General features: G+C 37.8%; 4 protein-coding genes across 5 annotated transcripts; 1 reads left to right on the top strand and 3 right to left on the bottom strand.

Annotated features, from left to right (window-relative positions):
• Nucleotides 1–6,720: 6,720 nt before the first annotated feature.
• On the top strand, nt 6,721–11,165 carry LOC306884798 (voltage-dependent calcium channel gamma-6 subunit-like; the record flags this gene model as incomplete). The annotated part of the gene is made up of 4 exons (XM_079440994.1): nt 6,721–7,099; nt 7,191–7,265; nt 9,991–10,128; nt 10,945–11,165. 4 exons carry the CDS (start codon nt 6,721–6,723, stop codon nt 11,163–11,165), a joined length of 813 nt encoding a protein of 270 aa, XP_079297120.1.
• A 6,170-nt stretch (nt 11,166–17,335) lies between these two features.
• Nucleotides 17,336–26,069, bottom strand: LOC306884799 (voltage-dependent calcium channel gamma-4 subunit-like; the record flags this gene model as incomplete). Its single annotated transcript, XM_079440995.1, has 5 exons — nt 25,976–26,069; nt 22,084–22,311; nt 19,212–19,295; nt 18,957–19,097; nt 17,336–18,123 (listed from the first exon to the last, which is right to left on the bottom strand). The coding sequence occupies exons 1-5, from the start codon at nt 26,004–26,006 to the stop codon at nt 17,336–17,338; spliced, it is 1,272 nt and encodes a 423-aa protein (XP_079297121.1). The 5' UTR covers nt 26,007–26,069.
• Nucleotides 26,070–36,464: 10,395 nt separating this feature from the next.
• Nucleotides 36,465–53,552, bottom strand: LOC306884796 (voltage-dependent calcium channel gamma-7 subunit-like; the record flags this gene model as incomplete). 2 transcript variants are annotated; one of them, XM_079440992.1, is made up of 6 exons in its annotated part: nt 36,465–36,517; nt 36,689–36,920; nt 38,336–38,481; nt 46,305–46,445; nt 46,970–47,056; nt 53,357–53,552. In XM_079440992.1, 6 exons carry the CDS (start codon nt 53,550–53,552, stop codon nt 36,465–36,467), a joined length of 855 nt encoding a protein of 284 aa, XP_079297118.1. The 2 variants fall into 2 exon arrangements, with proteins under 2 accessions (XP_079297118.1, XP_079297117.1); XM_079440991.1 differs by having other exon boundaries at nt 36,465–36,920.
• Nucleotides 53,553–78,057: 24,505 nt separating this feature from the next.
• Nucleotides 78,058–142,648, bottom strand: grin2da (glutamate receptor, ionotropic, N-methyl D-aspartate 2D, a; the record flags this gene model as incomplete). Its single annotated transcript, XM_079442595.1, has 14 exons — nt 142,452–142,648; nt 122,526–123,126; nt 110,471–110,737; nt 106,877–107,205; nt 96,827–96,941; nt 95,465–95,670; nt 92,977–93,145; nt 92,514–92,667; nt 91,563–91,688; nt 91,098–91,327; nt 89,866–90,026; nt 84,059–84,246; nt 82,516–82,748; nt 78,058–81,075 (listed from the first exon to the last, which is right to left on the bottom strand). Exons 2-14 carry the CDS (start codon nt 123,078–123,080, stop codon nt 78,058–78,060), a joined length of 5,751 nt encoding a protein of 1,916 aa, XP_079298721.1. The 5' UTR covers nt 123,081–123,126; nt 142,452–142,648.
• Nucleotides 142,649–143,643: the final 995 nt, after the last annotated feature.

Below are 143,643 nucleotides of genomic sequence, written 5' to 3'. Positions count from 1 at the left end.
AGCACTGGCTCTGAACTAGCACCTGGTTCCAGCTGGTGGAAAGGGGGTATCTGAGGGCTCCTGGACTGGAGCAGACTCTGGAGGAAATTCAAGGGCTGAAACAGATTCCAGAGCAAACTCATGGGCAGGAGTAGAAACCTCCATGACATTGATGGAGACAAACACAGCTTATATAGGCAGGACCCAAATGATACAAATGGAAGCAGCTGTGATCAATCATCTCAAATGGGACAGAGCAATGTAGTCTGGGAAAAGGAGTTCATAACAGAATGAACATGAATGGAAAAGAGTGCCCTCTAGTGGCTAAAGAGGGCACACCAGCTGGACACCATGACATTACCCCCCTTCTACGGAGCGGATACCAGACGCTCCACCAGAATTCAGAAAATTTCAGAAGGGAGGTGGAACGGAGGCTGATCAGGGGGAGGGATGGTGGGCCAGGCCCATGTAGCGGAAGAGGACCCGGAGACAGAGGCAGAGCAAGAGGCCAGGCAGGGGGCGGCAGAGCGAGGAGCTTAGTTGAGGCCAGCAGGGCGAGGAACTTGGTTAAGACCAACAGGGTTAGGGGCATAGGTGGTGTCAAGATGGCCTCCGGGCTAACAGCAGGCTCTAAAGTGGACTCTGAGAACTCTAGGACTTGAGCGGGTCCTGGAGTGGACTCTGAGGGCTCCTGGACTGGAGCATACTCTGGAGTGGACTGGAGGCAGTTCCAGTGCTGTTTCAGAGCCTAGTTTCAAAACCTGCATGACATTGATAGAGACAAACACAGATTATATAGGCAGGACCCAGATGATACAAATGGAAGCAGCTGTGACCAATCATCTCAAATGGGACAGAGCAATGTAGTCTGGGAAATGGAGTTCATAACAGAATGAACGTGAATGGAAAAGAGTGCCCTCTAGTGGCTAAAGAGGGCACACCAGCTGGACACCATGACAGTTTTATCAGGTGTTCAGGTCCTGTTTTATAAACCCATTTACATGTAACAATTAATTCCTCAATAGATAAAAAACTGGTCTAAATAGTTAAATAATAATAATAATTTATTATTATTATTATTTATATAATTTATCTTGAATCATCAGAAATAACAACAACAATAAATATAGCTGCAAGCAGCAATTACTGGGGTTCAAGCACTTAAGGTGGTCTTGGCCAACCTGGATGTATGGCTGACAGTTAAACACATCCAAAATGGAGAATAGGCTTACAGACACACAAACACGCGCACACACACACACACACACACACACACACACACACACACACACACACACACATTAAATGATTTAACTAGTATATTAATACTCTATTAGCATATTTACACACACACACACACACACACACATACACAGACATACATGCACACACACACACACACATTAAATGATTTAACTAGTATATTAATACTCTATTAGCATATTTACACACACACACATACACAGACATACATGCACACACATTTTGTTGAAATATTAGCAGGAAGCAGGAAATATGAACACATATCTGATTATGTGCTCATTCTAACTGTATTTTAATAGACTGAATCGTGCCGTGAAAATCGTATATGCACTAGTTTAACCTGTTAACTGATTCATTCTCTGCCAGCAGGTGTGCGTTCGGCAGAAATATAAGGGTTTTCCCGGTAAAGACAGTAAATTACACAAAGCAGCACAGCACCAGACTTTTTAATGAAATCATAGCCTTTTGAAGTTTAATCGTCATATTCAGCCATATCGCAATTCTGGACTTTCAGTCTCCAAATTTAAGACCTCTTGAAATCATAATTAAGACTTTCTTGTACAATTTAAGATTTGATACAACTAAATTTAAGACTTTTTAAGACCCCGCGGAAACCGTGTGATATGTCTGTATGAACAAAATGGTAAACTTTGACTAAATATGATTTCAAATGTTATAACAGTGATTTTATAATATCTAAGCAGGAATCCATCAAACCTATGAACAGTACTGTTTAAGTTAGTTCAGTGGTTCTCAAACCTCTCCATGAAGTACCCCCAGCACTGCACATTTTGTATGTCTCCCTATATCTGATAAACCCACTTCAGGTCTTGCAGTCTCCACTAATGAGCTGATGAGTTGAATCAGGTGTGATAGACGAGGGAGACATACAAAATGTGCAGGGCTGGGGGTACTCCAGGACAGGTTTGAGAACCACTGAGTTAGTTGAATGAGCCCATTAGTGGTCTTCCGCTGCCGTCTAGTGGTTATAAATGGCAATTTCTCATACAACACATTGTTTTTAACCTTTATAATTATTATAGTGTTATTTTTTGCCCAATCTCTCTTCAAATTTTGCATGCTTGTTTAGAATGAAGTTATGCATCATTTTACACCGTTTTCGAGAATTTGTTGGCTTTCTTTTAGGATTCATAGACCTTTGGGTACACTATGTAAAGAACATATTATAAAATGACCGATTTATAGTTGTGCAAATGTTCAACTTTTATGATAATTATTGACCTAGAGAGTCTAGGGAATAGTTCTGCATTGATTTGATTGATTTTGAGTTGAAAACTGAGGCTAGTTCACAGAAGTATGTTTTTTAAATAATCTCAAATACTTAAAGAACAGTTTGATTGACAGCAGTTGATCAGAATGAGAAGATCTATCGTATGATATGATGATATAGTGTATAAGTGAATATTATGAACATTTTATTGTAATTTGATGTCATTTACTATATAAATACTGTGTTTTAGAGGCCTTTTTCACTGTTTCAGAATATTTCAATCAATCATAATGCTTGATTGACAGCATTAGTCCCAGAGGCAAAGTTGCTCAGAATGAGGAGATCTATCATATGATATGAAGATCTAGAGTTTGTGTGAATATATGAACATGTTCTACATGTTGAGGTCATTTTCTGTAGAAATATTGGTTTTTGTGAGGCCTTTTTCACTATTATAGCGCCACCTATGGTTCAGTCTCCATGAAACTTTGCATGCTTGTTCAGAGTAATCTGATACATGTTTTCACCAAGTTATGTAAAGTTTTGAGTTTTTGTTTAGGTTTTATAGGATTTTGGGTATATTTGACCACGCCACTTTTCCAAATGACCCCCTTAAAGGTATTCAAAGAACAAAATTCAACATTTTTTGATAATTATTGATCTAGAGAGTCCAGAGAATATTACTGCAGTGGTTTGATCGAGATTGAGCAAAAAACCTAGGACTAGTTCACAAAAGTAGGTTTTTCACATATTTGCGAACATTTAATGAACGATTTGATTGACAGCAATGGTTCTTCAGGCAAAGTTGCTCATTATGTGGAAACCTATCAAATGATATGCATATTGTGTGGATGGGTGAAACACCACGTGATTACAGAGCCAAAAAATCTTGTTAGCGCCAACTAGTGGCCGATTTCTTTCCAAATTCTTACAGACCTTTAGGGCCATGGGTCAAACATGCCCACTGAGTTTCGTTCCGATCAGCCACTGTTAACCTTGTCTAATAGGTGCTCAAATTTCATTGGCCGATGGCGACCATGTTTTTTGAGATACGCCAATGTCCTCATAGACAATTATGGCACATTGGACAAAGACAATGCATACCAATTTTCAGCTCAACTGGACTAACGCTTGCATAGTTATAGCCATTGTTATATTTTTTCCATCTTATAGCAAGTAGCAGAGCTGCACAATTTTTTTTTATTTGACCAAAGATTGAGGTGAAGATATCTCATTTTGTTCATGAGTTATAGCCTTTTTCGTAAAATTGGCCTTCCGCTTTCGACGTTTTGGCGCCCCATTGTGACAGTGAGTCGAAATTTCAACTTTTTTTTGATAATTATTGATATTCACTGTCCAGATAATTTTTCTGCACTAGTTTGGTTCAGATTGGGACCTAGGAACTTAGGACTAGTTCACAAAAGTAGGTTTTGGACATAGCTCAATTTTGCGGAAAAACCGTACCTCGCAGCGCAAATCTAATTTTTTAGGCTTTTGTCCGCCTTGACCCAAGGATTCCAAAAAAAATGTTTTGAGTCTACGACAAGCGGTTTAGGAGCTATGAGCGATTTCGCATTTTTGTTCGCTGTAGCACCCCCCATAGGCCGATTGGGGCAAGCCTTTGCGCCTGAGTAGTGAGTAAAAATTTTGTTATAGTATGTACCGTGGAAGATATACTCCTTTGTGCTGTGCAGGCAGTCTAAATCAACAAGTAAATTGCTACGCTAGAAATACTGACATTGACACTGCTTCAGGATTCCAGGCCTCATTTTCCCAGAATGAGCCTCATGAAGACCCATGCACATGCATCCTGTAACCTCAGCTCTCGAGTGGGTTTAGTGCCACGATTTTTAATGTCATTAACAGGTGGCTTTCTAAAATAGAATCAAGAAATGCTCATGCGCATACTCACACACATAGCGACGCAAGAAGATACAAATATCATGCTGGCATGGAGACACACATTGAAATCTCAGCAGAGCAGCCATGAAGTAACAACTGACAGACAGAAACAGACCCGGTGCCAACGTCCCTAAAAAAATCATTGATATCATTATGCCCGGACATGGGCGTGATCTTTTTCAGAAGCACACAACCCCCCCCCCCCCCCCACCACCACCACCACCACCACCCCTAAATACTAGCGCTGTGCCATATCGACGTCCTCCCTCTATAAACCCCTCTCTTACGTACTTTCTGTTCATCTCACAGAAACCCCCTACACGTATTCGACACTCGACAGGTCAGCTGCTTGTTTGTGCTCTTGTGATTCACTGTAAAAGTACCTGCTTTGTCAGCACTGTTAAGGTACAATTAAAAGTCATAATATTTGTTTTTGTTGCAAAAAACTTTAATTTGTGTCAGTCTGGAGCTTATGTGCTTTTTTATTACTAATATACTAGGTACAACATGGTATGCCTGAACAACAAGTCATGTTTGATGTTTTTTTCTCTATATACTATATACTCTGTGCTGTTGGCAGTATTAGCATATCCTGTTATTCCTTAAACATCCTGTGGTTTATAACTTGGCTGGTATTTTCTGCAAGGTAATTCAATGAAGCTAATGAGTCAATCAAGAGTTGCATGAAATATTTTTAGAAATATGCTGCATGTTCTATATACTGTAGAGTCTCTGCTTCTGCCATACCAGCAAACTAGCTTTTTCGCAGCATAAAATGGTATAAAAGGCACTAAAACTAATTTCAAGTTTTACTTGGTTACATTGTTACTATTAAAAGGAAAACAAATCATTGTTTTCTGATTAATCTGTGCCAAACAGCTTTTGAAACTATTGGATATTATCAGAAAAGGGACTAATGGCTTAATTTTTTGTGGGTGGTTTGTTGTGACATGTGACTCACAGCACAGAAAGAAAGAAGTCTCTTATGCCCACCAGGGCTACATTTACTTGATCAAAAATAAACCATACTACTGTTGTGAAATATTATTACTTTATATTTTTAATTTAATTTAATTTTGTTTTATGTGTTTTTTTTTATATATATTTTAAAATGTAATGTATTCCTGTGATGGAAAAGCTGAATTTTCCACATCATTACTCCAGTCTTCATTCTCACACGATCCTTCAGAAATCATTCTAATATATTGATTTGCTGCTCAAAATTTCTTCTTATTATCAATGCTGGAAATTTTTTGTGCTGCTTAATATTTTTGTGGAAGCTGTGATACTTGTTTTAGTTACGCACTTATTTATTTATTTATTCATTCATTTTCAGGATTAATATGAATAATATAGACTATATGTAAAGTAGAATATAAATAATACAGATTAAATATACATAATATAGATCTATATAGAATATAGATACAAAGAAATAGCAATTATTTGAAATCCAATATTTTTGTAACAATGTAAAAGTCTTTATTGACACTGTTAATTAATTTATCAATTAATTTCAGGCTATAATTGCAAACACACTACAATTCTGTAGTTCTAGTTATAGCCAATTTCATGAAACACAAAATAAGATATTTTGAGCAACCAGTTTTGATGACCATTGACTTCAATTGTATGAGAGGAAAAAGCTCAAAATATGCTCTGTATATATATATATATATATATATCCATGTAACACCCTAAAGACACCATTATACAATGTGAAAAACAACATCAACAAAAACATTAAAATATTTTATATGCAAATGATTGATTTCAAAAATTACTGGCCCAATTGATCCAATTATGATGCTGCAATAAACTGAATTATGACACACGTCTTGAGACATACATGGTAGCATATATGGTGATACCCAATTCTACTCATGTTAAATATTTTCCTCTATAAATCTGTGCTTAAGTTTGATTTACGGTTTCATCATGTTCTTGATTTTTTTTAGAGTAACCAACCTGACCAACCCCTGACTTCATCATCCCATCATTCACATCTTCAAGCTGTATTAGCATTTAATGTCAGCACTCTTTGTATGAATGGACAATGCCTTGCCCTGTCCTACAGCTCCCAGCATCCTTCAGCTGGCCTTAACGCCTCCATTATTAACATCCTCAACCGCATCTTCTTCTGACGAAGCCTACATTACAAACACATTAGACTGGCCCAGATTGATCACGCTGGATCAATCTAACTCAGACTTATCCAACACTAACTGTTTTTGTTTATCCTCCCATCTGATTATTTTGACCTCAAACGTCAAAGAAGACTTAAATGCCCTTTCAAAATAAGCCTCTCTTTTATTTGTCTGGATCTCTGAAGCTGCAAATCAATCATGTGGTCCACGTTCATCGTGCAGGATGAAGAGGTAAGGACGGTTAATACATCCGGTGGGCTGGAAGGGTTTACGGGATCACGAGGCGGTGGACGTAAACGCCGACACAGAGCGCACTCCAGTTCTGGAGATGGAATTAGCGAAAACCAAGAGGGCAAAATCAAGCTGACATTGTTCATGGCTGTAACCGCCATCATGCTTACTGTGCTCGGGGTGGGAACAGAGTTTTGGGTGGAGCTTAAACCATCCAAGAGCTTCTACAACAATCAGACTTGTCTGGTAGCACATTATGGCTTATGGAAATGCTGTACCAAGACATTCTGGGTGTCAGATATGGACCCAAAGCAGGAGATCTGTGGGCCTTTGCACTTACAGGGAGGTAAGAGCTTTTGTGAAAAATGTCTCAACTGGAGTAGGAGAATTTTGAATAATCCGTCAGAATAACATCACCTTTTTGGATCCCATTATAGAATCCAATTGCACCTTCTTTAAGTTCTACACCACTGGAGAGAACATTGTCCTATTTCAGAAAACGCCAGAAAAGGGTGAGTCATCCCACATCCTCCTCTCTATCTTTAGATCCGTAGCACTAATGTGTCTTTCTTTGTGTTGTCACTGAGTGCTGACCCCATATATGCATTTTTCACCAAAACATGAAAGGTATAGATGGTGTATGAGCAGCACCAAATAGCATGAATAATAATACGAAGGAAATAAAATAAAATGAAGAAATGATTGGTTGATTGCAAATTTAATGCCATGGTTTCCTTTCCTTTCCTTGGTTTCATGGCAAGTAACAAGTTGAAATACTTTAAAAGAGCCAAACCACTGTAAGGTTTTTAAAGTTTGCTTTAGATAAAACTATAAAGTGGATTCAGTGGTTGACTCTATATGTCTTCAAAAGTGTTTGTGGCGCAATATAATTCCCTAATAGAACTTATACCAGCACAATTCAATAAATTATTATGAGTTATCCATAATGTATATTATATATATATATATATATATATATATATATATATATATATATATAGTATATCTCACAGAAGTGAGTACACCCCTCACATTTTTGTAAATATTTTATATCTTTTCATGTGACAACACTGACGAAATGACACTTTGCTACAATGTAAAGTAGTGAGTGTACAGCTTGTAGTGTAAATTTGCTGTCCCCTAAAAATAATTCAACACACAGCCATTAATGTCTAAACCGCTGGCCACAAAAGTGAGTACACCCCTAAGTGAAAATGTCCAAATTGGCCCCAAATTGTTAATATTTTGTGTGGCCACCATTATTTTCCAGCACTGCCTTAACCCTCTTGGGCATAGAGTCCACCAGAGCTTCACAGGTTGCCACTGGAGTCCTCTTCCACACCTCCATGACAACATCATGGAGCTGGTGGATGTTAGAGACCTTGCGCTCTTTGTACTCCTCACCTGGTTGCCGCCACACACGCTTGACACCATTTGAACCAAATAAGTTTATCTTGCGAAGGATCGAACGCAACTGTTTTGAATGAGCGCACCTTTTTTAACAACCAAAAATGGCTGTTTCGTTGTCTGTCTCGTTGATAGCTGAGGAGTGGATCCAGCGAGAGCATGATAGAGCGACGCGGAATTAAAACGTTTTTCAGGAGTCACGGCAGTAGAGGCGGTGCAACTATAACGACACGTGAATAATCCTGCCCACTCTAAAGCGGTACTAAACTGCAGTGGAAACGCAAACCGAGCAAAACTGAGCCGTTCCGTTCTGAACCGAGCCGAGTCTTTGTGGCCAGCGGTTTAGACATTAATGGCTTATATATATATATACAAGGTATATATATATATATACATACATATATGCAGTTTTTGCAAAAGTTTGGGAACCCCTTGCTCTGTGAAAATATGAATAATTTTAACAAAATAAGAGAGATCATACAAAATGCATGTCATTTCTTATTTAGTACTGTCCTGGACTACATAATAGTCCACAAGAAAAAAAATAGCTTGAAATTATTCAAATAACCCCCTTCAAAAGTTTGGGAAGCCTTGCTTCTTAATACTGTGTGTGGTTACCTGGATGATCTACAACTGTTTTTTGTTTTGTGATGGTTGTTCATGAGGACCTTATTGTTTGTTCTGAACAGTTAAACTGAGCTCTGTTATTCAGAAAAATCCTCCAGGTCCTGCAGATTCTTCAGTTTTCCAGCATCTTTTGCATATTTGAACCCAGTGATTGTATGATTTTGAGATCCATCTTTTCACACTGAGGACAATTGAGGGACTCAAACACAACAATTAAAAAGGTTCAAACGCTCACTGACTCTCCAGAAGGAAACACAATGCATTAAGAGCTGGGGGGGGGGGCTTGTTGAAAACTTTTGAACAGGAAGAAAATGTCAAAATTTTTCTTATTTTGTTGAAATATGTTTTTTTTTTCCTCCATTTAGTACTACCCTTTGGAAGCAACAGAAGATACTTGCATGTTTCCCGGAAGACAAATTAAGTAAAATTTTCCTTGATCTTCAAATTCAAATAGTTTTCACCCCCCGGCACATTTACACAGATTCTACAAAGGGGTTCCCAAATTTTTGCATAAAACAGTATGTGTGTATATATATATATATCCATAACATAAGACACTAGTTTTACAATATGATTGCGGTGTGGAATATTTTTCAATACATGAAGAAATGAAACATTACATTTCCTACAAAGAACGATTCTTGAGGTGTTTTGCACCAGTTTTGTACCACTTTTTGGTAACATTTTACTGTAAGGTTCTATTTGTTAACATTAATTAACATCAACTAACAATGAAAACTATGTGTAAAGCATTTAATTTCTGAAGTGATAATTCCAATATTTACTAATACATTATCAAAAGTTGTATCTGTTAATATCATTTAATGAACCTGATCTAACATGGACTAACAATGAACAGTTGTATTTTTATTAACTATTAATTTAATATGAATAAATACTGTAACAAATGTATTGCTCTACATTCTTAACTAATGGAACATTATTGTAAAGTGTAAGAACATTACTTGTATAAACATATCTAAAGGTTATGTTTGTTAAAAAAAAAAAGTATGAAGTCACATAAATGAATAAATATATATGCATCCATGTCATTATAAAGTCTAAGAACACTGGAACAAAGAAGTAAATGTAAACCAAGCCTTACAGAGTGCTCCTAAACATGTTCTAAATGTTAATTCAGCTCAGTATGTGTTTATGCCATCATATTACTGCTATTTGTTAAGACTCCTCTTCTCCCATCAGATCTGACAGTAGCGTCGGCCATGTTTGCTATCATTAGTCTTTTCCTGATGGTGATGGGAGCTATCTGCATTATCATGGCAGTAAGCAAAGGTGCTCAGTTCTTCTTGAAGCCAGCCGCAGTTTGCTTCATACTGTCAGGTAACATTATTATGCTATTGGCTAACACCTCTAAACTAAATATTACAAATGCATTTTACATGATGCGTTTATCCAAAGTGACTAAGTTCAATCTTTGGAATCTTCATGCAAAACTGTTCAAAAGTCTGGGGCCGGAAAGATTTTTTAATGTTATTGAAAGAAGTCTCTTATGCTAACCAGGACTGCATTTATTTGATCAGAAATAACAGAATAATTGATCAGTGTCACATGATGCTTCAGAAATCATTCTAATATGATGATTTGTTGCTCAAGAGACGTTTCTTATTATCAATGTTAAAAACAGTTGTGCTTTATATGTTTGGTGGAAACCATCATGCATTTCATTTCTAAAGATCAGCATTTGTTTAGCATTTGATTTTTTTTTAGCATTCTAAACATCTTTAGTTTGTCACTTTTGATGTATTTAATGCATCATTGCTGAAAAAGGTTAATAATACTGAAAAATCCTCATACTGACCATGAACATTAGTGTATACATTTTAATATTATTATGGGTTGTCTGAGTTGTTTCACTCCTATCACAGTCATTTATGCTAAATGACATGCACCGTACACATGCACATGTAAAAAAATCAGTCAGAAATTGCTAGGATATTTCACAAAGTTACAAAAAATATAAATTTTGAGTTTTTTTTTCAAAAGCAGAACTAGCCAAACAATGTATTCTAACACAAATGCTGCAGGGTCATTCAGAAAAGACAATTCCCTTAATTTCATATTGCTAATAAAAGCCAAGCACCATAAGTTTGTATACAACTTATGGTATTCTTTTTTTCCCTCTCTGTCTTTCCATAGGTGTCTTAATCTTCCTCTGCCTTATAGTTTTCCACCAATCAGTGCTGTCTTTCTTAGCAAGTGACCAATCCATACTTCTTCATCATGAAATGTCATGGTCAGTGACGTGTGTGGGCTGTGCCGGGGGTCTGGTCATTGCCGCCGGGGTCTTGTTTTTGGTCCTTGCTCTTCCATACAGTCCTTGGGAAAAGTGCTTTCCTAAGAAAAACAGTGACAGCTAGTGATGTGGGGCTGAAGTGCACTTCTCATTCAGTTTTGCATTGGATCTCTTGATAAAGTGGAACAGAAAATAACAGTAGTACATCCTGGTGAGTCTGGGGTATTTAAAAAAGCTATGGCTGGCAATGTGATTATACTGTGCATAAGTTGGCATGAGACAGGATGCTGTTGGAATGTAACTGGAAGTGGGCCAGACATTTTGTCAGAGTATATGTACCATTAGGATACAATTCCTAAAATAATAATACATCTAAGCTCATAACTTTAACATAATAGCACATTTTTGGGGGGAAACTTGTGCAATATTTAATTATTGGTTGAACTGTACCTTTTGTTATTTGAATGTTTTTAAACGATATAATACATACGTCCTAGTTAAACTTGATGCTGTATATTTTGGTTGACTTTATACACAGCTTGGGACATTTAAAGGTTGAGGTTCTGGATACTGTTATATGTAACCTTTTATGAAGATTGAGGTATAATTTAGGTAAACTTATCATATTTAATATCTTGGACTATAATTTTGGAAACAGAAGACTAAATACTGAGGCCATACTGTAGTTATGTTGTGGTATAAATGTTATTATTGGCATGACTGGGTTTCCAAACACTGACTGTTATTGAAGATGTAGGTAACAGAAATGAAGCTTATTTATGCTTTTATATTTATGTTTATGCAGACATTTTCTTTGATTTGGTCTTGGTACTAAAGTACATCCAAAAAACATATGAATCTTTTCTCTTTCGTGATGTGTCGTCGGGCGGGGAAATAAGAGAACCACTTGAAATCCATAACAAAGCTGCTTGAGATTCATGAGTGAATTTATTCTGTTCCTGGCCGACACTGACTGTTTATTAACGGTGGCGCCTTAGACGTGAAGCAACCACATGGAATTGCATATTTGAAAAGCCACATGATCACTCAATTTATTTTAGGAGAAAACTGCAGCATTGTAAATAAATAACGAATAAAGTGATGATTTTGCACAGGAACACAAATTTAAATGTGCTGGGTGATTTGCAAAAGTATACATACCCTACTGAGAAATTGATATTTCTGAAAAAGATACGTGTTGGTTTTAACGATGGAAATATGCCATCAAATTCTCAGAAAGAGGGCAGTTTAGTCTTTCCAAAGGAGCTTCAGTTACATGATGGTGCTTCCAGTTCTAATGAAAATCTGCTTTTGGGTTTGAAAGCCCAGTTGATTCATCTCCGGTTCTGACCAGCCCTCTTCATCTGGAGGTGGTCGCCTGATGACAGCAAGAGACGAACTGAAATCAAAAGCATTAATTAAAAGCCCCAACGTCTGCTGCTGCTGCTCCTGCTGCTTCCCATTGTGAGCGCTGACACTGATGCTGATCTAGAATCAGTTATTGAAAGTGTTAGAGGAAAGCAGATCATAATAATGAGAAACTTTCATTGTTGGCTGCCTCTGGTGCATGACAGAAATAGCTTTCCTACTGAGTTGGGCTAGATTATGCAACAATCCGAAGTCGGAAGGTGCTGGTTTAAAAGTCAAACTTTGAGTGCTTTATTTATTTATTTTTAGCCTGTGACATTTTTATTAAACAAAAGAATGTTTGATGAAAGTACTTTTGCAGGTCTGCAGTGACATCCAGCACCACTGGGATTTTTCAACAGACAATTAGCCTTTTAGTGTTTCTTCCCTAGGCAAAACTAGACTAATTCTTCGCATTTAAGCAATGTTTTCTGTCTTTCTGGTAGTTCTGTTATTAATATTATCAGTTCTGGTTTTGATTCGGACTAATTTCATGATTTTTACTACTGGCTGAATGGAAATTGTACATTTTTATATTCAAATATTTGAGTGAATTTTAAATCAATATTTTAAGTTTGTGCATTATATTATATTATGTATCCACTCAGGTGTAGTTTTTTAGTTTTATAAATTTTGACTTCAAAGTTCTTACTGAACACATGCATTTTAACAGATGCATTAAAACAAAGTTTGATAGTGCATATTCATAAATAAAGATTGGTAAAGATCTGTGTATGCATTTAATCTTATTCTAAATTCTTTATTGTCTGACTGAATAAAAATGGCACTTTTTGTATTCAAATATTTTCTGAGTGAATTTTAAGTAAATATTTTGATATTTTGTGCATATTATTATTATATTATATTATATTATCAGGTGAAGTTTTTTAGTTGTATAATTTTCGACTTGAGAAGTTTTACTGTACACATGAATTTCTAAAATCAAAGTGTGATATCAATGCCTTGTTCATAAAAAAAGAGTGATATGTGTATGCGTTGATTCTTATGCTAAATCTTGTTTTGTCTGCTGTCGATCTCTCCTGTATTAGAGCACTTGTACATGTGCAGTCTACACATGCACTTCAGTATTTGTCAGATATGTGAAATGACATCCATGCCGAAGATTCTATTGCCTATTTCCATCCATCCGTTTCGGATGTTTGGCATGCTCTCTTGATATGCATTACTGTGTGTGCCAGTCATCGAGTGAATGCAGTTCCTCTCCTGTCTTGGATTAATACAAATTTATCATAAAGAATAAAACATTGACCACCTTGCCTTCATACCTTGTTTCTTTCTGTCACAGAAACACGTCATTTTCTTTTTTGACCTCCTTCCAGATTTCCTTCTCCCTGTTCATCCCACTCATCTCATTTCCTCCCTTCTGTTTCCTCTAAATTTAGAGCGTGGCTAATCGCGACACATAAGCATAAGCAACACAAACATAGATTAGAAGTGCGGTTCCCCTCTTTTACAGAGTCACCCAAGCCTCTCGTAAAACAGTGACCATCGGTATAACTAATTTAATTTACACCTACACCTTGACTGACACCAGTATGGCGTAGATGTTCTACTTCGGTTCAGCTTTGGTTACATATCAGGTGTCTTTACCTTCAGTGTGACCAAGTTAAATCTGCAGGCCACATGGCAACTGAATCTTCTGATGAGTTACAGCTTGTTTATGTTCGGCCTATCTTTAAACTCTGCCCTTGTTGGTTTGACCTCTGAAATCTCTGCGCTTACAGTTCACACACCTTCAGGTTGCTAATGATCGCTACCGGTATTCCAAAGCATGAGATACCTGATCGTAAAGACCCCAAGAAAATGCTTGACGAGTGTTGTTTTCTTGCAATAATGTGTTTCTTTAAATAGCTAGTAGCCTCTAGTTTACGTCACAGTTATGAATCATTATTTGCTACTTGCTAATGGTAGTAAGAAGCAGGTCGTATTAGTAGGAAGGACATCTTATTCTAAAGAATGTATTATTGGATATAAATTGGTAAACATTTATGATTCAGGATGTGTCATCAATATTTTTTTCTGGTTTTCTAAAATAGAAAGACGGTAAAAAGCTAAAAAGACGGTTACAAGCTAACAGACATGTCCTGTGTCTGAAAATGCCTACTTCCCTATATAAAAGGTGACATTAGTAATGCATCTGAATTTTTTGTATTAATAAGCCTCAAATGACCAACTACTTCAGCCCAGATTTTGAAGTATGCATACTATGGACAATTTACTATCCCATGTAAATAGACATATTTTTGTAAACCAAACCCAGAAATGAGTTAGCATTTTAGCACTTCTGGTCCCACGTCCCTAAGTCAAAAGGTTTTTTAAACAAGTTTTTGGTTTAATGCGTAAAATAAGGTCTGTGGTGAACACAAGCCAAGATATGTTCATGACATAAAATACATCAGTGATGTGTCTTAAGAAAGGAGATTGCTAGCAAGTGGCTGGTTGAGGGAATCATGGTGATGCTAATTCCAGGTTGGACAAAGAATGTCATCAGTGCAGCACTATGAACAAATATTTTTAATGTTCCCAAAGCTAAAGTTCATTCCTCATCAAATGTACAGACAGCATGGAATTTTGGAAACACCTATTAACTAAAAGCTACAAAACAACAACAACAAAAGAGCTGCATCCAAAATGGCATGCTCTCTGAGTAGGTAGTACTTTGTACTACGTTACTATGTTCTATATAATATAAATGTGTGTAGTATGAACGTACTACATTTGTATTGTCATTGTCTTGTGACCTGAAGTCCCTTCACTGCCATTCACAAATCCTCTCCTATGGCCTTGTGGGAGTCCACTGGAAGCACACTTCAGATTCTCGCCATGAATAGTAGGTCATCTGGGAACTTTTTGCCTACTATTTTATGAATACTGTAAATTCGGACATGCTATTCTGTTCACATGTTCTGTGGATCTTTATACTGACACCCATTGGTGTGGATGCATGAAATTTATTAACTTTGTGGCCAAAGCTTTTTGTGTTGTCAGTGTTTTTCCATGAAAAATACTAGTTTTACTAGTACATGATATTAAAAAAACAAAGTACAACTATTTTTACAATTATTCTTATTATTGTGTTAGTGTGATGTGTGGTAGTGCTTGATCCTGAACTACTTCTTTCACTGTAGATGTGTATTGCTGCTGTTTGTGTTTTGTGTCCAAGTAGTTTGGACAGGAGCACTGTTGGTGCGGATTCAAACTGTAACTCAGATTGATGACAGCTCTGTTCAACAGACGCGGAGGTGAAATTTAATTGCCTGACACTTCTCTGAAAGGTATGTACAGTAAGGATGCCTAGGACTAAATAATTGTGTAGGAGTGGATGGACACACACGCACAAATGAGGCCCCTCGGGCAGCATTTTTTTATATATATAAAAGTGAACGTGACACTGGAGAATTGTCTCTTTCAGCCATGTCCTTCCCTTGAGCTAGACACAGGCACGTTGCTTTAGTCAAAAGGTCATTAAATAAGGTTAAAAATAAATTAATCTAATTTGCATATTTGTGTATGTTTTATGCTTATATGCTGAGTATTGCTTCATTAGCGAAATGCTAATGTCAAGGAATGTGTGCATCACATTTGAAGTTTAATGAGTTGTTTAGATCTATTAAAACATAAAAATGTAAAAGTATGTGTGTATAAAGTGTGGTGTATCAGATCCCTTTCTAGTCTTCTGGGTCTTGATGATGACCTTCCTTTTGACCCTCGTCTGTCATCCCAAATCCATCCGCATGAGCACATAAACGCGATGCACACAAAACCAAAAAGCAGAGCATTATGAATATATCATATATTAGATATGAATCATGCATACAAAGTTACAAATAAACATGAAAATAATATGCTGCAGTCAAAACTGCTAACAGTATGCACATAGATCTCAGTTTTACACATTCATAGAATATATTTTATTTTACCAAAAAAGTTTTTTCCACACACACGCACGCACAATTTTATATATGTATTTATATTCATAATATACTATATATTTAATTGATTTTTTTGTCTTTTCTGATGAGGTTTTTTAGGTATACGTATTGCTCCCCTGGAATGAATGCCTTTCACTTCTCTATTCTATCTCTTTCTTTTTCTCTTTTTGACTTTCAGTCTCAAAAGTAGTTCATTATAATTATTATCCCATCGTAACAATATTAAGACCGTTAATATGGTAAATAAATCAATATTTATATGAAGACTTAACTACTTGTACACTTACGGTTACAATGAAAAATTCCACAGGTCTAAATATTAACAATCTTTGTAAAAACTAAAAAATGTCATAATAATAATAATAGTCGTCACACTCTCGCAGAATTAACACATGCTTGACACTGAATGACATCGTGAAATATAGTGTCAGCATGTGCAAGAAAAAAATCACAGTTTAAGTTCATTAATCGAAAGGAAATAAATTAAAATGGATAATTGTGCAAAAACAAAATACCTTGATAAAAATGTATAATGTATAAGTTAACCCAGCAATAACAATTAGCATAATAATAATAAAAAAAAAACATCAACTATATTGGAATGCTAAATAAGTTACAGGCATAACCTGATGATAAAGCACTGGAATTGAAAGAGCTCGAAGAACTGAAAGATCACCATCACACACATCGAGTATTTCAACATGAATCAATAAGAAGTGCGGATGGAATTCTGTTACTCAAGCCACCATATTCAAAAATGAGAAAAAAGAGGATGTATTGCCTTCTTATTCAATTCTTTGTCGTCTTGCAAGCAGAGCTTGTTTTGTTTCTCAGCCCTTTCTTGCTCTTTTTTGCCCTCCCCATTCCTTCTTTCCTTCCAATTCTTTCCTTTTTTTCCCCTGTCACTCTCTTCCCTCCCCCCTCCAGCCTTTCGTTACACAGGTGTTGTTCTCCTGTTGAGAGTGTTAGTGTTTGAACTGTCTCCTTTACCAAGCCGATCCAAGGTTCCCAGCCCTCGATCCCTCTCCATGGTGGCGGAGGAGCCGGCGGACAGCGGTGCCTGCTGGGGGCCGGAGGAAGACGAGGTGTTGAGGGTGGCGTTGGCTGACGCAGCCAGGTTCGACTTGGAGAGAGATGGCAGTGTTCCCGTCATGAGCGCTCCTCCGCCACCCTCCTTCGTCGGAAAGTAATTGTGCAGCTGGTAGAGTGTGGCACGGTCGACTGTGCCGTACATGGGCGGCTTACCTTCCCTGCCGAGGGTGTACATGGATATATCCCCCATGCCTCCTCCGGAGTGCGTGTGCGGATTGGGAAGCGTGGCTACCGAAAAGGGTGGCGGCCCGGCGGCCAGGGGTGGGCCGAAGTTCTTGGGAGCGATGGCGGAGGTGGGGGACTGCTCGCGGGAGCGGGTCGGCTCCGCTGTGGAGCGCGAGCTTGAGCGGGAGGAGCGCCGGCGGAAGCGGTATCCCGGCAGGCGTAACACGGCAGAGGTCGTGCTGCGGAAGAGGTCAGTGCGTGAGCGGCAGCGCAGTTCTTTGTTGCGCTCGATGTAGATGTTGACGGCCAGAACACCCACCACTTCTGCCAGGATGAACGACAGGCCGCCGAAGTAGAAGGACCAGCCATAGGAATAGTGCCACTTCTTGTCCTCGTCCTTTTTGGGAGAGATGTCGCTGAGCGCCGCCGAGATGTATACGATGACGCCTATGATGTTGCTCAGGCCTGGATCAATTCAAGACAAAATGTATTTTTTTGTTTGTTTGTGTAGGTCAGCAGTTTTATTTTTAATCCAAAGCAAGGATTCAAACACTTTGGGGTGAATTCACTGAAATTCAACAGAATTGTACCTGTGCAATTGTTGATGCCATAGTTTGTTGAAACTGAATTTTGTTTATAAAATCTCTAATCATGGCAGCCAAATATAAATTACACCAAGCTAATAGTGCTAACTTGAATAATGTGCTATAATAAACAAATGAGGTGTGATTTTCTGAAAAGATTGACAATGGATTAAATGTTGACATTTAATAATTTTGAATATTTAATACATTGATTTAAATAATTACATTTGATTTTTTTAATATAAAATCAAGACATTTAAATCATATACTTATGGTATTTATTAATATTTTGAATTAAATAATTTTTATATTTTAAGTTTCATTTTAGTTTTAGTAAAAAAAAAAAAATTTTGTTGTTGTCATTTTATTGAGCTTTTTTTTTTTTTCATTTAGTTTTAGTAATTTTAGTACTTCAACTTTTTTATTTCAGTTACTTGCCAATATGACATTTTTTAAGTTTTTAATCTAATGTTTATTATTTATTTATTTTTTCAGTTTTATTTTGATTAACAAAAATATTTTTTAATACCTTTAGTTTTACAGAAGTTCTAGTTAACAATAACAACACTGATATAATTTGCTGGATTGTAGGTTAGTGATTAAGATATATGGAAATATGGCATAAGAAAGCGTCAAAAAAAAGTTGAGTGAATTCATCCCATCACAAATTACTGTAAACTGGGATCTTAGAACTATCATAATGAGACATATTACCTGCTACTACAAACAAAATGCCTGCTCCCAAAATGATGTGTCTTTTGGTCTTGTAGAACCGACTAGAAGCCACACACACTCCACCTAGCAGCAATAATATGGCACTGAGGATCGGAAATATACTGGAGGCCCTGACTACACCTGAGAAGAAAAAAATAAAACAGAGACAACAAATGCATTGGTTTTTCCCATACTCCTGTATTTATAATGTGTTATAGTCCATAAAACATGCACAAATCAACACTCCTGACTCACGTAAAAGGTACTCTGCAGCATCCTGGTCATAATCAGCATCATCTGGGAAATGATTAATCTGGGAACATACTCCTCTCTTCAGTCCTAAAGAGAATCAAAGAGAAACTTGCTTGGGTGAATTTGTTTGAGTTCAACCTGCAACATTTTTCAGTCCAGTCTCCCCTAATCATTTCCCATCTTATTTCTCAATGTCCCTATAAATAAAACTGACAAAAGGCTAAAAGAAAAAAAAAGGTGTTTGAATGGAGTTCAGTCAAACAGTCTGTGAGGTGTTTTGTTGGAAATGGATTCAGAGTAGATGTCAATGGCTGTGAGTCACCCCAGGTCAAAGGCGTCATGCAGTGCTCTCCTGTGTGATATAAACCATTCACTTTAGACAACATGTTGGTGCAATATGCCCAGTGACTCCCAGTGCTTGCTGTTTCCATTTCATGCTACAATATGGCCAACGAGAATGTTTAATGCCTTTGTGTGCCAAGAATCTTGGAGAATTCTGTGTGGATAAAAAAACGTTTTTTAAGACCAAGGATGACCAAGATGACCAAGAAGGCATTAATATTTATATGAAACTGTTTTACCTTTGGGTTTTCATTGGGAATCTACATTATTTAAATAATTTTGTATGCATGCATATAGTGCGACCAATGTAGTTCGATTCATGAGAAAATTACTCTTTTGAACCACTTCTTTTTATCAAAGAATCACAAACTCATGAGTAACTGGTTTGAATCTTTGACAGAATGATTTAGTTCTGTTATTGAATCACACACTTAGATGACAATGTGTAGAGGCTTTTGCAACAGAATTCTTATTGCAAAAAGTATTAATATTTTATACGTAATATGTGACCCTGGACCACCAAACCAGTCGTAAGTAGCACGGGTATATTTGTAGCAATAACCAGTAATACATTGTATGGGTCAAAATTATCGTTTTTTCTTTTATGCCAAAAATTATTAAGATATTAAGTAAAGATCATGTTCAATTAAGATATTTTGTACATTCCCTACCGTAAATATATCAACACTTCATTTTGGGCAGTAATACGCATTGCTAAGTACTTAATTTAGACAACTTTAAAGGTGATTTTCTCAATATTAAAATTTTATTTTTTGCACCCTCAGATTCCAGAATTTCAAATATTTGTATCTCAGGCAAATATTGTCCTATCCTAACAAACCATACATCAATGGAAAGCTATTTATTCAGCTTTTTTCAGATGATGTATAATTCTCAATTTCAAAAAAATTGAAACGTATGATTGGTTTTATATATATAGTGGACAGTGCCATTTTGTAAGAAACACTGTTAGTAAAGTAAAGAATTTCCCTTAAAAATCAGATCAGTTTGCGCTATATAAAGCAGAGAACCAAAGTGAGCAATATAATAAGTCAAAATGACTTTGTTTTTGTCTGGTTTGATTATGCTGCAAATGCAATGAGAGAGCAGCATGGCACCTTTGACCTGCGATGACTCACCACATAATCATAGACATTGACATGTACTCTTCTAGGTTTCTAATGCAAATGGAAACAATACAGCCCATTTTTGTTTCATACCTGTCTCTTGAGACCTGGCTAGAGCAACTACTGTTAAAACAACTAGCTTAACATGGATACCCTGCATTGCAGAGCGCAATGGTTAAAAGGATCTGGAGGCAGCGCTTCCCACAATGCTTTTGATAACTTTAAAGTAACCCTAAAGCTAGACAGTGAAATCAGTTTGTGTTAGGGTTGTGACTCAGTGCCCTGGTGTTGTTTCCTCTGTAACAAGCAGCTTCCTATATCTAAAAAAATTACTTCATGTCCTAACATAAGTTTTTTTAAGAGTGAATAAATATGACTGCAGTCAGGAAGAAACAACTGAACTCTTAAAAAGAGTTGAAGCTGATTGTGATCATGTGATAAAATTTCAAAGAGTATTTGTATCCTTAATATTTTTTTGTAGTCGTTTTGGAAGAAGCAGTAAGGCATTTGAGGCCATGTTATTTTGTGAATATAGTCACCTCACTGCTTATTTCTGCAATGCTTTGATTCTGATTCCTTTTAAATTGCAATTTAAATGTCGTAAAAGACTGAAAAAATAAATAATGTTAAAATTATGGACTTGGGAGCAGTACTTTTGATTTAGGACATTAATACTTTTATTCAGCAAGGATACAGTAAATTGATGAAAAGTAAAAGATATTTACAGTGTTACAATGTTTCTATTTCAAATAAATGAAAATTCTTTCTAGTTATTAAAGAATCCTGGAGAAAAATCATGGTTTCTACAAAACATATAAAGCAGCTCAACTGTTTTTATTATTAATAATAATAATACATGTTTCTTAAGCATCAAATCAGCTTTTTAGAATGATTTTTGAAGGATCATGTTACACTGAAAACTAGAATTATGGCTCCTGAAAATTCAGCTTTGCCATCACAGGAATAAATTACATTTTAAAATATATATGACTAAAAAAAAAAACCTGTTATTTTAAAATGTAAAAATATTTTCACAATATTACTGATTTACTGTATTTTTTATCAAATAAATGCAGACTTGATGAGCACAAGAGACTTATTTCAAAAACATAAAAAAATCTTACTGACCCCAACTATCTTTCCCGACAGGTTCATTCAATGGTTATACATAAAATGTACTTGAAAAAGCTCTTGAACACTTAAACAGCTCCTCTAAAAATTCTATTAAATGGCATTGATCAAAATAGAGCTGCAAAAATGAACTTGAATGTTAGGTCGGTCGTCCAGACTGTGTAACACAATCTCAAACTGCACAGGTGGGCACCTCCTTCATGCATCATTTCCTCCTTACATACATACATGGCCCACTCCTTCGCCCCCACACACAAACACAGCCGTTCACTTACCTTCCAGGCAGCAAATCCTCCAGAGGCCGGAGTGGGTGAGGGCTCCGGGATCCTTCTTGTCCTTGTTGTGGGGGTCATCCTGAGAGGAGTTGGCAGTGCTGTTGCAGATAAAGGCCCGAGCGTACAGCCAGTAGTCCGTGCCAATGGCCACGGTCATCAAGGCGAAGGCTGCGAATGCTCCCACAGTGGTGAGAAGCACCTGAATTCCCCGCTCGCACCACACCATGGCTGGAGTCGTGAACAGAAACACGGTTAAATGAGCAGCTAACAGAGTGTGAACTGAAAGCTGGGTGAGGTGGACAGTGTTAAAAGATGGGTATGAATCAAAAACATGAAGAAAGATTGTAATCGGAGCCCAAGGTTACAGGAAGAAGTAGATGAGATGAATGTGTGATCCTGCAGAACATATCAAGTGTTGGGAGATCAGTTGCATTTTGTGAGGACATGTGGAGCCAAGATGCACAAATGACATCAGCGTGTCCAAATATAAGATCATGAGCAAATGCCAATGCAACATCTGAATATACATTAAAGAAACAGAGAGGTCAAAAAAGTCATAGCTTTTAGATCATAACCAAACTGCTCACAGTCCCATTGGGCACGTAGTTGCCAGGCAGTAATTGTGAACAGTCACGAGACAGTTGTAACTGAGCATTTCTTTGCATGGATAGATCTTTTATAAGGAGCAGTTCAAGCATGTTGATGTGGATAACGATATTTAGGGATATGGTCCAATGCTTCCTTGCAGTAGAGTAGCTTGTTTCTGATTAATAAAGCTAAATATGTCCAGTGAATGTTTACTGCAAAAAATAAATAGCTGAAACAAAATCTCTGATCAGTGAATCTAAAATAGATATCAGACAGTGCTATATTACAGAGCATATGAGTGCAATCATGTGACTGACATTTTATGTTTAATGAAACACGGATACAAATGAGATTGAATATACATGGCCACCATTTCCTAACTATGGACAATTAAATCTTCTTTTTATAACCAAATTATTAATTGACAGAAAACAAAAATAGCTTAAAAAAATTACATACATACATTTATACTGTTCAAATCTACCTGGCCCTACGTGAAAAATGAATTGCCCCATCCTGTTAAATCATGAAAGAACTGTGACTAAACACATTATTTTAGGAAGCTGAGTTAAATTTCACTACCACACCCAGGCCTGATTACTGCCAGACCTGTTGAATCAAGAAATCACTTAAATAGAACCTGTCTGACAGATGAGAAATAAAGTAGTTAAAATTTATTGGTCTGGAAAGGGTTATGAAGCCATTTCTAAGGCTTTGGGACTCCAGCGAACCATGGTCAGAGCCATTATCCACAAATGGAGAAAACTTGGAACAGTGGTGAACCTTCCCAGGAGTGGCCGGCCTTTTAAAATTACTCTAAGAGTACAACAACGACTCATCCAGGAGGTCATAAAAGAACCCAGAACAACATCTAAAGAACTGCAGGCCTCACTTGCCTCAATTAAGGTCATTGTTCATGATTAAACAATAAGAAAGAGACTGGGCAAAAACGGCATACATGGGAGAGTTCCAAGCTAAAATCCATTGCTGACCAAAAAGAACACAAAGGCTCGTCTCACATTTGCCAAAAAATATATTGATTATCCTCAAGACTTTTGGGCAAATATTCTGTGGACCGATGAGACAAAAGTTGAACTTTTTGGAAGGTGTGTGTAGTGTTGTTTTTGGCGGCCTGTTTTAATTTTAGTTTTAGTCTAGTCTTTGTGTGAAGCTGTCATTTTAGTTTTTATTAGTTTTAGTCACGTTCATACTCTTTTTAGTCTAGTCACGTTTCAGTCAACTAAAAGTCTGAGCATTTAAGTCTTATTTTAGTCAGAATTATCCATGACTATTTTCGTCTAGTTTTAGTCGACGAAAACTGATGGCATTTTAGTCTAGTTTTAGTTGACGAAAACTGATGAGATTTAGTCTGAAAATTGTATTTTAGTCTCTTTTTAGTAATACAATTCTATTTAACCCAGTCAATATAGTATAAGTACCTAGTAGTATAGACGAAACCAAAATTTTATTTTAGCCAAACCCATTTCAAACAAGGTTATCTTATTATATTATTGTTACCTTATAGACTCAAGAATACATCCATTCCAGACACGGAAGACGCTCTGATTTGAATTTACAACATTTATTTTACCAACCAAACATGTTAGAAGTACACACACACATCTCCCAAAGAGAACCCCAGCTGGCCGACCATCGGTCCCTTTCTCTGTGTCAGACTTAACTTTGTTGTCGTCTTCTAAATAATGCCGCGAGTGGGGCTTGAGGAAGTGACGTCGCCTGCATCTGCGCAGTGCGACCTGATGCAGCCCCTGAAGTGAGACACAGGAAACAGAAATACTGCAAAATAATAAAAATAACGCGACTACACGAGACGAAATAACGTTATAACATTTTGTTTTGTCTCATTTTGGTCAACGAAAATGAAGAGACATTTTAGCATAGTTTTTATTTTGTAAACAACATTTAGTCTCGTTTTTATTCGTCAACAATTTTGCATTATACATTTAATTATAGTCATGGTCACATGACCAGCATTTATGTTGCGTCTCGTCTCGTTTTCGTCACGTGATAAAGGTTCGTTGACGACGATATTTAGTCATATTTTTCGGTGACGAAAGCAACACTAGGTGTGTGTCCAGTTACATCTGGCATAAAACCAACAGAGCATTTCATAAAAAGAACATCATGCCAGCAGTCAAACATGGTGGTGGTAGTGTGATGGTCTGGGGCTGCTTTGCAGCTTCAGGACCTGGACGACTTGCCATAATTGATGGAACCATGGATTCTGCACTCTATCAGAAAATCCTGAAGGAGAATGTCCGGCCGTCATTTTGTGACCTCAAGCTCAAGCGCACTTGAGTTATGCAGCAGAACAATGATCCGAAACTCACCAGCAAGTCCACCTCTGAATGGCTCAATAAAAACAAAATTAAGGTTTTGGACTTAAATCTGATTGAGATGCTGTGGCATGACCTTAAACAGTCCATTCATGCTGGAAAACCCTAAAATGTAGATGAATTAAAACAATTCTGCAAAGAAGAGTGGGCCAAAATTCCTCCAAAGCGATGTGAAAGACTCATTGCCAGTTATCGCAAACGTTTGATTGCAGTTGTTGCTGCAAAGGGTGGCCAGTTATTAGGTTTAAGGGGCAATTACTTTTTCACATAGGACCAGGCAGGTTTAGACAGCTTTTTCCCCTTAATAAATAAAATCATTATTTAAAAACTGCATTTTATATTTACTCATGTTATCTTTGTGTAATATTAAAATTTGTTTGATGATCTGAATCATTTAAGTGTGACAAACATGCAAAAAAAAAAAAGGAAGGGGCAAAAACAGTTTCACAGCACTGAATATATAGAATCTCAACAGATTTATTATTATTGTTATTATTCTGCAATTCAAGGTTCTTTTTCTATCGATTAGTTAGCTCAAATGTTTCATTACAATATATCTTACAATAATGTCTTGATCTGAGTGACATGAAAGTAGCACCGGCATGTTACCATGGACAACAGTCAAATATTAAACAAAAACATTTTACAGCTTAGTTTCCACAATTGACCGATCAAGTTTTCCAAAAAGAGAGTTGAGTAACAAACAAACACAATGAACTCAATCATGAGAAACCAAGCAGAACGCATAAACTAAGACTGACAATGAACACTTTTGGAACGTCTGCAAGAAAGTTCCCCGATAAGACAACAGCAAGCTGAAAATGATGCCGTCATCCAGCAAAACCCGTTCAGACTCTCACTCAAGAGAATTTCACTAAACATGATAACAAGCATAAGACACGGTGGTCTCTGCAGAGCACCGGCGGCCATTAATGAGATCCGATTACCTGGAGGAATGTGTCTTCCCTTCCCATCCATCCCTGCAGCTCTCCGGTCCTTGTCACTGAAGATTGTACCGACCAGAGCGTCCAAGCAGCATCCATCGACTGTTATCCCTCGCTCTTTCTCCCCCCCCCCCTCTTTCACGCTCCCCTCCGCTCACTCACTCTCTCTCTCTCTTTCTTTCTTTCTTTCTCTCTCCCCCTGTCTCCTGCCCGTGGGTGGGTGTAGATTTTCTAGGTTTCGCTGCTTTTCTCCTCTTAGAGAGATTTCATGGCAGGAATCCTACTGCGTCTCCTCCTGAAGAGAAACAAACAATGACAACAGAGCTGAAAGAGACAGAACATGTTTAAGGTGCACGCTGGAGAAAAAAAAAACAGCTTGAGGTTGCATTCTTGCCATTAAATGATTATTATCATGACGGCAGTATATGTATTTGATCCAAGCGAGCAGTGAATCTAGATGGTTATATCGCCCATACATCCATGGGAAGAGCGAGGGATATATAACGAAAAAGAGAATAGAGAGAAAGCAAGACAGAGCGTGCGCCATTCTGTCACCATGGCAACAGCGCATTCTGAAGTCGAGAACAGAACAGGATGGTGTGTGTGATGTTGGTGAGTGAGGTGATGCTAGTGTGTGTGTGTGTGTGTGTGTGTGTGTGTGTGTGGTGGTGGTGGTGGTGGTGGGTGTATTCATCATAACATACCTAGTGATTTGCCAAACCCTCGACTGTCATGGATGTTCAGAACGCACCTGGCGGGTGGCTTCGATCAGCGCTCTTTTCTGGCCGTATGGTGAGGCGGTAATGACATGCACAGTGAGGACAGCTGATCTGTCCCCCCATGACAAGCTCAGACTCTAATAGGCAGTTACTTAGAGTTCTGTTCTGTATGTTCAGAGTCTTGTCACTCATGCTCATTCTCAGAAACCGGAAACCAAATGGTAACAAACACCATAGCTGAACACACACAAAGGATGATAAATACCATGAGATAAACACATGAAAAGTCCTCCAGAAATATACAAATGAAAAGTTCTCACTTAAATTTATTTGTGTGTGTGTGTTGATAGACAGACAGACAGACAGACAGACAGACAGATAGACAGATAGATAGATAGATAGATAGATAGATAGATAGATAGATAGATAGATAGATAGATAGATAGATAGATAGATAGATAGATAGATAGATAGATAGAAAAGACAATGAAAAAAAAATAGATACTGAATAATTAAAATATTATTGTTATATGGCAAAATTAATGTTTTATTTTATATTGTACAAATATTGTAATAATATAATAAATTAATGCAACCTTAAGGCTCTTTCATTAAGAAACTTCTTACACATATAATATGCATATACTGAATTTAACAAGAATAAGATGTAGAAGAAGAAGAATGTCATATCTGTCATTATATAAACACAAACCTTTTAAAATAATATTTTAATTTATTCTGTAATATAATTAAAGTGCATGCAGTTTTTGCTCACAAAACATTTAGTCTCTGTAAAGATCCCACTCTGGTGTCAGAAAACAATAAAATAAGATTTTATATAGAATCATACATAAGAACAATACAATAATAATTACATTTGTAATTCATAAATAACATAACTTTATTTTTATTATGCCAAAATCAATATTTTAATTTAGAATATAAAAATAGTTTTAATATATTATATGCATTTTGACTCTCTTTTATTGAAAGTTTCTTGCATGTAATGAATATAATAATAATAAGAAGAATGATGATTATTATTATTTATTATACCTGTAACTATAAATATCTGTAAAACAAATTATATATATATATATATATATATATATATATACGTATATATGATTATTTAATTATTTATTTATTTTTTACTTGATCTATTACAGTTCATGCAGTTTTTGCTCACCAATTTTGGACTCAAAGAAAAATTAATTTAATATGTATTACTATGCATTATACATATCATTAGGCTACTATTACAATTATAACTTTAAAGATTTTTTTATTTCTAATATAAAATAATGAAATACTATAAAAAATACTTTGGGGCACTAAACAGCAGGCCATCCTCTGGCCACATATTCGCCAAATCTGTGGAGAAAAGGCAAGCTAGTGTTTTAATGATACATATGAATGAGATTCTGTAGGGCACTAATGGCCTCCCAGCAGTGAAACATTCACATAACCTGGCAACCATGTGTCATGTCTGATTGAAATAACAGAGGATTCAAACGCCTTGCAGGAACGGTTCAACCTTTCTCAACCATCTCATTCAACAAGAGGAATAAACCTCTATAAACCAGTGATTTAAACCGCACATGCAATTTCCATTGCTTTCATTATTGCTGTTGTCACATATAAAAGCATTTAGAGCCATTTAAAGTGACCGCATTTTCATTAAAACGCATTATAGGTTAATGAGCACCAAGAGACATTTGCGTCTTTGGTGTGTGTGTGTGTGTGTGTGAGTGAGTGAGTGAATGAATAAACGAATGCATGAATGAAAAAAGGAATCAAGAAACATCCAACCATTTTAAGGTACTTACCCATTTACAATGATATAGCATAATATACGGATGTAATGTAATTTATCATCTAAATGGTCAAGTATAAAGTGTCATTTAACATATTTTGTTTGTGTAGGTCAGTGCCACTAGAGCAACACGTAGTGATATTGCAGTGCCAGCGAACCTTCAGTCGATCAATGATTTGTTGTGTTCGCCTTAAAGGGGATGATACAACAAAAAACCAATGATTGATCCCCCTCAGATATGAAAATGACTGACAGATGTTTCTCCTGAGAGCGTTCAGTCCGCGAGACGTCAGTCAAACCATTTAGCAATTTCACAATGTTCACAAACAACTGTGTATAGAAATCGCATAAAACACGTTCTTCATAACAATACATAAACAATACAAAAACTGATTCGAATGAATCGCTTAACAATCGACTGAAGCTTTCGCGCGACAAGTAGCTAGAGACCACAGAGCGTCTGTCATTTCGGAATATCTCTAAATATACAGGCTATGTGTTGTACCAATTGTGCCAAATTGCATAAAATGTAACTGCTTGATGTTTTTTCGCCTTACCTTAGCAGTTTAGACATGTATCCCTGTTGCTTTTTGGTCGTAATTCTTTGAGGCGGCTCTGGAGAGGCGGTGAATGAGGGGGCGTTAAGAGACAGTTGTGTTCATATGAATAAACGATGGTGAAGCCGACAGGACTTGCTTAATATTGATCAAGAGACAAATCACAGTTCTCTAGGAACAGGTCTGCAGGATGACAGACCCGAACTAATCGAACAAAGCATATAGATTCTGTCAGAGAGTGAAGAATGGACTGATTGTAGGCTGTTTGACCATCTCAAACTTAGCCTAAGGTTTTAAAATGGCACATAACATTTCCTTGCAATTTTTTGGATTGTTTCATTATGTGACACACTTTCAAGCTATTAAAAACCTTAAAGGGAAAGAGAGTTTAATATGGCTAATGAGGGCATGACATGTTTTGGTCAGAATGCACCTTATTTAGAGTAGGGTGAGTTCAGGTTGATTGGGACATTTTGTCCCAGTCATCTCAATGGCAAAAAGTGTCCTAATTTAGCCAAATTTACCCCTATGTCATATTTATTTGCATTTTCCCTCAGCTTTCTTTTAATTTGTGAAAAAATATGACACCTACCCTGAATAAGATCCATGTGTGCAGCCTATTTGTAGTGAACTCTAAGATCAGATATTAAAGCATGTAGAAAATGGCTAAGATTCCAACATATTTTCACAATATTTAAAGTAAATCCAATTAACATATTTGTAAAGAGAGCATTTGCATAATGACATAACTTGGAAGATTGTTAATGGAGAAATGGATCAAGAAATATATAGGCTAGCTATATATATATTAATTAGCAGCACTTTGATCCGCTGTAAAATTGTAAGGACTCCAGCAGTTTGGTGTGACTATTCTAGTACACCGTGTGATGTATTTATTTTTATGCTTTGGCAAACGCCGAAGATATGCAGCTTCATGTGTTCATTTGCTCACATGTTCCTCAGTGTTTTTTTCCTCTGAGAGAGAAAAAAGGGAGAGAAAGAGACACACCAGCCACTGTTCGCCCACACATCTTCAGGTAGAGAAGAAGCGCTGATTATCAGCACTCAGTTATGTAGTGCTGCAAACATCCCTATGGTCTGAACTCATTGAGAGATGCATGCATTAGAGACTGTGGTTCCTTATTCACGTGGGTGTTTATTCCGTCACTATAGGGTGTTTTTGCCATGAAAGCACTTCCTCAGATTCAATGGATGCTGTTGCAGCAATAATGCGATCGCACCTTTAACCAACAGGGAGACTTTCCTTACAAACATCGTGCATTGAGGGTAAATAACGCCTCAAGATTCTTTCCCAAGGTCTTTCAAGGCCATTCTATCAAAGTTAGACATGAGAAAGAAGGAATCAATGGAATTTATCGATACCGGATCTAAAGCACATGGCCTGAACATTAGCAAGTGCTCATTGCTGATGCACTGACCCATCAACTCACTCTCCTCCACCATTTACTCATTTCTGTACAAGCGTGCCACCCAGTCACTCATTCGCCCCGCAATTCCTGCCCCACAGACATGCTTACATTGTCATCTGATGATTAAACAGATATATCAACTATGGATTTATTCAAAAGGTTAAAAGAGATACTTTCATTACCCACAGGCAAAATTTCATTAATAAAGCCAGCTGGCACTGGCCTCTTTCTAGAGTGTTTTTAAACCACTGAGAATATTAAGAAATGTCTCTCTGATATGCAGCAAAAGTGCATTGACCTGCATAGGGAATATATAGCAAGATGAGAATGATTTGATTAAGAACATGTACTTGTCAGTATAACGGCATGTAAGGAAATCCAAAATATGAAAACAACCATGTTGACGTTCACCGTGTGATCATTAAATAAACTACAATGATTAACAACACAAACTCTTCAACACAGACAAATTTAGGCTCTTGCCTATTTTTCAATTGTTTTTTGATGAAATTGAAAAGTTAAAACCTCAAAAAACAAGCAGACTGAATCTTGGTCATATTTCACCCTCAAATCAAAAGAAAGAAATGTGAAATGTGCTTGCTTTAAGAAAAATAAGCTTATTTTTTATTTATTTTATTAAGTTTTCACAAAAACAAAAAGTTTTATGAAATTATAAACTTTACATTTCAGTCTTTAAACCATTTTTAAGAAAATATATAAGTCAAAAGTATTAATATTGATTTTAACAATTATTATATAAATAACATGAATTAGGGGTGTGCGAAATTGGGAAAAAATAATAACTTGATATTTTCTGGGATTTTATCGATAACGATAATTAGATGATATTTTGCAACGTATGTTATTGTGCTGGTATCTTAAAGATTGCCATGGACAGCTGACTCCTGAATTTGAAGAATATCTATATATACAGCTGTTTAGAAAAATATGCATATATATTTACGAAGTACTAGGGAGAGAGTCAATAATTAGAGATGGGGAATAAATTACAGGCATGAATTACTGAACACAGGTAATAATTCCTGTGTTAGTAGTTTAGATGGCATGGGGGAAAAAACAGTTTTTATGCCTAAATGTTCTAGTGCACAGAGATCTGTAGCGTCTACCTGAGGGGAGAAGCGCAAACAGGTCGTGTCCAGGGTGAGAAGGGTCTGTGATGATGTTACCTGCCCGTTTCTTCACTCTGGAGTAGTACAAGTCCTGAAGGCTGGGCAGGTGGACACCAATTATCCTTTCTGCTGACCTAACAGTCCGCTGCAGTCTTCTTATATCTGATTTGTTGGCTGACCCAAACCATACAGTTATATAAGAGCACAGGACCGACTCAATAACAGCAGAGTAAAACTGTGTCATGTGCGCCTGTGGCAGGTTGAACTTTTTGAGTTGACGAAGAAAGTACAATCTCTGCTGAGCCTTTTTCACGATGGAGTCGATGTGAGTATCCCACTTCAGGTCCTGGGAGATGGTGGCGCCCAGGAACCTGAATGACTCCACTGCAGTCACAGTGCTGTTCACGACGGTGAGTGGGGGGAGAGCAGGGGGGTTTCTCCTGAAGTCCACTATCATCTCTACAGTTTTGAGCGTGTTGAGCTCCAGGTTATGACTGCACCAGACAGCTAGCTGATCAACCTCCTGTCTGTAAGCAGACTCGTCACCGTCCTGGATGAGGCCGATGACTGTAGTGTCATCTGCAAACTTCAGAAGTTTGACAGACGGGTCAACAAGTTTTATGGGCATTTTTACCTTTAAGCCATTTTTTCTAAAAGTGTGCATCAACTTTTGAGTGAAATTCTTGCATTTGGGCTGCTACCAAGCAAATGAAATAGGTATCAACAAAATGTATCTTTGCAATGCATCTGAAGTGGCATTTAGATGTATACACACAGTTTAATGCAGCTCAGAGGGACATAGAATACTAACCTGCAATTACAAATGCATAAATAATGTTTTGATATTTGAAACATAAAACGTTTTATTATACATTAAATTATGCATAATGACATTCAACTAATCCTAAACCCTCACCATATAGTAAAGTACAAATTAAAATACAGTATGCAGTAAATGTATTAGAAATGCACTGGACATAAAACACGAGTAATTCGATTTGCAATCTGTTTTAGTTTCTTAATTTTTTATTAAGCAAATTCCAGATTACAAAGAAGAAATGCCACAGTTTTAATAATAATAATAATAATAATAATAATAACTGTCATCATCATCTTAAGTCAGGCACAATTGCTTTGGCATTATGGAATGAAAGGCATGCAAAACTGATAACTGAAAACAGAAAAGTAAAAACAGGAAGGCTGAGAGCGAGAAGAGAGAGAAATGAAGGGTAAAAGAGGAGAAGACAACTCAAATGAGTGAGGCAGCTTCAGCTTAATGGGACTTTGAGAGAGACAAATCAAGACAAAAGACAGCCCACCGGGAAAAAGCAAAAAAACAAAAATCTTGAGAGGAAAAGGGTATGAAGATGAAAAAAAAAAGGCATGCAAAATGATACATACACCCCCTGACAAGTCTTGTCGCCTATCCAAGTTGTAGGAAAAACAAATAATAACTTGACTTCTAGTTGATCATTTGGAATCAGAAGTGGCTTATATGAAGGGCAAAGGCCTCTACGCTTATTTTACCAAAATAAAATCTTATCATGCCTTGATGTTTAATTATTTAATTAGGACAGAAAGGTCAGACTTTGCTTAGACAAAAGTTTTGTCACTTAACAGAAATAATGTACAGTACAGAACATAAAGTCATGGTCAAGTGGAAAAAGAATTAATATTGTGTATGACTCCCATGAGCTTGGAGGACTGCATCCATACGTCTCAGCAATGACTCAAATAACTTATTAATAAAGTCATCTGGAATGGCAAAGAAAGCATTCTTGCAGGACTCCCAGAGTTCATCAAGATTCTTTGGTTTCATCTTCAATGCCTCCTTCATCTTACCCTAGACATGCTCAATAATGTTCATGTCTGGTGACTGGGTTGGCCAATCCTGGAGAACCTTGACCTTCTTTGCTTTCAGGAACTTTGACGTGGAGGCTGAAGTATGAGAAGGAGCGCCACCCTGCTGAAGAATTCGCCCTCTCCTGTGGTTTGGAATGTAATGGGCAGCAAGAATGTCTTGATATCTCAGGCTGTTGATGTTGCCATCCACTCTGCAGATCTCTCGCACGCCCCCATACTGAATGTAACCCCAAACCATGATTTTTCCTCCACCGAACTTGACTGTTTTCTGTGTGAATCTTGGGTCCATGCGGGTTCCAATAGGTCTTCTGCAGTATTTGCGACGATTGGGATGCAGTTCAACAGATGATTCATCAGAAAAATCAACCTTCCGCCACTTTCCACAGTCCATCCTTCCTGCAAGCTGTGGGCCTTGACAAATGCAACACGATTTTTTAGTTGTCTTCTGTTTAATGCTGGTTTCTGAGCACTAATTCGGTCATTGAGACCACTGCGTGAGAGAATTCGACAAACTGTTCTTGTAGATACAGGGGTTTCTGGTGACCAGTTGTTATGTAGCTCTGCTGCAGTTGAAAAAGGGCTGGCCCTGGACTGTCGAACCAACAAACGGTCCTCTCGAACAGTTGTCTTACGGGGTCTGCCTGACCTGGGCCTGTCATGAACTTCACCAGTTTCTTCAAATCTTTTTCTTATCCTCTCCACTTGACGTTTAGATACATTAAAGATGTCTGCCACCTCAGCAGGCTATTGATGATCAGCACTTTGGTCTGTGGTAGAATCTTTGGCATGCTGTCAGAGGTCAGGATGCATTTCAAATGAAGGTTGGGTGTGCTGGGGTTCTTCTACACACCTGGGAATGTGTTAATTACAGTATTTGTCACAGGTGACGCTCTAATCTGTGATTGGTTGAATCCTTTAAAGATGTGACAAGACTTTTGTCTAAGCAAAGCCTGACCTTTCTGTCCTAATTAAATCATTAAACATCAAGGCATGATAAGATTTTATTTTGGTAAAATAAGCGTAGAGGCCTTTGCCATTCATATAAGCCACTTCTGATTCCAAATGATCAACTAGAAGTCAAGTTATTATTTGTTGTTCCTACAACTTGGATAGGCGACAAGACTTTTGTCAGGGGTTGTAAATATTTATAAGCCAGACCCTCAGCGTAGAGCGCAACAACAACAAATGTCAACTGGAACTGAGAGAGCAGAAAGCTCATAACGCAATTATTAGTAAAAGACAAGAAACATAAACAGATATTCACATTTCAGACTTAAAAGCAGACTAAATTTGTACCACCAGCAATGCTTGAATAAATATTAGGATTCAAAAATCATTCCTCTTACTCTTTTCATTTTCCATAAATCATACCTTCAATTCTGCATATTTCACTTGTAATATGGCTATAATATAAATTGTTATGCTATGCATTTCTTTACTATCCAGCAGGAGCCAGTCCTGTTCTTCATAACTATTAGTATTTTATAACTATTTATGATAATATTATTTACACACAATAATGAACTCTATTAGTTATAACACTCTGGAAAATATCTCAAGCTTCTGTGCATTAAAATTTTAGTCTTAAGGGCATAACAGGTCATTATAATAATATCTATTAGCTAATATTTATTAAAGGATATTTTTCTACAAAGGTCGACGTTTATGCATTAGGAAAAGGGACTGATTTATTGGTATAATAATCATACTGTACACATTGCTCAATCGATGCAGCATCTGCAGGCACCAGGTATGGAAGTGCTGACTCATCTGCCTTATTTTAGGCAATGAATTGAATACAGATTTCATACAACTTGTGGTTCAGACAAGGCCCTTCAGTGTTTTAATGCACTAATACTGCATGACCAGTAGATGGTGTAATATACCAGAAGCTCTCAAGCTCTTTGTTTTGCGTGGTTAAATTCTCCCTCATGTTGATTTGTTATTTTTCATTAACCACATTACTCTAAAACATATCTGAAACACTGCAGGACTGATGTACAATAGCATCCATTATAACACATATGTAGGTTTACAATCGGTCTTGTATAATAAACACTTTGTAGTAATAATATCAATAATAAATGAGAAGTAACGGCTGCATTTTTAAGATGATGACTGAACAGTGAATTCATATAGGAGTCAGCCTCCATTCTAGGTTATGGTAAATATGTTTAAAATGTTCAAACGTTTCCTTTTTGTATCGTGCTATACCACTGCTAAATGTTTTTAAAACATTATTTTTTTTAAATATGAGAGCACAAGAAAACACAAGGCATATTGAGGGCCGTGGGGCCAAGCGTACAACATCCCAGTAAAGAAACATCAGCCAGCTTTGTAGAACATCTACCCTGATGTACAAATCTAATAACATTACAAATTGATAGTAAAGGACAAATCGAACCCCCTGCACCAACTTTTCTTTGCCCACATGATAAAACGTAGGTAAATATGTTGGACTACACTAAAGGACTACTGTTCTTGAAACATTATGTACAGAAATTGTCTGCTGAAATAAATCTGCGACACCAATTATAGAAATCCGCCACCTTTAGGGCACATTCGTGTCTTTTTGCTTTAGTATAAACAAGAAATGGTATAAATAGCCTCATCGTGCTCATGACATATGAGGTATGAGGGGATGAAAAATGTTATGGTGTGCAATAAGATTTAAACATTTTACATAGAAATTTAAATATGTATACAATTGTTTTCAACTATTTTCAGCAAGTCAGTAGTTTGTACCTTTCTTCTCCATACATTGTTTCTATATGTATAAATGCTATTCCTTCACTTATTAATCTCGCTCTGAGAATCTGTTAAACTTCATTCAGGCACAGAGTTGTAAGTGAAGCGCTTCCTCGTCTACCTCTTTTCAACTTAGCACCCTTTTGATCCCATAGTCTCTGGAGATTTATCCTCTTATCTAATGTTATGCTCATATTTCTGTTGTTTAAGTATCTTAAACGGAGGAAATCTAACACGGGGAGGCGCTCATACGCATATGTGCATGGTAGCGAGGGGGCGGGACTGCGGATGGGGGCATGGCCATTGGGAGGGACTGAGGGGCGTGGCCGCCGGAATGGGTGGAGTGGATGGTGTGAGGATAGGAAGAGGAAGAGGAGGAGGAAGCAGGTGGGAGGTGATAGCTGGCCCCGGACGAGGGGCCCGAGGAAGAGGGTGGATTGGAGGGCCCTCCACTTTTCGGCGGAGGTGGCAGCGGGGTCTGGTTGAGCTGAATGGAGATGTCGCTGGACACCTCGGAGCCGCTGCGTCCGCGCTGAGGAGGAGGCCAGGAGTCGGGGTGCAGGTACTGGCCGCTGTAGTCGCTGCATTCAGACAGGCGAGGGCGATATAGTGCAGGGTGGGGCCGGTACATCTCTTCTTCGGCGTAGCGTTTCATGAAGAGATAGACGGACATGACTCCAGCACCCTGGTACAACAAAACTAGTCAAATCACCAGAATTATTCAGTTTACAGGGTTAATTCACCCAAAAATTAAAATTCTGTCGTTAATTACTCATCCTCATGTCGTTCCAAACCTGTAAGACCTTTGTTCATCTTTGAAACACAAATTAAGATATTATTGATGAAATCCAAGAGTTTTCTGACCCTGCATAGACAGCAACACAACTACCATGTTTAAGGCCCAGAAAGATCGTAAAGACATTGTTAAAATAGTCCATGTGACATCATTGGTTCAACTGTAATGGTATGAAGCTACCAGAATACTTTTTGTATGCAAAAACCAACAATTATTCAACAATTCTTCTCTTCTGTGTCAGACTTTGACGTATCCATGCAGGGTCATGGATTTTATCAAGAATATCTTAATTTGTGTTCTGAAGATGAACCTTTAAATGTCTTAAAGGTTTGGAATGACATGAGGGTGAGTAATTAATGACAGAATTTTCATTTTTGAGTGAACTCTCTCTTTAAATTCAAATTCGAGTGTCTTTTTTTAAATATTACAGATAAAATGTTCCTACAGTCTAACATAACCTAACAGGAACCCTAATGTTTCTACAACCTAACAGATATCTCTGCAAACAGATTTTCTGAGAAATCACACCTTTCTGTCATATTCCTATGTAAAAAATCCCAAAAAAAGTGTCAGGGGTTGAGCTTGTGTTTTTTTTGTTTTTTTATAGCTGAAAACTAGCCAATTAGAAATGCTCTCTGCCCAAGGGGTCAAGTTTAGCTGGTTAGCATGACCCAGTTAGCAGTAACTACACCATATGGGGGCAAAAAGCATATTTTTTGCATTGAAAGCCATTCAAATGTAATGTATTTGTGTAGTTTGATGGAATAAACTAAATGAACTGTTATGAAAGGCTTTTTTTTTCATATAAACTTTTTGCACTTAAAGAATCCTAAACATTTAAACAAAGAACATTTAACATTTAGCCCCAAACTTTTGAATGACAGTGCACAAAATTGGCAGAAGTTCGAAAGACTACTAATTTAATCCTAAAACTTAGTCTATGTCCAGGCTTAAATTAGATTTTGAGTTTTTTTATGTATGATCTCACTTTTGGACTCTATTGTATATGCATATAGATCATAAGAATATAAGTTGAGGTTACTGCAGACAGTAGATGCTGACATTAACAAATTGCTGCACTGAACTTAATTAGCATATATGCAGCATAACGAAAATGTGTAGCCTTCACCCCAGCAAAAGCTAGGCTAAAATTAATGCATACTGATGAGGGCAGACCTATTGGTTTAGCAGCTAACAGCAGTGAAAGCCGTTAACACAGCTGCATATTAATGAACTGAGCTCTGTGATAAGAGTACACACGCAGTCAGCTCAAGTGTTAACAGTCGCTGGGCTCTGTGACTGACCTCTTTGAGCAGGAAGGAGCTGGCAGCAAAGGCAAACGACCAGCCGTAGTGGTAGTGAAAGAACTGCTCCGGCTCCCGAGGCCTGTTCATCACTTCATCATTGATACTGGAGATATACAGCACCAGACCAACAACTAAACTCAAACCTGAGAGAGAATAAAAGAGGGTAAAACAGTAAATCATGACAGAAAAGTGGTAAATCATAAAACCAAACTGGTTTAACCCTCATGCTAATTAACCAGATTGTACTGGACAAAAACCTACCTACACAGCAATAACAAAAAAAAACTTGTTACACTTGTAGTGTTCCCTGTCAAAAATTGCTTATACGTGTTATTCTATATTATTACTCAATATTGGACTCAATCTTTTTATCAACTTGTTTTCTATCAATTAGCACACATTTTGTTGTTCTTTTTTTCAAACTGGCTGATTGCTTATACATCTCAGTTTTTTAATTCATATTGCCAAAATTATCAACAAATAAGGCTTTTTTCACTCAAAAACTGAGATGCATAAGCTCAGATCAGTGATGCCTGTGATCAGTCAGTACCAAAAAGAAATACAAAACCTCTGCTAACTAAAAGAAAACATTTTGACAAAAAGATTGAATCCACGGTAATAATATAGCATTATAAGAGATTTACAAGAAAGGCCAGTCATTTTTGACTAGAAACACCAAATTAAATAAAGAATTTTCAGCATAGCATAGGTTTAAGGTGGTTTCACAGCCCGACCAGTTTTGCTGAACTCCTAGCCTGACCAGGCTCTAGTCTTAGATGGTTTAAACTGGTCTAAGCTCATTCAAGATGGTTTCCCAGTCTGACCAAGCTTGTGTTTAGCTGGACCTCCAGTCTGACCTGTTGAACATTGCTGTAAACCCCTATAAAACCTGGTTTATGCTGGTTGAGTTAAATTTTTATTGATTGATTGATTGCAAGAAACATTATCTAAAGAAATTGAGCGTTCCCATTCAAAGTTTGTGGCTACTAAGGTGTTAAAAATAGTAGTTTGTGTATTGCTCTGTGGTTGCATGGGTGGTATGGGTGATAACTATGTGGTTGCTAGGTGATACTCACTGGTTTACTAGGAGAAAAGTCAGCCAGGACATCGCTACTGTATGCGGTTTCTAATGTGTATGGGGTTTTTTTAGTCATACTTCACACATTAATAGCACACTTTTTCTCAACAAGTTACATAATTTGTGGTATCACTTTTACATTACAAAAGGGGGAAACTATTATATGCACACAAAGGAGCCTAAAAGCATTCAATGAAAATGACAAACGAAAGAAACAAATATGCCTTGTAAATATCTAGATGAAACATTAACATTTATAGCATGCTCAAATGTTGCTGTGTTGTGATGGAGAAAGCTCTGCTGCTGTAATTGTGGAGTGCAGGAGAAAAAAAGAGAGAGGGGGAGACAGCGGTAAGGAAAGCCTCTGGCATAATCAAACACATTAATCGCAGTCTGTCACTGCCAGCTGTCTATGCTGCGAATACCGACAAGGAATGTGCTTACATATTTCCTTTTCGCATTACAAATGCAAGACATTGGATATTAAACTGCTGTGTCACACTAGGGCATATATTCCCAAACAACCAAGCACAAGTAGGATAAATAAAGATTGGCTCTACCTGCTTCTATACCATAGTAAACTACTGTATACTACAGTTTGGAACATCACAGACTGCGTTATTGTTTTTTTTTTGCAGTGTTGTGCATGTCTGTGTTCAGCATTTTGCAACAGCGCTGTTGTGGCGTCTTGTGCTTTATTAATAATTCTGTAGTACAAAATGCTGAGCTAAATGTAACATTAGCACCTGATGCAGCGCTACACGGCACAGCGCTGGACTGTGCTGCCACAGGAATCTGCAGTCGTACTACAGAATCCATTATTATTAAACCGCATCGACTGCAATGCATGGGACATGTTGACCTGGCTTTTGTGCAAACGATTGAGGGGCTTTGCTGATTCTCCACTCCCCCACTGCTGCTGACTCCTTGCTTTTGCCTCTTTGTTCATTTTCTGGCATCTAATGAAGACGGTGAGGCAAATTAGATTTTAACAGCCACTCAATGATTTACTGTATTCTAATTAGCAAATGTTGATTGTTTTGATCGGAGTGTAAATGGTCTCACGTAGAAGTGCAAATCAAGTGCTGCAATTAAGCAATAAGTTATGCGAGACTATGCTGTATAGTGAATATAGCAATTTAAACTCAAAGTTATTGAGTTGAAATTATCGCATCATGCGAGAAGAAAAAAGCGATGAGTGAGACGAGATCAATTAAATTAAAAAAGACGTACGAAATCAATTACCTGGGACAATGATCAATTATATAATTCACATTACTGTAGCATTTATTTAATCACAAATGCAGAAATATTGTTTAATATTGCAGTAATACAGTGTAAAATTGTTAATATTATTACAATTTAAAAGAGATACTTTCTCTTTTAATATATTTTAAAATGTTGTTTATTCCTGTAATGGCAAACTGACATATTTCTTTTTTCATACTTCCTCAACAGACAATGAAATGTTTAAAAAAGGTGTGCTCATTCAAAACAGTTGCGTTCGATCCTTCGCTGGCTGTGCTGATTTAAATCTAGCGGGTCTGTTGTGTCTCGTGCTGAAGGTTCAATGACGCAGGCAGTGACGATTTTCTCTGGTCAATCAGTGATCAGCAGAGTTTAAACGTCATGTTTTGGTAACAGTACGGCTCGCTTGGAACCTCAGCTGAGGTGGTACTAAAAAATGTACCAGGTACTGTTCCCAGTGGAAAACCCGGCAAAAGTGAGCTGTACTGAACCGTGCCGTGTCGTACTATGTAGTGGAAAAGCGCCATTACTTTCACTCTCTGTTGTTTAAAGTGATAATATATAACTTAATTCCCACCATATTTCTGGTATTATCTATCAAACTAATCTAACTAATTTGATCGTTCGCTTTTAAAACCGTGAGTGCAGCGCGCTAGCATTCGTTAGCCGGTTAGCTTGTTACTCGTGGTTCCATTCGCGTTTCTATTTGCGCCTATTGTTGTTGTTTTTCCTCGCTCCGTTTTTCACGAGTTCATCAAACAACAGTGGTAAGTTAAGTTGGTATCATTCATCAATCACGGTGAGTAATGGCTTCTTCTCCTGCTATTGTTGTTTGCACTGCTTGCCACATGTACAGTTTATCTATCTCTGTCGGCGATGAGGAATTCACATGTGATAAATGCAGGGATATAGTTAGGCTGACAGAGAAGATTTTAGAACTAGAGACACGCATCCAAACTTTAGTTGACAATAGTAAGAATGTGAGGGCTGTAGATATGGCCTTGGATGCGACTAGCTCAGGGAGTCCTGTACATTGTTCGGTTCTGGCATTAGAGCCCATGCAGCAGGGCAACTGGGTGACTGTAAGGCGGCCTAGTCGCGGGTCAAAACACCACTCTTCCGTTCCAATCAGAACATCAAACAGGTTCTCCCCACTCAGTGATGCACCCACTGAGAAACCTGATTTAAGTGCTCTTGTTATTGGCGATTCTGTTGTACGAAATATGAAAATAGAGACACCAGTCACCATAGTCCAATGTTTATCGGGAGCCAGAGCACCTGACATCTTGTCAAATTTAAAAGTGCTGGGTAATGCTAAACGTAAATTCAGTAAGATTTGTTATCCACGTCGGCACTAATGATGTTAGACTTCGCCAGTCGGAGATCACTAAAAATAATGTTAAAGAGGTATGATCAAGTTTGATAAAACTTGGCTTACTGAATATCAGGTCCCTTTCTACAAAAGCACTTTTTGTAAATGATTTGATCAATGATCATAACCTAGATTTGCTCTGTTTGACAGAAACATGGCTAAAACCAGATGAATACATTACCTTAAATGAGTCTACCCCCCAAGATTACTGCTATAAAAATGAGCCACGTCCAAAAGGTAAAGGGGGAGGTGTTGCTACAATTTATAGCAATATTCTCAGTATTTCTCAGAAGGCAGGCTTTAAGTATGACTCCTTTGAAATTATGGCACTGCGTATAACATTATCTAGAGAAACACCTGTTAGTGATAAATCCCTCGTGATGTTTGTACTGGCTACTGTTTACAGGCCACCAGGGCACCACACAGACTTTATTAAAGAATTTGCTGATTTTCTATCTGAGTTAGTACTGGCTGCATATAAAGTCTTAATTGTTGGCGATTTTAATATCCATGTCGATAATGAAAAAGATGCATTAGGATCAGCATTCATAGACATGCTGAACTCTATTGGGGTTAGACGACACGTTTCAGGACCTACTCATTGTCAAAATCATACTCTAGATTTAATACTGTCACATGGAATTGATGTTAGTGGTGTTGAAATTCTGCAGCAAAGCGATGATATCTCGGATCATTATCTAGTCTTGTGTAAACTCCATATAGCTAAAACTGTAAATTCTACTCCTTGTTACAAGTATGGTAGAACCATCACTACTACCACAAAAGACTGCTTTGTAAGTAATCTTCCTGATTTATCTCAATTCCTCAGTATATCCAACAGGGCAGAAAAATTTGTTGATGTAACAGAAACTATGGACTCGCTCTTTTCTAGCACTTTAGATACAGTTGCTCCTTTACGCTTAAGAAAGATCAAAGAAAACAGTCTGACTCCGTGGTATAATGAGCACACTCGCACCCGAAAGAGAGCAGCCCGGAAAATGGAGCGCAGCTGGAGGAAAACAAAACTAGAGGTATTATTATAGCTTGGCGGGAAAGTACCCTATACTACAGAAAAGCATTTAAAACTGCTAGATCTGATTACTTTTCGTCTCTTCTAGAAGAAAACAAACATAACCCCCGGTATTTATTCAATACAGTCACTAAATTAACGAAAAATAAAGCAACAGGTGTTGGCATTTCACAAGAGAACAGCAGTAATGACTTTATGAACTACTTTACTTCCAAGATCGATACTATCAGAGATGAAATTGTAACCATGCAGCCGTCAGCTACAGTATCGCATCAGATAGTGCACTATAGATCCCCTGAGGAACAATTTCACTCATTCTCTACTATAGGAGAGGAAGAATTGTATAAACTTGTTAAATCATCTAAACCAACAACATGTATGTTAGGCCCTATTCCATCTAAACTACTAAAATGGCTGCTTCCAGAAGTCATAGATCCTCTTTTGGCTATTATTAATTCATAATTGTCATTAGGATATGTCCCCAAAACCTTCAAATTAAGCCTCTCATTAAAAAAAACACAACTTGACCACAACGATCTAGTTAATTACAGACCGATCTCAAATCTCCCCTTTCTGTCAAAGATACTAAAAAAGGTAGTATCCTCACAATTATATTCCTTCTTAAAGAAAAATGGTATCTGTAAGGAATTCCAGTCAGGATTTAGACCGTTTCATAGTACAGAGACTGCTCTCATTAGAGTTACAAATTACCTGCTTCTATCATCTGATCGTGGTTGTATCTCTTTATTAGTTCTACTGGATCTTAGCTCTGCGTTCGACAATATCGACCACAACATTCTTTTAAATAGACTAGAACACTTTGTTGGCATTAGTGGAAGTGCCTTAGCATGGTTCAAATCATACTTATCTGACCGCCATCAGTTTGTAGCAGTGAATGAAGAGGTATCATATCGATCACAAGTGCCATATGGAGTACCTCAAGGCTCAGTACTAGGGCCGTAACTTTTCATGCTTTACATGTTACCCTTAGGAGATATTATCAGGAGACATGGTGTTAGCTTTCACTGTTATGCTGATGATACTCAGCTCTATATTTCTTCACAGCCCAGTGAAACACACCAAATTGAGAAACTAACGGAATGCATAGTCGAAATAAAAAAAAAAATGGATGACAAGTAACTTCTTACAGTTAAATTCTGAAAAAACAGAGGTGTTAATTATCGGACCTAAAAACCCCACATGTAATAACCTAAAACACTATCTAACACTTGACAGCTGCTCGGTCAATTCTTCTTCATCAGTTAGGAACCTAGGTGTGCTGTTTGATAGCAATCTTTCATTTGAAAGCCATGTTTCTAGCATCTGTAAAACTGCATTTTTCCATCTCAAAAACATCTCTAAATTGCGACCTATGCTCTCAACAGCAAATGCAGAAATGCTAATTCATGCGTTTATGACCTCAAGGTTAGACTATTGTAATGCTTTACTGGTTGGTTGTTCTGCACGCTTGATCAACAAACTACAGTTAGTCTAAAATGTAGCAGCTAGAGTTCGTACTATGACCATATTAGCCTGGTTCTGTCAACACTGTACTGGCTCCCTATCAAACATCGTATAGATTTTAAAATCTTGTTAATTACGTACAAAGCCCTGAATGGCTTAGCTCCTCAGTACTTGAGCGAGCTCTTATCACATTATAGTCCTCCATGTCTGCTGCGGTCTCTAAACTCAAACTCGCCGTTGGATAATCAACTGCGGGCGGCAGATCCTTTTCCTATTTAGCGCCCAAACTCTGGAACAATCTACCTAACACTGTGCGGGAGGCAGACACACTCTGTCAGTTTAAATCTAGATTAAAGACACATTTCTTTAACCTGTTTTACACATGACACACTAATACACTTCTATTATTCAAATCCGTTAAAGGATTGTTACCGGAACCGGGAACACTCCTCATAACACACAATGTACTCGTTACATCGTAAGAAGAATGGCATCTACGCTAATATTTGTCTCTTGATATTTGATTGTTTCTTTCATATTCAGTTTCTCAGTCCGTGTCCGGATCAGATGGTGGATCGGCGCCGGGAGATTATGTCTGCGGCCCTGATCGTCGGCGGAGGCCGGACACCTGGATGAGCCCCGGGGACATATCCCCAGTGAAGACCTCGACTTAAAATACAATAAAACTAAAAATAAACGAAAATAACTAAAAATATAATAAAATACCTAACTACATAATACTATTATTGTTAGAAATTGCAACAATATAAAAATAGAAATATAATACAATTATACATTTAAAATTTTAATTAAAACAATAAGTAAACAATAAATAAACAATAATATCCTGGCCAGAGGAGAACTGGCCCCCCGACTGAGCCTGGTTTCTCCCAAGGTTTTTTTCTCCATTCTGTCCCAGAGGGAGTTTTGGTTCCTTGCCACTGTCGCCTCTGGCTTGCTCAGTTGGGGACACTTAATTTCTAGCGATTATCGTCAATTTGATTTAACAGATACTATTTAAACTAAACTGAGCTAGACAATGACATCTCTGAATTCAATAATGAAATGCCTTTAACTGAAATATACTATTATACATTACTGACACTCTATCCTCCAATTTGATACTGTTAAGTGCTTTGACACAATTTGTATTGTTAAAAGTGCTATATAAATACAGGTGACTTGACTTGACTACTGGTACACCTTGAGAAAATTAGCAATTAAATGGCATTATTATTTTGGTATCAATCCAGCCCTATATATCTGTTATGTACAGTATTTAGCCTTATGCTTCAAGATTTCTTTCAGAACATTCATGCACACCAGATTTGTTTTAAGACATACTTTGCATGCAAATTAGTCAAATCTAAACACACTTTGACATTCTTGACAATCTGTTTCTATTAGCCGAATGCAAATGACAGCTGTTAGGCACAGCTCTGTTGACTTGATCAAAGAGACCGCTGTTATTAATTACTGTTTGTGAGAAAAAAGGAGCATTTTAATGGATAATGTGTCCCACACATTACCATAGATGGGTATCGGGAACACCATTCATTAAATATGCAAGCCTCTCAGTGGGATTCTCAGCCTGATTTCGGACGCAGTTGTGGAGAAATACCAGGCTCACCACTGAAGCTGGATATCAACAAACAGCATCTAATCTAGAGTTTGTAAGCCGATACACAACTATGGGCCGCAAAAATGAGAAACATGATGAGAATAAAGAACTTATTTGGCAGACTTTCACACACTATATTTCAATATACCTTACCTGATAAGATGAAGAAGATTCCAGAGACGAAGGCCAGGATGGTGCGCTGGGGACGGATGTGGCCGATGTTGCTTATGACAAAGGCCGTGAAGACAAAGAGGAGTGAGACCATAGGAAACGGGGTGGCTGTCCTGACCATTTCTAACAGAGACAGAAAAATAGTCCCCCAAAATCATTGAGTCAAAGGTGACATGCTTCATCTGAAACTATTTATAACCTTTTTTTAGTATTGATAAATAATTGTACAATAATAATTGTATTAAAACTGTCAAACTAAAGGGAGATTAAAAACACCTTATCAGTTACAGCACCTAAAAAAATTGTAATATATTTTTTGGGTAATATATACATTTAAATAATATAATATATTATAATATACTATAATATAATATAATTGTATAATTATTATACATGTATTTTTTTGGGTGTCATATTATATTGAAAATCTTTAAATTGTTCATATAAAAATTATTGTCACAACAAAAGACTAAAGACTAGAAATTACTATTTCAATGATTTAAAAATAGAAATGTAGAAATGATTTAAAAAAATTAGGAGCGCATGAAAATAAAAAAAATAGATATTTATATATTTAATAATATAATATAATATTATTATATATTACCATTCACCTTGATTTTTCCATTTTGCATTAAATTTCTTACTCAGTATATTGGCTGTGTTCTCAGTAGTGATCTCTATTTCTGGCTCGGTGAAGTATTCAGATGCCACACATCTCCCCTTCTCTGGCCCTGAGATAGAAGGAGAGACAGAGAGAGACAGACAGGGGAACAAAGAGAGACAGAGAAAGAGAGAGACAGGGACACAAAGAGAGACAGATAGAGTGTAGAGGCAGAGTGGGACAGAGATTGACAATGACAGTAGGGGAGACAGGGACAAACAGAGAGAAACACAGCAATGATTTTGGTTCAAACACTGAGAAGAGAGGTGAGAAAACTCACAAACTCACATGCGTTACACGTATACACTGCACTTAGTCAGAAGCATCATGCATTTTTTTTGCACCAGTGGATCTTTTGACAGTCTAATATATATATATACACATACACACACACACAGTGCTCTCCAAAAGTATTGGAACAGTAAAGACAAAATTGCTCTGTTGGCTGTGGAGTCAAGACATTTACAAATATGAATAAAAGATGAATATGAGACAAAACTACAGAATGTCACATTTTATTATTAGCCGTTTCAACACATACATGTTTTACCAGCTAAGAAGTTCAGCACTTTTAGAGTTTCATCCCCCTATCTGATGTGAGCATAAGTATTGGAACAGTTGCCTCTCAGGTCTTTCTAAGTGATCAGCTGTGTCCTGTTGCATTAATTCTTCAGATATTAAAAGCAGGGAATGTCGTATCAGTTATATACATTACTTCTGCATTCTGAATCTTGCATTCGATGATGACACAAATCAGGATGAAGATGAGGAAGCTGACTTTGAGAGAAAAGCAAGCAATTTGGATGCTAAAAGAAAAGAAGAAGTCAATTAGAGCTATAGCAAAAGCAAAGGGCATGGAGAAATCAAGAGTTTGGAAACCACCAGCGACACCAGCAACCAACAACGACCTGATCGGCTGAGAAAACAACAGTAGTTGATGATAGACAAATCATAAAAGCTGTGAAAATGAACCCTAAAAGACGTGTCTGTAAAATCACCAACAACTTCCAGAAAGCTGGGGTGATGCTCTGACAATCTGTGGATGATGCAGTCAATATGGAACTGCACTTCACCCTGCAGCATCTGGACAGGCCAGGGACTTATGTGAGGATCCTGTTTGTGGACTTCAGCTCCGCTTTTTACACCATCATCACGGAAACCCTTCAGAATAAACTGCTGAAACAATTCTACTCCGCCATCATTGAATCCATCCTCTGCACTTCAATAATTGCCTGGTTCAGCTCAGCAACCAAATCTGACCTTAGAAGACTACGGAGAGCAGTCCGGACTGCTGAGCGAATCATTGGTACAACCCTCCCCACTCTCCAAGAGCTGTACTTATCCAGAGTGAGCAAAAGGGCTGGTAAAATCACTCTGGACCCCTCACATCCAGCATACTCCCTCTTTGAACTGTTACCGTCTGGTCGACGCTACAGAGCTCTGAGCACCAGAACGACCAGACACAGAAACAGTTTCTTCCCTCAGGCAATCCATCTCATGAACACTCAACAATAAACGTGGAACACACAACTATAATACATTATCCATTCACCACACTCACTTAACAATTTATTTTTATTTCTCATTTCTAATTTGCACATACTTGACCTGTACATACATAGTTGTCTATATTATATATTGTGTTTTTGCTGCTTTGTACATTGCCTATTTGGATATTTGGATATTATTATTTTATTATCTGTGTCCTGTCCTGTTGCTGTCTTTCTGTTGCACTGTGGAGCTTCTGTCACTACAACAAATTCCTTGTATGTGTAAACATACCTGGCCAATAAAGCTCATTCTGATTCTGATTCAATCTACTGTCCTCAGGAGACTTTGACACAGAATTACAGATGCTACACAGCAAGATGCAAACCTCTGACCAGCACCAAAAATAGAAAGGCAAGATTAGAGTTTGCAAAAAAGCACAAAGGTGAGCCAGAAGAGTTTTGGAACGGTGTTTATGGACCGATGAGACAAAGATGAACATTTATCTAAGTGATGGGAAAGCAAAAATGTGGAGAAAAAAATAAGGAACTGCAAATGATCCCAAGCATACAGCCTCATCTGTAAAGCATGGTGGAGGTGGTGTCATGGCATGGGCATGCATGACTGTCTCTGGAACAGGCCCTCTCAACTTTACTGATAACTTAATGTATGATGACAGTAGCAGAATGAATTTTGGAATTGTACAAAACCATCTTGCCTACCAATATTCAAGAAAATGCCACCAGATTCATTGGGAAGTGCTTCATATTGCATCAGGACAATGACCCAAAACACCCTGCCAGTTCAGTCAAGGAATTTATAAGGGCAAAGAAATGGAAAGTCTTATATTGCCCAAGTCAATCTCCAGATTTAAATTTGATTGAACATGAATTTGAATTTCACCAGCTGAAGCGGAGAGTAAAGGCAGAAACTCCCCAAAACAAGCAACAATTGGAATTGACTGCATTAAAGGCTGGGAAAAGTATTTCAAAGGATGAGACCAAGAGTCTGGTGATGTCTATGGTTCACAGACTCACTGCTGTGATTGTGTGCAAGGGATCTGCAACTAAATAATAGCTTTTAATCTTTTATATCTGCCTTATGTTCAACTGTCCCAATACTTATGCTCACATCAATGAGTGGGATGAACTCTACAAGTGCTGTTCTTCTTATTTTGGTAAAACATGTGTTGAAACAGCTAATAATAAAATGTAACATTCTGTAGTTTTGTCTCATATTCATCTTTTAATCATATTTGCAAATGTCTTGACTCCACAGCCAACAGAGCATATATATATATATACACACACTCACCTAAAGGATTATTAGGAACACGTGTTCAATTTCTCATTAATGCAATTATCTAATCAACCAATCACATGGCAGTTGCTTCAATGCATTTAGGGGTGTGGTCCTGGTCAAGACAATCTCCTGAACTCCAAACTGAATGTTAGAATGGGAAAGAAAGGTGATTTAAGCAATTTTGAGCGTGGCATGGTTGTTGGTGCCAGACGGGCCGGTCTGAGTATTTCACAATCTGCTCAGTTACTGGGATTTTCCCGCACAACCATTTCTAGGGTTTACAAAGAATGGTGTGAAAAGGGAAAAACATCCAGTATGCGGCAGTCCTGTGGGCGAAAATGCCTTGTTGATGCTAGAGGTCAGAGGAGAATGGGCCGACTGATTCAAGCTGATAGAAGAGCAACTTTGACTGAAATAACCACTCGTTACAACCGAGGTATGCAGCAAAGCATTTGTGAAGCCACATCACGCACAACTTTGAGGCGGATGGGTTACAACAGCAGAAGACCCCACCGGGTACCACTCATCTCCACTACAAATAGGAAAAAGAGGCTACAATTTGCACGAGCTCACCAAAATTGGACGGTTGAAGACTGGAAAAATGTTGCCTGGTCTGATGAGTCTCGATTTCTGTTGAGACATTCAGATGGTAGAGTCAGAATTTGGCGTAAACAGAATGAGAACATGGATCCATCATGCCTTGTTACCACTGTGCAGGCTGGTGGTGGTGGTGTAATGGTGTGGGGGATGTTTTCTTGGCAAACTTTAGGCCCCTTGGTGCCAATTGGGCATCGTTTAAATGCCACGGCCTACCTGAGCATTGTTTCTGACCATGTCCATCCCTTTATCACCACCATGTACCCATCCTCTGATGGCTACTTCCAGCAGGATAATGCACCATGTCACAAAGCTCGAATCATTTCAAATTGGTTTCTTGAACATGACAATGAGTTCACTGTACTAAAATGGCCCCCACAGTCACCAGATCTCAACCCAATAGATCTGAAGGCGAAAGGGGGTCAAACACAGTATTAGTATGGTGTTCCTAATAATCCTTTAGGTGAGTGTATGTATGTATGTATGTATGTATGTATGTATGTATGTGTATATATATATTGTGGCGGGAGGAGCCAACGACAGACACAGTGGGCGTGGCGTCAAGCCTCGGAGAGGTTTTTATTAAACAATATATTAAAATAAAGTGTCCAAAGGGGGAAAAGTGTCCAAAATAAACAGGGATCTGGTGTCCTCGTCGTGCTGCGGGGCTGTGTAGGAGGGCAGTGTTCAGGAGGGAAGGGTCCAGGGAAGGGGCGGAGTCCGGTGGCCGCACGCGCTCCCCTCTCGGGGCCGGGAGCGAGTGGCGGCGGCGTCTCTGGCGCGGCTTCGTCCATCTTCGGAAATCCCGGCACTTCTGGGGGATTCGGCGGCCCGGCATCCTGGCCCGTCAGCCGCCTAACGGGTGCGGCAGTCCTCCTCGACGCTCCCTTCCTGGACCCACGAGGACACCAGCGTGCATGCACGGGGGAGAGACCGGTCTCCCGAGGAGAGGCGCGTTCGGCATTTAACGGCGGCGGTGATGAGGCTCTATTCACGTCAGGTGCGCCTCATCACACGCCGCCAGCCCTGGCTGTTTCAGCGCCCCTCCTCTCTCACACACCCACTCCTGTCGGGAGCCTGGTGAAGGGCGGCGAATATGGGACGGGGTGGTGATGATGGACAGGGGGGAGGCAGCCGACTCGTCACAATATATATATATACACAGCCCTGGCAAAGTGTGGTTTTGGACGATATCAGCATAAATCCTTATAATTTTTTGGTGCAAATACATTAAAGTAACTTGACATTATCATTGAAGACCAGCAATAAAACATAATAATGGCAATATATACATGTCATCATTGAAGACCAGCAATAAAACATAATAATGGCAATATATACATGTCAAAGTCAGACATGCCCCTTTGCCAGCTGTGATGGTTACTGGTTTAAACTTGGCCCAGGTTTTTAAAAGATTTTTGAGTCAGCACACCTTAATACTGTAGCGTCAACAATTGATTGCCAATTCAAAGTCAATGTTTCAATAAACTGACAGCTCAGATGCCCAGATTATGCAGAGCTGTAATAGCTGCTAATGGTGGATATTTTGATGAATCGAAAATTTTAGTTTTTTTCTATGTATAAACTTATGTAATAAAATATGTTTTTGTAGTTTGTGTTGTCCCTTATCGGTGCAAAATTATCACAAATTAAAAAGGATTCATGCCAATATTGTCCAAAACCCCACTTTTCTAGGGCGTTTCCAAACTTTTGGAGGGCAGTATATGTATATGTATATGTATATATATATATATATATATATATATATATATATATATATATATATATATACACACATATATATACATATATATATATATACACATATATATACATATATATACATATACATATACATATATATATACATATATATATATATATATATATATATATATATCCTCCCCAAAGGATCCCCCAAATATATGCCTCCCTTCCTGAAATATAAAGGCTACTATGGTAATTTAATGTATGCATATTGTGTGAAAAATGTTGATATTATGACAATTACATTAAATAATTGACCAATCAACCTTTCTTTCCCTTTTGAAAACCCTTTTTTTAGACAAAATACTTGAAGTCATTTTAATTATTTTAACTTTATTAAATGTAGTTTTCAAAGATACTTGTAAGATCAAAAATCTGAATGTACATGACACTTCTGCAAGTCGTGCATGAAAGCAGGGCACATCAGACCTCCCTCTCGGCACACACATATAAAAAACTAGATCCTGTTTGAGCACACATAAATCATATGCTCTCTGGACACATGAAAAGTATACAGATTATACATACAACACACCTAATTGGCGAAGAGTCTTCCTGTAGTGATTTATCAAACTCCCACATACAGACAAACAAAATACCAGGACTGGTTAAGCTAGAAACAAGGTGACATCATCTTCACACTTCTCTTAGTCAGCCATTCGCAGCCAACTGGTATGGCATCGTTTCAGTCCACCTCAGCACTTTCTGTCAGTGTCATGAAAACAAACCAGCATGCAATGCAAAGCAACATAAAAATGCAATGTTCCATAAGCAAAAACAAAAAATGCATGTTTCACTGCATCTTTTATTAGCCTAGGAATTTGATGTGGTTACTGATTTGCCATCTCGCAGCCATTTGCCCACACAGTCTGACTAGTTCCTGTTTCAATGTTTGGCATGATTTGGGAGGGTGATGCAATAGGATGCCACACCAGTGCAGTGCAGGGACAAAGAATACCAGCTGCATAACACAGCAGGACGCAAATAAACCACGACTTAACCAAGACGCTGTCTTCTAATGATACACCGATGCACAGGGATTCAACTGTGGACCTGCGTGTAACACCTGATGCAGGAGTCAAACTCAAGACAAAGCGATGCAAAACAGTGTGACACCGCAATCAACTGGCGTTTGATTTTTTAATCAGGCATCTGTCTCAGCAACAAACTGGTCAGCGATAGATGACGATGCAGAACCATCAGTAATGGGACCTACCAGCCACAAAACAGACCCTCCAGAGTCCAGAATGCAGAGCCATCTTCACCTCTGTGGTCTGGTTCTGCTGCAGGACAATGCCTTCTTCCATTAACAGCCAGTAGTCCGTCGACACAGCCACACCCACCAGGAGTAACCCGCACGCCCCAAACACAGACGACAGGAGCGTCAGCGCCCTGGTGCTAAATGAACTCATCTAGAAAGGCGGGAGAGAAGAATATGCATAAATAAATAAAATATAATTTCATTTATTGTGGATGGTTGCCAGGGAACTGCTGTGGTTGCAAGGGTGTTCTGGACTGTTTCTAGATGCACTAATATTCCAATTTTAGGGTCAGTAAGATTAAAAACAAAAACTGTTATTCACCAAGGATGCATTCAATCGATCAAAAGTGGCATTAAATACATTTATGTTACAAAAGATTTGTATTATACATATAAAAAAATCCTGAAAATAAATGTTTCTTGGTTTCCACAAAAATATATAACTCTAATAATAATATAAGAAGAAGAAATGTTTCTTTAATATCAAATCAACATATTAGAATGATTTCTGAAGGAGCATGTTACACTGAAGACAAAGTAATGCCTGCTGAAAATTCAGCTTTGCAGCCCAGGAATAAATTACAATTTAATATATATGCAAAAAGAAAACAGTTATTTAAAATTGTAATGATATTCCACAATATTACGGTTTTTGCTGTATTTTTGATCAAATAAATGCAGCCTTGGTGAGAGATTTTCATAAACATTAACACAAAAACAAATCATACCAACACCAAACATTTAAATTATTGTGTATGTCCTGGGTGAAATATGTAGGTTTCATCACATAAATAAACAAAATAAACAGGTAAACATGTTAAAATAGCACATAAAATTGCATAGGCAATTCTACCCCATCTCTAAGTGCGTTCCCTAAGAAACTAAACTGATGAGCTTTGTGTTGCAACTGAAAAACTGAGCAGATAAATTAACTGCTATTTGTTTTTAATAATGTTGCTACTTACCTTTTGAAGAGTCAATCGACTTATGTTTATAAAAACTAATATTTTCAACTATTAAAAATTAATTCTACTTAGATTTATTCATAGCAATTGTTCAACAACTTATGGTTCTGGAAAAAAGTACCCATGATGATACAACCATTTGCCAATGATTCATACTCACAGTACTTAATTTGTGCAAAATCATGTGGAAAAACTCAAAAATTGCTTTACTGGGTTTTCTTTCAATATCAACCATTGACCAATTAAGGGAAACAGAGTGCACTAAAACAACTATAAGCCAGGAGTGATTATATTAGCTGTGCCTGAAGGGCTTGATGAAAAATTCCTCTCCATCGACTACTGAACTAGTGTGTGACTCATCAACAGAACAAACAGATGAAGGACAAACAGTGTCCTTTAAATAGTGTATGACTAAAATTATTAGGGGCAAGCGTGCAGTGAGACATATCTTCAGAATTACATGAGGTCTTAAAGACACTATAAATCATTAGTTATTTATTTTTTATGGCTTTTGCCTCTAATGAACAGGATGCAATAGACAGGAAAGTGCAGGGAGAATGGGATTGGGATTCAAGCTGGATTCTGCCCCCCATGTGAGCATGTGCACTACCCACTGTGCCAACATTGGCCATTAATCAACTAGTCCCTAAAAGGTCTGCATTCTGACAAATAGGTGTGGATAACTAGCTAAATTCATCCTTTAAGGCTAAAGGGCAAGGGTGAACCCAGGGTTGTAGGGTTTTAAGCATCACAGCTGCCTATTGCACTAATGTATATCTGTTGAATAGATCAACACATCCAAGCTTGAAGGCTAACACTGAAAGAGACAATCGGAAAGAATACCCGAGAAATGTAGAGAACGTGAAGTGTATCAGAAACCTTTTGCAGTGTAATACCTCCTGGATTGCTACACGTTTTGCTCTCACGCTCTAAAACACGAGTGAGAATTTGACTGGCATGCCTCTAGAAGACCCACAATTCCCTTAATTCACTGAATGGCACCATATAGCTGGTGGATTAGAGGCCCGGAAAATTCACATTTTTGGGGGCGCTTGGTTTTAGGCAGGGAGAGAAGAACACAATAATGGGTTATTATTGGTGAAATCCTCGCCGGTTAGTGTCGGGAGCCCCAGGGTGTGCTTGAAATGAATGAAGGATTCATAGTGAATGGTGGTTTATGTGTGCGGGTTAAGATAATCCACAGAGCATTGACAGAGCAGAGCTGAGGAGAAAAGGGGTGCTTTGAAGAAAGTTAAAGGTGAGGAAAAATGGCTTCAGGAAAGATAATATGGTGAATAATGAAGTTCCTCTGAAGAAAGCATTAGCACTTTTGGTACCAGCATTGCAATAGTAGTACATTTTATGAAGATAATGTGAGCAATATGACTCCTTGTATGTGTAAACATACTTGGCCAATAAAGCTCATTCTGATTCTGATTCTGATGTGTCTGGAGTATGCTGGATGATTGGTCGTAACAAAAAAAAAATATATATTTTTTTTTTTTTGCTTGATTGCTTTTTAAAAGATTAGTTGCTCGATCTACGATATGATCCATTGTCCATAAAAAAAACTAAAGTATTTTAATATGTTGAATATTTCAAATAAAATAAGTGAAAATAATTGAATTTAATAATTATTAAAATAATGCCATTTAAATAATCTTAACAAATATAGATATAGAAATTATAGCAATTATTTAAAAATTTATGATTTTAATTAGTGCTGTCAAACAATTAATTGCGATTAATCGCATCCAAAATAAAAGTTTGTTTACATAAAATATGTGTATACTGTGTATATTTATTATGTATATATAAATACAAACACATGCATGTATATATTTAAGACAATATATGTTTATTTTAAATACAGTATACTTATAATATTATATATATATAATATTATATATATATATATATATATATATATATATATATATATATATATATATATATAATAACAAATATATAAATGTATATACATGTAAATATTTTCAAAATATATACTGTATGTGTGTGTATTTATATCTACATAATAAATATACACAGTACACATACATATATTATGTAAATGTGATTAATCACGATTAATCGTTTGACAGCACTAATTTTAATGTATTTATTAGAGTTACACATATACATACATATATACACATATATATATATATACACACACAATTTTAAATAATATATTAAATGTATTTAGTCAAAACAGAGTTAGGGAAATGTTTAAATCCCGAATGCTAAGTATGAGTAAAACGATAACATTTGCACCTCTGTTTAATTGTGCAAATAGTGTACCAATACTAAACAGATAAAAAAAAAAAACATGAATAAATCATAGTGGTCAATGTGCATACTGCAGAAAAAGCTGGTCATGTGATACGGCTATTGAAATGTAAATGTGCAGGTACCAAATGTAACCCGATTTTAAAGCCGTGAGGGGCGAAGTGAGTAGAAAGACACTCAATGAAAGAGAAAAAGATAAAAGAGAGCGAATCAAGGCTACAGGGTGGGAGAGAAAACAGTGAGGCAATTGGGAGCTGTCCGTCACAGTGGTGCTGAAATCAGGCGACGTACAGACCTGTGTTCCCTCACCAAAGCTCTATAATCTTGATCAAGAAGGGTTTCTGGAGGTTTAGCGATTTGTGAAAATACAAAGTATGAAATATTTTATTTTTGTCCAAAACGTGTAACAAATATGCACTCTTGTAAAAGTAGTCAATCTACTGTAGAGAAAACCTCTTTTATAAACTGAAATAAAAAGAAATGTGGATTCTGGAAGTAATCAAAAACTTTTATGCCCACCCTAAAAGACTAGCATCCAAGTGGAAAGTAAAGTAACTGTACAGTGCTGTAATCTACATTGGGCAGACAATCTGGCAGTCCAGTAAAGACTCAATAAAACCCTCACTGCTGTGACCATTAAAAACACTATAACATAACTCAACCAATCTAAAACATCAGCCCCTATAAGACGTACAGCACAACAGAACAATATCCAGTCGCCCTTTATATCTTCCAGGGGATTTGGGCAATATAGGTCTTACGTCAGAGGGCATTCAATACATGCCAGACATGACACATTTCGAAAGACGGCCCTCGTGGTGTACTGGGGGTTCCACAGATGGTATGTCCACTCGACTGGGGAGCAAGAGCCCAAGGGGAGTGTAGTTTTCTGTTGAGATGGCAATATGTTCCCCTGTCAGCAGGTTAGGCCAACTGGCAAGTGGGAAGAGTGTGGGAGGAAAATGAGTAGAGAAAACAGAGAGATGCGTGCTTTGTGAAAGGATGGTATTCAAGCAGAGCAAAAGGAATAAGAGGAAAAAAAGGACAGGGTCTGGGGAAAGACCTTGGCCCAAAATATCTCAGAGGACAGACGTGCATGCAGGCCTGCAGGCATGTGCGAGCTCTCAATGACACACGCATACGCACATGCATTCACATGTGCACATTCATGACTTCAGCTCACTTCACAGATATAGAAAGCACCATTCATAAAGCTCAAACTGATATCTGTATTTCAGCTGAGCCACAAGAAGTCAGAAAACAATCATACGTGACTCAAGGCAGAATCAACAGTATATATATATAAAACAATTCGGCCATTCTACACATCACTTTGTCCTCATCCACTCTCTCTCTCTCACACACACACACACACACACACACACACACACACACACACTATCATAAAGGAGACTTTCCTTACACTTGTAAAAATAAAGGTTTCAAAAGGGGGGTCTTGCAACAATGTTATAGGGCCATTTTAGTCCCCCAAAGAATCTTTCAGACATCAGTTCTTAAAAGAGCCATTTTTTTTTTCAAAGTCTGAAGAATATTTAAAATATCTAAAAAGACTTTTTCTACTATAAACAACCTTTTGTGTAATCAAAAGTTTCCATGGATGTTAAAAATTCTGCATGAAACCATCGATTCCAAAAAATAACCTTTATTGTTTTTATATCGATGTATATCCATGTGTTTTATTTTATTACATTATTTAGCATATTAAGACATTTTCCTCATAGGAACAGCTGGATGGACCCCTCAAAGTAGGTGATATGCTTGTATCCTTTTGGTCCTTACAACTGAGATAAACGTTTTTTTCCCCCTCTATCATTATGAGGACTTTCTTATTGGTTTAAATACTCAGCTAATGCTATTTTCTATCCCTTACCCCAAAAACCAACCCTTACAGAAACATTTCTGCATATCTACATACCACCAGGACCCTATTTAGCCTACTTATACAGTAGGTAAGCTGGTCCGCACTATGTAGCTGATTTCAGGTTTTATTATCCTTGTCATAGGGACATTTGGTCCACACAATGAAGACAAATCCTGACTCTCACACACACACACACACAAACAGCGTGACTACCCCCTTCTCAAATCCCCACAACCGCAGTACACTCTTCCTCGTGGCGTTACCAAAGTCAGCACTAGAGAAATGTACAGCATCCATGACACATACAGTACCAGAACAGCCACGACACGAGCCTATGCTCTTACCTGACTAGCAGTCTAAAAAATAAACGATACAAAAGTCACATCTAACAATTCAGAAAAATCCGCGAAAATAATTTAAAATACATAAATACAACAACATTAAATGAGCGTTTCACTAGCTATATTACGAGGTCCGCAGTCGATATATTCACATGCGAGGACTATAAGATATGAACTGACCGATTCTGTCATACTTGGCTCGAAAGCACCGGAACGAATCGATCTCTCGACTTCAAACTATGCTGTCTAATCACGCGCCACTCATACGGCGACGGTAAGGTGCATGAAGAACGAAGAGCGCGAGCACTCACCGTCCAGCACGCGACCCGAGTCAGCGCGGCACAGGCGTCGAGAGGAACGAGCGAACGCCTGGAAACCTTGACAGATTTTGCAGTTTTCCTCTCTCTCTACCTCACTCGCTCTCTCACACACTAACACACACTCCACACACGCGTGTTCTCTCCCTCTCTCGCGCTCTCTCGCTCTTTCAGCACTGCGGTGATTTGGCTGAATGGGGATGGGATGACAGAAGAGACTTTCACTCATGTAGTTTGACGCTGATGAGGCTCAATAAGGTCACGGTTAGTTTTAGGTCTGCATATGTCGGTGAAGGCATGTGAGTCAGATACGGAGAATTTAACATTTAATTGGCAGATTGTTCCCTAAACAACAAAACCTAAAATGCATACGTGCTTACTTATGCATACTTTCTTGTGGTACATGTGATTGATTTATTGATTTGTACATAAAGTGATTGGATACCTGAAATTATTAAATGTATATACTGTATGTGACCCTGGGCCACAAAACCAGTAAGGGTCAATTTTCTGAAATTGAGATTTATACATCATCTGAAAGCTGAATAAATAAGCTTTCCATTGATGTATGGTTTGTTAGGTTGGCTGAGATACAACTAACTATTTTAAAATCTGCAATCTGAGGGTGCAAAAAAATAATAATAATAATAATATATACATATACACACATATATATATATATATATATAGAGAGAGAGAGAGAGAGAGAGAGAGAGAGAGAAAATCGCCTTTAAAGTTGTCCGAAATAAGTTCTTAGCAAAGCATATAATCAAAAATTAAGTTTTGATATATTAATGGTTGAAAATGTACAAAATATCTTCATGGAACATGATCTTTACATAATATCCTAATGATTGTTGGCATTAAAGGAAAATCAATAATTTTGACCCATACAATGTATTGTTGGCTATTGCTACAAATATCCATGCTACTTGGTTTTGTGGTCCAGGGTCACATATATATTTACAATATAGTTTTCTCAAATAAAAATAATAATAATAAACAATATATTTTTACTGTAAAAGTATATGTATGGTCTTAAAAAAATATATAATAGAAAATATATTCAAATCATACGTTTACAATAAAATTATATGTATTTGTTGTAAAATATATTTTTACAGTATATGGTAAGGAACCCTTTTAATAATAATTTATATATACACAAGATACTAAAATAATAATAACATGCATTAAATAAACAACATAAACTGCAACACAAAATAACCTAATGTACATAACTGATAACAAAATAATTAGAAACATTTAAATATAAACTAAATATATATATTTTTTTACTTCTAAAATATTTTAACAACATACTTTTACTGTAAATGTTTATTTTTGGTTTTAAAAATACTAAATATAAAATATATTTTAAAAGACAACATTTTTGTAAAATAATAATAATTTAATATGTATAAATTTAATATAATTTTTTACAGTATATGATAAGATTATAATTAAGGCAACTTTTTACTAACATTTTCTACAATGCATAATTTTCAGTTTTTATTTTATAGTGATAAGAAATATAAAAGGCTATGTGGTGAAAACAATGAGGAACGATATCAGAATTGCCCAATATTTACAGGCAAAATGTCTTAAATTAAACTATGTTCTCTCAAAGAGAACAATTACAAACTCCCGTGTGATACTCAACTGAAAGTATGGTGAATAACAGATGTTTAGGTCCACAGATGCCCATACTGTACTGCAGTAAAAGAAAGCTAATTCTGCTGGGGGAAATATAGAGATACTAGACTGCAGCACATAAGCAGATGTTTACAACACTGCAGTGTATGTTTGTATGCAGCCTCTGAGTGTCTGTATGTGATAAACCATTATGTGCTTAAAAAAAAAAAAAAAAAAAAAGTGTGTGGTTCAAGGTGCTGCACTACACAGCCTTGGGCTTTTTTACTCCCAACCTGCTCATGCAGCAGAGAAGCTCTGATGTTTGTGGTGCATGTGCATTTGTGCTTGAACGAGGAGGAGTAAGGTGAAAAAACAAAAGCTGGTCAAGTGGAAATATTTAGATTAAACCTCAACATAATGCATATCCAACATACACTCTCAGAGGGGGAAACAACCATGCAAAAATTGTACCTTTATGGGTAAAACATCTGGTCACTGGGGCACGTTTGTACCTTCTTAACCCAGTGTTCATAACAGTACCATAAGAGTACTCTTACAGCACTAATATGCACTACTATACGCACTCTTTAGAGGTAAAGAAGATACAAAGGTGTCCCTTTGAGAGTTCTGCCCCAGTCACAAGCTATCGCACCCCTAAAGGTACACTTTTTGCACATTTTTCTGTCAGTGTACTGTACAAACACAATCACCCACCCACCTTTTTCTCATCGGGTACTTCTTGTGTCTTAGTGGAAAACATTTAACATTCAGTCAATTTGGTCAGGATCAATAAAAGAGCTGAAAGATAGATTTTGAAGTTAATTCAGTGGATAAACGTAGGCATTCTCATCTTTTATGCTTTGTTAATCATTCTAACTAAATGACAGTGATAAAAAAAAAAGAATCAAAAAAAGAACAGCATAGGGAAGAAATGCACCAAACAGTAGAGAATAACAGTAACCCTTCAATAACCTAATGGATTTAGATTGATTTAGTGATGTTAAAAATAGTTTTAACTTACAGGGGACATTTCACCAATTCAATCATCCTCATAAACCTGTATGATTTACTTTTTTCCAGCAGAACACAAAAGTATATTGAAGAATTTGCCCAGACAAAATTAGACCATTGACTTTCATTGCATGGACAGTCAATCAATAAACAGTGAGTAAATGATGACAGAATTTTTACCTTCTAGGTGAATTTTATAATAAAATCAATTCATTTTAATGCACAATTCACCCTTCGCAAAAACCCGCCCTCCTTAGTTACTGTTGCTATGTCCGACAAGCCATGCCGAGAGAGAGAGAGAGTGTCTCACACACAACATGTTCTCACTAGGGGTGGCACGGTTCGCGGAAAAAAAACCGAACCGCACGGTTCTCCACACACGGTTCGGCACGCGCTAGGACCGCGGTTCAACTGAATTCTGACAACGCATGTGGTTTGTTATAAATAACACGTAAAACAAATAGGGTTCGGCTAATGTATGTTTCTGTTAATGGTTGCGCATTCTGGCTTCCCAGTACATTATAACAACAGCGATGAGAAAGAGAGAAAAAAAAAAAAAGTGGACAAATCATTCACTCTTGTTCAATGCGAGTGCCGTATGCTGGAATATGAGCATTTATTCCGTCATCACCCGGGTGCTGATAGCGCGCGCACAGGTGAGACCTGAACAGCACACGTTGATATCGGTGTTTAGACTAAAGTCATGTAAGCTTTGCCAGCTCAAATATTTAAAAGCCAGAGGACGCGAGCTCGCGCGCGCAGTGAGAAGATTTGTGCGTGCGTTCATCAGAAGCGCACAAACCTGCGCCTCAGAACGCGCGCAAATATGAAGCTCTCTCTGAAGTATTGTGTTTTAATGGATAAATTCACACAAAATTCTGTCAAAATGCCCGTCTTGGTAAGTATCCTATAGCAGACATAGCCGGCTGGGCGTACAGTATCAGTGCTTTCTCTTAAAGTGACAGTTAATATTAAATAAACAGCAACAACAAAGAAATCACTCACTGCTCTTGATTGAATCGCTTTTGTAACTTTAATAAAGAGTAATCTTTAATTTATACAGTCAAATATGCAATGCTGTTTTACCTTTGATTACTTTAATCGTACTTCAATTTCTGTACCTAAAAAACCCCCTGAAAATCACTGATTATTTTATTTGTATCTTTACTCTATTGTATTTTTATTTGTGCTGTTGCTTGTAGTTAAAGGTCTGCTTTTATTTGTGTACACTCACAATGAAAACAAAACAGATTTTATATATATAACATGTAATAATATTTAGCATTTTCACATAAAAATAAAAGAAACTGCGCAAAGTAGATGTCTTTTTTTTCCCTGTTGTACCGAAATTGTATCGAACCGTGACCCCCGAACCGAGGTATGTACCGAACCGTGACATCTGTGTACCGTGCCACCCCTAGTTCTCACGCTGAGCAAAGAGGAAACTGACAACATGCCAACAGACAAGACAGAGCAGGTTACTTTTGGTACGAAACAAGGTCTGTTTTAAAATGTTGTCTTTTTTTAAGAAATTCAAACAATAAATACTGTTTTGTGGCTCTTTAGTGCCTCACGGCACATGTAAAATGAACATATTTTCATATTTACTTAAAGCACAAAATAAACATGAATGAACCTCAGAATGTATTTTATTTAAACTGCATCAATATACACAATTTTTCAAGTTTAAGTCCACTAAAGTTAATCTAGTCTCCTGTGTGATTTGTTTGTTGGGCAAGATGGCGGATTTGGCGTTATGATTGGTCAGATCTCCTGTCAATCAAGCTCTTTGCAAACTGTCAAGTAAGTTCACAATTTTCATGTAAACTGAGGCAGACACGGCTTTTGAATATATTGTCCTAATATTTTATAAAACAGCTTTATGTGAACATGAATCTGTCAAACTATCTGGTGATATCCTCGTTAATATAGGCTTAATCTAATTTCTAGTGCTTGCACCGAATTCAGGCTTCAATTTGTACACACACCAAAAAGGCTTTGCCACTGGCAGTACACAAAGAATTCACTTTATGGTGGTCTCAAGACTGAGCCCCTCTGAGTGTCTTCGTGATCGATCCACTCCAGCAGAGAGCACAGGAGGAGGAGGAGGAGAAGGACCGGGCTAGTCTTTCACTCGCTCATTCATCTTCTCTCTCCTCTTCCTCCCTCCCACTCCTCACTAGACTGCCTCTCCCTTCCTCTTTTTTTTTTTGTCTATTTTTAGACCCCTGGTGGGGAAACCCAATACATGTGTGATAAAAATAACACACAGTGCTTTTGACTGACCTGATATCTCAATTCAAGGATGGCCTAAAATCTGCATTCAAGCCTGCATCTATGAATTATTGCACTCTCAAATATCACAGATGGAGTGACATTTGAAACGGGTTTCACAGCACGCAATGATTACAGACATGTCTTTAAACGTATTGGGGAAAAATATCTCTACTGTGGGTGAACATTTACCATTGTGCTTGAATGATAACCGTATTCACTTACCAAGAAAAAGGCTAATTTTGGAGTTTGATTTATAGACTTGGGCTGATCACAGAATCCCCAGCGTTCCACAGAGAAATGGCCCACAACCAAACCTCACTATCATGTCGTTGCTGTGACAACCATGACTTCAAAGAGGTTTCATCAGAGAGAGGCAGGAAGTAGGGGCGAGTTAAAACATGAAATCAACAGAAAGAGAGAGAGAGTTGATGGTACAGGACAGGGGAAGGCAAGGATGCAAGAGGGAGAAGCTCACAGTCCAGTCAGTGAGAACAGAGAGCGGGAAATGCATAAGTACCCATGTGAAGATTATGCAAATGAGGACAGATTATAGGGACATGCACAGATGATTTGAATACATTTATGCATATGGATAACTTGTAGGGATACTGGCAGCTCGTACAGAGGGGGATGGATGGAGTCAGAACAAGAGCAACAGGGAGAAAACTATTTTATGGAGAATGAAAGAAAAAGATTTTTCAAAAAATATTAAAGTGAAGTGTCATTTCAGGCCTCAAACTCATAAAATAAAATAGAAAAATAAAATGAAATAAAATTTACAAACATTATTGTGCACTACTCCTTCAGCTACACAGAAAATGAAAATAAATAATTAATTGAAAAAGCATGTAATTTTATAAAAGTGATTTTATTTTCTCACACAAACTCACACAGTAATCATTTCTTTAAAAATCTAAAACTAGCATTATCTCCCTTCTCTTTGGTCCCTGAGAGCAAAGGCAGTCATGAAATCCCGAAGGGAGTTAATTATGAGCATAATGAGCACTTATGATACATATATACACTTACACACCCATCCATGTACAACCACGGATGCCTAGAAACTGATTTATGATGCATATTCAAGTGCACAATCTCTCTCTCTCACACACACACACGTTTGTTTCTGTGAATTGTGGTGACTTTCCATTTATATTACTTTTATACTGACCTAACAATATTTAACTATTTATTTATCCCCTAACCCAACCCTAGCCATAAACCTACCCCTTACAGAAAACCTGTTTGCACTGTTACACTTTCAGGTAAACATCATTTACTATTTTTAATATTTTTCCCCCCTAGTGTGAACTGCAGGCTGGTAATGTCACAATGTCAAAAATTTCAGGTTTTACTATCCTTGTGGGGACACCAGTGTAGCATAAACAAGTATACACACACACACACACTTTCACTCATTTTTAAAAGTGAGGAAAGTTTGTCAAAAGGTTTACAGTAAAAATTAAACTGATAGACATCACACCTGCCTACAAGCATCCACAAGTTTACTAATAGAAATTATTTTTAAATGAGTATTCATGTAAATATAGTGCATGGAAGTGATTAAAAGTGTTTGTGTGATGCACTGGATTTTTTTTAGGACTGTTATGTTTTGTGGCTGTGACCCAGTTCGGGGCACCGCTGTGCTGTGCCTTGATGTTCTGTGTGTGTGTGTGTGTGTGTGTGTGGCCTCGAGCTGTCCAGCTCTGCCACATCTGTGACAAAAATCACTGGAACCCCATTTTTTGAGGACTACTGACATGTTGCATGATTTCATGAGTTGTGTTCAGTACCTACTAATAACTGATTACTACTAATAACATATTTTCCAAAAATGTACTATATTCAACAATTTTTTTGCTCATTAAACACTGAAAACAAAAGAAATAATAAATGGTACACATACTATAAATGGTATCATACGAGATACACAAGACTCCAACTAGAAGACTATATCAGTAGCCTAATAAAAGCTCTTTTATTTTACTTGCAGCAGGTCGTTTTTTTATTATTATTATTATTTAATACCTTTAAAAATTACATTTACATTCATCCACAGCATCAAGGAAGACAATTATTAAAAAATGTCCCATTCCTTGTGTCATATAGGTATCAGAAAAGCCCGTCCTAAATGACAAGAAAAGCACAATATATATCTTAATAATATCATAAATTTACTTCTCCTGCAGAATCTGTGATATTTTACTTAAAAACAAGGCAGACGAACAGACAGACAGAGGGATAGACAGAAATGAACACTTATTCATTGAGGATGCAAATAAAATGCTGTTCTTTTGAACTTACTTTTGAAATTAAATCAAAGAATCCTGAAAATATGGTTTCCACAAAATTATTAAGCAGCACAACTGTTATAAATGTTTCTTGAGCACCAAATCAGCATGTAATCATTTCTGAAATGTGACACTGAAGCAATGGAGTAACTGGAGTAATGGCTGCTAAAAATTCAGCTTTGCCATCACAGGAATAAACTACATTTTGAAATATAAAACAGTGATTTCAAAATATAAAAATATTTCACAGTATTTTGTTTGTTTGTCTTGGAGAGCATTTCGACTTCTTTCAAAAACCTTAAAAACAATCTTACTGAGCCAAAGTTTTAAATGGAGTATCTTAAAATAAGATTTTTTTTTAAATTATTATTATAATTTAGCTTGGTTTATAAATATGTGCATAACAGATTTCAGTATATTCCAAAGAACTGGCAGGTCCTGGAGTTTGTTTGCCAAGAGCTTTACTGCTCAGGACAAACCAGTGACTCATGAAACTACCACAAAAAAGACTACAAACAGTCATCGATGCTCGAGGAGACAAGACATGATTTTAGTAACCAAGAACTTTGAACAGGATCGTTTCTGAAAATGTTGTCTTGTACAATACATGTAAATAGCTTTCATCATATAAATGCATCCTGGTATAACTAAAGAATACGATCCCTCTTTTTTTCACTGAAAAATGGTAAACGCTGCAGATTCTGCAATAGGCATTTGAAGCTGTGAACAGATATAGAGAGAAGCAATGCAGTTACATTCAGTCAAGGATTATACAAAAAAAAACATTACGTGGAAAAAGTCTTTGTTTATTTTCTCGTACCTTAATTGCTCATTACTGTCAGAAGTCTACTGAGTGCAAAAAGACACACACACTTGTGTGTACAAACTCACTTAGAAACTCACAAATTACATAAGCCCCTTTAGGTCAAAATACAGGCACAATCTGTTCTTATTAGCTACACTCGTACAGGGCTGCTAATAGTCTTGTTAGGAGAAACAGGCCCATTTATTAATTAATTTGACTAATTAGGATACCGAGGTGAACCAGGAATGAACTAGGAAATGCTTCAGTGGCTAACAGTTAAAACAAGCCTCTTTAATTATCACCTTGACTTCACCATTAGTTATAGTTCAGAGCATATTATTACCTAGAAAATGTCATAACTAAAGGGACATTTAAAATTGCCTTACACCCACTGCTGGCATTCACTCCTGCTCCCCGCGATTATCTAACAGATAGAATTGAGAGTGCAGCCGCTTATGGTGTCAGATCACAGTTTCTTGTTATCATGAAATGTCTTAAGGCCACAGCTTGCCATTTGTATCTAATGATGTTTGGATTGCATGTATGGAGCGGTTGTGTGCTGCCGGCACGTCTCTCATGTCATTAGAGCTTGTGGGGAAGTCGTGGCCTAATGGTTAGAGAGTCGGACTCGTAATCGAAAGGTTGCGGGTTCGAGTCCCCGGCCGGCAGGGATTGTAGGTGGGGGGAGTGAATGTACAGCGCTCTCTCCACCCTCAATACCACGACTGAGGTGCCCTTGAGCAAGGCACCGAACCCCCAATTGCTCCCCGGGCGCCGCAGCATGGCTGCCCACTGCTCCGGGTGTGTGTTCACGGTGTGTGTGTGTGTGTGTGTGTGTGCATTTGTTCACTACTCACTGCTGTGTGTGTGCACTTGGATGGGTTAAACGCAGAGCACCAATTTCGAGTATGGGTCACCATACTTGACAATACGTCACGACTTTACTTTACTTTACTTTACTTTAACTGTTTATTTTCCTCACCGTCATTTTTGACTTTTGACAACTCATTCCCAGGAGTGAGAAAAACTTTGGGACTGTTTTGGTCTTTCACTCTTCAGTTTCAAGTTATTCATGCTTATTTAGATGGATGAATTCTCTGAAGACCATAAATTAAGATGGATTCAGAAAAATCAATATGCTAATTTACTTGATTCACTGTGTAAATATGAAATGTAAGACTGAAATGGACTATATACACACACACATATACACATTACACACACACACATATATATATATACACATATATACATATATATATATATATATATATATATATATATATATATATATATTAGTGCTGTCAAACGATTAACTGTGAATAATCGCATCCAAAATAAAAGTTTTTGTTTGCATAATTTATGTGTGTGTTCTGAGTATATTTATTATGTATATAAATACACACACATATTTAGAAAATATTTTACATGTATTTGCATGTCTACATTTATATTCATATAACTTATATTATAAATAAATATATTTAATATATAAACATAACATGTATGCTATATATTTACATGCATGTGTATATCCATATACATAATATATGTATGTGTGCTGTGTATATTTATTATGTAAACAAAAACTTTTGTTTTGGATGCGACTAATCACGATTAATCGTTTGACAGCACTAATATATATATATATATATATACACACACACATATACATTATATAATACAATTGGTGTTAATATTTAGATATTATTCAACTTACTGTATAACTAAAATAATAAATTATTTCTGAATCACAGCTAGTGATGCTCAGAATTATTTTAAATCAGTTATTTTCAATTAATCAGTCAAAACACTCCCAAACTGATTAATTTGTCAATCATTCTGAATCAAAATAATTTTTAAAAATCATTGACTGGAAAGGCCAATACCTGTAATCTACTGACAGCTGTTAAAAAATACTAAACAATTCTGTTTTCATTTTCAATTTGACAGTAAATTCTGTGTGAAATGTAACTAGTATTTCAATTTCAGCAATTTTAAATATATCTCTAATATAAAGCCTACTAGTATCCTTTACATGTTTTCTTTTATAAAATATAATAAAACATGACATTATAAATTAATTTCATATTAAATGTATATAGCCTATATGGAACATTTGTAATTTAAAAGAGTTTTAAATTAAAAAAGCCCTCACCTATCAGCTCCCACTTGCAGTTTTCTCATTCTTAATTATATCTCGTCGCTGAGATATTTAATTGACAGTGGCATGTTACGATTTTTTTTTTAGCGATGCAAATTAAATTCCACCACCTCATCATTACATGCCCAAGATATCCTCCACGCGCGTATAAAGAGATCCCCCCGTCAAGCTGCCCCAGTTCAGCCTGAGAGCGCCCCGCTGCTGTCAGCTGTGGCACATAAGCAGGATAAATTTATCCACCACTCTGGAGTTTATTGGTATATTTAATGCGTCAAGGCAGGCGGGCCATATTTTCTTTGTATGTTTTCTGCCACGGAGGTTCTTGCCCTAAATACGGCTGTAGTGGATTTAATAGGCAGAAGGATGTGTAATTGGTTGCCATTCCGATTTATAGGCTATACTGTTGAACGTGTTCGTTTGGGAATTTCCTGCAAGGAAGTATGGAAATGCTGTCCTCTTGTGGTATGGTATGAGAATGCCATGATATATGGGCCTTTCTATATTCGTAGATTTTATTGATGTAATAACATGAACATAGCCTATACTGTGATCTGTCTGAGACCACACTGAAAGCCTGTCATTCCTTCCTATTTTAACCTAATAATAAACAAAGTTTTAGGAATTTAAGAATTTAATTATGGCTCAAGTACTCTTTCTTTGGATCATGCTGGAGAACATGATCATTAGGTTTTACATCATGATTTTTGACTCAAATCGTTATGCCAATAAAACTATTTAAATGATTTTCTTGAAACACAGACGCCTTTTCACTACTGATCTCAGACATTCTGAGCATTTTCATTAGAGATCACACTGTATACCAGCATAAATGATCTTTTTGCTTACGGGCAAAACATTAATTAAATGTGTCAAACGACCTAGAAGATAAAAGAAGCTAATTTCTTAGTTTTAAAGATGTCCTTTGAACAGAAATGAAACATCGCTGCAAAAACAGACCCTTGATACACCATTTGGGGTTCCTCTGATTGTCCCTAGCAGAAACCTCTGGAGAACCTCTAAAATGGAAGTTCCTGCAAGAACTCTAAAAGACACTCGAGGCACTTTAAATACTTATTTGAAGTTCTGTCAGTAAGGAATAGGCATTAGAGGTACCTTCAAAAGCATGCCTAGATGTTCTCCAGAGGCTTCTGCCAGTATGATGATCTGAGGAGCCCCAAATGGTGCCTGAAGTATCTTTTAATTTTCACAGTGATTAGCAAACTCCTGCCCTCCACCTCTCAGGATTGGAGTCGGATAATCTCACTTCAGGCATCCATTTCCTGTGATGCTGTAATCCAACTTCCACACAATAGCAGGAGCTCTATCAAGATTGCATTTCACCAGAGGCGGCAGTTTATCAGCGCATTTTCGCAAATCACACCGTTAAATTAATTTCAAATTAACGTTGATCATTTTATCTAGCTCCCCAAGTCCCCGTAATCCCAGATTTCTCTCTTTTGTCTATACATCTGTCCTTTTCCCAATCTTTCTCAAACCTTCCTGTATGATTTTTTCATCTTATCTTCTTTCTCCTTGGCCTGATTTCTGCTCTACATTCTACTACAGAAAAGGAGGCGAGAGAGAAAAATCTTTCGAAGTCTGGAGAGATACTCGCCCATGCACTGGCACAACATCAAATAGAATTGTTTTGGTGATATAACTTATATATATATAAACATATATATGATGTATATATTTTGGTGTTGGTCATAGACATAATTGAAAGAGTCAAACGTCACTGTTTGTTTGAATAACCCTCTGATCCTACATTGCAGTTCAGAGTAACAGCAGATGCTAAGGAAGTTTGATATGAAATCCTTACTAATCAATACTCATCCATATTGTATATAATCCTGCAAAGTAAGAGTATACCGAACAAGGCTTTCTCAACAACATTCTCTGTTTTTCCTTCCTCTTCACACTCTCCAACTAAAGATTTTCTTACAGCTCGCCTCTTATTTCATTCATTAATCTCCAGTAAATGGCCCCCACCGGTTAATTATATTCCCTCTGTGGTGGCATGGAAACAGTGTGGTTACATAAATCTTGTATTTGCAACTAATTAAAAAATGGGAGAGAGTTCACGGACTTATGATACCAAACAAAAATGGAGAGAGAGAGAGAAGTGAGAAGGGGAAAAATGCGGCAGCAGTCTGTTCAAAATATCTGATGCTTGAGAAATGCTCAATCTATTACTCGGGTAACCCACAGTAACCTCTCATTCTCGCTTTTCTCTTTCTGGAAAATGAGTAATACTAGTTGCCTTCACCTCGGTGTCTGCTGAGACGAGGAGGCAATGCTTTCTGCAAACTAGCTGTCACCTGCATTTTACATGCTTCTATTTCTCTTGGGTTGTACAATCTCTAATGTTCCTGCATACCAACAGCTTGTGTCCAATAGCTCTCTTATCTCCTATTTCCAATATTTCCCACAGAATTTACTCACTCACACAGAGCACACATGCTGAATTCACTGCAGATGCTGGCACATTTGGAATCGAAGAATAAATGATAGATTCATCTGAAATCCTTTGCTGAGGATAGTGAATAGATAGTAATGCTACTGGCAAGCCAACGCCTGTGGACATCATGCAATTCAATATGCCCAAGGTGTGATAGATTTTCCTCGCAAGATACGGGTTGCAATTTTGTGGTATTTACATCCCCAAGTTTTGTGAAAGTATAGGCTACTGTGATGCAGGGATCAAATGTATCCAGAGGAACCTTTCATAGTTCATAATTATACAAAAGCATATGTTTGCATGCGTATATATGGGCCATTCTACAGAATAATATCTAAGGTACACATTTACATCTACATTGCATAATATATATACCTTTTTAGAGGTAAATCAATAACAATTACATTTTTAACAATATTTCAAGTGTAATTTAAGAGATTTTCTGTATTTTGAATCCATTTTTCAAAAAAAATTAAAAAAGTTGATCATACTCATTTCAGAGTTAAGGATTCATTAGTTTGAATATACATTGAACCAAAAACTATCATAACATATTAGCTGATAATTCAGTATATTTTATTATTGTCAAAACATCCCATGTTTTGGTAGTGACTGCACATTTTCGTTAGTGACAGTAATGCTTCGGTAGCGATCACATCACATTACAGAATTTTAACTTGCATATAATAAATACTAAAATACAAAAAAAAAAAAAAAAAAAATGCATTTACCCCAAAATGACTACTCACCATGTAGCTATGAGAGAGTGACAAATATTTCCTGATCATAAATGTAGGGGTGTAGTTCAAATCAGTCTCAGCCAATAGACTGACATGAAAATGCAGGACACTTTTTTTTTTTTTTACATAAAGTTTAATAATTTACTAAGAAAATATAAAATAACGTTTTTTTTTTTTACTTCACTTTTTAAAAGAATCAAAAAGATACTTTTAAAAACAACGATGCAAAAATACAAAAATAATTTCAATATAATTTCCATAACTTGCGATTTAGGGGTTAGGGTTCGGGACAGCCACCTCCCAATTGAAAGTACCCAATAAATTATGAATCGTGTAGAATGGCCCATATACTGCAGTTGTTATCGTTAACCATTAAACAGTTAAAAATAAATAAATAAATAAAGCCTAAATAAAATATAAATATTAGATGAAAAATTTAAACTTCTAAAAATATATATAAAATTGAAATGTGTCTTTGATATTTAACAGAAACACATTTAGTTTGTAGTATTAATAAATAAACCTAATACTGTAATTAGTTAAATAAAGCTGAACATAATTATATAAAATTAGAATTATTACAAAATGACCAAAGTACATAAAATGACAAACTAAAATGACAAAATTCGTTTTAGTAATTAAATACTTTAAAGGTTTAAAGTATAAAATAAATATATTAAAATTATTAATACTATACTTACTACATAAACGGACACACACATACATATATAAAAGAATAATAAGAAATAATAAGAAACAAAAAAATAAACAATAATGAAAACTAAAAATCCAAAATAAAATTCAAAATTTAAAACATTAATAAATACTATAATACACAAACATTAAAATAACACTAAACATTAAAATATGTATAGTATTGTTAAAGAGCTCAGACAATTTTGTGTATAAAGAATTTGATGAAAAGTGTTAGCCCTGTCTACAAGAAACATCTGATATATTAACAGGCTCTCATTTGTGATTTCCAGCAATATAAAAGGGCTCTCCCAACTCTATTGAAACTTCTAGATCAAGGTAAAACGTAGGTGTCCTCACCAGTGGTTTCAAAAGGCTTTTCACTCTTTCTTTTCATGTCTCCTCTCTCCCCAGAAACCTAGAAAACAAAGACTTACATAATTATTCACCGCGTTTGCTGTCAATCACAAACATTCTCTGTCAAACACACGCTGAAAACAACAAAACAGACCAAACGCTGTTGTATTAAAAGTCTTTTATTCTGTTCTGCTCACAGCACAGCATAGTATAGTCTCCCATGGTCGAGCGGCTCAGCGAGTGGCCCCCCTGTGAGGCTCCCCTACTGAGAGGAGTATGGCACAAGAACCTAACACAGTGGTACCGGGGGGGCACTACCGTCCTGGCACAGAGTGGCATAAAACATAACTGGCTCTGCTCAGCTACATTATCATAAAGTATTACAGAGCATGTGTTCGAATGCATTTTCAGCATAACACACTGCAGCTTGGAACAGACAGAGCGCACACGCACACACACACACAGTTTCCAAAGCTGGACCTGTGTGATACACGTGGAGACTGCAAAGGTTTTGACGTAGTGAGGGCAAATCCATTTGCTACACTCATAGTGATCCTAGTGTGGAGCCTACAGCTGTGCATCACCACATCCCAAAGCATACACATACACACCCCAATCACAGCGTTGGTTATTCGCAACATAAATTCAGCGTAGTCGATGGTCATGTTACTCATAAAAACACAGAGTTGAAAACTGGTCTCTGATGTCAGCTGTTATGAGACGAGAGAGGACAAAGAGACAAAAGAAGCCCAATTCAAAGATAATAAATTTAGTTGATAAACACACACATACATACATATATACATATATATATATATATATATATATATATACACATATATATATATACATATATATACACATATATACATATACATATATATATACATATACATATATATATATATACACATATATACACATATATATATATATATATATATATATATGCATGTTATTTGTTGAAATATATAATTTATATCTTTATGTATATATTTATATGCTGCTGCTTCGATAAGAGACTTATTCTTAGAGTAATAAACAAATAAACGAACAAACAAACCAAACATTTACCGTCAAAGACACTATCAACACAACAAGACACATGTCTAGAGAAAGGCCATTTTAAGATTCTTGGTGGCACGGTTCCTACTAAAACTTGTGCAATATGCCTGATATTTTATCATTTGAAAATGAAATGAAAAAAACACATTATCTTAAGGTCCTTGCTGTTTCAGCCCAAATGTTTTATCAAAGCTGTCTACTGACTTTAATGTGCACAATGGAACGGAAAGAGAATTCCAAATTATTTTTCACAGCTAATACATGAAACATCTTAATTATCAAGTCTGCTGAGAGAAATGTTTGAAAACAATATTCGTCTTCAGCTATACTGTTTTGCTGAACAGCTATTTCTCTATTGCTATCTAAACTTCACAAACACATATATGAGGTACATCTATATATAAAGTAATCCAGACACATATTACACAACGAAGTTGGAATCAAAAGGATATACATAAGCTGCCAAATATTCTAAATGTTAATGTCAAATACTCAGAATTACTCTGACAGTCAGGCAGTTTGTTATGGTTCTGGTCAGAATTGACAAGATTTGTGTAACTGCCCTCCCAATTTCACCAAACAGAAGTCATCAGTGTTTAAAAAATAATAATAAAAATCATCACCCATTATGCTTCTAGTACTCTAAAGTCTCTTGACATTACTGTTTAGCCCATTGACAACAAAATATACCCCAATTAATTAGTACTTGTAAAAAGCTCAGCATACAACAAATAGGCTTAATATGGCTCAGATGCAGTTACAAGCACACAAAAAAACAACTAGCATGTTGGACTGTGCGTGGTTCTGTGTCAAATATGCACTTATATAAATTCATACATATGTAAATAACAACATACAATGCTTCAAACCACATTGAAATTAGTCAAACTTTGCTGCTGGCCTGACAAAGCCCTGTCTGAAAGTTTCAAGTAAACTTCAGTTTGAATGCTTAATAGATCTATACATATACAGGATATACTTATTTAATTTTGGTCCATTTTTAGAATATTTGGTGGAGAGAAAAAAAAAAAAAAAAATCGCAAAACTGATTAATCAGAAAAACAAAACATACAAAAGTCAGAACCAGTGTTGGGGAAAGTTTCTTTTAAAAGTAATGCATTGCAATATTGCGTTACTCCATAAAAAGTAAGTAATCGTGGTATTTAGTTACTTTTTATGGAAAGTAATGCATTGCATTACATTTGAGTTACTTTTTGTCACCTGGGCTGGTATTTCGTATATATTTTTAACAACAGAAAACCCAGAAGTTATATTTTTGGCAACTGTAAAGGCCCTTTCGCACCAAGAGTGAAACTATTAAGCCTCAGGCTGACGGAATTGCCTCTGTCCTGTACCTCACTCCTAATTTCTCTCAACACAGTACAGGAGAGGTGTCAGTGAATAAATAGGGAAAGAAGTAAAAAGGCAAGGTTGAAGTAATATTTTCTTGTACATTTAAGAGTAAACTTTACTAGTCACTTGGAAGAGTAATCTGATTACATAACTTGCATTTCTTGTAATGTGTTGACCCCAACACTAGTCAGGACAGCCTGAAGGATTGGATGGATGTAGCATGAACATGCTCTGATTACTTCAGAAAGGTGTTGGGATGTTTGTTGTTATAATACGCGATAGCTTTGTCAAGACAACATAATTACAAAATCCAGTAATATGAAACAAAAGAAACTCTGAAAGATAACAACATTTTAAATACTGTATAAACAAAAAGGAAATTAAACATAGTTGACTCAGACCTGCTGCCAACACGCATTGCCCTTAGCAATATTCACAGTCAATTATAGCGCTCACTATAAAGATGCTAGCTTTTGGCTAATGGTAAAAGCTAAAATAAACAAAAGATCTACCTGACTGGTTTGCTAATCAGTCTTTTCCTCACAGTTCCTCAAAGTAAAACTTGATCTGGCTTTCTTTTTTTATTTTCTTTTTTTTTTTTTTTTTACGTAACAGATATGTCTAATAAAAGCATAAAACTGCAGCTCTATTTTGCGCTCATTTGACCAGTTTATTGTTGCTGCTACTTGTACAGCTTAAGCAAACTTGCTAAGCAAGTATGAGTATCGTGTCCAAAGCTAATAAATGGCAGAGCTGAGCAGCTTGTAAAAAAGGTGTAAAAACACAGTGTTAAACTGTAAACAGTGCTCTCCTTCGCTTATCACTGTCTGAATGATGACATGTCTTTCATCACTCACTGACATCTCGGTTAGCGAGTACAGTGCTGCAGTATGGCTAGCCCTGTCACCCTGGCACTCTCAACATCAGCGTTCAAAGCTACCCTAACTGGCTCCGACGAGAAGGTCTCCCCCAAGAAAGCTACGATCTTAAAAGTGTCTTGGTTGCAGCACACTGTGTTGTCATGGCAACATGTACATTCAGTTGAGAGGGGAAGGGCTGCCACCAATTATAGGTAGTTGAAACATTGCATGTGCCCTACGGTAATACAGCACAGTGCTTATATTCTTTTAATAACTCAACACAAGTGTTTTGAACCCGATCACAAAGCATATATATTATATATAATAAAATAACTTTCAAATATAAAATATATGTATTGTATGTTGTTTGCAGTTAATTATGTATTGCTCAAGGGACGAGAATGAAACATGAGGACCTGTGAAATGGTTTCAACAGAACAGGACTGTATATCAGCTCCACTTTTAGTTTTGCATTCAGCTTCAGTAAGCCAATATGTGATCAGTCATGGCTAACTTACCCTGTTGCTAGGAATACAAACACTGACAACAACACACAGAATGTTAGATGTCAGTTTGCAGAAGGTGGAGGTCAAGAAAAATGGCTTGCTACTTTCCTTTGTGAATGCTTCCCTTGAGATATTTTGAACAAATATACACAACAATTACATTGTGATTCAGAGCTCCGAGAGCAGGAGAGAGAGAGAGAAAAAAAAAAAAAGAGATGGGTGTGGGGCGTTAGGGCTTTGTATTTTGACCTCAGAACCTCCCTTCGAGAAATCGTTCCTGAGCCATCAAGCAGCAAAACACTCCAAGAAAAATCACATTTACCCACATTATTGAGGCTTCACCTTAAAGCCCCCAAGAAGTAAGAAAAGCAAAGCCAATCCCATACAAACAGCCTCGCTAACGTCGACAAGATTTGTCAGCATGGCAGTATTCCATTCTTTCACAAGTAAAGAGAAAGGGCTACAATTTATGTGACATCCCAATCCAGGTTAGTCTCTGAGCATTAGAGCTTTGTGCAAGAGATGGGTGCCAGCGAAAACAACCCAACTCGACTGCTATGAACAGTTAACAGTTTGCGGCATGAGCAGGTGATTTGATCGCCCCTAGGGGCTACTTGCTGATGTTCCTCATTTAATCATGTTCCTCAGACCTCACTCTCCACACTGGAGAATTGGGCAGAGCCTCGACGAGAGCACAGGCTCTTGGTTTTGAGAGGAAGATGTGGGGATTGATACCGTTGGGGTTGGGGAACCGATCGCAGTTTCTGGTACTGGAGCTTAGCACTAGAGGAGGACAAAGAGGAGGGCTGTGGGGCACCAGGAGTAGATGAGACAACCGAAGGGGAGGAAACTGATGAAGAGGAGGTAGGTGGAGGTACATGTATATGGTGAGAGGAAGAGGGTGGGGCTGGGAGTGCAGGGACAATTGGAGTGGGTAAAGATGGCGGTAGACTCTGAGGAGGGGATGGTGGTTGTCGGGACCGGTCTGAGCGCTGTGGTCTTTGTGCATTGAGGTTGGATTGGCTTCCAGATTTTGCCTGGCTCTGAGCCCGATCCGGTTTGGATGATTGCCGTTTGGGTCTTACGCTGCTGTTGAAACTGTGGCAGTGGGGGAGGAGCTCCTCTTGACTCCTAGAAGTCACCCGATTCCATTTGGACTGAGTGCTGGCAGAATGATGGGGTGACTGGCAGGAACAGGATGTGCGGGCTCGGCTCTTCTCTTGAGACCTGCTTTTAGTTTTCTTTTCAGTCTTCACTGGTAATTTATCAACAGACCAGTATCTTCGAGGAGGTGGCGGAGTCAATGGAGTTGGAGGCCACTGGTTTGAACCTAAGCCTCCTGATCTCCACCCTGTTCCCGCGCCGAAACCCAGGCCACTTTCTCCACCACCCCACCCCAAAAAGGAGTCATCTCTACTGTTTATACTGCCTCCTCTTTCTCTGGCAGGGTAGGTGCCAAAAAACCATCCTCCTCCTCCAATGCCTCCAACTGCCCTTCCTTCGTGACCCTCCCAATATCTCTCAAACTTACCAAACTCTCCTGAGGAACCCTCATCATCTGTGTATATCTCAACAGTTTTTTCTCTGTCTCTTTCAGATTCAGAATCCATTCCTCTGCTTTCTCGTCGTCGCCCCTGTTCTTCTGGCCTGCTTCTTTCCACTTCAGACTCCTCATTTTCTTCTTCCTCGGAATCCCATTCATGAAATGACAGGCCTACTCTCGAGCAAGGCTTAACTCTCTTGTTTTTTCCCAAAAGGGGCCGACTCTCTCCACCTCTTCCTCGCTCATCTCTCTCAGCTCCTACAGACTTTCGTCTTTTAGATATGGGAAGCAAGGGTACAAAAGACGATGGCGAATCAGAAGTTGGGTTCCCACTACTCCAAAATTTGACAGTTGAAGAAGGTTTGTTTGAGCTAGAAAAATGCTTGCTGTTGGACCTTGGCCTGGAGTGGCGTTGTGATTTTGGACTTCTCTGATGCCTTTCCTTTCCTCTACTGCCTTCTTCATCTTCTCCACCTTGATCATCCCTATCTCTCTTAACTCCATCTCTGACAATATCCCACTCATAACTCCTTGTAGAGCTTTCGCTCTTTTTTCTGAAAGAGCTTCTCCTCGGAGCAGGATAAGAAGAGTATTCCTGTCCTATATCTTTTTCAAAGACATCTTTCCTGTCCATATCTACCTCCTCTTGTTCAGATCGTTTTTCCCTCTCCCTTCTTCTTGATTTCTCCTCTTTTTTCCTTTTCTTTTTCACCTTACGTCTTTTACGTTCCCTTTCTCTTTCACGCTCTTCTCTCTTCTTTTTCTTTCTACCCTTCTTCCTCCTCTTTCTCTCTCTTTCCCTTTCTTTATGATGTCGTTTCTCCTCCTTAACATCTCCAGCTGCTCTTCTACCCTTTTCTTTCTCCCCCCAAGAGGCCCACCACTCTTGAAGCTGTGCAATCTGGCTGCCTGCTCTGTCTCTCACCTGCGCCCTCTGTCCACAAGGTTTACGAGGTGGTATAGGTGGTGGTGGAGGACTACAGGGAAGGGATCGAGAGGACATACGTGAACGACTTTTTCTCCTCCCCAAAAGCAAGCTCGACTCCTCCGTAAGCTCATCTGTGTCGTAGTCCTCATACACATCTCGTACATCTCCTCGGTATCTAAAGCTCTGGGATGATGTGTACGATGATGAAGATGAAGGAGAATTGGATCGGGAGACTGATTCTGAAGAAGAGGATGAACTGGAGGTGCTGGAGCTGCTGGACGAAGTGGATGTGTAGCATATAGATGGAGAAGGTGAGGGCGGAGTCTGTGTTGGGGAAGAGAGGGGCACAGGTATAGGCAGAGGAAGGGGAGGAGGACGACGTCCTCTTCTCCCACCGCCATCCCTCATTCCATATCTGCCACCACCTCTCCTTCCGAGTGGAAGGATGTTTTCATAGAGTGGCCCACCTGAGCCCTTTCTTTTTGAGAAGCTGCTTCTCCTCCAGATAGATTGCTGAGGTGGAGAGGGATGTGGCAAAGCATGGTTAATTGGTAAGTGTCCAGAGACTTGACCTTTAGGAGGTAACCGTGGGTTACCAGAGGATTTTGTCCCTCGCTTCATTTTTGGAGTATGGGTGCCTACGTTTTGAGGTTCAGCAGAGACCCCTAAGCCTTCTGGATCAATTGGCCCATAGTATCTCTTGTACTCATCCAGACCCCCCTCTCCTCCACTTATTCCTGCACCCCAGTGAGGGGGCATGCCTTGGAATTGTGTTAAGTTTGTTATCCCACTGCTCACACCGCATGGCTTCTCTGGACCAACCTTTGGGCGTGTCCACCGATCCACCACAGCTAATCGACGATCATGCCGTGGTAGAAAAGTAGAGCAAGGCATGGGTGCTCCAAGAATGGGACTGTTTGACGGGCCTAGGGCCATTCCAGAATGTCCAACTGAAGGAGGGGAGCCAGGAAGAAGAGCATTGTATACCGGTGGCTGCTGGTGGTGTTGCTTTTGTTGTTGCTGCTGTTGTTGTTGTTGTGCCATAGAGATGGGGGGATTGGCCATGGCTGTAGAGATCACATGAGGCGGTGGAGGAGGAGGAACTGCGGAGACATGATGATATTGAGGAAGTGTGCTTTGGGAACCTCCAGGAGCTGTTTCATCCTCAAAATTGCAGCAGCTGTACATTCCCTGTAAGAGATAACAAGCAAAAGATTTATTTAGCAAACAGTTCAGGATATCATAATATTCCCCTTGGTGACATACAAACCGATTTAGGCGCTTGGAAAAATGTCTCGGTAAAGATGAGAAACATTACCATAATAATGAAAATGTAAAGCTCCCAGTGCTTTGATGATGCAAGAGTACACACTGTAAGCTCAGCTAACCTTTCTCTGAGGTAATGGCAATGCTGACCTCACTGTTTTGAGTGTCCCATCTAACCTAACTGGCTTACAATTCTCTCATAGAAAGTCTGGTTGCTTGCAAGGGGGATTTAAGGTTCTTCTCATTCTTTCCACAATGTAAGCAAAGACAGATAGTAATAATGCAGAATGAATAAATTATCCATCTTCTGTCATCCTCTTCCTCCCCTATTAATTACTATGAGAGAAGTTACGGGCTTTCATAAAATCCCTCTGTGTATGCAGTGGGAATGCTGGATGTGCCATCATATTTTAGAAAATGACAGGAATTAAAGGAGTGTGCTGCAAAGTCCCCTTCTAAGGATTTAACGCCTGATTGCAAGAGATTACTGCATGTCAGTCTTTGTTCTTGCTGCAAATAACAAGAATTGCAAAAAAGGGTAATCTTTCCTTTCACTTGCAAATACATTTAAATGATTCCAGTTTTGTTTCTTAGGTTCATTTTTACATTTCCTGGGCTACTGATTTCAGTTTACGGAGCTGGAATGAAATTATCATTATGGCACAATTATTGTTCCTCAATATATTTGATCAGCTTCTCTCAAATTGACGCAGAATTTCATAAGAAATATTCTTAAAATGAGTATATTTATAAGGGCTGTGAAAATGAACATGTTAATGCTTGTGATTAATTAAATTAACACATTTATTCAAACTGATATTGAACTAGATCCTTTTTGTGTGATTTCTAAAAATGAATGGGAAGCTTCCAGAAGTGACCGAAACCGTTTGGAGCCACAGCGCAAGTCTCTCTCACACGCATGCACAAAATTCCCTACGGGAGCTCCCGTTTATCAGTGGCCTAAATGACTGCGAAAACCATCATTCTACAGATTATTTATTTATATATCAAACCCAGATGAGACGTTTAACAATGGTAAAGTCATTTGCAACCTTTATATAATGAAATTTAATTATCATCGAGGCTCAAAAAGTGAACCATCATCCACAAGTGGAATGCAGTCATTCATAAAAATGTTAATGCAATCACCAGCGGAGGACTGTGGGTCCATGGTGGTGGTAGGGGGAGTACATGTATTTTGAGTGCCATTAACAAAAATTGAAGAACAATAATTACATATATTATTTTGTTTTCTTTCCCTAAAAATGAACTGAATGGATTAACTTTTAACAACAACAACAACAACAAAAAAAAACTGACAGCCCTGCTATTTTTATTATAATGGATTTAATTTGGGTCACTTACCCGACTGAAAGCCAGTAGGAAGTCCAGTCCTCCAGAGCGGCCCAAACAGTGGCGGAGCTTCCAGTAGATGAGATGCTCCCATGCAAACACCAGCAGACTTAGGCCCATGGCAACCAGAAGCATATAGAAGACTCCTGCCATATTGTCTATGTCCAGTTTGGAACTCATCACCTCAATCTTATCATTATGACAGATCCCAGACAGCCAGAGTCGTTCAAGCATGTCAATCTCATCTAAAAAGAAGGAAAAGATGAGCACAATGACAGGAGATAAGAAGCATGAAAGATAAGCAGGCCTACAAACAGGGGACAAGACAGATGGACAGAAGGTAGAGAATGAAAAACAAAGGATAAAGAAAGCAAAAGAGCACTGGATTCAAACCCTATTGTTGGGAAAAGTGAGTCTTTAATTCAAATCTCCAGACATGGAGATCTTGTTTTAGCTTCGGTTATTATTACACTGTGTTCATAAAAAGGTGAAAATGGAAAAGAAAAAACAGAGGAAAAGAATCATGAAAGGCAAGGAGGAGGAACGAGAGAAGCAGAGAAAGAGAGACTGGAGGATAATAACAGCTTTGATGGAGGTCTAAAATGGCCTGGTTTCGAGGCTCTTGTGATAAGACAGGCCCGGAGTAGTTTGGAGATGAAAGCTCTAGACTGATGGGCCTACCTCCCAACAATAGCCATTAGTGCATTTGTCAGAGTGAAAATGTCACTGTGGAAAAAATAAAGGCATGACAAGGGCATGTTTCTGGCAGAAAAACGACATATGCATTTAGATGCTGGCTTTTTATTGAGGATTATTCCTTCACTACGAAGGAGGGAGAGAGATAAGTCTAAATCCTCTTTTCATATGAAAAAAAGAATAAAAACAAAACTGCGTTGACCCACAGGTTAATTACGTGTTTCAATTTATGACAATATGGCCTTGAACTATGGGTTAGGTAATGGAAAATGTAATCACAGGAACTGAAATCCAAATAGTTTTCATTATATTTATTTATTCAAACAAGCAAAAGTCAGCCCTGAGAATTTCTATCCAAATTGGAATGCGTCAAAATTAAAATTCGCATTGTTTACTGAAGTGATCCTATGGCTATTCATAATTGTGTTCATTTGCTGTGACATTCTTTCTAATATAATTTATCACATTTCAGTGAGACTCTTCCAGCTCCCTTTCACATTTATTCTTTAATCATTATAAGGCACTAGGTTCCTCATCATCGAGTCTGATCAAAAAAAAAATAGCAATGCGAGAGAAAAACATGCGAATGTGTGAATATGTGAGATGGAGAAAGGGGGAAGTACCTCAGAGAATCAGAATAACACGTGTAACAACACTCAAAAAGGTTTCATTTCCCAAAAATTCCGCTCTGTCACTATGTAAAGAAAACAGCAGGAATGTTTGTTTGTCATAGTTAAAATCAGGGCTTTGAGACTGAGTCTAGGAGCTTACAACTCCACAAACAAACAACAAACCACCAATAGCAATGGTGTTGTTAAACGTGGGACCTGGGGTGTACCTAGGTATTTCATTCTCTTACCGTCTCCAACTAGCTGCAGGAGGGCGAGGTCTAGCGGCCGCTTCCAGCGGGAGTTTTTATGTAAGGCAATGCCATACCCTGTTGTAGCAAACACTTTGCCAGAGCCGATGGTCATTACTTTGCAGCCCTCGTCCTTACGAGCCATGTAGTTCAGGACAGCCGCATCATATATGAATGCATCCAGTTTCCTGCAGAGGCAAAAATGAAATGGGAAACAAAGGCATGGGGAAATTACTTTCCAAGACCAGTTATCACTTTATTGATTGTTACATGTAAAGACGAAAACATTGACGATCTTTAGGGAAATCCTATTTCTAAGCTAAATAGCGTGTAACAGGTAATCAGTGAAGCTAGTTAACAGCCACCCCAGTTCTACACCATGCATTTGCTGGCTTAAGCACTGAAATTTTTTTTAGGACTTGTTTTATTTTTTATTCCCTCTCAAAAAGCTCTTCTTTGCTGCTGGCAACTGCCTTGAAAAAAAACACTGAATTTCCATGATTTTCCCATTACCTTTCTATGGGTTTTCCAGTTGGATTCCCGTGTAAGGATTTTTAAAAAATAATTTTATAGAGTTTCACTCAAAAAGAGCCAATGTAATATTTCAAAGCAGAGAATCATCAGAAAAATCTCCAGTACTGTTTAAAACTTTAGACTTTATTTTTTTTTTTTTATTCATTATTAATGAATGTTTCTTGAGCACCAAATCAGCATATTAGAATGATTTCTGCAGAAAGAAACTGCAAAAATAACAAAAATAGTCCTTCATTTCAGCTGAATTAATGATTTCTGAAGGATCAAGTGACACTGAAGACTGCAGTAATTCAGCTTCGCCATCATAGGAATATTACATTCTAAAATATATTCAGATAGAAAAGTTATTTTAATTTGTGATTATATGTCACTATAGTAATGATTTACATAAGATAAAATACATTTTAAAAACATTAAAATAATTACTGTCACTAAACTTTTGATACTGTACATCCACTGCAGGAAATTAAAAAACATTTTTTGGAGGACATTCAAAACAAACTTTCATGGTCAGGTGCACTGGAAACCATTTCAATAACTGTAACAGCATTTATATGTCTTTTCACATGACAAGTGGCAATAAAGTGGCAGAAGGTGTGAAGAAAATGAAACTATAAGGTACTAGGGTAGCATGAATAAGCCTCAAATAAGCAGCTACTTCATGCAGGCATACTCTGTTTTTATATGCAGGTGTATAATCAAATACCTCAAGAGTTTTCTGGGACATGACTTGTTTCTCTGCCATAAATGTGATAATATATGCACACAAGCACTTTGCTCCAAAGAACGGTGCTATTGTCTGGCTGCTCGCTTTGCTGAAATGAGCAGCACATAATAGAAAGGCTAATTTGTGCAGACACTGGTCTTCAAATAAACCCCATGTAAAAAAAAACAAAAAACAAGAAAAACATGAAATTGGGACCGGATTGGCTAGCAGCAAGTTTCCTGCGACGTCTGTGCTGTCACAATACACATTCCTTCCATGGTGAAGATTGTTGAGTAACGGTTTGAAATGTGATGCTCGGAATAGAGCATTTTGTGCAATTACGTTTCTAAGCAATCAGACTGAAAATTTTCACCTGCTGCATGATAAAACAGGCAAAAATCGTGCCACTTAATGCAAAAATCCAATAATGCAAAAATCCACTTTAATCTTATTACTTCATATTCATAGTGTTAAATAATTCAGCAGTGGAGTCTCTTACATTAAAGACATAAAAGTAAGTTGCTTTTCAGAAGTCAAGGAAGCTTTGTGCCTTATCAGAGTCAGGTGCACCTCTCTTTTCTTTGATCATATTTCACCTACCTTGTAACATGCCAACGTCTTCACAGCAAAAACCCAAATTGACAGCTTATTACTGGCTACTCTTCAACCTCCTGCTAAGCACACCTTGAGGTTATTAACAAGCTCAACTTGGCCCTCCAAGACCAGCAAGCACCACATTAGCATTCAAGGTGGCAGCTTTTGTCAGAAGTGTTATATCCAACAAAACAGAGCCCTTGGGGGAAAATGAGTCACACATTTCAGTAAGGGTGAAACCAAACGAACAGAACACACACAGACAGGTGTTTGATAGCACAGCACACTGCCCCACAGTGCAACCTGACTGAAATAGGAAGGCAGTAAAAGCAGTAGGTAGGCTGTTGAGGTACACAAGTGCCTTTGAGAATCAGCTAGCGCCTAGTTGGAGACCTGACTTGTTGACTTGTGGGCCGGCGGGCCTGCCTTGCATTGCACGGCTTGAAATCGAAAGTCTCACTCTGCAGGCTACAACTATCACACAAACCAAGTGCTTATGAATGACAGATGAAATCTTCACGAGCAATTGCAAAGCCTGAACACTGCGATTACACATTCTAGCCTGCAAACATAAACTTTTTTTTGCAATGGGATGCATATTCATGCCCTTAGTATGCATAATGCAGAGACTTGAGCTTTAGATAGGACAGCCGTAGACACACACACTCTCATACACACAGATCCGAGGGCAGTGAGGCAGTGTTAGCGACACCACATTGCAATTTAATAATTCTGGAACAATCATGGCATCTTACGATGCAGAGCAGCGAATGAATAATACACAAGTGCAGAATTGCTCGTTTCTGTGATTAAACACTAACGGATGAAAATGGAATGACATCAAATGCTCTTTGTATAACAAAGTCTGACAAAGCTTTTTAAAAAGTTTTGTTTCCTAAACCAGCATCATGCAGAGTGGTGTCAACTGGCTCGGCACATAAAAGTGCCATCATAGGAAAACTATGCTTGAATGAACAACTATAATACCGCCATGCCTCTACACTAAGCTGCCATGGCTGAGGGTCACAATGTGGCACTAACAAAAACACATTCTGCAACTACAGTTTAAAGCAGGTGTCATTGTTTGCCTTCTATATGAATACATTAAAGGTAATGACACTACTGGCTAGATTTGCATTTCCAGAAGGAGGTAATCTTTTAAATATGCAACTATCCAACTAGTGTTGTCAAAAGTACCGACCGCGATACCATTCGGTACTGAAATTTTAAAAACGTCCATTTCCCGCTAAGATTTGAGCGCTGATGTTTCTATTGAGCGCGTGAACACAATGACCAATCAGCGCTGTTTAAGAATCTGCTCAACAGTGCTCAAATGGGTGTTTTTAAAATTTCAGTACCGAATGGTATCGTGGTCGGTACTTTTGACAACACTATAGCCAACTATATATGATTTGTTTTTGCATTTAGAGCAGTATTTATTCTGGCATAAAAACAAAGATCATATTTAGTGTGACAGCATTAAACTTGAACTACTAAAAGCAAAGAATACCTGACCAAATCAAAAGAGCTAAACAGTGGCTTTTACCTAATATTATAACACAAACTAGATCAAATGTTTTGAATGGCTAACATAAGTAAATCATTTGGAGATTTTAAAAGATATCATAAAAAATATGAAATTTATAGCAGAAAAATACATTAAATTAAATATAGTTCATGTTTTTTTCATGTTTTTGAAACAAGTCTCTTATGCTCAGAAAGGACCAGTTTTACTAAACAGGGCAAATTAGAGCGAGAGTGCAATTCCAATAGAGCGTCAATGGGCATGGAAATTTCTGCAGACGATTTACTAACAACGCACAAATTAAACACAGACGCAATATCTCATTTACATATTGACCAACACAATATACCAAGCGCAGCGCAAATTAGCGTAGTCACAAATAAACAATAAAGAAATAAGCCAAAGTTGAAAAGAACCGGAGGCCAAAAAATGAAGGTGTGCTAGAAGTTTTGATAGCGCTGGTATTGCGAGACGCCTAGTTGAGGGTTCCAAGTCATCTTTTATTTCCTGAAGCAAATTAAAAATAACATGGCTTGCCAAACGATATGTTTGGATAATGTGTTCTTCTGGCATTCAAGATCAATTAATGTGTGTGGAAAAAATCCTCTCCCTTCGACCACGCGCTCTCTGTTCTCTGCGGTGCCTCTCCCAGCAACAAATTGCATCCATTTCATGCGCAATATAGTTTAAGACATGCTTTTTTGGGTGTTAAATAATGGCGCAAATGCCAGTAATTTGAGGAGCGCTAACTTTAGGAAATCTCGTTGCGTGATTCATTTGAATACTCTCCTCCCATAACTTTTGTGTTTCAAATGGAAATTCCTAGAAATGCATAACCAATAAGGTCAGGTGCAGAAATAACTGTCTACACCTTTTCAGTGCTAATTCGTCACTGCACATCTTTAGTAAAACCTGACAGTACTATTTTAATGCCAAAAGACGGTTTGCGCTGGCGCAAGCTGTTAGTAAAACTGGCCCCAAGTCTACATCTATTTGATAAAACAAGCAGTATAATGACACAATAAAACAGTAATATTGTGAAATATCACAATTTAAAGTAACTTTTATCATTTACACACGACGTGTTATGCACAAAACTCCGCATTTGAACAGTCAATAGCAAATACTTGAAATAATAACAAAACATACTTACAATCGCTGATTCAGAAGTGCCAGATTGTCATAGCGAAGTCGGAACTGACCCTTTTTTTTTTTTTTTTTTTTTTTTAAATAGCCTTGGAGCATAACCAGCCTTCTACTAGGTTCACGAAACTGTCGTCCATAAAATGTGTTGCACAAATTCAAACATTTGGTTTGTGCTGTTGTGTTGTAAAACAAATCTTAACCAATGATTCCTAATTGCATCTACTTTCGGAAGGCTAAATAAAGTGCTTTTGCTTTCGCATAGAAACACACAGCGTCTCCCTGTCATGGCTGCATCAACACTACTACGGATACTGAAATCACGTCTTCTTTCTTTGCGTGAACATTTGGGCAGCATTACGCAAATATTTCCTAGCAAATGTCAATAAGCCATGGGAAATAATAGATTTTTGCAGGAACGTATATTTGGTTATTTATGCACTTTTTGACATTTTAATATGGCTGGTTTCACAAGCGTGCCAGTGGAGCTGAAGAAATATTTACACAAATAAACATTGTGATGTAGACATGTGGGGGCGTGTTGAACGAACCGTTTTAGGGGGGGCGTGGCTGAGTCTTATGTTTTCTAAAGAATATCTCTTTGGGTTTGAGACTTTAGTCTTTGCAACTTTAGAGATCTCATCTATGCACAAACAGCTTGTAACACTCCAGAAAGGAAAACTTGAAATCGCATCATGTGACCCCTTTAAAAAGACTGTCCTGTTATGACAAATTGCTTTTGATGTTCCTCATTTAAAAGTCACTTTGGATAAAAGCGAGTGCTGATGAATAAAGATGAATAAATTTAAATAAAATAAGTTTGACTTCAGTACATTAAATGACATATCAATATCATGCTTGCCCTGCCAGCACAAATCCAGCTAAAGAAGTAGTATCCTGTGGAAGTAGTAATGCCCGCTGAATGTTTGGTCCTTCCAGTGACATAGCACCAAGGAGGAAAGTCAATCTTCACACTCTCCTTTGAAATGGAGGCAGCCAACAAAATAATTAACACCTCTGTTGTGATCCATCATGTCACCCATATCAGTCAATTACTCATGAGCACATCTGTTTTACCCCACTGCTTACACTGGGATGTAACACTTTTGTGGTCTGATTTAGGGCAAGATTAAAGCTTGAATTTGGCTGATTTTCATTTGCCAAGTTGGCTACTACTAAAACACCTCATTATACAGCTTATGCATATGGGTTAACCTATGGATTCTTCCAAGAGAGTGTGTACACCTTTGAACCTCATTTGTATCTTTTTAATGTTGTCTTTCACAATGGTCTTCATTCACTCACCCTGTTTTAAGGTTGTCGATGGCCTCTTCTACTCCTCTCTGATTGTTCCGCACCATGTACTGATGCATGCTGGGGTAATTGCTCCGTATATTCTCCTCCGTACTTCCATTTGGGACAGTGCCGAAGCGTAAAGGAGGATACTGCTCTGTGGGGTGCTGAAACTAAACACGACAGTAGAAGATACTTAATTAGGTTTCTGAAATATGAGATTACAGTTTAGGCCACTGAAATTCACATAATTAATCATGTGGCTAACTATGATTGGAAACACTAAAGTGTGTGGTGGGTGTAACAATAATGAAAATTGAATCGTTTCATATGATTATAGGCCGATGATTTATTTGCATAATTTGGCCCCAACTGCTCCACACAAACAAATGCCTGGTTCAAACACAAGAGAGACCCATTTAAAAGATTTATAGTGTGTATCCGTATCACTGCAATGTCAGTTATTGTTATAAAACCACAATTTCAGCTTCTATAAAATTTCATGTCCAGTAAATAGGGATGTACTGATATTGAAATTGTGACTGATACTAATAAGCCAATAATCATTTTCATTTTACGACTGATAACCATGATGTTATCGTTAACTAAAACTATTACAAAATGTTTTAAGTAACTGAAATAAAGCTGAAATGAAATGAAACATAAATGCTAGATGAAAAATGCAAGAAAAAAATGCAGAAATGTTTCCTTAGCCTTAGCACATTTGCATGCTACATACTGAAAATTAAAATGAAAATAAATAACTAAAAAGTAAAATAAAAACTAATAAAAATTACAAAAACACATAAAATTACTTAAATTAAAATAATTAATTATACTATAATAGTATAATTATAATACTATTATAAATTTGTACTTAAAGTGCAAAATGAATAATGAATAAACATTTTCCTTCAATACTTGCTATAAGAAAAAATAGCTCAGAGAGGGTCCTATTTTTACTATAATCTATGAATATCCCTTTACGTTAGTAATAATTGGTCATCTAAACAATTCAGTATCCAATTGTGGTTGATAAAGTATAATTATAAATGATAAATAATTATACAGTTATAAATTACAACAAAATACCTTAATATAACAATTATTTTATTTGCAAATGATCATACAAAACAATCATATTTATGACACTGTTTCCACAAAGTACGACCTCCATAAACTGAGCTCAACATAATAGCTAAAAAAGGGAAATTTATTACAGATTCACTGGTATTATTGTCTACCTTCTTATCACTGAGGCCAGACACAGTATCGATGTACTCTTCTTGAATCATGAAAGCAGCCAGGTTAGCAGTGTAGCTGGCCAGGAAGATGACAGCAAAGAAAGCCCAGACCAGCACCATTATCTTACTGGTGGTGCCTCTCGGGTTTTCCACCGGAACAGAGTTATTAAACACCAGAGCCCACAGCAGCCAAATAGACTTCCCTATGGTGAACTTTGAACCTCCTGCCTCTGAGAGAAGAATAACACAGGAAGGCCAAATGAGGCATGTCTTATTATGACATACACAGTGATAACAGAGTAAAGGGAGACAACAAAAAGACACATGAGAAAAGAAGGAACACAGCTCGAGGTGAACTGTGGAACACGCTTACAATGATAATAACAATCTGTAAACAAGTCCTTCATTGCTGATTGCATTCATGAAAGTGCCTAGAGCAAAACCTTAAATATATAAACAACATACGTTTCCCGCTCTGTAAGCTTCGGTTATATCCAACAGGGCTGAAGAACTCGAATATGAAGACGGTCACAGCTACCACAGACAGGCACATGACGAACATCATCACCCACACAGCTGGGCTGTATGGCTCTAAAATGGTAGGAAAAGTATAAAAATGAATGGATGGCAATCCAAATGTCGATATTTTTCCCCCATGAGCTCCTTTTTCCACCCAAGTATTAAACAGTTTAATTATCAGCTTCTTAATTAATTAAAATAAATTAAATAAAGCACCTTATTCAAATAAATTTCAGTCATTTTTTTAATGTTGCGATCTTTCAGAGGTATTTGTAGGTGCTACACGCAGCCAGTAACAACACAAGGTTTGACAAACTTTCTCAAATTTTATCCATCTTGTTTAGGAATAATAGCATATATCCAATTTTTCTTTTTTATCCATTCTTCTGATAACCCAATACATTTCACTGACATGCAAAAATCATCAATTTGTTGATGCGTTAATCTCTGTACAGAACAATTTAGATGAAATAAATGTTCTTTTTAGACTGGGGAGGATGTTCATAGTATGTTTTTATCAAAAAAATAAAATAAAATTGATGATGACAAGATTGTCTAAATTAAAAAATGTTAATTGTTAGGGAGAGGCCAAGTTGGATTGCTAAATACAACATTATAAGGATCCTTAAAACACTCTCATCTGGCAGTATGCATAAAATCTTTTTTTTTATATATATACGAATAATTGCAAAGGCAACATTTAATACAAATATAACACTAAATCTGAAGTAATATGAAGCCTGTAGCTACTGGTACAGCATAGTGCCAGCAAAATCAATGTCAAGGGCTTGATTCCCCAGGAAAGGTACATACTGATAAATTGTATTACTTTGGAAAAGTGTATGCCTAATGTCTAAAAGTAAAAAAGAAGTCTGGTGCTCCCTCCTATTCCCTTACCGAGGAAAGCAGATGGTGACACTGTGCCATTGCTGCGAGAGACCATGACACTGATGCCAGTCTCCACAAAAGGAACAGAGAACTCCACAACCTCTGACCTCTCTTCATTAATAGTCAGGGAGCCAATCGCCATGTCAGCCCGCTTGGACACCACCTGGTGGGGAAATAGACTAATAACACTACGAACAGAGAAAGTGCATTTATAAAAGTGAAAAAAAAAGTTTGTCAAGATAGTAAGTAACCTTTACGGACTACTTAGTAAATTTGAATGCCGTCTAGTTCATACAATTAAAAAAATTATTCAGTTTCATTGTTTATAATTTATAGAACATTAGCTTGTATATTATGGTGCTTTGCCAGTGTCACAGTTTAAAACAAACAAAAAAAATGTTGCACCTGAATTCAGTGGACTTTGTGATAATAAAAGTGAACAAATAGTCGAGAGATAAAATGAGGGCCTGACCTCCCCGACCATTCCATTCCACTCTCCGTCTATGTTCTTTCCATGCCTGCCATTGGTCACCAGATAGAGGTCATAGGTGAAGCCCACTATTTTAGCCAGGCGCTTGAGAACATCAATACAGAAGCCTTTGCAGCAGTGCTTCATGGATTGAATGCCCTCAACAACCATGCTGTAATTGAAAAGAAGAAGAAGAGGAGAAAGACAGAAAAAGAAAAAGAAACAGAAAGGGGACAGTGATAAAAGAAATAAATAATGTAGAGAAAGAAAGCAAAAAGAAACTAAATGAACATCCCTGCTCAGAATTCAGTGCCGTGTCACCTAAGGCAAACACATATAATCTGAGGTCTATCAGCATAAAGAATACGATTTTTTAAAGGAAATGGTCTGCTGTTTTAAAAACAAGCACTACTCAATAGAAACTGGAGCAGTGATTAAACAGGAAAAGGTCAATATTTATCTAAAGACTGTATGCCATATATCACCCCAAAATATTTTTTTTTGTATTAATTTTGCCTAATTGAAGCCATTGTTTAATATTTTTTACATTGTGGCTTGATTGTCATGACAATTAAGCACATTTCCCCTTATTCTCATTATCATAACCTATAATTTTACTTCTGATTATTTAGTCACCACTGCAATAATTACTGTAAAATATACACTGGTGGCCAAAGGTTTTGAATAATACAATTTTTTTTATATTTTTGAAAGAATTAGCGTATCCAATAAATCCTCACCAATTATGTATTTTTATAAAAAATACAGTCAAACAGAAATATGTAATGTGAAATATTACTATAATTTAAAATAACGGTTTTCTATTTGAATATCTTTTAAAATACAATTTATTCCAAAAAGTAGCCATTACAAAATATAGGATCGTGTGATACCGTGTTAAGCGGCAATACCGCATCACAGATATCACGTGAGGAGAGTGAATCGAGCTGACTGACAAGAAGAGTGAGGTGAAAAAGACAAGACCATGGCAGAAGAGTTTCAAAATGAAATGGAATGTAAAAGCGCCTGTTTTAAAAATATTTTGGATTTTGAAAAGCCTGTTGACTTCTGCCATTAATATAAGTGATAATGGAAGTTTTTTTTTTAAACATTCGCTTCTCATTTATCTGGTTCCACAGTATTTGCTGATTTTTATTTTATTTAAACAGTTTTTTTTTCTTCATTATTTTACATCAAGGTGTATGCCATCCGTGCCTCCAAACGTTTTTATTCATTTTGCTAATAAACGTTCTACGTTTCATAATTATTTGTTCCTCATTCTTTACTTATTTTTAGTTTTGTATACCTATTTAAACTTCCTGTAAGTTATTTATTATTTTATATTAGGCATATAGGCTAGCATGGTGTATTTTTATTCGTTTTGTTAATAAAAGTTTTATGTTCTACGTTGTATTTTGTTGTTGCTTGAATTGAATTCAAGCAATCGATGCCGAATTGCCAAAAGTGAAAGTAAAATGCGCACAATGCTTTTATAAGCTATTTAAGCAAAGGAAAGTGAGGGAAAGAGGGAAAACTCAAATGAACTAAAGACAAACAACTGCTTGACGACGAATTGCCCCAAATTTAAAAGTGAAAGTAAAATGCGCACGGTGCTTTTTCAAACTAGGCTATTAAACATGAAGAAAAGTGGGGGAAAGATGGAAAACTCAAACGAACTAAAAGCAAACAACTGTTTGACGCCGAATTGCCGCTAATTTGAAAATGAAAGTAAAACGCGCACGGCGCTTACAGGCTATCTAAAACCGAAGGAAAGCAAGGAAAAGAGGGAAAACTCAAGCCACCCCCCACCACGGTGATACCGGTATTACCGGTGTTATCACACGTCGATTAACCAGTGGGAAAATTTCCTCACCGTCACAACCCTAGTATCAGCTTTATTTATTTACCAAAAAAATTCACAATTTGATATAATTAATATAGATATTACATTCTTTTTATTTTTTTCTGGTTATGAAAATATGTGGGGCAGATGTGTTTATATAATTAAATTATAATTGTTTATATACGAATTATAATGAAAATCTCATGTAATTTTTTTATTTTATTAATTTATGCAAAATGTTGGCTGGTTAAACAAAATCCTAATGTATCTAATTATAATTATATTAAGCTGATCTTTCTTTTGATTTTTGTGGTTAAATATGACCTGGGCATGTTCTTGTTTTTGTGAGATTCGCCCAGGCGCTGTATGCTAGACCAGGAAGAATTCTGAGAAATTCTGCATTTAAATAAAATAAATTAAGTAAAGTGCTCTAACACAGAACCATCATTGATCAACCTCTTCCATTTCTATGTGCATTTCTAATTTATTTAAATTCCATCAGTGCTAGTGACAGGACGGGGAATGAATGCCCCTGGGGTAATGTGAATGTAATTTGTAACATCTGCATATTCACTGCCACATTTGCCAAAGTGATAACCTCAAAGGTTGAACATTTCCAGTCTAAAAATCCACAGACTGAACCTTGACCTGTTGTTGAGCGGCAGACGGCACGGCACAGAGTCTCTGATGCAGGAGCCTGTTCCAGGATCAGCAGGCTCTACGATGACGAACGGCCTCTCCTCCAGAGTAACCACACGCAAGTGGTGGGAGTCATCAAGAGGTTTGAGGAACGGACCGTAACGGGACCAGGGCGGGTAACGCAGACGCAGCACACCATTTTCCCACCAACCTACCTACAACAATAACAAGATGCCATTAAAATGATACAAAAACATTTCTGAGACCCCAGACTGATGCTGAGTATTACATAATGGTACTTTGAAGAAGTTAAATAATTGGTGTTGGCATCAGTTTCCTATTTGACATTCTCAAGACAGACTGTGGATGTAGTGCCAACTGTATTAAGTAAGAAACTGAAACTGAAGAACATTAAAAATTTCTGTCCTCCCAAGTGACAGCTATTTTACCTTTCATCAAGTCATGTAAACCCAAACCTTTCAAAGCTACTGCAGCATGGCACCTTTTTAACTTCACTTGATTCCCAATTCCAAGTGTTAAACATCTGTCAGCGAACATGACAATTAAATATAATAAAAAAAGACTTGTTCTTGTTCCACTGGCACGCTTGTGAAACCAGTCATTTCAAACTGTCAAAAAGTGCATGAATAACCAATATACGTTCCTGCAAAAATCTATTATTTCCCATGGCTTATTGACATTTGCCAGGAAAATGCTGTATGTGCAATCACTTGCAATTGCCGCTCAATTGCATTCAAGTGCACTGACCCGTTAACAAAAACTTTTGAGAGTAATTTAAAATAACAGACAAGTCATTGGAAGAACAGGAAAATTGTGAATTATACAGTAAAACATAAATCATATAAAGCATATAAAAACTTAAAGGTATGAACTGCCGACTAGTCATTTTTATAACTCTCAGTGCACAGTAAGTTGATAATTTTGCTGAATTATATCAAAAGTATATGTACTAAACATAGTAATTAATATAAAAATCAAAGATAGTTATGTTATTAAACAAAATAAGCTATCAAACAGATTTAAAAATTTCAATTCCAATGAATACAGCACTACTGAGACCTTGATTTTCATAACAGTTTATACATTATAATGCAATTTAAAGAATTGTGTCGATGCAACTTTTGGGCTTTGCACAAAATATACTGTAATGTAATGTGAATGTGCATATATTTATTCTTTGATGCACTTCAGTCCCTTCTGTATGCGGCACACGGTCCATTTCAAATGTATTCTTCAGATTTAATTTATATTGCATTTAAATGGCAAGGCAAAATGTGAACTCACCTGGGAGCTGCATTTAAAACAGTTCAATAATAACCATGAATATCATACTAATGGCTCCACCCCTACCTCCTCCCAGCCTCTTCCTGCAGTGTAGGAGATAACATCCAGGAGTGGATTTGCCAGATAACCATCATTATTAAAGGAATAGTCCCGTCCAGATAGAGTTATGTTACTGAAGAACCTGCAAGAGGAGAAGAGGGAAAAAAAGAGCAGGGTGATAAAGGAGGAGTCTGAGTGAAAGTGATAAAGAGAAGGAGAGAGAGCAGCGAGAGATAAAGAGTGATAGATGGGAGTTCCATTAGTCACCTCTCCACTTGGGGTGCTGTGTGTGATTTGTGCTGAATGTTTAAGGGACTCTTAAGCAAACCTTCTCTGCTGAACATTAAACAGAAATGACAACACTGAATCTCAATGAACATAAAAAAGAAATTCATTTACAGAATGGCCGAAAACTCAGGGTAAAACTGCCTAACCAAATAAATGAATCGATTAATTAATAAAGAAGAAGATCGACCGTACAGAAGGATTAAAAAACAAATGGAGGAAGTAAAGCTGAATGAATTAATTAATTAATGAACAAGCTAAATTTTGAATGAAATACAAAAAAAAATGAACGAATGAATGAATGAAATGAATAGCTAGGGTGAATGTACTGTATTTGTGAATGGATGTGAATGAACAAAAAGATGAAAGGGTGCTGAACTTCAGGAATGTATAAATTAGGGAACGAAAAAGTAGAAAGAAAAAAATGAATGAACACAGATAAAATATGAACGCGAGGAAAAAGGATCAACTTCATGAATAAATGAACGAATAAGAAAGAAAAATGGGATAAAAAATTAGTAAGTTTAAAGGGTAAAATTAATGAATGAATGAAACTCTATGAACATTAAATAGAAATGACAAGACTGAATCTCTGTGAAAACAGAATGACCAAAAACTCACAAGACTTACTTCATTTAAAAGTAGACATTTCAAGCTGTCTATACATATATTTCTCATGTATTTGAGGCGAGTATTCGCGGAGATTCATGTTGTTTTATTTACGTATCTGTGAAGAGAGGTGACAGAGACCGAGCCGGCGGAGCATATGGTTTATTTTCTCTATTTTTTTAAAAGCATATTGTTTTGTTGTTATTATGACTATACTCAAATAAAAGTAGACCCTTTGCAGTTTCAAATGATACCTTGTTCTTATCTGTACGATCAAAACCCGTGGAGTATTTTTAGTTCTTTTCGCAAAGCACAAGAAAGCCCGCAAACAGTTTGCTGAAGACAAGCAGACTAAGGACATGGATTACTGGAACCATGTCCTGTTGTCTGATGAGACCAAGATAAACTTATTTGGTTCAGATGGTGTCAAGCGTGTGTGGCAGCAACCAGGTGAGGAGTACAAAGACAAGTGTGTCTTGCCTACAGTCAAGCATGGTGGTGAGAGTGTAATGGTCTGGGGCTGCATGAGTGCTGCCGGCACTAGGAAGCTACAGTTCATTGAGGGAACCATGAATGCCAACATGTACTGTGACATACTGAAGCAGAGTAAAGTTCATTGAGTGAAGAGTACTGTAGGATAAATCAGAGAATTATTATTAAGTGAAGAGGAAAAGACAAATGAATGGACAGGTAAAATAGGATCTTAGGAAAAAAAATGAACAAATAAGAAAAGAAAGGATTAATGATTAAAGGGTAAAATAGTGAATGAATGAATGAATGAATGAACGAACGAATGACTGAACAAATGAATGAATGACTGAATGAATGAATAAGCAGATAGGAAAAATGACTGCATAGTTAAATGACAAATTAATGTACTTAAGGAATACATTATGGAAAAAAATAAATTAAAACATTAAATGTCAGAATAAATGAAATTTGTATTTCACTGTTTATGAAGAAAAATTGTGATGGACAGATAAAAAAATAAAACAAGGGTAAAATCAAACGTCACAGAGGAATGAATCGTTGAATCTATGAAAGAGGAACTGGGTGGATGGAGGATGAATGACATGCCCTAAGGCACTGCAGCCACGGCTCCGATTGCACTTTTATCACACTTCCAAATCGGCGGCAGGACACGGCAGTCATCTCGCCAGTGGCTTGTTTTCAATATTCAGTGTTTGGAGCTCTTAGGATGCTGCAGAGATGCTCTTGTTAGTCGCCATGACAACTAGGAGCACGATAGTAGCACCCAAACTCTGGAACAAACGCCAAACGCGAACATCGCAACGGAGCAATTTTTCTCCCCTGTGCGTGTGGAAGCTGCTCCTCTCGTTGGGCATTCGTCAGCAGTTTTCTTTTCATTGGTGATGCGGTAATGGCCAGATAAATAGACTCTTTCAACCAGCTCGTTTTTAATTTTTTTTATTTTAGTCCGTCATTGCACGGGCTTGTTTTTATGAGTCATGTCACATAAGTCTTTCCACTTCTGTCTTTGGGAGAAATTGTACTTGATATCTGATCCATAATTTGCATCAGGCTCTATAAGAGATTATGTTCATTTCAAATCGCTGGTTGCAATGACAGCTATAGCAGGCTTCTGGTTTAATGCCCCATTTAATAGAACGAGAGCGGTATTGCTTAGCCAAACTTCATTCCTCCGTCTCGAAACAGCACTCTAAACACTTTTAGAAATACGAAATGGAGCTCTGATCATTTTTCTTGCACACTCAGAAGGGAACCATAATCGAGTTTACAAATCTTTTTTAAATTTCTTCGATCCGTCACACACGATATCTGCCACAGATCGGCAATTAAAGAAACAGTCCAATCCGGCGTAATTAATTTATCTGGCACTCATTTCGCGAGTGCAATGGAGAGCATGACAATCTTAATAACCTCAAGTCGGCAATGTCGGCACACTTCCCTCATTCCCTCGCTCTAGACCCCTGCAAGGTTGTCATAGCGACACAGCCATTGACATTACATGTGTTCCGCTAATGCCTTACATTGTGGAGTGAACAAACAACCTAAAGCACAGCACGTAGCGGAATACAGATGTCACTTGTGTCATCACAATGAAGACGAGAAAGAGAGAGGCAGGAAAAAGGGAGCGTGAGCCTGACACAAAATGGAAATGCAGCAGTGATGTACTGTCACACAGAATGTGAAATGAAAAGACCTGGAGACACATGGAAGAGGAGACAGGGGGGGAAAAGTGTGTGGCACACACACCAGGACAGGATAAGGAGAGATGCGGAATGTTTAAACATCAGAGGGGTGTTTAAACATCAGAAACATTTGAGGGGTTTTAATGTGTCCATTAAAGCGGCATTAGAATGGTGATGAGCAGAGGCACTGCCCTCTGCAGCTGTGTGTGTGTGTTTGAAAGAGAGAGTATCTCAAAACAGTATGGCTGTATACAACAGCAATATGGTTACCTACAAGTGAAAGTCATAAAGAGAGAGGCTGTTCCAAAGCCTAACAAGACCTAGACAGCATTTTTGGGGTTCAAAAGGTTCAAAGAGTTCATTGAAATGGCCAAAAATGCTATTTCCGTAAGCTCACCCATGATGCCTAAAGTGCAAGTAGGAACATTCAAATATGCCTACTAAATTCCGAAAATGCTGTCCAGGAATGAATGTTCGAGCTCGAGTGATGCCCCAGAAATGCTTTCTAGGCAAATTTAACATGCCTATCGTGCTTAAAAAAAGCTAGAAACCCTCCAAAATTGAAAAAAAACAAAAAAAAACTGCGTATCTATATAAAAGCCTACACTTGAAATACTTAATCTTTGAATCACACGGTCAAATCTCTCAATGAATTCTGCTAAAAATGGTCACGATTATGCCGTATGCTTGCCTCGCGTTATCATCATTTAATTTAGGCGGAGCATACACTCAACATAAACCAGTGCATAGCTTAGTAAGATTAACTGGAGCAATGCAGAAATGGAAAATCAATCAACAGACTGACAGAATTCTTCGTTTTCATATAACGTTAGCCAACATATTAAAACACTAGGAAAGTTTAATCAAGGAATAGTCAAGTCACCTTTATTTATATAGCGCTTTTAACAATACAGATTGTGTCAAAGCACTTAACAGTATCAAATTGGAGGATAGAGTGTCAGTAATGTATAATAGTATATTTCAGTTAAAGGCATTTCATTATTGAATTCAGAGATGTCATTGTCTAGCTCAGTTTAGTTTAAATAGTATCTGTGAAATCAAATTGATGATAATCGCTAGAAATTAATTGTATAGTATTAAATAGTATTAATAGCATTAAAACGGCTTTTAAAAATGTACTTCATGTTGGCTATATTGTCTAAAAACAAAACAATGCTCCTTTTACTTACTCAGACCATGCGCATTTGTTCAGTGAATTTAACGTTAACGTGGTCTGGCGAAGTACGGGACTAGAGGCGATTCTGCACTTGAAATAAAAATGTGCTCGGCAGGAACTAAATTCACAGGTATGCAGAGAGATAACTACAAGCAAGCAGTTTCGAAAAGAGCCTGGAAATCCCGCACCACCACAAGTGGGTCTTTGTTTAGAGGAATAGACGGCGCGGATGGGATCACGGACCGCAGCGGCGGGTTGTAGTGTATGACATGACTGACATTTGCTGGCTTTGGCTAGCCTCCCAGCTAACGCATATGTGCCTGTATTGAATATGATTACGCATCGCTCCAGTAGAGTTGTTGTAAGCCAATTTGACATTACACAGTTTACACAAAACGTTTCCGTTTCCTTCTAATTAAAAATAATCCCACACTTTGCTGGTTCTTCGTGTGGTCATTTCGAGCTCGCCACAACTGACATGAAGAAAACGCATGCGAGGTCTGAGGTAAAAATTTAGTTTTCGCCCAGATACGCTTTACATTTTTTTTTTAATTTTGGTATTCTTTTTCAAAAAGTTTATTTTAACTTATTTTTTAAAAAAAATTTATTACTTTTTTTTGGTAATTCGAATGATAAAATCATGTTTTTGTTCTCTCGTGTAATCAACTATTGTTTTCAGTGTCGACTATTAGGAGCTGTACCGTAGTCAACTAGTCGACTAGACCCGCACATCCCTCCTTACAATGCCCCAAAACTGTGGGATCCTTCAAGTGCATCAAATGTATGGTGCCCAGAAATGGTCTATGTAGAAATGTTTGAAAGCAGTTGAAATGCAAAAAACTAAATCCAGGTAGAAATGTTCAAATGTGTGTATGACAGCCAAAATGGCAGTCTAAGAATGTGCAGCTGCCCAAAAAATTCTTTGTAAAAACAGTCTAAGTATAATGCTTAAAATGCATCTATTATGCCCAAAAATGTTTTACATATGACTGTTAAAACACACCCATGATGCAATTTGAATGCAGTCGTGATGCCCCCAAAAAAATCAGTCTGTAAAAATGTTTAATGTACCCATGATATTTGCGAAATCTGATCCCAAAAATGGTCTAGGTGGGAATATTTGAATGCACCTACAGTATGATGCCCAAAAAAGAAGCCTATGCAGGAAAATTCACACACATTAATAATGCAACAAAATGGAATATTTAAATGCACCCACAAAGGAAAGTTCCAATGTGCCTGTGATATCCAATAAAAAATAGTCTAGATAAGCAGCTCACAACCAGAGAGAGAGAGAGAGAGTGAGAGAGAGAGAGAGAGAGAGAGAGAGTGTGAGAGAGAGAGAGAGAGAGAGAGTGTGTGTGAGAGAGAGAGAGAGGGGAAGTTGGCAAAGTTGGCTGAAGACGTCAATACTGCTGCAACGTCCTGCACAGACAGCATGAGTTAATAGGAGGAAGTGGGCGTAAGAGTGAGCGAATGAGGGATGGAACAGACCTTGAGTGAGTGAGTGAATGAGTGAGAGTAAGATTGCGTTTGAGTGTGTGTGTGGGTGTGGGTGAAGCCGGGTGGCTGTGAGATCAGTTCCATTGGTGACAGTCTGTGATATTTCCCCCTGCATCCGGCGCACCATAACCAATTATCCTATTTACATGCAAAACGACACCGCATGCGTGCCTCTTTAGAGCCGCCCGCAGGGGCAAGACGAGAACGGAGAGGAAAAAATAAGGGATGAGACAGTGGGGGCAAACAAATTGGTGGGAGAAAAGGAGGGGGACAGGAAAGAATGAGTACAGGAGAGAGCAAAGAGTATGAGATAAAGATATGGAATTAGAGTGGGGACAGTAATGTCGACATGATGAGAGAGGAGAGTTATTATGAAAGAGTGCAAGGACTGAGAAATGCACGGGCATGAAAGAGTGGGAGGGTATGAAAAAGAGGTGAAAAGAATGACAGAAAAATGAGTAGGGGGATTTGAGAGACTTAAAGAAAGCAAAACAATGAGAAGCGTGAGAGAAAACGACCCAAAAAGAGGGTGAAAAGGTTGAAAGGAGAAAGGCGATGAAGGGTGAATAACAGTGGGCAGGAGTACAGGTGAGCATTCATCACACTCCATTAACTTAAGCAGTAACAAAAAGTTAGCAGTAGGGGGCAACAGGTCTGTTGCAATATGCTTACTCATAGTAATGCCAGCGCTCTCATCTCCTGCGCCAGCCTCTAATGATTGATTTAGGAACAGCTCTCTGCACATCTGCTTCCATATTTAATCTGGAGTGACTGCATTATACTGTTCCCAGAGCAGACGTCATACGGTGCGACGGTCAGAGACGAATCTGTATAATATACAGTAACCGTACGTGTAATCTCTGAACTAGTGCCATTGATTGGACTACAGATAACGCTGGAATATAATGAGGACAAAGAAATATAAATCAAAGCGGTATTTCATTATTTCATCAACTCTGGGATTGTGGATGAATCTTACTCATACTAGAAGCTGTATTGTAACTTTCCATTATCCAGCTGACCAACATTATAATAATCAATTCAGCTTCATTAATACATGACCACAAGCTCAAATATCAAGCATGGGTGGTTCATAGCTCAAAGTTTGATCAATATCAATCAAAATATGCCAAGAGACCGCATGAATCTCACCATACTTAGCATGAAACATTTTCAGCTCAATCTCTATGGGAGCCCATTTCCACCACAGAACAAAAATAAAAAGGTAGTTTTGTCTTTTTATGACAATTTTCTCACAATTGCAAGATTTCTTCTCAGAATTGAGATATCAGAATTGCAAGAAAAATATCACAATTGTGAGATAAAAAGTCACAATTACCTTTATTTTTTTATGACAGAAACAGGCTTTCATATATTTCCAATTTAAATAAAAACCAAATGAAAGAAATAGAAATCATCTTTTACTTAAAGAAAAGGCAGCCTATTTGTAGGAGCATTGAAGGGATAGTTCAGTCATCATTTACTCACCTGCATGTCATTTCAAACCTGTATGAATCTTGATAGAATTAAAGCTAATGGGGCTTTAAATGTCTTTGCATCGTGACATTATTTTCATGACAGTTTCCCCCAAATTCTCATTATAACAATGTGGCAAAAAAAAACTCTCATTATCGTACAGTGAAACAAATAATGGTATTTTATTTAAATTGTAAGGTAATTTAATGAGAACCTAATGAGAATCCCCATTGAAAATAATGAGAATTACAAATAAACTCAAAAGTAAAATATCCTGATATATCGCTGTAATGAGAACGTGAAAGGAAAACATATCATTTGTCATGAAAATAATGTCACAGTGTCACAATCTTAATGGTCCTAAAAATAGACAATACAGAAAGTATAATTTCTTATATTTTTGTTTTGATTTTGGAAGTGAAATATGATCCGGACAACCATCTGTTCTCAAAAATGAATTAGAGAACAAAAAATGTATACAAAAAGCTATGCAGAATGTGCTAATGGTGTCATATTTCCCCACTGCTTAAATCCAATATGAAAAGCATGAAGATCGGATATGAGTTGGTTAAAATCCAGTTTGTAACGATTTCAAAATAAGGAAGAAAACAATTAAATGAGAGGGAAACAATGGAAAAAGCCTGTACGAAAGCACTTGTAAAGGATCTATAGATGTGATTCCGTGCTCAGCGCTAATGAATAGAGATGAATGGGAAAACCTTGAGCAAAATATAGCAGCAGCTCTTAAAGGCTGTCCGTTTGCTCCCTGAAGGAATAGATGTTGCAATACTTTGAGGTAGAGAAGCAAATCCTTTTTCAGGCGAAGAGTAGAGAAATTAATTTTAAAATATGGATCATTTTGGTTACACCTAGTACACAGATGTCACATCAAACTAAATCTGATGATTGATAACGGCCCTTGTAAAGTGGGCTTGAGAGAACGGCTCAGTATGAAAATGAACCGGCAGGGTCAGCTAACATAACCTGATGGCATGTTTAAGTGATTGACTTTTGAACTTTTGCCTGAGTGACATGAACACTTCTGAGAGAGCTCCCCCCACCAAAAAGACTAGTCGACGGTTCTGTTTGAGGCCAGAGTTTTTTGGAGATTGATTTGTGAGAAGTATGAGGCAGCAAATCCCTGCAGTATGGGCTGTCAAACACAAATCAAATGCAGGTTAAGGGTGTGTGTATGTGACTGAACACATGTGGCCTCATTGGGGTGATGGGTGAAAAGAGACCCAGGAAACAGACAACACAGGTTTTTGATACAGTCATCTCAGTCACACTGTTTGGCACCGCTCTTTGAATTTTGTGCTGCGAGAGATGAAACAGGAACTCGTTCAAATCTGTTTTGTTTTGTTTTGCTGTTCGTGATGCACCCGGTTTAGGGCCATTTCCTCTAACAGTACAAAGTCAATGTGTTGTTCATACATAATTAACAGCAGTGATGCACGGCCTAAAATAACGATTTCAGTTTGTGTTAGGAGTCTGTGGGGAGATATATTGCAACAAAAATGTAATAAATATTTATTATCAAATGAATGCTTTAACAATTTTGAGTGGAATGAGTCAGGACTGCATTTGGGTCAGTACTTTTATTCTTTCAAATGCAGCTGGAAATTTTTCTCCCTGCACAATTATGTGCAGATCATGGTTAAATAAATACTTGTTTATGATTTTATAAAAACGTCATAAAATTAAAATGCATGATTTGTGGACCCAAGCTTACACTGAAAATAATTTGGTGGTAAAACTGTTTTCATCCAGAAACAGCTAGTAAATTTCACAAACAATTAAGAGATTATGTAACACATTAAATTAATCATGAAATGTTTAAGTTGTAAAACGTACTCCAATAAACTTTTTATTTTAAACTTAAAAAAAACAAACTTTATATACAAGTGTACTCCTAAATGTTGACAGAATTGACTTTTAGTGGATATCTGCATTTATTTACAGTCTTTCTCTGCTGAAAGACTAAAACCTGAAACACAATCTTAACCCAATCCAATTCATATTAGAAAGAGAAATACCTCTAACTCTGCACTGGTCAAGTGATTTTATGAGGTTTCAAAAGTTTTTTATATATTTTTTTAAAGAAATAGTACTGTTAGGATTTACTAAAGATGCGCTGTGAAGAATTAGCGCTAAAAAGGTGTTGACAGTTATTTTTGCGCCTGACCGTATTGAATATATCGGGGGAAGTCGTGGCCTAATGGTTAGCGAGTCGGACTCGTAATCGAAAGGTTGCGGGTTCGAGTCCCCGGCCGGCAGGGATTGTAGGTGGGGGGAGTGAATGTCCAGCGCTCTCTCCACCCTCAATACCACGACTGAGGTGCCCTTGAGCAAGGCACCGAACCCCCAATTGCTCCCCGGGCGCTGCAGCATGGCTGCCCACTGCTCCGGGTGTGTGTTCACGGTGTGTGTGTGTGTGTGTGTGTGTGCATTTGTTCACTACTCACTGCTGTGTGTGTGCACTTGGATGGGTTAAACGCAGAGCACCAATTTCGAGTATGGGTCACCATACTTGACAATACGTCACGACTAAAAAATATGCATTTGTAGGAGTTTCCTTTTCAGAAAAGTATTAAAATCATGCAACGTGATTTACTAACATTTGCGCCATTTTATTTTAAATTGCAGTTTACAAAATATCTGTTTTTACTGTATTATTGATCAAATAAATGCAGCCTTGGACAGCTTAAGAAAAAAAAAAAAAAAAAACCTTACCCACCCCAAACTTTTGAATGCCAGTGTATATTGTTTTGCATTCTATCCCTTTTTGGATGAGACAGGGATGTACACCAAACAAAGGCGTGAATTTAGTGCCTATCAATTAGATTTTCTCACCTGATTCTATCCGGTACCCTCTGTGTTTGATTTCCATCCATCACGCAGTTCCCAGCAAAGCTTGTCCCTCGAGCCCCGCCGTACTCTCTACGTAAAGCCATAGCACCGTGCGTCAATACTGACACACCCTTTGCAATTCGCCGTCGCGGCTCGTCCCTCCATCCCTGGGGTCGCACAGCAAACACAGCCTTGGGTAGACCCTCAAGACCAAGTCCAGATAGAGCCGGGCCCACCGCAAACCACATATGTGAGGGAGTAGCCTGCCCTGATGCCCATGCAGCCTTAAAAATGTGTTCCGCCTCTTCCTGTGAGCAATATAGCAGTCGCACCTGTACAGAGTGGCAGAGCAAGAAAGGAATAAGTATTCAAAGGAACCAAAATCATAAAATCAAAATGTGTTTACTTAATGCTCGTTCATGGTTGTATCGTGTATAATGATGAAAATAAGAAAAAAATTATAATTGTAATGTTTAATGAAAATGGAACTTGAGCCAATTGTTTCTCAATAAATGTACTGATTTACTCTAAAATGTCACATTAAGAAAGAAAAAAAAGGTTTGGGGTTTATAAAAATATCTTTGGTCATGCAAAGAATATTAAAGAATGTTGTCTAGAAAATAAATATCATGCTGACTTTAAGAGACGCCAAAAATAAATAAATAAATAAACGTATTACAATCGTCAACCTCAAGAAGCTCTTTCTGGCTGCTCATGATACTTCTGTAATTTCAGAGATTGTCCTATCGGAACAGAGTGATCCGTTCAGCTTGTTATACATACGCTAACTCGTGTTTTTCAATATCCTTAGCATGACCGAGGTTTTTTTTTTTTGTAAACCTAAAACTATGGAAGAGGTGTACAAGGGATTTTTCTTCACATGTTTCAGAAAAAGGTCAGAGATGTCAGACATCTTGAAATTACTTTGATGTGCAGGGGTGTTGTTTTTCTTGCTGGAGATTGGTTGCTTATCCCACTTGTCGACATGTAGCTACAGGCTCCTGACAGGGAGATAAAACTACTCTTGAGGGTTGTTGACTGGTAACCTGCACTCCTCCAACAATTCCTACAGTATAACAACTGCAGCGAAAGTAGAAATGTGGAATCAATAGACCTTCCAGCAGGGCAAGACTGGGCTCTGGCTACTGAACTACACCCCCAGATGTTTTTTCAATGGCCATGGGTTTTATTTTCTGTGTTTCATGGGCAAAACTGAATGAAAATTTTAAAATCTCCTTAAATATAATTCTGACACTTGCAGTTGATGACAATGCAAACTTCGATACTGTAGATGGTTCCATTCATTCCCATTTTAACATCAGAGGGCCAAACACTCATATTAAAAATTGTGCAAATCATGCAAAACTGTGAAACAGGGTATTTAGGGTTGCAAAAGTTTACTATGTAGACACCAAGTTAAAGTTTTGAATTTTTAAAAAAATAAAAAAATAAAAAATAAATTGGTTTTTAATATTTCACCATTTACTGTAAATACGGCGATAATTATTCATATCAAAACATATTGCTATAACAACATACTTTTTTAATTAATTTGTAAAATGAGAACATGACAAAACAGCTGGAAAAAATTTAATAATTACATGGAATAATTGACTGAATAGGTACCTCTTTGTAAGAACAGATTTTTTTAAATTATGATTTCTTACTAAAAATTTGTCTCTAATTCTTGTATGTTCACAGTTTTAGGCCATCTAAGCATTTTGCCATCACCTGAATATCACTATGAACTGCATCAGCTGGCTTTGAATTTTTCTGACATTTTCAGAGTACAACTGTTATGTGTTGTTTTTAATCCACATATAGTGAAAATTATGTATTAATTCATTGCTTTATACAACTGTTGCAATTCTCTGGGCCTCTGAGGGTTAAACACTTGTGAAGGAGGAGTGTGTTATTCATTCTGATAGCAGATTTGATAATGGAGCAGTTTACATTTTACATTTACAATTTATCATCATGCTGGTCTTTTTGCTAAAGCTTATTAATATAAAATAAAGCTAGTAAGCTTACGTTTCAAAGCAAATCACTGGAGGCAGGGTTTTTACATTTATAACAAAGCTTGCTGATACCATCTGCACTTTGATGTAGCATGTGTCTGTTGGGCCCTTACAAAAACCAAACTAACGTTTAATCACTGCGAGAAAAAGCAAAAAAGTTCCTATCACATTGCATCAAGCTGACTTAAATTTTTTCCTCATTCTTTTCCATTATGGAACTGTGACAGGCACTTTGAATGTGTTCCTGTATCAGTCACTGATTAGGGTCTGAAAGCCTGGGTGCTTGGACACTGTGGAGAATTAATCAGTCAAGTTGTTGAACGTCGAGGATGTCTACTGGCATGGCCAGTCCTGTGGGGAATTGAGTTGGCCACCTTTGGGTCAGATGGAAACTGTCATTTAATGTCACGCTGCTCAGTAACATTACGGATGCCATCTCCCCTTTCGTAGGTCACGCGACCTCCTTCTCTTTGGGAGCCTTCACGTAAAGGCCAAAGAACGCAGGAGAGTGAGAGAGAGAGAGAGAGAGAGAGAGAGAGTGTAAGAAGAAAAAGAAAGAGTGGAACGGATACATGAGCGATGAGAGAGAAGGTTAATCGAGAAATCAAGCAGGGAATATGGAGGAAGTGACTTATACAACGCATGAGGAGCTTTACCTTATGTTGCTGATTTTAGAGTGCTATGGAATAATTGCTCTGGGGCATTAGAGCGGTCTTTTCTCTTTTCGTTGTCATATTCATACTTCTATAATTAACCAAGACTGATTTGGTAATACAGTTGTTAATTTTGCTGGCAGAAAAGCCACTTTGAATTAAAAAAAAGGGGGAAAAAAATTAAATAGGAGCTGGTGGAGTGGGAAAGATAGTTCAGTGAAAGGAAACGAATGAAAAAAGAGAAGAGAATGAACTGGACAATCGCAACAGAGAGAAAGAGCTTCCAGTGCAGTTCAGAAAACGGATTGAATTATATGACGATTTGAAAAAATTAACTGATTAAACAAGAAAGTTATTTGTGAAAACTTTGGAATTACCAAGATTTGGCCTTTTAAATGAGAGCTGTCCCAATAATAAATAAAATAGTCTCTCTCTCTCGCTCTCTCTCTCACGATAAGATAATAACAATGATGAGACCATTACCATAAAACAAGATGTCATTAAAAGCCTTCTATTTTAAACTGGAAATAAACATTTTGGGATTTAAATAAAATGACTTAAAGAAAGAAAGAAATGTGACTCCTTTGTACAGACAGTCAGCTGCTCTTGTTTTCATTGATGCTCAAGATGCTCTTTGATCATTCTCAGATCATGCTGGAGAACACAATCATCAGGTTTTACACGAGCTTGTTGAGTTCAAGCAGCTGCTCGAGTGCTGCTGTCGTTAAAGCAAAAGAGAGACAAACCAAATACTATTCTGATGTTTACTTTTAAACTAAAATGTTAACTTTTCACTAAAATGTTTGTGCTGATAATAACATTTGTAAGTGAAACACATTCAGTTACAAAAGCGCTCAAAATAGCAGCATTTCTACGAGTGGTTTCAGACGTTCAGAATCAACTGCATTTATATTCTCACTCCTGACCTGAGCTTCATTCTCTTTCAGCAGCCTGCGTGTACGAGCCCCTCCCGGGTCATCAGTCAGGTTGAGCATCACCACGCTCTTTCTCTCCCAGCCGATGAAGGAGCCATCTATCATGCCTTCTACCATGGCCAGGAAGTCCTCATAGCCGTGGTGGCGTGTGGTAACCACAGAGAAAGCTGTCCAATCAAACTCCTCCAGAACTTCAAAAATAACCTCCAGCTGCAGGCCAGTGGAGCACAAGAACTGCAAGTAGACGGAGCCGCTCTCCTGAAAGAACACAAAAATGTGGGACATGGAGAAACTTTGAAACACAGTATTTTGCATAAACAGAGAAACTTCTGAAAAGACTAGGGCATCACAGATTCCCTTTCCAGCCTAAATTTTCTCTGAACGTCTGTTCGTAGTTTTAGATCAGTCATCTACAAGCCCTTTGTTTCAGCACGTCTCATTCATCATGTTTTTCTCTTCCCTCCATTTACTCTCTGCTTCTTACTCGTTCAGGTCAATACAGTCATTCTTAATACCCACACAGCATGACGTAAAGGATTCATTGCTATTCATAAGCCTGTGTTTCAGGTGACATTAGTGTCCTTGGCTGCTTTAGGATTCGAAACAATCAGTTCGGCTTTGCTTCAGCTCATCTCAGCATCTTTTTTTTCTATACCCAGGAAGGTGACCATTCCACTGTACAATCGAGGAGATTTATGGCTCTGACATAAAGCCGTATTTCTGATAGTGAAAAATAGCAACGCTTAGTCTGACACTTGCTAATGCATCATAATCATGATCAAATATATCACGAATGTGGCATGACACCTGTTTCGTGCCTGCTGGTGACACTGGCCATTAAATGAGAAAGTGTACCGCCTTTATAATTTAATTTATTTCTTGAAAATTCAGACGAGCTAAGTGTGACCTCTGTAGATCTTTGAGGGATCCTTTCTGGGCAGATGTTGTGTTTACTGCAGCTGCTAAAACAACACAGAGTAAATATTGTAATTGCAGCGATGCAAATGACATAGACAAATCATAATTTGCACTATAGAAATAGTGGAACTATGATGGAACTCTACTACAGAAAATATTTCAAGTGCATTTATGCCTTTAGACAAGTTTACATAGAGAAACGTAAGTGTGAAGTGCTCTGCGAGAATGAGGGCTTTGTGTCTGTATGCTTTAAAAACCTCTGGGTTAAATATGCTTGGCTTATCTGCACCAAAATATACCAAGAAAATGCCAGAACTTCACTTCATTTGCTGGGGTTGATGGGTTTATGCAAACGTCAACCATGTCAGAGCAATTGAAGAGATGTGACCATACAAGATGGCCCCTGCTATATATGATGAAACAACAAAGTGGTGTTACATCCATTTGTAAAAGTGAATATTAGCTTAGGTTTTCCTATATTGAATTTAACTTAAGCATGTTTTTTTCTGGTCTATAACATCTATATTTTCCACAGACATTATTATTTCTGGATTTTAATGAATTTGATTTTCAAGAGCCAAAGTGATAATTTTGTCTAAATGGTTTGAGTCATCTATATAAACTAATAATTGTGTGACTGCAAATCAGCCTATTCAAGTTCACGGTTAATCAATTTATTTCTAGAGTTATAGAAAGATTAAAATAATAACCATTTTATGAAGTCAAATCAACCCAGAATTCTAGTCAAAATGAGCTACCATCTGTGTTAAATGTGTCACCCAGCCTGCTGGGTAAATGAGCACCCCAACTTGTCGAATAAAAGATTATCACAGCATGTCTTCGGGTCTATTATTAACCTGACATTGTGTTTAAAACCTAGCCAAATTGGCTTGTTTTTACCCCAGTATAGATACCTGACATACTGACACAACAAAATATCGGCCATGGCAACTACTTACAATTTGCTGTTGAACTCGCTGATGTTAAGTTTGTCTTCATCTAGAACAGTTTTCCCCATTACAAACACTTCCTATGCAAATAAAATCTCAATTAACTCTGCCGTACTTTTCCCTTATGAATAATTTCCCCCTAGGCATTACCTTGGCAATCTGGCAGTTTTTTTCCTATAATTACACTTACACTGTTAGTATATTCATGATACATACCTGTAAAATACAGACAGGAATTTTTAACATCTCTGTCAGCATTCAAGGCACTCAGCATGTTTTCTAACATGCTCATTACAACACAAACATGCAAAACAAAAAGTAAAAAGTTGTAAAGTCGTGACGTATTGTCAAGTATGGTGACCCATACTCGAAATTGGTGCTCTGCGTTTAACCTATCCAAGTGCACACACACAGCAGTGAGTAGTGAACAAATGCACACACACACACACACACACACACACACACACACACCGTGAACACACACCCGGAGCAGTGGGCAGCCATGCTGCAGCGCCCGGGGAGCAGTTGGGGGTTCGGTGCCTTGCTCAAGGGCACCTCAGTCGTGGTATTGAGGGTGGAGAGAGCGCTGTACATTCACTCCCCCCACCTACAATCCCTGCCGGCCGGGGACTCGAACCCGCAACCTTTCGATTACGAGTCCGACTCTCTAACCATTAGGCCACGACTTCCCACAACAAGTGTTCATACTGTGTGACCAAAGGATAAAGCCAGGCTATTACGTTGAGTCTTTCAAATAATAACAGCTAAGACAGAGGAGCCGCAAACCTGGTGAGGAGAAAAATGTCACGACTGCAGAGCATTAACCAGGCATAAAGTCTCACCTCCGCTCTATATTTAAATAAAGACTAGCTTGTAAAAGCTCAAAGAGCTTACACTAGTACTGTAACTTGCAGCAGTGAAGCGCCTAAATGGGTCAGGTTATATTTTCCACGTTTCGACGCTTTCCTGTAGCTCAAATAGTAGAGCATGGCGCTAGCAACGCCAAGGTCATGGGATCGATTCCCAGGGAAAGCAAGAGCTGATAAAATGTAAAAAAAAAAACAACTGTAACTTGAATGCAATGTAAGTCGTTTTGGATAAAAGCGTCTGCTAAATGCATAAATGTAAATGTAATTTTCTTCAACTCCACACTGGAATCAAATACCTTGATAAATTTGATACACCAAAATTGGAGCAGGTAATTATATTTTATTATATTTTACTGAGAGCGAGAGGGAGGGAGAGAGGCATTTCAGACATTCCTGATGTGCATATACAATGAAATGAAAATATATAATTAAAAAAATTAATGCTATTTACTGTATAATTGATGGCGATTTTACAGGTTTTGTTTTTTTATTATTTACAAGAAACAAAAACAAAAATTATGCTTTCCTTTTTTTCAAACTTAAATGTATTTCTTTTTCATTCTATTTGGAGATGGGGGCTGGATCGCCTGATATGTTTGTGCTTTAAAAGAATCCCAGTACTAACAGACTTCAGTCTCTTCTGATGCTGCAGCTTTGATTCGGCTGAAATCAATCTACATTGAGCACTTGAAACTGGATTTGCAGCATGCATTAAACGCATTGCAGGTGGGAAGATTTAGATTAAACTGCAAAACAATATACAGTATATTAAACACAACTAGATCAATTTCAGCTCTAAATGACCCCAGATGTAAATCTATATGTGCTAATGAAGTACCTTCTGTTAGCAATTACATTCTGTACATAGAGAATTGGCTCTGCAACAGCCTGCTCTGCAACCTCTTAGCAGCCAAACCAAAAACGCATTATATTTTTGGAAACGTATAGATCAATTCTATATTGGTAAGAATAAAAAAATCTATGTTCTTTTTTCCTCTCAAAAATGACCTATTTAAATGTGACAGGAAACATTTTTTATTTGAACTCGATTGTTTTAGGAGTGGAAATTTAGATGCTTTGTGCCATTTTCTCACACATATCACATATAGACAACTGAAGAGTCCAAAAATCTAAATGGAACACTTACAGATATTAATATAAACTTTTGTTTTAACAATTACCCATTGTAATCAGAGGTTACAAGCTTTGAAATGACTCTACAGTGATACATTTAAAGCTGTTGCTAAGGAGATTTGAAAGCCTTCAAGATGTATTGCATTGTTGCATGAATATCACATATTTTATAGCCTTGCATAGCTCTGCATTATAATGGCATGGCGACCGAATCCTGCTGGTTTCTTATGCGCATACTATAATTGAACCCTAAGTTGTGCACGTGCTAGCTTGTGCCCCTGAGACAGCAATAATCATCTGTACTGCATTATGTGCCATATTGAGGTCCAGATGGACTAAGTTATTTTATTTTATTCAAAAGCTTTCAGAGAATAAAATGGACCCTGGAAGGCTATGTTTAAAAATGACACCAAAAAATCTGCCTAAAACAGATGCAATATGCAATTCTACATTTATTTTTCATTCTTTTAGGGAGAGAGCGAGTGCCAGAGGTGTTTGTGTTTTCAAAAGAATCCCAGTACTAACAGACTTCAGTCTCTTCTGATGCTGCAGCTTTGATTCGGCTGAAATCAATCTACATTGAGCACTTGAAACTGGATTTGCACTTGCAGCATTACATTCTGCAGCTCTGGTAGAGTGTGACGGGTGCCAAAACAGTGTCTGAAACATCTACTTTCTTCTCACACAGAAATATTTAACCACATGATGTAATTAATTACTGTCCTAATTAAACCAGTTAAGTGACTCCTTTGTGCCCTGCTCTGGTTGGCGGTTTGTGAAGAGGTAAAAGAAGTCTCTGGAGACATGCCCTGTGAGAGAGGTAACTCCATGGCTCCAAACCCACGCTCTCACCAATCCACAACACATGAGCCTTTCTAAGTGTAGTTAATTAAAGCCTAAGCAAGCAAATGAAAATGTAATGTAATATTTTTCCACAGGAGAGAAATGCGGTGGCGGAGAGGCTGTCTCCCGGGTGTGAATAAAACAACATAGGTAGACTGAAACTTATTCGAGTTTAATTGGTCATCTTAATTATGCTGAAATCTTAAGTAGTACGACACAGTGAATTTTTAGTCCACCGTCACATGTGAATGGCAGATCCCGGTTGCCGCAGAATGAATAATTTAAGAAGGGATTTTTCCAAACAAGCCCAGGCGGTGTTTGTTCAAAAGAGGGGGGGTGCAAAATAGACAGATTTTAAATATTGTAAATCCAGGGCATGTGTTGACAACATGAGGCTTAAGTGACAAAAGAGACCTTCAAAAGGCCTCTGACTGAGTCATTTCTGACTACGATAGATGTATCGGATGCGTTTGTGTAGGAATAACACTAGCTCACTGTAATCACAGAGTGGGTACAAAACCATCTTCAAAAGATTTTAAGTTATTGATGGCACCTTACTATGAAAATACAATGTCATCTTAATAATGTACATAGTTTATATTTAGATTAAAGGTGCTTTAGCGGTTTTCTTTGGAATACATCAAATCAAATCATATCCAGACAATCACTAAAATGTGTCCCGAAATATCCTACCTGACAGCCCCAGGGTCTATAAACAGCAAAAATTAATCTGGGAGTTTCTCACACTCTTCCAGCCATTCAGAAATCCTCTCTGCATCTGCTATTCTCAATTGTCTTTAGAGGGTTGATACAACTTTAGAAGTCAAAAGGTACAATGTAAAAAGTAAAAATGACAAAAGTAAAGAGTGTAAAGACCATCAACTCTACTGTGCGACTCCATCGGGCAGGGACACCGGAAAGGGATAGAAGTATCGCTTTTTATTTTAGTTTTTTCATTTATATGTTTATTATTGAAATGTTATATGCATGTGTCAATTTTATTTAATTTCTTTATTTTCTTAAATATGTGGGTATATAGTATTTATAGAGTTGTAACTTTTAGTTTTAGTTACTTTTTCTTATTTGTAAGTCGCTTTGGACAAAAGCGTCTGCTAAATGACAAAAGTAAAGTAAGTAAAGTAAAGTACAATTTTCTGGTCAAATGATTGTGCATCACTTTCGCAAACCTTTTTGGATTTTTTTTCCCTCTAAGCCATAACATAGATAAATTCCAGTGTGTATAGGCACCATAACTTAAAAATAATCTACCATAACATTGGTAAAACACTTTACTACCGTACACAGGCCTCTTACACAACATTCTGTTCTGTTTACTGCCCATTCGCTGTTTAAAAAAACCCTGGGTGACCTGTATTGTTGACTAATACTTAATACTTTGAATAATTACCCACTGTTTCACTAAAATTAGAAGAGGCATATCTGAGAGACAGCTCAGTGCTTTTCCAGGCTGCTGAGAGCAGTGTACATAGAGAGGACAACTGAGGTCATGGCTGAAAAATTACCAAATACTATTACATCTCTGGGGGAAAAGTGCTTTGTGCATTCGAGGAAAGAAGAGACAAAAAAAAAAAAAAAAAGAATTAGGCCTAAAGAAAATGGTAATGAGCATCAGTTTTTTGTTTTTTTTTCAATTAGACTGCACCAAGGGGTCAGGGTTTGTCTGGCTACTCTAATGCAGGCAGCGCCTGCTAGATGATGTCGAAAGTACAAAAAGCATCTTTCTCCCTTGATGGCAATTTAGTATCTGTGGATTTCTAAGGGAACACATTTTTTTGCAAGCAACAAATAAATCACATTATATAACAGAAATTCCGCCTTTGCCCAATATGTTTTACAAGTGCTCTCAAATGTGTAAAATTAACTTTTAGTTTTGTGAAACTTACAAATGAAATGCAGTGGCACAGAGTCGCAGCATGCTGACAGCAGGCTGAAAGAAATGGTTTGTAATTTAAAAAGTTTCAAATATTTTACAAATACAAATATTTTTCCTTCATAAACCCCTATCGTTTCCCTTCAGAAGACAATGATTCACCATCTGGGGTGGTATGGAGTACCGTCATGATCGTTTTGTGTGTTTTTTAAAGCATCAACTTTGAGGGACCAATGAAAGATGGTCTTTATGGACTTAAAAGATGGATTATATTACTTGAACTCTTTATTTGAGTTCAACATAAGTAAGAAAATCATACACATCTGGATGAGGAAATTCTTTCATTTGGTTGGAGAATCCATTTGTTTGGAAACAAATGTCACTGTAACGGAATATGTGGTTGTAGATAAAGTAAGTAACGAAAAGGAGACCGCCGATGCATCAACTCACTCTTTCCTTTATTAACATGTAGACAGGACGATGAAACAAACCAAACAGAGTGCTTATAAAGGAACAGGACAAAGGAGTAAACGAGATAATTAATACAACACAGGTGATGAGAATGATTGATTAACTGATGACTGGAAACTAGAACAGGAAAAACTAAATAAGGGCAAAAGGGAAACTAAACAGAAACCAAACCGTGACAGTCGCCTCTATTCTCTCAATTTTAAGATGTAACAATATAGTGTTGTCACGATACTGGAATTTCTAACTTTGATACGATACCTTGAAAAATATCGATATTCGATACCATTTTCGATACCACGGAGAAAAAAACTGCCACAATATTAAGGGGGTAATTTTTTTTTAATTTAAAGATAAATGTAACAAGTCGAGAACATGCGGTATATTTTACATGAACAAAAAATGTCTTGAGGTACTGCATTTGTTGATTTATTTATTAATCTTTTATTAATCTTAGTTAAATGTTAATTGAAACTAACGTTTACTAATACATGTACTAATTAAAATCCGAAGTTCTATTTGTTGATATTCTCATTTGCTTCATAACCAAAATATTTCCAGATATAGGGCCCTATGAAATCCCTTTTATTTTTCCCCAAATTCCATTTTATTTTTTTCTACATTCAATTTTTAATTTTTCTGGATTCCGTTTTTTTCCGTTTGAATTTTTCTGGACTCTTTTTTTTTTAATGGTCAAATTAAATGCTATTAATCTAAAAGCATGTCTAATTCATTAAAATCATGAAAATTATACAATTTAACATTTAATTTATTAAAAGTGTAGCAAAAATGACACGTTTAGTTTTTTCTCACCTTGTGTTTTATTGTTACCAAATTCTGTGTTTTAGCATGTCTATTATTTGAATGCATACAAACAATTTGTATTTATTACAGTAGCCTTATGAAATGTGTTTTCTCCCTCAGAAATTCTGTGTTGTGTATTTAAATTTTACTGGATATCAGATGAAGGCATAAAACAATTTTAATTAATTTATATTTGAATTAATGAAAATTAAACATTTTGGCAAATGAAGGGGATTTACTATTAAAATTAAAATTAAAATATTTTGTGATTATTTCTTTTTAAAAAAATGAACAGTAGTAGTAAGTAGTAGTATTATGTACATTCTACTAAATAATAGTAATATAGCCTATTTCTGGCTCACGGTCTTTAATAGGCTAAGTTAAACCGAACTTTTATTTTGACGGGTTGCCATGAATACTTTTAAAGTTCTGTGTGTGTATGATATGATGCTAGTTTTACTCAAATTAAATGGTAAAATGCTCTTAAAGTGCCTTTCAGATCAGTTCTGGAGATATTGTTGATGTATTTATGTCCTCATTGAGACGGCAGACGCTGAAATCACCGCGTGCGCCACATTAGTAAACAAAACCGCACATGCAGCACATTCACACAGAGACACGTAGAACATGCAGGATTCATATTTATATCGACTTTTGCAGCTTAATATTTACAGATACTAGTCCGATTTGATTCAAGTGTAGTGACCTACTTTTGATTATTTCATCCAAACTTTGACAAATTCCGGGACATTCCGCGTTAAACTGTAAATTCCATTTTTATGACTGGATTCGGAGATTCCGTGCGCGTTCTCTGCATCGCGGAGATCATAGATCCCTACAGATAGCGCTGCTGCTGTGTTCTTTAACAACCAGAGCAGTCATCTTTCTATTCACTTCACTTTTGCCATTTAACCAGAGCGAAGGAGACGAGTGCGGTCACGTGTGGTGCTTGTCCACGCGCCTTTGGAGAGAAGTGAAAGTGACAGCTCGGCTAGTATCGGTGTATCGATACTTCGGGAAATTAATATTGGTACCGTTCAGATATTTCAGTATCGATATTTATCGAAACATCAATATTTTTGACAACACTATAACAATATGAAAATTTCTTCAAAATGATCACAGTTACCAGTATTATCACGTTACTGTTAAAATGTGCTGGAAATGTTCAAAAAGTACTGACACAAATCGCTTCGAGTTTTATATTTAAAATCAACTAATAATTTGTTTTGTTTTTTTGTTTTTTTGCATACACACTAAAACAATAACATTACCAATGATGTCCGGCTTTTAAATGACAACATTACTGACAACAGTTTATCTAATGCACAAAATGTTCAAATAAAACTTTGAAAAAATTTCATAAAATGCTAAACCTCACATCCCAACCTTTAAATAAAGAAAGGGGTTAAGTCAAAACGATAATTGATTAATAAATGTCTATGTATTTTAACTAAATTCGAATAACTGGCTGAAAAACTACATTCGAATTTTGGACTTAAATATTATCAATATTCGAATTATATTCGAATTTAAAAGGCATATTGTAATTTCAGTTAGGGGGGAAAGAAGCTTTTGGCTTCTCTCCTGAGGCCACAAGAGGGCACATCGAGCAAAATATTACTAATGCACGTTTCTTCAAAGCAATTAAAATATAGGTGTATAATGTTTAAAATAATGTTTCTATACCATATATAATTAAGTTGCTTAAACAATTAGAAACAAAACAGCATCATACATGTAGTTTTACAAAGGACCGAAAACCAATCACAAAGAGTACTTTCTTCATTTAAAAACATGAGATCCAGTGGGATGGGGAAAAAAGATTGCTTTCTAAACATGCGGCTCTCTTGTTGCAACGGTGATAGATGTCCCTATAGAAAATGCGATAAATATGCGTTCTGTGTGAACGGCTTGGTTTCAGTTTTGATGTAAACAACATCTTTTCCGCATTGATGTTCTCTTTTTACGCATTATTTTGAATGAACAACGTAGCAGTGCCGCATCTAGTGGGTTCAACTGGATAGGCTATCAAATGCATTAAAATGTAACGACACTTACCTCGTCATAGCATCTTGCACTGATACTTACAGGTCACTGATAAGGCTGCCTGATGCTCATCTAACATCGAATGCAACGTTTTTGCATTCGAATGTGGATTTTTATTTTAAATTCAATGAATATTCAAAATTCTAATTTTTTTTGAAAGCCCTACTTATAACATATACTCATACATATATAGACACGCGGCAAGCGCACACACTGCACGGTTTTGTTTCGTCGTGCAGATTTATATTTCTGCCAGTCAGTGCCCACACTGCATAATGCGCACTTGTAAAGAGAGAGCGCTCTCTCTCACTCATGAGGGAAATCCACCTGCGATCCGAGCTGAGAGTTTAGGCTACTTACGGACTAAATATGCGCTCTGCAATAATAACGCGATCGGTGCCTATAGTTCACGCTGATAGCTGTTCCGGGGCAATTTTGCATCTCTGATTTGTTGTTTGTCTGCTATTACGCTTGTATTTCTTCATCACTATGAATTACAATTTCCATTCATCTGACCATTCGCAATCTGGGAAGAGCCACCACAAGAAGTCTGGAGGTACTGCCGCTCTGGTAAGCCAAAGTGGTAAACAGCCACAGTGTATGTATGAATTTAGGTGTTCTGCATGTTTAAAAAAAATATTGATAGTTGGTGCTAGACTATCGATAACATCTCGTGGCCGGAAATATTGCGATAAATCTGCACATCGATTTATTATCCCACCCCTAATGCGGGATAGTATTTATTTATCCCGGGTTGTTCAAATTGCGGTAATCAAATATGGTTTTAATGATAGTTAAAATATGGGTCCCACTTTATATTAGGTGGCCTTAACTAATATGTTTACATTTACATTTATTCATTTAGCTGACGCTTTTATCCAAAGCGACTTACAATTGCTATATATGTCAGAGGTCGCACGCCTCTGGAGCAACTAGGGGTTAAGTGTCTTGCTCAGGGACACATTGGTGTCTCGCAGTGGATTCGAACCCGGGTCTCTCACACCAAAGGCATGTGTCTTATCCACTGCGCCATCACCACCCCCCAATATGTACTTATTTAAATTAATAATTTCGTACAATGCACTTATTGTGTACATACATGTTTTTACATTGTACTTATATTTTTAAAAATACTTATGTAATTACATCTGTAATTCATTTCTGTAAGTACATTTATAAATTACATTTATAGTACATGTATAATTAAACTGTTAACTCATCACTTACACCTTAACCCACCCTTGAACTTACCCATACCACCAAACCTGTCCTTAACCTTACCCATATCCCACCTCAATAGCAGCTAAAGTGTTTTACAGTACAATATGAACACAATAAGTACTGTGACGAGTCGGCTTCCTCCCCCCTGTCCATCATCACCACCCCGTCCCGTATTCGCCGCCCTTCACCAGGCTCCCGACGGGAGTGGGTGTGTGAGAGAGGAGGGGCGCTGAACACCTAGGGCTGGCGGCGTGTGATGAGGCGCACCTGATGTGAATAGAGCCTCATCACCGCCGCCGTTTAAACGCCGAGCGCGCCTCTCCTCGGGAGACCGGTCTCTTCCCCGTGCATGCACGCTGGTGTCCTCGTGGGTCCAGGAAGGGTGCGTCGAGGAGGACTGCCGCACCCGTTAGGCGGCTGACGGGCCAGGATGCCGGGCCGTCGAGTCCCCCAGAAGCGCCGGGGACCATAGGAGATGGAAGGAGCCGCGCAAGAGACGAGAGGGGAGCGCGTGCGGCCACCGGACTCCGCCCCTTCCCTGGACCCTTCCCTGACGAACACTACCCTCCTTCACTAGCCCCGCGGCACAACGAGGACACCAAGATTCCCCGTTTATTTGGACACTTTTCCCCCTTTGGACACTTTTGTACATTTTATTGTTTAATAAAAACCTCTCCGAGGCTTGACGCCACACCCACTGTGTCTGTCGTTGGCTCCTCCCGCCACAGTACATTGTACAATTTTTTTGATGTAAGTACATAGTAGTTAAGGCCACCTAATATAAAGTGACCAAAATATGAAATGATAATACTAACCATGGGGAATTTTATCATGATTTAATAAACGGTAAACGTTCCATCCCTGAATGTAACCCAACAAGAACGAATCTCAACTCTTACCTGTGGCTCTCTCCCCAAGCCAGCCCCTCCTCCAACAGCAATCACAGGCACTCCTGTCTGGGCCGAGACGAATTCCAGCATAGGTGCCAACGGTGCCCGGTTGGGTGGTGGCGGCTTCTCTTCCTCAAACACAAGGCCTTGTAGCGGAGTGGTAGCCAGCAACTCGCACAACTGTAGCAAGAGGCTCCCAGGACTGCTCTCGTTCACAGCCAGCCAGATCACGTTCGCGGGTCCCCATGGTGTCATCACGCTCTCACCCACCTGTCCCGACCAGGCCCGACTCAGAAAACCCGTCCCCGAGTTGCTGCTACTGCTTGGCCCAGCACCGGAGCCGGAGCCCGCCGAAGAGGCGCCGCCCACGCCCCCCACCCCAGCGCTCGTTTCCGGGAGGTGGGAGGAGCCGGAGTGGACCACAGCGATGTTGACTCCGCCCGAAGCCCCTCCAGAGTCCCTCTCTCTCTCCCGGGGGCGGAGCAGCAGTGGGGGGGAGGGCTGGGCCGGCCCAGTGCATGCCAGCACAGCCAATAAGAATGAAAGGGCGGGTCTCGCTGACATGACACAGCCAGAGAGCCACTTGGGTGAGTAGCACTTTATGCAAGACCTTGAGGGTAAAAAGAAAGAAGAACTGTTAGAAACACCATAACTGAACTGAACAGAGGGAAAACATGAAAAGCAAGCCATCAGCATACAGTCCATCAGCATCAATTAGGACGCCACCAGACACCAAGATACATTAACCTGGCAGCGGTAGTTTAGTCCCTGCACGGGGATGGAGAAGAAAGCTAACACATCTCACCTCCCTGAACCCAACCATTCCCCCCAGGGAACATAAGAAATCATTACTCCTCCTGCACTGATTCATGCGTTAGATCCTTCAACGCAGGAGAGAATCTCAATTCTCTGCTATAAATCTGCCTGGTCGTAAAGCGTCCATCCCTGCCTGGGTAGATTCAGAACAGACTGAGTAAATAAAAGTGAATGTAAAGAAGAACAGAGGGGATGAGGCCGCCCTCCGCGCCTTTTGTTTGTGTTCCTCGCACAATGAGCGAAAAAGTGAGAGCACACAAGAACGAGAGAGGGAGGGAGAGACGGCGCGCTTGTGCTGATACAAATGGCAGGCCATGTAAGCGCCAGCAACACCATGAATCATTTTCAAGTCACTTTGTACGCCAGCCATCGAAACCTACCCACCCATCCCTCCGCCGTCGCTGTAGACGTGCACATACACACTCTCTTTAATTAACCTCCCACTAAACACTTATTTACACACAAACGACGTGTATGTGAGCGCACAGACAGGCAATAGTGTGTTATACCGTGTGATGTATATCACAAGCGTACCTATATTCGCATATTAAGTAAAGCACTGACTCAGGGCTTGGCAGCACATTCACACACCCACAAGCACAAATGCACATCTATCTCTCCGTCATACTGGCTACGTTTCAGCGCCGGAGCTGCTAATGTCAGAGCTTTGAACCAAAAGGCACGCTGACGTCATAATTTCTTCTCTCATTTCCCTCCACCATTAATTCTTCTTGTGGTTCTTTTGACACTGGGGAAAAAGACACAGAATGGGGGATTAAGACTTGGGAAAGCGAGATCCGTTTGGGAAAGACCAATAGGCAGAGAAGAGGGGGTGAAAAAAAATGAAAGAGATGTGGGCGTTTGGATAGGAGCAGAGTGTGTGAAGTGGGAATGAAGAGAAGGGAAGGCAAAGGAGGTAAAAAGAGAAATATTTAAGAGCGAGTTCAATAACGTAAAGGACAGATGCCTAAAAGGGAGTTCTGAGTAAAGGCGAAAGGGCCTATCAGAGGGTCTGCTGCATAATTCAGCACATCATTACAGCATTCACACCAGCCTATAGGCAAAGACTGCAGTGGCAAGTAAGGGGGAAATACTGCACACTAAATAGAAGAACACAAACTAAATTTATTTGGCTCTTGTGTTATTATGTCCAGCGCACAGCACTTCAAGTGGATGGCAAAGGGGCTATAGGTTTCAGTTCTCATTTGGTGTGTTGAAATCCAAAGGGATTGTGGACCAGAGAAGGTGACTTCTTTGTGCATCAAGCATAAAAAGCCATTAAAATTATAATTCCGCTTCAAAGAAATACGAAGTAACGGATGGATAAGAAAACAATAACCCGTACAGTAGACCAAGTCTAGATAGGAACATCTGTTCTGGATAGTTAACTATGATTATAAATGAAGCTGTGGAGGTATAAAGCTCCTTATGTTTGATTCAAATGGGTTATTAGTAAGAGAGTGCAAAAAACACAGAGTAGGAAGTCCAATACATACCTCAGGCGAAATCATCAGACTTACTTCTAAACATGAAGTAAATTGAAAAGGAGGTTAAATATTTGATAGGGTAAATATTTATAGGCACTATATACATTTCCAAATGTGTTTTTTTTTTAATCTCAGGCTAACATGGCAAAGTAATTATGGGCAATTATGAACTCTGTAAAGGTGCAAGTGTCATAAATGTTCAGATTGGTTTGACGCTAAAGTCTGGTTTGTATGTTTACACCAAGGAACCACATGATTTCTCGTGAAAATGAGGTTAAGGGTTCTTGTCATCTAGGCCAGTGGTTGTGCCCTCAGGAGGCGCACAGCACGACTCTAAAAAACATTTTTTCTTTGTAATATGCAAAAATAATTCAAAATGTTATTTAATTCAAATAGTTATTGTATAAAAGTATATTTTTAATTGTAAACATACATTCATGCATCTATAGCCAACACTGTTACAGTATATAAGCAGTGCAGGATTTGAATAAGTAATGTTCACTTTTATTTGATGATATGCTCACAAATGTGTAGGCTATATCACACTCTTACTCTGGGCAAAACCAAGATGATCGACAAAACGCCAAGATATTATTCCGTTTGCCCTTAAAGTCTGTGAGCTTGACTTTCTGAAGACGAACTTAAAGAGTGGGCTGCTTTTGACTCTGGAAGACTGAATTCAGCTACGATTTCGACAATGAAACCAGACAGCACTTCAAACACCTTTAAACAGAAATGAGAAGCTTTAAGACATACAAGACAGTACATTGCTCCAAGTTCATAAATATTCATTTATTCGATGACTAATGATTTGAAATGTCCTTGAAATCAATTTGCAAAACCGAAAAGGTGAAACTAACATTGTTCTCTATTTTTATGAGCATTTAAAAGCTTGTTGCCACATGTTGATAACGGAAATGCTTCGGCATATCAGAAAATAGTGTGAAAGCAGACCAGAGGGGAACAACTGAAATTGGTTATGGACTGAAGCAATCGTACAAAGTGTGAAAACACTCTAAGCCAGGCAATTTGGCCAGTCACTGCCTCTGTGAGTGGCCGTCTGGTGATTAAGACTCTGTGCTGATAACGCAGACGTCACAAATGTGATTCTGGGCAGGACTGACACATAAACTGGGGAGTTTCTAAGTGAAGCCTAACACAATCAAGTCTTTCATCAAGACACTTAATACCGTGTTGCTCTAGGGAAACAGCTCCTGCTATTTGTGTAGAACAGTAGAAATTGTCTGCTAAATGACAAGTAACCCTTCATGAAAGCACACTGGCGACTAAACTTGCACACAGAAATGAAAACGCCACCAAGCAGTAACTTCACAATCATTTAATAAACAAATTTTTTTTCTGTTGTACTTAACTACTTAAAGCTAGATGTTGTGACAAAGCAGCTGCTGAAAGACAAAGAGAACTTAATGCTGCTAAACAGGCTTTATGTTATACTCCAGTCTCAGAACAAGCCAAAGGTCTAAAATAAATCAACTACCACCCCACAATTTAAAGTCTTGTTCAAATTATGCTACTAAGAACATTAAAAAAAAAAAAAATGGGATTCTAAAGGGATAGTATGCAATTTTACCTTCCCCTGTGGAGTATTGATGTGTGAGTTCATGTTTCCCCAAGAGTACGATGGGAATAAGTATTTCGGTCTCGGCACAGTGTAAATCCGTTCAGGGTAGTAGAGTAGAATAGACTCATTCTGGGGCAAGTGACCTCATGATGAAATGAGTCAAAGAAAAAATGTCTTGAGATTTCTGTGCCGTACTGTAAATATACATTTTCTGCATGGGGCCGTATCTCAGCACATCACTGCGCTCCAATATGCAGTTGCTGGGGTTCAAGAAGCTGAACCAATAATATAAAGCAAAGAAATCTGAAGCAAAATGAGCCAAACTAACATTTCTACAAAAAGCTTCATGAAATAATAATACAGAGGTTCATGAGAGAAGTAGTAATAGGAATAGAACTGATTTCTCAATTCGATTAGATTCCAGTTCACAAGCTCTCCATATTTTCACCCCGTTATAAACATATTTTGTTTGCTTGTTTTTTAATCTTACCATTTCAATCAATTTTTTGATCCAGTTAAGAAAAAAAAAAAACTAAAACAGTGGTTCTCAATTTTGGCTCTGCACATTTTGTATGTCTGTCTTATCTGGCATGCTCAGAAGCTTTCTCTTAATGAGCTGATGATCTGAATTAGATGCATTAAATAAGAAAAAACATACAACGTGCACAGCAGTCTGTCCCTAAGACTGTAGTTGAGAACCACCGGTCCAAAGGATTCTTATTATTCAAATCTTATGTTCAATTGACTCACTGTTCGTTACAGAAATCTATTGTGTGACTTCAGAGGACTTGGAACATGCAAGTTGTTTGAACCACTTTCATAATACTTTTATGGTGCTTCTTTTATCATTTTGGAGCTTGACAGCCCCAGCCTCAATTCACTTTTAATATATAGAAAAGAGTGGCAGGATTTTCTTAAACTCACCAGCACTAAAGAAAGAAAACAACACACAGATTTGGAACGACATGAGGGTGCGTAAATAATGACAAAATGTCAGAACTGTTCTTTTAGTCTTTCAGAACTACATCAAACAAAATAAACTGTGGAACTTGTCAAGGTAACTGAAGGTCGAAAATCAAATAAGAGCTACTCGCTGCTCAACAAGCAGGTTCTTTTCAGCGTGGTTCAGCTTGAGGTACTAGCACAGGCAGCAGTAAATTCATGGAGCTCTGTATCCGACTGACTGACTCTGAGAAATTAACTGGCTTGGAATCCGTTCTCCTAGTCCTCATGACTTGTCAGCATGCTTATGACTTGGCGTGCCGTAGAAAAACAGGATCTATTCACAAAGGTAACAAGAATTTATTGCTCTTTTAGTCACAGGTATTCTACATCCGAAATTGCGCTCTTTTCAAAACAGCAATTTGTGCTCTGTGAATGTCTAAAGCTAAGTACAGTGCTTTGACAAGCATTGGTTGTGCTTTTGGTATCCGCAGAGCAACCTCCATTTTTTTTTGTAAAAAAAAACAAAAAAACAAAAACAAAAAGCAAAAAAAAAAAAAAAAAAACGCTTTACTCAGCTCTGGAAAATGCTGGCTCTTCAGGGCATTTTCATGTTAATAATGCACCTTTAAATAACATTCTCGCTAAATGACATCTCTGGGATCATTCCCTCTTCAGCTGTGCCCCTGTGCCACCACCTCACGAGGATTTTGCTGCAGGTAAATTTACAGCAGCGCACTTTCATCAGTCTTGAATGACTGTAAAAATCATTCAATGTTCCTCAATGAACCCCTATAAATATTCTGTTATGGCACCATAGCATCTGTGCACTGGGTTTTGAGTAGCTTGCAGATTTCTTCTTACATGTGCAAGTTGCTTGTTGGGGGAAAAAATGGAGGGCTGAACAGATGGTCACTTGTTCAGATCATAGGTCCGCAGTGCAGTGCTTTCCAGAGAGAAGCACTTATCCGAAATGACTCTCTTGGGGGGAAAAAAATGGAAAAATAAATAAATATATAAGAGATGCTAATCCGGGTAGCCCCATGTCATGCAACAGCATCTGAAAAAGCCCACCATGAACCTCTTCCATGCCATTTCCAATGTCTGGGCGATATTGACTTCAACATCTTCAATATCAAAGTCTCTTTTTTGTGAAAGACCTGGATGTTGTGTAAGCCGCTATCCCTGCAGGTCTTTTTTTGTTGTTGTTGCTGCAAGGGATATGGGTAGATCACTGTCTGCGTTGTGCAGCGCTGTCTAACATGCGGTCGTCTGTGATTCGGACATGGAGATGAGTTATGGCGGAGTCCGCTGTGTCTCATCTAACAGCACGAGCCCTTCATCATTCACAGCTCATGGCGCAGGTTTTACAAAGACTTCTCTGGATGGATTCAACATTCCTTTTGTTTAAAAAAAAAGTCAATGTTAAACCAACAGCCATAACCTATTTATTTCTGAGTGAAATTGAATTTTTAACATGAAAAAAAGTATAATTTAAAAATAAAGGTGCCAAAATGAACCAAAATGGGATTTAAGCAAATTTAAGTAGAAGAACCATTTTTGGTACCCCAAAAGAAATATTCAGTGAAGGAGAACCATTTTTGCCCATTTTGTCACTCTTAAAAATAAAGGCCCTTTGTTGGCATTGTGGTTCAATTATGAACCTTTACCATCAATGGAGAGAAAAAAAAAAAAAACAAGTGTAATTTTATTATTAACAGTTCTTCACAGTAAGAAAAACACTAAGAATGTTTCACTGACGGGAATCAAAAATAGTTATTCTATGGAACTGCTATTAAAACCCTTCTTTAGTTCATCCAAGCACCTTTATTTTTAAGAGTGAGAACATTTTGTTCAAAAGGAAGGTTCTCAGAATGTTAAAGTTTCTTCTTGGAAGAATGCTTTCTAACAAAGAATCATTTGAAAACTTTTATTCTTATCAGTGAAGGGCGGTACTCAATTTAATTCATTGGAATTGATTGGCTTGTGAAAAGTGGGCATTACATATAAGAATGGGGTCAGGTGGAAGGGGTCGAAAAATGAGAGGAATTGGCAGCATCAGCCAAAAAGGAGCTGTTTTCAGAGGTGGAGCAAAGGTTATTACATTTTGATGAAAGAAATGCAAAGAAAATATGAACACAAAAGCATTTTTTTCTTTTAAATAACATGCATCAATGAATCATGCATATGAGCAGAAATGTGTATCAAGCAAGTAAATAAGGTCAATTTCGATTTCATGTTGACTTTAATAAAGACGGATCCCACTGTCCTTTCCAACAGTTCCTATTTCGCAGTGCATAAGCCTATATGTGGTTACAACACAGAGTTCAGAGTCATATTATTGTAAAATGCAATACATGAGAAAATGTCCACCCACAGTCACTCCAGAGGTCGCAGAGTCCACCGCCGTCTCCTGAATGCCTCCGCATAGGAAAGTTTTAATGACATAATAATATGCAATACCTTGAAAACCTGCTGTTAATTACTTTGGATAATTAGCAGAGCAGAGACCCCATTCATTGAATACATTACAGAGAGGAACCTTGACGTAAGCCGTCATCCCCTCGGTCTTGCTAGTGCAAAAGAGCACGCACAAGTGCTCTCCGCGAGGTGCAATAACCTCCTCTGTGGAAAAGGATTCTATAGTGAGGTGTTATCTTTGGATTCACAATCAAGCTGAAGATCCCCTCCCAACAAAAACATCCTCTTAGCAACATATTGCACAACCTCGAGCCAAAAGAAAGGAGTAAAAAAGAGAAGAAAAACAAATTAAATTCGGTCAAGACCGAACTGCTTTTCACGGCACTGCAGGGCCCCTGCTCTGACAGAGATGGAATTTCATGCAGCTAAAGATGGCTTCCTCTCACTCAGGCCCAGCCTTGTCCCTCGCAACAGGGGTGACACTCCGTGCGCTACACACACCTAAAAAAATACTAATTCATATGCCGATGTGCCAGTCTGCTTCAGAGCACCTCCATCCCCTATACAACAGGCACTAATTTCAGAGCATGCCTCGACACACAAACCCATCTTTACAGCGTTAAATTAATATTTAATCGCATATTTGTTCTGCGTACGATAATGCCATCATTAGTTCCTTGGTGCAAGTTGCCATCTCTCTTTCAGAGACCCACCTGGCAAAATCAGTCCTGTCATTTCATGAAACGACATCTTCATTCAGTCTTCCACACAGTTTGGCACAGGTCCACTGGCGTAAGGAGCACGGAATTGCAATTTATTGCACCACAGACGCATTACTTCAAGCATATTCTTCAAGAGTGTGTCGCTGCGAGAGAGCAGATTGTACCTGAGAACCAGCAAGCCCCAAAGCACAAGTCAAAGGCGGCGAAATATAAAACGATACACTGAAGGTAAAAGAACGCCTCAGTCGATTGGGCACTGGTGCAATCTTTTGTATCCACAAAAGGACGATGTGATGAAAAAAAGCATTGTTGTTATAAATGAGGTGTTAAAAATGAAATGGAAAAAAGTGTGTTACGGTATCTGTGAGGCTTCAAGCATATGAATCGACAGATGCCAGCCGGCTCTGCTGTATTCTGCCACAAGGGGAAAGTAATCAACAGGCATCACTGTGACCTTGTTTCCAGTGTTCTTAACAATCATTTAGTTAATTAGATTTAAAAGAGGCTTGGGAAAATGAGGGCGAAATTCAGCATGGCTGTATTTTACAGGAAATTACAGATTACAAAAGGTGAAAGAGGTTGCGAGCAGAAGGAAAGAGTGAAAGCAAAAGATATAGGCCACAGACAGGGAGGAAAAGACATACCAAAAAAAATAAAAATCAGGGAGCGAGTGAGGGGAAAAGAAACCGAGAGAGGAGGACCAACAAATATGAGGACAGACCAAGGACAGTAGCAAGAAGGTCTGTTACAGGAAAGAAAAGAAGAATGTTAACAAAACTCTGTTTCCTACCTTTTCCCATGCAAGTATTTCCTGTGTTTCTCACCAGGGCTTAAATGGATTCAGTATTCTCTCTTTCGCTTTCTGTTTTTTTATATCGCAGTCCCATTTGCCTGAGCTAATGAGTTGATATTTAGCTGGCTCAGACACAGGCTCTTAAAGAGAGCTGCTGGGAATTGCAGGCCGGCCGGGGGCCTCAGGGCCCACTCCACCATGCAGATGGAACTCTCACACTTAAACAGGGTCAGTCACTGGTTTACAAACACCACATCATTTCAAATTTAGCTAAAAAAAAATGCACTCAAGGTGAACCGCAATCAGCACATGTTGAGTTTCCTTGCACAGCTGACATAAAAACAACCTTTAATTAAAACTGGGTGAATCTTACCAAATCTAGAACATGTCCAATTGATATTTCACACCAACATGGAAAAGGACTAAAACTTTGCATAAAGCAAATTATAAAACATTACTTGAACATTACCAAGGCAGGCCTCTACCAAGATCTTATCTCTAATGCAAAAAATGAATAAATAAAATAAACTCATTCAAAAAGTACAATAAAAATTATATCATATTTAACATACATTATATATTTAATAATAAATTATAATAAAGAGAAATACACAATAGATATTAATTATCCATAATTACGGCTGGGCGATATATCGAACGCGATTGTTATGCGCATCTCGTCAGTAAAGCCGGTTCCATGATTAGTGCTAAATCTCCATCATCTGTTTTCAAATGGAGCAGTATTTAATACACAGAGCCGTAGTTCACAGACAAGCTATGCAATATCACGCTGATAATGACGAGATGCGCATAACAATCGCGTTCGATATATCACTCAGCCCTGTTTAAATTAGTACACTTGTATATTTAATATAACTGAATAAGGTATAATTTGGAACTTTTATACATCATGGTATTTGTAAAGAAACCGAAATAGAAGAAGAAGAAAAAATCCAACACTATGGAAGTTACTACATGTTGAATTTGATTTGAATAAGTACACAAATTTGGTCATAAATAGTAGATTTTAAGTAATAGATGTGGCTGGGTATAATAACAAATATGGCAAAGCTCTGTTACATGAAGGAAGAATTCAACAAAGAAAGCAGTAAAAAGACATGCACCAAGCATGCAGGCTGATGGTGATGTAACCAATTTTAGACAACATTTACCCCATCAGGCCACATCACTGCAATCTCCAATGCTGCAGTCGAGTATTTCCAATAGAACTGTCCCTGATGACATCTACTAGTTATCTGTGGTGTGTGTGGGCCACACTGTAACATTCACTTGTCTTGCGTGAAAAAAAATCAACACACACACACACGCGTTGGTTTTTGTGGTTTATGGGGACTCTCCATAGGCGTAATGGTTTTTATACTGAACAAACTGTGTGTGCTATTGCCCTACACCAACCCTACACCTAAACGTAGCCCTCACAGGAGACTTTGTGCATTTAGATTTAAAAAAAAAACACAATTTAGTATGTTTTTAAGCCTTTTGAATTACGGGGACATAGGCAGTGTCCTCATAAACCACCTTCATATTGAAATACCTCTGTCATACCCATGTCATTATACAAATTTGTATCCTCATAAACCACATAAACATGCACACACACACACACACACACACACACACGAATCCAGAAGATTCAATAAATCCATGCATTATTCACTGCATACATGACTTCTGGGTAAATATATGTATTTTTAACCAATAAGGCTGTATTTTAAAGGAATGTCAGTTTGGATTAATTGAATGCAGAATGTCAGTTTGGATTAATTAATCAAAAATAGGTCATTACACTTAAATCAAAACATGATATGGACTAGTATCTATAAATATTAAGCTGCAAAAAGACTATGTAAATATAAATCCTGCATGTTCAGCATGTCTCTCTGTGTATGAATGGCGCAGACCTACGTTCTGTTTACTACTCATACTAAGGCTCGCAGTGATTTTAGTGTCTGCTGTCTCACTAAATGTGAAATACACGGACAACATCTCCAGAACTGCTCTAAGAGTCACTTCCTGAGCACTTTACCCTTTAATTTGAGTACAAATAGCGTCATACCAAATACATCGAGAAATTTAAAGGTATTCACGGCAACCTGTCAAAATAAAAGTTTGGTTTAACTTGAAGACTGTGCCTTAAATTGTGTCAGAAGTATATTACTTTTATTTAGTAGAATGTACTACTACTGTTGACAAATGAATAAAACTTAATTTTTTTTAAGGAATCATCACAGAATATTTCTTCCATGTTTTAATTTTAATAGTAAATCTCCTTTATTTGCCAAAAATAAAATGTTTAACTTTCATTAAAAAATTGTATTTAAAAAGAATTGTTGTTTTTATGCATTCAAATAATTAGACATGCTAATGTTAGACATCAGCTCCAGCATCTCACACACACACGAGTGTGACTTTGGCACAATATTTGGCAACTTTCAGACCCTTTTGGCGGCTTTTTTCCCATAACAGGTACATACAGACAAACCTGGACACTTTTTTTAAAAAACCTTAGCTATCGTTCAGTTGGAAGATGTCGGCAGTACTGCCCTGCGTGCGCGAGGTCTGACTCTCCCGGCGCAGTGTCGCCTCTCTCGGCATCTGTTCTGTGCAGTGAGTGGCAGAGAAGCAGTACTTTCAATTGGCCGTAACACAGCAAAATATATCATATCATTTACAAAACAGCATTTCCAAGCACCTGTCGCTTACTGACTGTTTAGACTTTTAAATATGAACATAATTTTTCTGTTAATATGCGCATAGTTTGTTACTCAGATGCAGATAGTGCGCTGAATGAGACAAAATGGTAATATAGCCAATAGTTGCTTTTTAGTGCAAGTTGGATGCATGTTGATTTTATCAGATGTCGCGATAATAAATCAGGATTTAAGGAGTATAGTGAGAGTGATTCCTGGTTAACGTAGTATTAATGGGTCGTCTTTACTATTTATGCCTGTTTTATGTATGACAACAGAAAATATAATGTGAACAGCTTTATTGGGCATTCAGTTGTATTACAGTATGTGACATTTCATAGAGTAGAACAGATCTGAAATGCCAAAACTCGTCTGAACGCAAACTTGAAGCAATGACGTCATAAATATGCAAATTAATATGTGATATCATCTGGCACCACAAGTCTCACAAAATCCTGTGGGAATACCAAAATTGTAGTAGTTCAGTAGTAAACACATGATACCACATTACAACAAAAACTAGTAATGTTAAACAATTCATTTTAAAAAGTTCAACTAAAAGAAAATTTTGGCTTTAAGCATTTCGAATAAAAAATATTTAAATAAAACAAGGTGAGAGGAATACATTAAAAACAGCGAGCCGTTTTCTCATTAATACTGTTGTTTGATTAAAATAACATTAATTAACACTATATGCTGCATTTACAGATCCAGTATTTTACAGAGTTACCATTTTTGTTCCAGCATCATTAAAATGAGAAGTGAGTGCTCTTCACGGAACATGCACATAAATTCACATGACAAGGTTCAAAAGCACCTTGGCAAAAAAATACTAATACTTTTGACATTCCTACTCCCTACTGTAATATGATCTATCAAATCTGTTGTCTTCATTTGGATACCTAATGAGCCTTGTATTGAATGATATCACTATTTTAAAACTATGCCTAATGCGCTATCAGCACTGCTGCTTTTATCGCCTTGCTCTTCTTTATCCACTAATAAATGCAAAATGTATGCATGCTTTATAGATAACTATGACTGCATCATTAATAAATTAGCTGTACCCATTTATGGGTTCTGCGGCTAGATTAGAGATGCCACTGAATCTGGAACAGTGCCATCAATGAGTGTTATATCTTTGTTATGTTTGGCTGTAACATTAAATTTACTGATGGCCTGCCAGTAGCCTACCATCTCGGTTCGGCGACCTGAAGCGATAACTTTCCCGGCATCAGCGGAGCGGGTCGTCTCGCTCACTGGTGTATGAAACTGGCAGCTGCTCAGCTAGAATTCCTACAACTGCAATTCATACAAATTCAACATTGTAGTGAGTGTTAGCTCTGCGAATTTCAAAAAAGACAAAATGGTCAGATTCATCACAAACATTGGTGAAACAATAAGGCTTTTCTTGACAAGCACACATTTCCCAAATCACAAAGCATTCGCTACATGGATATAAAAATCAAGAAGACAAGATTTGGCACAATCAGTATGCACCCCAGTGTCTTCATACAAAAGTGAACCTCTGACTTTATTTGATTGATGTGACTGATGTGCTTTCCACTTTAAGCCTTGATTGACTGATGGCATTAGAGCGAGTAATGCATGTTAAGATAAAGCCAACGTGGGTCACTCAAAATTCCAGCTGTGGTCTCAGAGTTTCTTGCAACTTCACTTTCACTGTTGATGCAAAATACATAACCTTGAATTAAACTTTCATAATTTCATCCTGCAATCACATCCTTGTTTTTGAAGTCTCCTATCTTGTCTTAACACTGTCTCTAAAAATGCATCTCCAAGAATACTGACCATATGCAGTTACTAAAAACAACACAGTCCACAGTCACCACACACTTGGCTTTTGTATCAGTCCCTGACCAGATATCATTCCCAGATCCTGAGATAACATTGAGGCACTGAAAAAGAATTGCACACGAAGGACAAATTCTGGCCACATCGAGTATGACAGCGCAGTTACCCTGTTTGGCAATGCTCTTAAATGAAGATGGTGAGTAATGGACTGGGCAGAAACATCTGGCTGTGATGCTCTACTCCTAGAGCATTGTTACGGCTAGGGGCATTGCTAGTGTGAAGAGGACTAAAGTAATAAAATAGGGGATGATAAATAATAAACAGAAAAGCATTGACAACACACCTGAAGGCTTATTTCATTACACAAGGACCCTGCACTTTATTAAAGCTAATGAGAAACAATCCCAGGGTGAGTGTAGTCTCGTGTAGCCAGACCTTCAGACTACACTCTTCAGACTGGCAGCTGAAGGTCTGGAATAGTTGGCCGGTTTCCTTGGCCAAGGCCCGACATGTCAAACAACCAATCATAGTTCGTTTCGTTTAGCGTCACGTTTCGGGGCATGGAAATGTCACCACAATAACAGACCGGTGTGTGAAACTCTCAGATGTATTTTAAAGATTCTGTGCCGTGAACTTTAAATATTTCACATACTTTTGAAAATCCAGCGTTTATTGACCCTGATAAGCGTTTGTCGTCACATTTTTAAACACGACGGCTTTCTTCTTTCGTGAGGGTGAAATTCTTATAAGAAGAAAACCCAAACAATCTCAAGTGTCTACTTTCACAAAGATATCAATGTCACACAGTGCTCTTGGATTTACCCAGAAATTGAAGTATTGAAATCATTGCTATTTAAAAGCTTAATTCTTCCAAGACCAAATTATCTGAGCTATGACATCCACATTCATTTTTATATCTAAAAAAAATATATCTACTTTAGATATACAGATACAGTATCTACTTTAGTCCTCCTCACACTAACAATGCCTCTAACCATAACAATTGTCTCGGAGTAGAGCATCACAGCCAGATGTTTCTGCCCAGTCCATTACACACTATCTTCTTCAAGAGCTTTGGCAAACAGGATAACTGTCATACTCAACATGGCCAGAATTTGTCCTTTGTGTACACTTTTTTTGTGCCTCAATGTTATCTTTCCAAAATATCTGTTTTCTTTTTGCAATACTTGATTGTATTTCATTTTTATTCCTCCTAAGGAATTTTAACTGAACAAAGTTCAAGGAATATTGTGGGTTCTGTACAAGTCATGCTCAATAGATAGCCTTTGTAGCAATGTTGATAACTACAGAAATTTCCACTTGTCTTTTCTTTTCTTTTCTTTTCTTAAAAAAAAAAAGTAACAAATGTTGGTTACAGTGAGGCATTTAAAATGGAATTGAATGGAGCCAATCCATGGTAAAACACTCACTATATTAATAGTATAATCACAAGTAAACGTGTGTTCACATGATTTTAGAGGAAGAAAAAAAATCACATATAGCCCAACAAGTTTGACCACCGTGACAAACCCTAAAATTACTGTTAAAACTATTTAAACAGCTTTACAACTCATTAAAGTTAATGTAAGTGTGGTTATAAAATATTCTTCACAGTTCTGCTTTTACATCTGCTAAAAACTGGTGCCATTCATTTCCATTGTAAGTGCCTCACTGCAACCTTGATTTTTTTTTTTTCTTTTAAAAAAAACTGAGGCATAAATTATTTTTGTGGTAATGAACATCATACTACAAACACTTTTGCTTAACTTGTACATGGAATATTCCTTTAAAAGAATCTGAGACTCCCATTAAGTCCCCTGAGCTGTGACAGAGCAACACAAATTTCCTATGGAATTCTTTCTTTGGATGTACCTCAGCAAACAACACATTTTCCATAAATTGGTGAAACATCAGAAAACAGCCCTGTCCAAAACAAAGAAGCCTCTTGCTGTGAATCCATGTTAAATTAATGCCTCCTCCTTGAGGTACAAAATGAAAAGAGATGAAAAAACTCATCCATCTCATCAAACACAGAACCGTATCCCACTCAGGAGACTAAAAAAAAAAAAGGTGAGGAGCTTAATTTGAATCATATCCCAAAACCCAGTGAGAGGGAGGAGAGAGTGGAGAACCAAAGAGTAAAAGTGACAGTGTGTGTGTTCACTGCTGTGTGTGTGCACTTTGGATGGGTTAAATGCAGAGCACGAATTCCGAGTATGGGTCACCATACTTGGCTGAATGTCACTTCACTTTCACTTCACTCACAGTGGCAGCAGCAAGCCATATTGCCCTACATTGAAAATCACATCTGTGGGGGCCCCTGATATTTAATTTCGGATGCTTGCGGGGAGCCGGTTTCTGTCTGTCTAGCTCAGGGGAAAGAGAAGGAGGGAATCCCAGCAAACCCCACCCTACCATCCGCCCGCCCCCACAAGACATCATGTCGGATTAATTCGAACCCAGGATGAGCTTGGCTAGCTTTAGTTTCAGAGGCTCTGGACTCCACAGCTCAGACTTCAAGCATAAGCGCACAGATAAAATGTTGGTTTACATTGGAACAAAAAAGGGATTTACAATCAATGGCCTGAGAAAAAAAACAAAACATTCACGCCTGTCCGATAAGCAAGGGTAATTTACGGCTGATTTCAAGCCCCGATGTTAACAGAGTGCGAAATAGCAGTTCGCCCTTGTTCCCTTTTCACTAAGGTACTTATTTAGATGAGCAATCAAGCCCAGCAGTCAAAAGACAAAGACATCATTCCACCACATATCACTTGAGACGGGGGGAAAAAATACAACTTGACCAAAAGGCTACAAATTAAGGACAAAACTCAATGGGTAGTGCGCTAACTGGAATCGAACTAAAAATCAGATGAATAAATACATCTGGGGAGTCTCTGTTGGTATTGAGAAGGAAGTGTGGAGTTATTCATTCACAGTGATCAGAGCGCATCTGGGTCTGGGCGAGATTCTTCAGGGGGTGGAGAATAGACTGGCGGGAGAGAGCATGCGGAACGATGCTGGCTGCCAGGCAGCCTAGTGCAGGACCATTAGACAGAAAATGTGTGTTGCGCATTGGGAGAGATTGTGTTTAAATATCATGTCACTCTGTCACAGTATACAGCGGGAGGTCCGAGTGTTTTCACAGCAAAATAAAGCAAAAACAGGAGATTGAATAGCTAGAAGGAAAGCAGAAATACTAGTCGGAAATAGGTGATAAATTGAACCAAGAGGTTAGATCATTTGCTCCATTCTTTATAAAATGCTTTATTTCCAATTTTTGGTTCAATAATCAGGGGTTTGATTAAATGCTATTTACAATATGGTGATATATGCAATCAGAAGGTTGTCAACAAGAGTGTAAAGTAAAGTGATGAAGGCTTAAGCTATTTAAAATTGTGGCTTCATTGCACCATTGACTTCCTGTCGCATGCCTTTGAGTTCGACCTTGCGGATGAGCGGAAACCCTGCCTTGACATAAAGTTGGATCGAATGTCGAATCTATTGTTTTCTGAGAGTGTGAATGGCAATACAATCGTCTGGGGACAGGAGTTTATAAACAAGGGTAAAAATAAAGGTGAAACCAGGTCTAGAATTGTCATTGAGACAGTGGCTTCCATTATTTAAACGCTACACGTGCACAATGAGGGCTTTCAAAAGAGTTTGGTACATCACACTGAACATAATACCACTTAACTTAACTACATTTATTCTCATTAGCTGCGAATGGACAAAGTCTGCTCTGCTTGGTGCATCCATAATGCTGAAATCATATGAAAGAAAGACAAATCTCCTCGATTTCGCAGTGGGCCAGCCCCAGGCATCAATATCTAGGTAAAAATATATCACAGACATAAATAAATGTCTCGTGCGCAAGCATATGCCTTTTTGTGCTTCAAAGCTAGCAGTTTTGCTGCTTCAGCATCTTCCCCGGTAGCATACATTGAGTTTTTTTTTTTTTAAGTAAAATGCCTGCTATTTCCAGATGCAGCCAGCGCTTGAGTTGTTCCTCCCAGTGATACACAACATCAACAAATACGAACCGTCAAGGAGAAGAACAGGAAAAGCAGGATGCAGAGCTGCTGAAAATCATTAGCACTCTAGTTCTCCAAGAAGCTACCCAGTCAAGATTTTAAGTCTCACTTTGCATAGTGATGTTGACAAATCCTATGGCATCACGGGAAAGTAATGCCGACTGTTACCATCCTCTTCATTTAGATTCAATTCCAGTTTTATATGCCTATGCCTTATATGCTTCAGACAGCAAGAACAGAAGACTATAAGGGTTATTTAAACCATACCATGGTGAAAAGGATTGACGAGCCTTTAACAGATCTGGTTATAACATTCATTTGCCAGTCTCATTTCACTAGTTAAATAATAAATATAGAAATATTCAGTATCTCTATGGATTTTAGAAACCCATTTTTGGACACCTGTTGATAAAGATTTTGGAATATAGAGAGGCTAATTGCTTCTATATCTCTTTTTTGACATTTAATTAAGTTTAAAGGGCAAGGTAAGTCCTTCTGGGGGGTTTTCTGGTCTGATTAAAATCTATTGTGACCGATATTAACATACTACAGACTAGAGGCAAATACAGGCGCATTCTGACAGGCGCAAAAGAGTATCCACTCCCTAATCCAGCACAACACTCCAGTTCATCACACAATTAAATGACGTTCTGCAAAATATAAGCATGTCAGACAAGCAGTTTAAAATCATCAAATCAAACTGATTATGAATGATGATGAAAAGGATCTTGAATTACAATTTTCTAATATGTCAAAATGTGATATCTTCAGTCAGTTCAGGCTTCAGATCTAGACATCGCCCTGCCGCAAACAAATCAACAATCACTATGTGACGTTAGATAATGTAGTCAATTTCCAACTGCTTTGAAGTTTTGTGAAAAAATATCAGTCAGTCTCAGTCTTGTACGTAGGGTGATGTAACGCAACTCTGATGCATAGACATGACAGGGCTGGACGTAGGAGGTGGCTCCTCAGAACAGCTGGGGTCTGGCAAGCACTGAATCCCGTAGGGAGGGGGCTTGAAAAGGCGAGGGGAAAACAGGACGCAATTTGGCTTCTCTCTCGCTTTCTCCCTGGGATGTGCCTTTTCAAGACCTCTAGGCCAGCTTCCTGTTGGGCAGTCGTCCCAAAATGCCCTCAAGCTGTGCTGCTTCAACTGAAACAAGTGAGGGTTTATTTATTTTTTATTTGTGTATGTGTGTGTTTATATGGTGGGTGGTTATGTTCTTGGAGTCAACAACTATAACCTGGAGAGGACTTTGAAGCAACAGCAATCTCTGAGACAGACCAAATGGTGACCCCTCCTCCAGTATCACAGGCACCTTCCTGCCACCATCAAACCTGTCAGACGAGGCTTTATGTGGCTTCTGCAAACACCTGGCTTTGCCATGGGGAATCGGCTAAGGCTGTCAAACCAACTCTAATGTCTCAGGCAGGTCACCAGCAGAACTTCAACATTTAGGTAGGAGGTGGCTGAAGGCTTTGTGAAGCGCTGTCAAATGCACTGAATACCCTATATAAAACTTGGTCACTGAGTGCAGGGTGGGAGAAAGGAGTAGAACGGCAGCCACACCAAAAGTAACTGAACCAAAGACACATGGCATTCACTGCAATCAAAGCGTTCTGATATTTGCAGCAATGTTAAGCCCTCTGAACAATAAAAGTCAGCTTATTCCTCCTAATAAGCCAAAGGCATGCAGATTCCTTGGATCTTGATTGCCCAGTAACAAGTAGCACACAAAAGGAGGCAATCTGAGCTACAAGAAAGAAGGCACCTCAATTACTAAACTCAGCACACTGGCTCTGATATTACAGACTTAATGACATGCATTTGATTCTTGCATTTGAGAAGCATTATATTTATTAAACTGTGACTTGTTTTAATATGCTACACTTCTAAAACAAACTATGCTCCTGTGAGTTTCAGCAATGACACAATTTCTGTGTTTTATGCGAGGAAAAAACACGTTGTGAAAAAAAAAACCTTGAAATGTCGGAGTATTTTTGCAGAACATGACGAAAAAAACTGATTAATCATTTGATCGCAACTCGAAAAACACACACAAGGAGAAACGAATGACTTCATTAAAACTGCAGTGTTTTCACAGGAACGTTAAAATATTAAACAGTTAATATATAAGAGACTATTTAGACCAGTCTGTCAAGGAAATTCGTGCGACCACTTGTCAGAAATAACACCGGAATACGGAATGACTATACATACGTGCTTTCTGCTGCTCTCCCTGAGGAAGCATACTAAGCTCTACCCTTGTCAGTGAGGTAAAGTTGAGACCCTATTCGTGAGCCCGTAGGGTGAAAGTCAGTACTATCCTATATGTGTTTAGGATGTCTAGGTGATAGTCAGGTTAGTGGGAGAGAGAGACCTTGCCTTATGTGCACGCGCATCAATGACAGAGGGGTCAAACCCCTCGCGCACCGGCCGGTTGTCTCCTATCTATCAAGTGGATATGCGCGCGAGACGCGGGAGCGTTCAGGGGTTGACGCAGAAGCGTGTCTCGCGCTTGCCGCCTTTTGCCGATTTGAAGGGTAAAAATCCGTTGAGGACTTGACCGAACACCCCACAAGAAAGCAAAAAACCCCAGCATACTCACTGTTTTTCAGGATCCAGACACTCTGTTCTCCCTGCGGCACTTCGTCACTTGTATATCCATTCCACAGCTGCCCATTTCCACGACGTTTCCACCCGGTGTGTTTCTCTGAGGTAAAAAAAAAACGTAAAAAGAAATTGTACGTACACACAGTCTCGACCTCTCTTTACTCAGCCTGCCTACATGTTGCTGGCTAGCTCTCTCCTTACCTCCCCCCTCCCTCTCTCTCTTTCTCACTCACTCACTCACTCAGTCTCTCTCTCTCCAGTTATTTTGTTAAAATTCAGTATATACGCCCCGTCACCTAGCAACCTCCCTCTCTCTCTTCATCACTCGCGCGACACGTGTTGAATGCTAAACTTGCCGTTGTGGACGGTTGCAGGAGTATTTTAAAAGCTCATGTGCACGCGCCGGTGGTGTATCACTGTGCAATCAAGATAGTTACTATAGCCCGCTTCCTCACACGCCTCCTCCTGTCCTTTTAACCCCAGCCGGGAACGTTCCCGCTTTTCCCCCCAACAGACCCCGGAGACGCAACTTAGCAAAAAGGAGAGGCACCAGAGAAATAAAACGCTCGACCAAATTATTCTCTAACCTGGGATTATCCGATTTTTGCTGTCATTGTGTTCCCCAGGACACTAACAAAGTCATTTTACAAATCGTTAATTTTTATCAGTCCAGACGGGCTTTGCCTGGCTCAAGGAGAAAAGGTGAGCTATATTGAGAGCGTAGCAAACTCTTGAGGATTTTTGTCTCTTTTATCATACTCCTCCTCCCCCGAGCCGGTCATTCTGTTGTCCTCTGCTGGACATCTGTGTGTTGAATGCTGCAGAGAACGAGTGCTCAGCACTCCTATCTGAAGGTAATCACTTTATGCTGTATATGTGGACGGACTGGGAGATGCAGAGCGCGTTCGCGAGGATGGAGATGTTGCGTTTGACTGAGCAGAAAGGTGCGAGTTTGTCAAATTGAATTTAATTGACAGGAAGATAAATTTATTGAATTGGAATTAAAAGTAAAAACGAAAAGAGAGAGAGAGAGAAACGTTAATTTATTAAATAAACACGATGACATACACTAATATGCTAATAGAATTACTAATTCTATTTCTTAATGGAACATGATCTTTACTTAATATCCTAATGATTTTTGGCATAAAAGATAAATCCATAATTTTGACCCATACAGTGTATTT

This window comes from Barbus barbus, assembly GCF_936440315.1.
Source record: "Barbus barbus genome assembly, chromosome: 19".
Classification (NCBI taxonomy): Eukaryota; Metazoa; Chordata; class Actinopteri; order Cypriniformes; family Cyprinidae; genus Barbus; species Barbus barbus.
Note: the sequence above shows the minus strand (reverse complement) of the source record. Positions and strands in the feature narration are given on the sequence as shown.